The sequence below is a fragment of the Dunckerocampus dactyliophorus genome, chromosome 11 (assembly GCF_027744805.1).
Source record: "Dunckerocampus dactyliophorus isolate RoL2022-P2 chromosome 11, RoL_Ddac_1.1, whole genome shotgun sequence".
Classification (NCBI taxonomy): domain Eukaryota; kingdom Metazoa; phylum Chordata; class Actinopteri; order Syngnathiformes; family Syngnathidae; genus Dunckerocampus; species Dunckerocampus dactyliophorus.
The window spans coordinates 20,630,848-20,775,026 of record NC_072829.1 but is presented as its reverse complement, the minus strand read 5'-3'; the positions used below and the strand labels follow the sequence as shown (position 1 = coordinate 20,775,026).

General features: G+C 40.4%; 6 protein-coding genes and 1 long non-coding RNA gene across 22 annotated transcripts; 4 read left to right on the top strand and 3 right to left on the bottom strand.

Annotated features, from left to right (window-relative positions):
- Window positions 1-25,139: 25,139 nt before the first annotated feature.
- On the top strand, window positions 25,140-54,976 carry itk (IL2 inducible T cell kinase). 5 transcript variants are annotated; one of them, XM_054791517.1, is made up of 19 exons: window positions 25,140-25,389; window positions 38,917-39,057; window positions 46,514-46,640; window positions 46,800-46,901; window positions 47,000-47,081; window positions 47,193-47,318; window positions 47,508-47,545; window positions 48,399-48,550; window positions 48,626-48,691; window positions 48,849-48,903; window positions 50,766-50,845; window positions 50,923-51,065; window positions 51,174-51,281; window positions 53,045-53,213; window positions 53,287-53,503; window positions 53,606-53,670; window positions 53,757-53,875; window positions 54,032-54,189; window positions 54,280-54,976. In XM_054791517.1, the coding sequence occupies exons 2-19, from the start codon at window positions 39,047-39,049 to the stop codon at window positions 54,346-54,348; spliced, it is 1,887 nt and encodes a 628-aa protein (XP_054647492.1). In that variant the 5' UTR covers window positions 25,140-25,389; window positions 38,917-39,046; the 3' UTR covers window positions 54,349-54,976. The 5 variants fall into 5 exon arrangements, with proteins under 5 accessions (XP_054647492.1, XP_054647490.1, XP_054647494.1 ...); XM_054791515.1 differs by having other exon boundaries at window positions 46,797-46,901; XM_054791520.1 differs by having other exon boundaries at window positions 25,142-25,389; window positions 46,797-46,901; window positions 51,207-51,281.
- On the bottom strand, window positions 25,541-42,607 carry lonrf1 (LON peptidase N-terminal domain and ring finger 1). The gene is made up of 12 exons (XM_054791521.1): window positions 41,979-42,607; window positions 40,593-40,711; window positions 38,894-39,016; window positions 37,280-37,465; window positions 37,066-37,192; window positions 36,870-36,945; window positions 36,623-36,737; window positions 33,626-33,747; window positions 33,356-33,514; window positions 28,585-28,747; window positions 28,330-28,479; window positions 25,541-27,499 (listed from the first exon to the last, which is right to left on the bottom strand). Exons 1-12 carry the CDS (start codon window positions 42,274-42,276, stop codon window positions 27,350-27,352), a joined length of 1,788 nt encoding a protein of 595 aa, XP_054647496.1. The 5' UTR covers window positions 42,277-42,607; the 3' UTR covers window positions 25,541-27,349.
- med7 (mediator complex subunit 7) lies at window positions 43,791-45,976 on the bottom strand. Its single transcript, XM_054791522.1, has 2 exons — window positions 45,827-45,976; window positions 43,791-44,856 (listed from the first exon to the last, which is right to left on the bottom strand). Exon 2 carries the CDS (start codon window positions 44,846-44,848, stop codon window positions 44,087-44,089), a length of 762 nt encoding a protein of 253 aa, XP_054647497.1. The 5' UTR covers window positions 44,849-44,856; window positions 45,827-45,976; the 3' UTR covers window positions 43,791-44,086.
- A 3,126-nt stretch (window positions 54,977-58,102) lies between the features above and the next one.
- Window positions 58,103-92,358, top strand: cyfip2 (cytoplasmic FMR1 interacting protein 2). 2 transcript variants are annotated; one of them, XM_054792324.1, is made up of 30 exons: window positions 58,103-58,258; window positions 69,162-69,311; window positions 69,395-69,484; window positions 70,416-70,493; window positions 70,846-70,947; window positions 71,074-71,255; window positions 71,342-71,438; window positions 71,990-72,118; window positions 72,199-72,303; window positions 72,386-72,474; window positions 72,560-72,797; window positions 73,670-73,822; window positions 74,001-74,140; window positions 74,223-74,370; window positions 75,167-75,320; window positions 76,661-76,817; window positions 76,896-76,992; window positions 77,059-77,135; window positions 77,209-77,317; window positions 77,420-77,539; window positions 77,628-77,827; window positions 77,901-77,988; window positions 78,101-78,244; window positions 78,360-78,450; window positions 82,575-82,705; window positions 84,670-84,742; window positions 86,276-86,370; window positions 86,461-86,699; window positions 87,922-88,069; window positions 90,596-92,358. In XM_054792324.1, the coding sequence occupies exons 2-30, from the start codon at window positions 69,195-69,197 to the stop codon at window positions 90,761-90,763; spliced, it is 3,759 nt and encodes a 1,252-aa protein (XP_054648299.1). In that variant the 5' UTR covers window positions 58,103-58,258; window positions 69,162-69,194; the 3' UTR covers window positions 90,764-92,358. The 2 variants fall into 2 exon arrangements, with proteins under 2 accessions (XP_054648299.1, XP_054648300.1); XM_054792325.1 differs by lacking the exons at window positions 84,670-84,742; window positions 86,276-86,370; window positions 86,461-86,699; window positions 87,922-88,069; window positions 90,596-92,358 and adding an exon at window positions 82,957-84,658.
- A 710-nt stretch (window positions 92,359-93,068) lies between these two features.
- hmmr (hyaluronan-mediated motility receptor (RHAMM)) lies at window positions 93,069-103,934 on the top strand. Of its 7 annotated transcripts, XM_054792917.1 has the most exons (21): window positions 93,069-93,230; window positions 93,428-93,526; window positions 93,607-93,677; window positions 93,747-93,824; window positions 93,942-94,130; window positions 94,243-94,329; window positions 94,446-94,557; window positions 95,658-95,723; window positions 96,373-96,446; window positions 96,520-96,578; window positions 96,667-96,841; window positions 96,920-97,028; window positions 97,123-97,271; window positions 97,370-97,605; window positions 99,424-99,540; window positions 99,610-99,819; window positions 99,900-100,622; window positions 100,696-100,768; window positions 101,129-101,305; window positions 103,381-103,543; window positions 103,667-103,934. In XM_054792917.1, the coding sequence occupies exons 1-21, from the start codon at window positions 93,185-93,187 to the stop codon at window positions 103,693-103,695; spliced, it is 3,042 nt and encodes a 1,013-aa protein (XP_054648892.1). In that variant the 5' UTR covers window positions 93,069-93,184; the 3' UTR covers window positions 103,696-103,934. The 7 variants fall into 7 exon arrangements, 4 of the variants coding, with proteins under 4 accessions (XP_054648892.1, XP_054648891.1, XP_054648889.1 ...); XM_054792916.1 differs by having other exon boundaries at window positions 96,667-97,028; window positions 97,123-97,259; XM_054792914.1 differs by having other exon boundaries at window positions 96,667-97,028.
- On the bottom strand, window positions 103,735-108,404 carry LOC129190326 (insulin-like). The gene is made up of 3 exons (XM_054792919.1): window positions 108,072-108,404; window positions 104,951-105,151; window positions 103,735-104,425 (listed from the first exon to the last, which is right to left on the bottom strand). Exons 2-3 carry the CDS (start codon window positions 105,138-105,140, stop codon window positions 104,280-104,282), a joined length of 336 nt encoding a protein of 111 aa, XP_054648894.1. The 5' UTR covers window positions 105,141-105,151; window positions 108,072-108,404; the 3' UTR covers window positions 103,735-104,279.
- A 22,346-nt stretch (window positions 108,405-130,750) lies between these two features.
- LOC129190064 (uncharacterized) lies at window positions 130,751-135,624 on the top strand. Of its 5 annotated transcripts, none has more exons than XR_008572924.1 (7): window positions 130,751-132,897; window positions 133,079-133,411; window positions 133,540-133,708; window positions 133,844-133,980; window positions 134,086-134,179; window positions 134,276-134,642; window positions 134,754-135,624. It is a non-coding gene; the product is annotated as an uncharacterized LOC129190064 (long non-coding RNA). The 5 variants fall into 5 exon arrangements; XR_008572926.1 differs by having other exon boundaries at window positions 130,753-132,897; window positions 133,381-133,411; XR_008572925.1 differs by having other exon boundaries at window positions 130,753-133,263; window positions 133,381-133,411.
- The last annotated feature ends 8,555 nt before the right edge of the window (window positions 135,625-144,179 follow it).

The window sequence follows — 144,179 nt, the reverse complement described above, 5'->3', positions numbered from 1 at the left end:
AAGAACAAAGACACCGCCGAATAAGCCAAGCAGGAAATGACTAACCTGAGCACAAAATCAGAACACCACTGAATAAGTCAAGCGGGACCGCTACTATAACACGATAAAGATTAAAAGCCAGAGAGCAGGTACAGGGAATGAGCGAAACACAAAGCCAAGCTGAGCCGTGGGCGTGAGAAGCATGAGGGACAATTTGCAACTAGTAAGTCCTGCTGCCATGCTTAAGAAGGCCAGGTGAGTGATTAGTCACAGGTGTGTTCAGGAAACTCTGCCTACTGCAGGGCAGCGGTGCACTGCAATGACATGGCAGACAGCACCAGAGCGACAACACAGAAAGATAACAGTGCCTTGGTTAATATCATTAATCCGTTCCAGAAGGTCCAACTCAAACCAAAACGAACTCTAACCAAAGCAAATTTTCCCATAGAAAATAATGTAAATCCATTTAATCCGTTCCAGACACCCAAAGATGTTAACACAAAATACATTTTATGAGCGCTGTCAAAAATAATGCGTTAACGACAGTAACTAAGTTATTTAATTACATACGTTACATTTTTTTGCGTAATTTGTCAGGCAGGCATTGTGAACTGCATCGCTGTCCCGTTGAAAAACCCAGTCATTACCACACAGAGGAGGGCCTTCAGTCATCAGGGATGCCTCCTGCAACATCTGCCATTTGACGCCCCTGCACAAACTGAAGCTCCGTTTTTCCATTGAAGGAAAAAGCAACCCAGAAGCCATTAGGACCGTCAAGGTTACATTTCTTCTCATCAGAGAATAAAACTTTCTTCCACCTTTCAATGTGCCTTGGTTGGTTCTCTCACGCAAATGCAATGTCTTGACGGACAGCCAATCAGATCCTCCGGCTCAGGGCCGGTGACATTTTTTTGGGTCTACCACCTGACCTTTTTGTTCCATAACCCTCAGGATCTTTTAAGAAGTTTAAAATGACCGTCTGACTGCATCCAACGCGAGACGAAGGTTGAAGATGCAAATCAAAGCTTCTGCTATTAAGTCTGCAGCTTTGTCAGGGCTTTAACAAAATGTAGTAAAACGAAAACCTTTTCAAAAGGTCTTAAATTGTTTATTCTGTTTCACAGGTTGTCTATTTCCTACTCGTTTTCTCCTTTAACCAACTGTGCAGTGACATCCCACAAGACAACAACTCTTTCAGTCCACATGTTGTAATGTCCTTGAGCAAGACACTCTTTGGGTGCTTAATGCCTATAAATTACCATCTATACAGTGCAGGTGGACATTGTTATTGGAGGCAGCACATCTTAAATATGGCTTCCGTACCTCTGTGGTTAGTACACATCTCAAGACTCACAGTCTCCACTACGGACCGGGCCTGTGCAAAATTCCGAATTTCAGAACTGAATTCAATTCAATGGTTGAATTTGAATTTGAGTTACAGGAAGTAGAATTGAATTCAATGCAATTCATTCACATGTCAGTGAGCATTAGATACTTTTAACATATTTTTTTCTTCCAAATGACACTGACACTAACATTAAGCGTACTCCTTAGTGTTGGAAAGTTTAGCAATTTTGTGACAGCTCAAATAACTGCACCACAACATTAACAACACACCAAACATCAAAATAACATGAACCATGTACAATTTTCACATTTGGAACTGAACTGTGTGTGTGTGTGCACACGATTAAAATTTCCCTACGATACGTAATCTCCTGCACGCTACACTCCTCCACGCTCTCTCAAGTCCTCCTTGCTGCGTTAATACATGCAAAAGGTCAATGCCGAGCTCTTATCAAATGCACTTCTGCCACCTTTATTGGCTTAAAACTGCATGAAAAGGGGTCTCTTTTATTGTGCACTTGTGTCATCACATCTTTTTACCTCTCGCAAAAAAAGACGAATAAATACATCTTTGGGAGCGAGCGTTCGGGTTTAAAAAAAACTTATAAATACGTCTTTGGTATTGAATGAGTTCATATTAAAGCGTAAAAACAATACAATAGCTACTTTTCATTTTTAAGACAAGGCGCCACATCATTTTCTGACCTTGTTAAATGTGTAAAGGTAACAAGGAACAAGTGTAAAAGTAAGTTCAATACTGCTCATATGAAAACCTAAAAACAATATAACAACCTTTGACAATTGACAACGGCCTATTGTCATTATTTTGACACACTTGTCATACAAGCTTAAGAAGAAGTTAACCACTGTTAGCATCCAGTTTGGACTTTACTCTAATTCTGAAACTGTGATGATATTCAATCAACACCTCCGTGAGAATTATCTTTTTTGTAAAGGCCTTTTTGTCGGTGTACCTTGTACTAGGGTACTCGGAAGTGCTGTTCTTTCCTCCTATTTTAATGACGTGTTTTATCTGAGTAGGATGTCAATGTTAGTGATAAAAAAAATAAATAAAATTACGATACTTAACTATCTACTATAATAAAAGTATTGTGCACATAAGGTCCATACAATAACATGTTTTAAATATGTACTCTAAAGCTTCATTGTTAATTACGCCTTCATTTTGCATCATTAGTTTTTTGTTTGAATTTCAGTTCTACTCCCTGCAATTCGAATTTGAATTGCAATTCTGCTTCCTGTTTGGAAGCGCAATTCAAATTAAAATTCAATAATTGAATTGGAATTTAGAGGTCATTCTCGGTTCATTTCAGAATTTTGTACAGCCCTGCCATTGACTGCTGATTTATAACGAGTAATACAGTTATATTGCTCAGTAAAAGAAAGCATATGAGGTTATAATGACTAATTATCCAATTTGGACCCTCCACGTCTTTGACGATGACCCCAGAAATGTCTGGAGTGGACAGGTCATCTTAGGACGGCACTTTTTTTTTTATAGAAGGGCTGTCCTTGATTGTAGTAGTCCTTGTTTTTGTTATTTTTAAATAGAAAAGTTATAGTGCTGCAACCTTCAATGTGTTTCAGTGGCCTGAAATGTCCCTTCTTCTGTCTCCCATCTGCCCATCTTTGAGGTGGGAGGCATGTGACGCCTTGAGGGGAAGATGGATGGAGGTTGTAAACAAGCGCTAGAGACAGAAAGGAGGAGGAGAGAGAGTGGAGGAGAGATGTATGGCAGCCCACATCACCTCAGACAGAATGATAGATGAGGGGATTATGGAGCAGGGCCACTTTCAACAGTGATCAAAGTTAGAGAGCTTCCCTGCACGAAGCAGCCAACCTTGTGGACGGGCCAAAAGGTATGCAGCGGAAAATACCCTCTACTGTGGGAAATTCCATTTTTACTGTAATGCATCTATAGTAGATCACTCTGTAGGCTGGAATTGAGGATTGTGGGTGGACAACAGCATTTCCATCCGTCCATCTATCTTCTATGTTGCTTATCCTCACTAGGGTAACGGGGGTATGCTGGAGCCTATCCCAGCTCACTTTGGGCGAGAGGCAGGGCACAATCGCAGTCAATCGCAGGCAGTAGCCTTTGTTTCTTTCATTTCAAAGACAATCACATCACAATAGAAACATTTAAAAAACATTGTTGAGCTTTTCTCATTCCTGAAAGCTCAATATGCATATTTAGCAGGCACACAAATCAAGCTTGCCAATGCAGGCGCATTACCCGAAATGTTTTCACAGCTGCAATGACATTCTTGTCTTCAATAGGAGAGCATCTAGCGTATGTATACACATGTACTCGTGTGTATGCACACGTGAGTGCACTCTAGGTGTATGCATTAGTGCATAAAGCATACAGGTGCGATTGTGATTTGGGCAAAAATGCTTGTGAAGTAAAAGCTGAATAATGAATTCAGCCACAGTTCGAGTAATCAGTGAACCCTGAGCTCAGCCTATTGAAGTTTAATAACATTCTGAATGTCAGAACACATGACAAGCAGAGAAACATAATCCTCTCTCCCTGAAGAGAGAGGCCACGAGCTCACTCTCCCTCTCGCCAGCCTTTCCTCCCTCTCTTCCTCTGTCACATAAACACACACATCAACGCTAGTAAAGCCTTTCAGATTAGCCGGTCTGATTTAAACGGCATTTAAAGAGACTAAATAAGGCAGTGTTCACGTTCACACGTCAGTGTGCCTTGCAGGGCTTTGTGACTTTATCGCAGCTAGGTTTCTTTGTGCTTGATAATTGTTCCGAGGGCCCAAGACGATATACTTGTGTTTTGGTGTGTGTAATTGTGCCTGTTTGTGGGACGAGTTTGCCGCCAGTGTCAATATTAATCACTTCAGCACCTTGAAATACATCACTGCTTTCTATTTGGCTCTCTGTCATCCACGCTGAGCTAACGGAACAATTTTATTAAAAACAAATCACAATTCACCGTGTGAGTGCACAATGAGATTAGATCAGGAAAAGGATATATAAGCATGGATGTAAGTTGGAAAATAGCAACGTCTCTCTTGCGGAGGTCCGACGCAAACATTTTTTCCAATTGAAATATTTTCTTGTATTTTTTTTTTAATGGGATCATTATAATGATGCAATGCACCAATAAGAGCCGTGAGAAGCTGCAACATAGCATAATATACTGTGCAGTAGAGCAGTGGTCCCCAATCCCCAGGCCCGCGGCCCGGTACCGTGCTGTGGCTCATTTGGTACCGGGCCGCACAGAAATAAAAAATAATTTCCATTATTTCATTTTTTTTATGTTTTATTTTGAAAAGTGGCCAGATTCTCCCTGTTACAGCCGTCTCACTTGACGCATGTCCACTGTGCGTGTGCTAAGTTTATCTCATGCTGCACAGATAGACTACTACTGGATTTTTACCATTTTACTTTCATATTTGGTGTCAAATGCTGATACTATGTGGGAATGCATGAAGTCAGCTGGGATAGGCTCCAGCATACCCCCGCGACCCTAATGAGGAGAAGCAGCATAGAAAATGAATGGATGGATGGATGACATCTGCCTGCAGTAGCATCAGACACATATGGGATTTATATTTGACTTTATTCTCATAAAATGAAAGCTGTTTTTTTTTCATTTTTGAAATATTTCAACTTTCTTCTTGTAAATGTTCTTCTCGTAAGTATGACTTAATCCCATAACATTTGGACTTTATTCTCGTAACAGTCTAGCTTTTTCCGCAACCTAATTTTTGAGAAATTACAACTTTATTACTTTACACTACTAAAATGTTTTTTTCCTCATAATATTACAACATTATTCTCGTAAAATTAAGACTTTTTCTTGTTAGATTACAATTTTTTTTTCTCTTAATATTTTGGCTTTATTCTTGTGAAATTACTGCTGATTTTTCCATGTTTGCTGTTTTTTTTTTTTGTTTGTTTTCTTGATAAATTATATTTTTAGAGATTGTGCTGCAGGCCAATTAAAAAAAACAAAAAACAATTGCAGGTCACACATGGCCCACGGGCCGCACTTTGGACAGGCCTGACGTAGCCAATATTTGGTGTTGACACCATTACAGTATTTTCCAACACTGTCTTAACTTCTTCCACTCCTCCATGATGACATCGACCCTGCGTTCCTCCACATTCCGTTTGAGGATGCCTATATTTCGCTGCCATAACAAAAGGTAATTGTCAGCAGTCACCACATTTAGATATGCACTTGTCTGAATGGCATCTTTCGGCTGTCTTCATGGAAAAGTACATTAAATCGACTATTCACAAAACCCTTCACCTCTGCAGACATGATTTAAAAACTAGTAGCTGCACATATGCTGTATTCGCCCGGTATGGCGTGAGTGTGCATTTGCAGTGTGGTGTGTCAGTACGTACTGTAGGTGTGATGTGGATAGGAAGTTCTCCAGACTTGGTGCACATTGCATTGTTTAGTACATCATGTCTTAATGCCACATTACCATTTGACATTGTCAGACACATTGATTTGAAGTTGCACATAAATACAAACAGACTACAATCAAGGCTGGCTGTATATGTGAATGTCTCATTACCATCAGTTTGCATTAATGTATTTATTAGATGCCTCATTATGCATCGCGAGCTCCCTATTTATTTCTGTCTCCTGTCTTTCTTCTCTGCCTGTGCTGCCTCACTCGGTCACATCTCCCGACACGTTCTCTCAACACCCCCCCCACCCCATGTTCACGTTTCCTCAGCGTCCCTCTCTAATCTGTAAAACGGCACATTTGGCTCGCTGCAAAGTGATGAGAGGAAATGTCACATTTCTGTGCAAGCAGTGGACCATCAAAATGGAATGTCAATTAGCTCGCTGGTGGATGGAGGGATGACCGCTAGAAGAGGGAAGGATCACAGGAGCAGCCGTGGCCTATTGTGTTTTTTTTTTTTTTTTTTTTAAAAGACAAGGCGTTTTTTGATGATTATTCTAATCCCGCAGAGGACTTCTCAGCCCGAAATGGGTGCCTTATCTCCCCACCGCAGTCATTCTCTCATTAAAACACAATCACAGGCCACCAACTCTCATAAACCTTCAATTTACTCTTGAAAAGGGACAGGGGCCGGCTTGAAAAGGCAGATTACAGTAGGTCCACCTGCCGATCCATCAGTACGTGACAGGAAATGCTGGCACTAATCACTTTCAGTCTAAAGAACTATGTCGGTGCCATTTTAATCCTTGTTAATAAAAAGTCCCTATCAAACGAAAAAGACATGGAGATTAAAGCAAACCTTGTGGGAGTCAAAATGTCTGCACTTGATTGTCTTTTGTCACATCCCTCCCTAATTCAAATTAAACGTAGCCTACCCCAAAATGCTCAAGGAAAAAAGTGCACTTGTTGTAATTAATAATGTATTGTATCATATAGGGATGGGCATAATCAATGCATTGTTTCATTGAACAATCGTGTGCAGTCGACTGTTAGATTGCAGCTTGAAGCAAAATGGATCGCACCACTTGCCTGCGGCCAGCAACGGCGCTGTTGATTAAGTTCGCAGTCTAAAGAAGAATAACGAGACTAGAGATATTCATATCAACCGATAACGATGCAGGCAGCGGAGCTTCCCTCAAACTAATGAACATAATGACCTGCTTCTTTGATGTGATACAACTGGATGCATTTCACAAGTAAACACTCGAAATGAGTCAAATGCTGCAATATGGACACAAGTTAGAGAAAGAACTACCAAAAGGATGTGTGTAACTTTGAATGATACAAAGTGGTGAGGAAGGCAGGCTCTGTCATTGGCACTGAGCTGGACACCCTGACATCTGTGGCAGCGCAAATGACACTGAGGAGGTTCCTTTCCATTATGGACACCCAGCATCATCCAATGCGCAGCATCATTTCCCAACAGAGAAGCAGTTTCAGTGGCAGATTACTATCACTGCCCTGCTCCACTGAAGGACTGAGCAGATCATTCCTCCCCTAAGCAAGGCGGGTTTTCAACACAACAGAGTGGGAGTTCTTTATTTATTATGTATTACTGCCTGCGATTGGCTAACGACCAGTCCAGGGTCTACCCCGCCTCTCGCCCCAAGTCAGCTGGGATAGGCTCCAGCATACCCCTGTGACCCTAATGAGGCTAAGAGGCATCGAAAATAGATGAATGGATGTATTATTGCACTACAAATTTGACATGATCTGTTTTGTATTTATTTATTCTTATTGTATTTCCTTATTTTTATCTTATAAGTATTTACCTATCTATCGATCGATATGAGATTAAAAGTATTAAAGGAAGACGCATTAGTCCACCCGCGCACAACTAGCGTTTTATGTCATGTTCCGCATTAATGGTTGGACTTTGGTTTTAGACAATTTGTGCTCTTATTTTGGCTTTCTGTTTCCTGTTTGGTGTGATGTTCAGCTGCTTTGTGGTCACTGCAAAGCACATGCAGTGGTGCCTGTTTGACATAAATGGCCAGCGCCACTATTTAGGTAAAACGTTAACACTTTACAGTCTTTGATGATGTCTCACTTGTGCTGATTCCATTATCGTCAGAAAAAACAATGCCGATGTGATCCAATATCTCGTTTTCATGCCGATACCGGCCAATATGACCGATATGATCTCAAATATGGAAAGGTGAGTGTCAAAAAATGGGTCATATTTGCACTTATAAAGCAATTCTTTGTAGTGAATGCGATGTGCTTTTTAGTAGCTTTCTTCGTCTTCTGTCGCATGATGTCCATAGCCTTCTTCACATTCCAGCATATTATGGTATGTTCTAACAGAGCCCTTTGTGTAGACATCCTCCGCATACTTGACTCCCGACTCAGGTAGCCTTGGGTTTCTGAGCTGTGAGTCTGCCCTTCATCGTCTCTGTCCCTCACAGGAAGAGATCACCCCTCCTCTTGCATGTTTCCTATATCAACTAACATTTCTGTCATGTTCTGCTGGAGCTGCTCTGCAGCCGCCTATTTGCTTTCTGTTGCAGTGCACTGCTCGTCCTGCCGGGACGGAGCCACCTGCGCACACCTGAGAGCAATCATAATCAAGCCTTCATAAGCCCTGCTGGGGGACTCACCTGTTGCCAGATTGTTACCTTGTCTTCACTCACTTTCTGGACACTTGCTTCACTAGCGTTTTGTGTGAGCACTTAGTTCTGCTTGGCTTACCCCAGCAGCTCCATTTGTTGCTTTTTTTGGTTGGCCTTTTGTATTTTTACTCTAATATTTCTTATTAGTTTCTGTTCCTGCTTGGCTTTTTCCCGCAGCGCTTTTTGTTCTCTAGTTTAGTGCGGCTTCACCCGTTTGTACTTTGTTTTTGTATGTGTTCTTCCATTCCGCTGGAGCGCGCCCTGTGTATTAAATGTTTTATATACACCTTGGGTTCTTGTCGTCTCTGCATTGGGGTCCACTCACCGGCTAACACCGTTCCTAACCATTTCAGCATGAGAACTTAAGACATTTCTCTAGTAGCCAAATTTTCAGGTTGCATTGATTTGTCTCCTTGCATGCAAGTTTTATGAAATCGCACCTTTTCGTTATTCTCAAAGAACTTCTCTCGTGTCTTATCTATTCGAGTCAGCAGCAGATTTTCCCTTGACAGTGAGCTACATCCGCATTCTTCTCAAGACAACACTGGCATCAAAACAGGAGTTCAAAAGAAAGACAGCGGAGTAGACCGACGTATGTAGTGGTGGTTTAAGCGTCCAACTCGGTCCCAAACTTTGTCAAGGTATACTTCAAGAACTTGGTGGACCACAGTTAACACCCCATTGTGCTTGCACACCCCACAAAAAGAAGGAATTTATGGTGGGGGAAAAAAAAGTGTTAAAAAGATGAGAGAGGAGCAGACAGCTGTCATTGGTAGTGATTCAGAGGTCTATGAGGCCTCTCACTTCAGTACTAAATTATTCATGCAATCTGTCTTTTCTGCTGTCCTCTTCTCATATGCTCACAAATCCTGTGCTATATGTTCATATCTGCTGTTAATGTAAATCTTCTGAGTGCGTGTGTGTGTGCACGGTGTGTTGACCAATGGCTATATTACTGCATAAACGAGTTACCAGCAGTTATCCCCATAAACAATAAGGAGAACATTTTGTCATTAGCAACACAATAATACTGAATAAATACCGGACTGTACATGCAAAAAAAAAACAACTATTCTATTCTGATATCATTCACAATCCCATGACCTCCTGATGACGAAGGCGGTCTGTTTCGGAGCGCAGCAAGATCAGTGAACTGCACAAGCCAGGCCTCTTCCAACAACGCCATTGCTGCCCTGGTTGCAATTAGTAAAATAATGGTCTTACATTTCTTAAAAGATCGTGATGATTCCTTCTTTATAAATGGAACATATTTGTAGTTAAGGCACAGAAACCCTGTTTACGATCTTCTAAATGGGGTTTTTAACATTATTAGAGCCCTCTAGACATGAACTAACAACTATATAGTCACCTTTACATTTGTATTACCCGATATAGAAAGATATAAATCTGAGAAAATAAGCCATTTAAATCAATGCAATTTATGCTCGTGTGTGTTGAACTAAATGTGTGGAGGACAGGAAGTGATGTCACGGGTTCAGAGTTTAGTTTAGGCTTGCCGTAGGTTGCGACCACAACTGTAGCCCGTGTTGTTTTTCTGTTTATTATGTTATGATATAATTTAAACTTGCAATAAAAGCCTGTTGTTCTGGCGATTAAGTCTGGTGCTTGTCTCACTGAACAATTACTGCCAACTAGTGACCAAGGTAGAATATTACATTCACAATTTGAATTCATCTTCCTAATGCCTCCTATTTGTATTTTAGTTCATTTAGTCGTTTTTATGCTTGAAAATTTTTAATGTAGGCAAAAATATGTAAAATTTGCTGTATAAAATTGGTCGTATTCAACCACAATTGATGATTTATGATTAATACATATTTAAAAAGTGATCAAGTGAAGCCCGCAAAATTCGAACCACGATTTGGAGAGGGACTGGATACACAGTACAGTGTATAGGATACAGGACCTCACTGAAAAAACTACAAGAATACAGTGGAACCTTGGTTTGAGTACGCCCCGGTCAGCGTGTTTTTATTGACTTGACACCAGCTAAATACAGGAAGCAACCCATCTGTTGTTTGGTTGGTATGTATAATAATAATCAGATTCAGAAAGCAGCTAATATAATATCTGTAAAAAAAAAATTTCATATTAATATTTTTGTGACTAGCCCATGATTATGACAGGTTCAAAGGTTTTTCTATCTGGGCCCGGTTGTTCAAAACTCGGTTATTTTAACCACTGGGTAACCCCTAACCACCGGTGGAATTCTTAACCCGCCGTTAGCTAACCGACCATTGAATATGCGTTGTTTAAAATATGGTTAGTCACGTCGTTAGTTAACGGCACCGTCAAAGTTAACGGTGTGGTTGACATCACCGGTCAGCGCCAATATATCCCATAATTTTTTTTTTTTTTTCTGATTTAGCGAAAAAATTTATTGCAAAACGATTTAACAAATTTTAAAAAAGACATTTAACAAAAATATTTTTGGTTAAAATATAATATTAATTAAAGTAAGCAATATTTAACATAGTTTTCAGCTTTACTGCAAAACAAACCTCGGGCCCTACGCTGGATACCGGAACTACTTAACCAGCCTTCAAAGTAAGAGTCCAGACGTACTTAACTGAAAAATGTTCAAATTCTATTCTGCAACAAATGAAGCTAAACGTTTTATGAATTAAAACAAGCAATCAACACAATTAAATAAAAATGTTTTGCTTGTTTCAAAACAAGCTGTTATAGTTTGGAAAAATACTGAAAGTCGACTCGCCTTCAACGTAAGAGTCTTGGGATTCAACCTAATATTGGTGCCAAGATGATAATACGTATAATTCTGTCAGGGTTCGGCCCGGGGCCCAAGATGAGCGAGCCAGAGGTTTGGTGTAATAATATTTATTACACAAAGTGTCCAAAATACAAACAAAGGATGCAAAGTACAAACAAGGAAAAGAACTCAAAATCTCCCGGAAGGTACGCGGGGAAAAACACGAAACAAGAACAGAAAGAGCTACCGGAAAGGAGTGGAGTTAAATAGTTACAGCACTGCTAAATACCAAGCAGGCAGGAAAAAACAAAAGACAAACACGCTGCAAATGGCACGCGTGGCAAAAACAAAAAAAACACAGCGCTAGACTGGAGCGGAATGCTAGGGGAAGCGACGGGTCAGAAACACCGCTGAGGCGAGCCTGTGTTGACGGGGAGTTGGCAACAATCTGGCAGCGACCGTGCAGGAGCTTGCTGCTTAAGAGAGGTGCTCCTGACGGGCTGCAGGTGTGTCAATTAAGTCCTCCAGTGTTTTATTTGTGTACAGAACACAGCTTTCAATACATGGCAAAGGTAAGACTATGTACACCATCGGACACACTATACTATATTCTTCTGGAAAGCTTTAAAAATAATGGAACTATCGCCTCAAATTGCAAGTTCATGAAAATACAATCTTGTGACGCTGATAAAGCCTCAAATAGCTCGATGTCCAATTATTCTATCAAAATAGTTGGTCTTAAACATGACTCAGACAGAATTTGCAAGCTTAACACGGTTCAATAATATAGTTTCCTTTAAAATCTAGGCAGTTTCAAAGCATGTTTGTCTGTCTTGCAAATATAAATAATTTGTCCTCTGCTGAAAAGCTGCAATGTACAGTAAAGTGTGAAGTAACGCATAACCCAGACATCAGCAATGCGCGTAAGGAGAAATGACTCTATGGCAGGGGTCTCAAATTCGTAGCCCGTGGGCCATTTGCGGCCCGCTGAGTCACATTTTGCGGCCCGCGACTTGTCTTCAAAGATTACTGTAATACGACAAGCGACAAGCCAATGTTACTCGTAGGATGCACACATAAATCTACACTGAACTAAGAGTGAGCGAGTCACTTAAAAAATTCCACCCATTTTCTATACCTTGTCTTCATTAGGGTCACGGGTAAGCTGGAGCCTATCCCAGCTGAATGTAGCAAAATATAAACCATGAAATTATTTATTTATTTATTTGATTCACCCTATTACTGTATCAAGATATTATTGTTATTGTGAGCCATGTATCGCGTGTCGTATCGTGAGGCACCCAGAGATTCCCAGCCCTACTCCTAATACTTGATGCGGCCCAACCTCGCTCAGACTCTACTGTACCTCCAGCGGCCCCCAGGTAAATTGTGTTGGAGACCCCTGCTCTATGGCATCATGAAGGCAGCGTTAGCCGCGAACTCCATCTTGAGTGTTAACCACCTGTTAAAAAGTTAACGGTGGTCCTTAGGTGCGTTAACTTTAACGTCAAGTTAACAGCCGGTTAAAGTTAACCGAGTTTTGGACAACAAGATAACGGTGCCGTGAAAGTGAACGGTCGGTTAAGTCTACTTAACAAGTGGTTAGTTTTGAACAACCGGGCCCTGGTGAATTATTCGACAGTAACTAACGGTACCTTAGAGTGTGAGTTAGGTGCAGAATCTGAACAAGCTTGGATACATAAGCGCACAGCAGCGTTAAAGAGTATTCTTATACACACAGGAAGCTCATGTCAAACACCGAGTTGAATAAAAATGCCCAGTGACCAGATCATGGATGTCATTGTAACCAAGGCTGACTTTTCCATCCCCATGACAACCAAACATAAGTTAGATTTAAGTCCCAGTGTGCACTGATTCTTTTCTTTCCCTCGTGTTGTTTTTCTCTTATAGGATTTGCTGTAATAAGGAATTGAGCTATAAAGTGCTTTGGCCTCTGGGGCGTCAATTCAGACACCACCTTATCTAGCAGACGTAAATTTGCTGTGCAGCAACTTAAATCAGCAAGCCTCCCGGGGAGAGTTATACTCTACAATGAGAGCAGGAACTTAACATTTCATGGGCAAAATCATGAGATGAAGATTAACAAGGCCGATTACACTGTATTGACTTGAAGGTGTAAATCTGTCAAAAGAGAGTTGGCGAAAATAAGATCTGAGCGACGCAAAGGCCTGATTGCTATATGAATTAAGAGGCATGTCTCCATACTTCCATCCATCTACTGTACAGAATATGCATATTACGAGGCTTATGGTGGCAGCATTTTTCAGGAGGCTAAATGTCAAGTATACAAACAATCTAATAAAGTTTTCTGGGTGAAATGTCAAGCGTTTTAGGGGTATTTGGGATTGTGTGGAAAGTCAAACAACCTTTACAGTTAATATTATTTAGAAAAGTGATGGTGAAAGTCAAAGAAATATGCACTGTAACACTCTATCCTCATATAGACCAAACATAATTCTGGGGTTTGTCAATAAATGTGCCAGATGTTCTCCCTTCCATGCCATATGTTTCAATCCATTATATTGTATACAGCGGCGGAGCCAGAAATGTTTCATTAGGGTGGCCAATTCACATAGGGGTGGCAATAAGTTGATACCTGAAATGTCTAAATGTGCCAGTGGTGGCTCTGCCACCGATTATACTGGATATAAAGTAATCCCTCATTTATCGCAGTAAATTGGTTCCAGAACCGACCGCGATAAGTGAATTTAAGTAGGACTCAATAAACGTAGTTAGCATAGAAAACATGTTTATAACTTTCTGAATAGAATTTATACCGTTATTAGAGCCTTCTAGACATGAAATAACACCCCTATAGTCACCTTTACACTTATAATACCCAATATAGTAGAAATAATCAGAGAAAATAAGACCAAGTTTTAAGACCAGTTGAAAAATTGAAAGAATTTACATTTTGCAGTGTTGAATCTTAAGGAGGTTCTAAGTAGAGCTTCACAATGCAAAAAGAAGAAATTGAAGTGAGACAGATAATTTTTTTCAGTAAGCAATTTATTGCAAAACAACCATTAAAGTGAAACAGGCTGTTCGAACAGCTGATCAAAAGCTTAAGACCACATCCCTTAAAGTGTCATATTCTGTCAGGTATTCACACTGTCATGATCTCTTCATGGCAAAGGCAAAAAAGCTTTCGCTCTTTGAACGTGGCCGGTTTGTTGAGCTGCATAAACAAGGCCTCTTGCAGCGCGCCATTGTTGCTGAGGTTGGACGCAGTAAGACAATCATTTTACAATCAAGGTCAAGTGATAGACCAAAAGAAATGTCACCAGCCCTGAGCCAGAGGATCCGATGTCCATCAAGACACGGGACGATCCTTTGCTCAAATGAACTGCTGCTGAGTGCAGTCCAATAAAAAAAAAAAAATCTTCAAAGTCTCCTTCAATGCCACAAAATTGCCCATTTGGAATTTGCATGAGAGCACCAAACATGCGACAATGAAAGGTGAAAGAAAGTTGTATTCTCTGATGAGAAAAAATGTAACCTAGATGGTCCTGAGATCCCACCTAACATGTTTTCCACACGGTACAGTGGAGGGGGTACCATCGTCATCTAGGGTGCTTTTTTCCTTCAATGGAACAATGGAGCTTTAGGTTGTGCAGGGGCGTCAAACGGCAGGAGGCATCCCTCGTGACTGAAGGCCCCTCGTCTGTGTGGTGATGACTAGGCTTTTCAACAGGACAAAGCTACAGTTCACAATGCCGCCTGACAAAGGTCTTCTTCCAGAGGAACAACGTCACTCTTTTGGATCATCCTGCGTATTCCCCTGAATCCAATTGAGAGCATTTGGGGACGGATGGCAAAATAAGTTTCCAAAAATGGACATCAGTTCCAGAAAGTGGATGCCCTCCATGAAGCCATCTTCACCACCTAAAGCAACATTTCTACTATCCTCCTGGAAACACTGCCATCAACATGCAAGCCAATTTTTGACGTGATTAACAAGAATGGTGCCACAACTCATTACAGAGTCCTTTTCTTTATGTTTTTATTTATTTTATTTTTTTTAGCTATGGTCTTAAACTTTTGATCCTTTCATCAGCCTATTTCGGTTTAATGGTTGTTTGCAATAAATAGCTTACTCCATTTTTTTTGTCTTACTTTCATTTCTTCGTTGTGCATTTTAAAGCTCTAATCATGTTTTGCAATTACCTGCTGTAGCGCTACCCTAGGATACAAAGACATGTCAGTTGGTGTAGTCAAAAAAGGTCTTTATTGTCCAAAACCTGAGCTCACTAAGAGCGGGACGACTCACCAAGGCTGACACGACAAAATCTAAAAATACAAACATCCAAAGCAACATAGAAGTACAGAAAGGCATAAACTCACCATTGAAATCACTTCCAATAATGCCACGCAAACGTAATGGAACAGCTGTGCTTAGGAAACCTGCTGATTGCAAACGAGGAACAACTGAGGCCAGCAGCTGCCTCAGAACAAGGTCAAGAGAACTCAAAACTGTGCAAAACAAGAAATGGATACACCAAAATAAGAGCACAATAAAAAGGAAATGTCAGTGAACAAAAGAAAACTAAACCTTTACGTCTAACCTGTCATGTGGAACATGACGGTACCCTCCGCCAACCAGCAGTGGCGTCATTTGGGCTTTGGGCAGTCATGGGGTGGGCATAGGTGTCATTTCTTTCAACTGGTCTTAAAATTGCATCCATAATTCCATACATACATACATGCAATAAAGACGGTTTGGTTGGTTACATTGGGTTAAAATGTTGCCAGGCAATTGTTCAATAAATAAAATGTTCTAAAGACCCAACTTGAAGGTTTGAAGGTTTGATTTTACCAGCGACAGGATGTGTCACGCCAAGTGTTGCAGAACCGGAGAGGATTTTTTTTTATGTAAGTGAAACTACTGGAGACTATTCAAACGGGAGGGCTCCGGGAAAGAAGGGCAAAATACGGTAGTTTTGACGGGTATTAAGTGTACATACTGAACATGCATACATTGACTGATATGCAGTATACATACAGTGGGGAAATTATATTTGAAGTTTTGAAGTATTTGAGTTTTTAGTGTTGGGTGTGCATAAATTTAATTTTCCCCTAAGATATTGTTTTTCCCATCTTGCTAGAAAAAAAATGTTGCACGTAGGTAGTAGATATGTTATTATATACTGAAGATAGATCGCTTGATTAATAAATCAACCAGTTAAAATTAATTAAAAGGCAAAGCCTCAAAGCCACCAAGTCAATGTTAAATGCTTGGCCAGAGGTTGGCAACAGGTAGCAGGCCCATTATAAATTTCCACTAGATTTATTCTACTTATTTATACAAGTGTGAGCACCGGGAGAAAGAGAGCCCACAGCCAGGCGGTTACTCTACGATGCAGTGAGCCGGTTGCGTAACATCATGTCTCCTGCAGCGCCCCACTGCTTCCCGTTTCCCCTTCACTCCATCTCTCAGCAGGCAATCCTGATCCACTACATTTGTTTGTCATATTTTTTTCCCTCTTCCAGGATAGAAAAGGACAGAATTGTTTATTTCCTAATCCCTTTAGCCCACTCAGCCTGTGCCAGCGTTGCTGTATAGTGGCTTATTTTGTAGTGGGGGGGGGCAAGGAGATACGCCGCCATCACACATCAGCCTGCCAATCATGGAACATTCCTTTATGCTCCTCACAAATCATATTTGTGTTGCATTTGCGTGGGAAAGGAAGACTTTGCATTTGAAGAAAGCAAAGTCATCATCTCATCCTGCAAGACAATTCTTCTCCGTAGTCTTTATATCAGCATATGGTGGAGCTTCCAAATCCAAATGCTACTGATGTGCAATTTAGAATCCTAACACATACTGTATGACTTAAATGTCAGACAAAAACCTACAGGTCAGCCTGTAATCATGCGTGAGGAAGCGTGTAGACCTGCGTGGTGTTTTTATGCCACAACAGAAGGGTACCATTACGGCATAGAAGAAAAGTGAATCGGAACCTATTGCACCATGGTTGCTCAGTACAATATGAGCAATACACTGAATTATTTACATACACAAAATAATTTCACCAAGTATGTGTGGATAGCCCCGCATCATTGTGTCATCATTTTCCAATTAAAGAGAAAATGTGTAGCAATGGATTGACAGTTTATGCAGTGATGGAGTAAAGAAAAGGTTAAGGAAAATGACGTGGAGTGAGGGGAGGCAGGAGAGGCTCTGCCTAATGATGAAAAATATATATATATTAATATTTGTAACTGAATTGTACTCTAAATGTATTTTTTGTATGATTCCAATTGTTAACATTTTAAGTAAAATTCAGTGGAATTTATTTCCTGATCAAATACCGGGCCAGAACCTAAGCTGAGGCTGCCGTGAGCATCTCCTCTTGGCTCAGTGCGCAAGCCCTGCCCGTCTGAGTGCACTGAGTGAGTGCACCGAGTTGGATCACGGCGCCTGCCAGTTTGTTTATCATGTCTTCAATAATATAATGCAACAATATAAAGGGAGGCGCTTGCAGTACTCTCCTCATCCTGAGGGGAGGGGTGTGCATGAGATGGAAGGTGCTTGTCACTGCCATCCTTCCATAGAGAGGAAAAGCCGGCGTTTTTTGTTTTTTTTTACAGCAGCAGCACTAGCTGGAGGGAAGTAGGTTGGTCTAATACAAGATATTTGTATGCTCTGCTGAAGGCATGAATGAATTTGACTGCTTAGATTATATACCCAAGATCACCAGAAGGTGATCAGACTTTTACAACAAAGTATCTTTTCCTGGAGAAGGATAGGGCGCATCTACTTCTTATACAAATTAAAGGTAAGAACACAAATGTTTTTCAGTTTAAGAAACAATTGTTTTTCATGTTGTCCTCTTAACTCATTTAATACCAAAGACGTATTTATACGTTTTTATACACCCGAACGCCCGATCCCAAAGACGTATTTATACGTCTTTAATGTTTTTAAGCGCAAGAGGCAAAAAGAGGTGATGACGCAATTGCAGACTAAAAGAAATCCCATTTCGAGAAGTTTTAAGCCATAAAAATGGCCACAAGGTGGCAGAAGTGTATTTGATAAAAGCTCGGCATGGATCTTTTGCAGATAAAAGTAACCTCGACAGCAAAGAGCACGCGAAAGAGCATGGAGGAGTTTAGCGTGTTGGGGAATTTTAACGCATGCACACACACAGTTAAGTTCCAAATGTAAAAATTGTAAATAGTTCACGGTGTTATATTTGCAAAGAAATAGTTATTTTGATGTAAAACAACCCTATTTGTATTGTTTATGTTGTGGTATAGTTGTTAGATTTTTGAGCTGTCACAAAAGCAAAAAAGTTGTGTCAAAGTGAAAGTTATGCTTGAAACTTACCTTTTCAAAAAAAGCTGTTTTTCCTCCCTTTTTTTGTTGTGAACTGATATTTTGCCTGAAACTTACCTATGTTCTACTGCTGATTACCAAAGAATGGAAAACGGTAGAAACTAACTTTTTTTTCTGACGAAAGACACAATATTCAGTGTGCCTTGAAAAATCAGTCAAAATTGTCTAAAATGGTTGAATTTAGAAAGATGGCTGGGATTGAATGAGTTAATGAGCAACATGCATTAGCATAAAAAAATTTCCATAGGAGTCAGTGCCTCACCAACCATGAACATGACCGCACGTCACTGCCGATAAGCAAATTTGGGGTGGGGGACTGGCAGTATACAGCTTATTTAATGTTAAAGGAAAACGAAGAAATAAAGATGTTGAAAATAAGAAATAGAATGAAAATGTAATAATAAAATAAGAATAAATTGAATTAATTATAATTGCATGACATTGCCTCTGCAGTTAATTAAGGTTTAATGATGGAGACGTGAATTTCATTCAATTTCCATTATTTCCCATGGGAGAATTGTGTACATTTTGGAAGTGGACCAGCATGGAATGGTTTGTGTTGGGAACTTCCACTGTATTGAAAGTATTCCATTGCTCCAACAGAGACACAAACTGTGTGCTTTGACTGACTCTCCACACTGTCATGCAAGTTCCTGACAGAGGGATTATACAAGGAGACAAACAAGCAAAGTTTCGGTGTCAGGACTCATCCACCAAAGAAAGCTGAAGGTAAACAAACCTCCACCTGAGCTCTGCATCATCGTCTTCCTCCGCCTTTTGTATCTTCAGTAATTAAACCTCTGCATGTCGCATTTTGTGCTCTAAGATGGGGAAAAAAAAAAATGTTTCTCACTTCAAAGTTTGTGAATTTTCTCATTTATAAAACCGCTCTTGACATTCAGCAATGGCGGGCCAGGATGTGTTTCCATGACAACAAGAGTTGCAGTGGGGGTTTTTTCTTCAAATGCTGTGTTGCATTCTCTTGTCATTCGATATTACACAATGAACATGCTATTTCAGGAGACCGACCCATGAGGAGTGTTCCGTGATTATGAGGAATAATTATTCAATATTCCCACACATTGCTTTTCGGGACTACTGTTGAAAAAAAATGAATTCAATCTCTGGAAATGTAAACCTGGTCCCCATCCAAAATACAGCAGATCCCTGATTTTCACTGGGGTTACGATCCAGGACTACCAGCAAAATGATTGAGTCATTGACACACCCATAAAAATGTCTCATGTGGCTTTCTCCCCCGATTTCAGATCAACATTTGCAATAATAAGAGTGAATGTTGTCATTTTTTGTTATGAGATTCAGCTCCAGAACCATCACCTGATCTCTTCAATACGCCTCACACTTTAACACATTTTAAAGTATAAAATGTATAAGTACTCACCACTAATGAATGATAATTTATTTATTTAATTACAGGGGTCACCTCACCAACGTAGTGCCCGCGGGCACCAGGTCGCCCCCCACGACCACATAAGGTGCCCGTAGGTCTGCTTTTCATTCAGGTTTTCAGTTAATAATGTGAGAACACTAAAGAAATGTATTCTGAAACATAAAATGTGAGCATTTTGTGAATGTTTTGGTAAAACAAGCATATTTGCTTTGTTTGGGTTGAAATAAGGTATGAAAATCATTTCTACAAAAATGAGTAGCTCGTGACCATTTTCCTTTTCTAAAAGTAGCTCTCGCAAGAAAAAACATCGGTGACTTAAGCTGATTTAAGATGTTCAATGAACGAATGGAATCTGAGTCACGGTGAAGAAGTTCTACCTCACTTTTGCATCTCACAGCAACTACGGTGCATTTAAGGGCCGCCGAACATAGTGTGAAATCTCAACGCTTGACAAAAACGGTATCAGTGAAGCCCAAAGACAAAAATGTTAAAAGTTGTGGGCTTTTTTTTTTTTTAACAGCGTACAGTACAAGTATGCTGTACATTCTACTTATATTATCGCATATTTATAAATTATTACCGACTTAAGGCGAATGAAATGTTCTCTGCCAAAATAATGGCAGACATTTTTTTGGAAGATTTTTCTTAAAAAGACAAGAAAATAAAAGTCATAAATAATAAAAATAAAATACTTCATAAATAAAAATTGCGGTGCCCTGAATGCTAAATTGCGAATGTGCAGGAATTCACCGTCTAGCCTCAAGAAAGGAAAAAAAAATACTTCACAGTTTCTGCCTCTGTGAGCAAATGCGGGTGAGTACAACAGCACACACACAATCAAGCATCGGTGCCCCCTTTGTGCTTACTCCTACAAAACCCCTGTCATCTTAGTCATACACAAGCAGAGAGTCAGCACCAGCTATGGATCAATTTAGTAAAGAGAGGCTGGTGGCCTTGTTCAACTGGAATGCTCTTTGATGTCGACGCTGTACTGAAGTCAGTGAAACCTCTTTTTGATGTCTTCTTTTTATGAAAGTGATGTTGGCTGGAAATACACGTGCTGTGCTGCCTTGCTTTTTGCTCAGTGACAAGTATGGATCATGCACACCACGTCACGGGCCCCTTTCGCCTGTCAACTCACTTTAGCATCCGTAACACTTATTCCATTATTGCTTTGTTTGTTTATGATTTATTTGATTATGACAGGACATATTGATCAACATGTGAGCAAACGCATCACAGTAAATACGCCTATAATTAGCTGCAATAGCTAAATTTCATCTGTTGTCCTCAGGCAGGCACGCTTTGTCGCTCTTTCTGGAAGAAACAATATGACACATCGTCACTTTCAGCCCGGAAAAGAATAACTAATATTAGGTGATTGTCTGTTTATATGGCATGATTCAGTGTGTGCCACATTACTTCTCTTCCATAGCTACAGAGTGCCCCCTGGTGGAAAGACTGGTAATTATTGTATTCATTTGATTGTGTTTATCAAATAAATAACTCAGGATTTCTGAAACATTTGTGAATGCATAAGATCTCAGACATTAGTAGTAACTATATATTCTTTGGAAGAAAGGAATTTGGGGAGAATCATTAGTTTGAGATCTTTAAAAAAGCTGATTTTTCCTGTAGCAATCAGCGTTTCATCAATCATTCTATATATGATCCAATCAGTCTTTCTTCAGCAGGACCCACCGTAATCATGATCATTTTACTCCCCAGCCACAAGAAATTATATCACGCGCCTTCTTTTTACTCTTCGGCAGCTGCAGTACTTCAGTTCTCTCTGTAATTATACGCGTTTCCATGGTGATCGTGTCTATGAGTGTGTGTGTGTGTGAGGCCTGCATTGGAAAAGATCTGGTGATGCCACTTTAATGACCACATACCAAAACGGAAAGGCAGACTGATGTGTAAAATTAGGTCGATGCCAAATGAGCTTTGAAAGGTTTTATTTATAACAACATTGCAAAGGTTCGCCAAGGAGGGACAGACATTATTCAGAGCAACTCTTGGTTTGGAGATGGAGGAACGGTCAAAAATCAAACAGAAATGGTTAGAAGTGTTGTTAAACATGTTACAGGGCAGGAAGGCAGCACGCCACACATGGCGACTCAAGTCTCTGGAAGGCCTATCAGTGACCACTACACCATATTACCCATCATTCCTTGCAACAAATTCCAGTGGCACTGAAGTGTCTTAAGTCTGTGTTTGGAAACAATGTCAATTTAGTAATAGAGCCCCACTTTTCGCAGGGTTAACCACCAGTGAACGGCAAAAGCCATGCGTAAATGAAATGCCGATACAATGTCTACTTTTGACACGCTGATCAAGCCTGGGCTCTGCTGCTGCGTCCAGACGCTACTGTGTGTAGCATTAACTTGCTTAAAGGACTCTAAACTCTTGCAATTGAAAAGCTTTTACATTTACACCCTTACTTACACAACATAAACCAAGAGGAGTTCATCTAACGTATATTACTTACGGTACAACCAAAAATGAGACACATGTAGAACACATAATGTAACCCGCAAGGCATGCTGGGTACCACGTGGGCATACCAGCCCATCTTGCAGGTTGTAAATTAGTACCAAATAGTATTGTTTTACATGTACAGTAGTTCCTTGTTTATTGCGGTTAATTGGTTCCAGACCTGACCGTGATAAGTACATTTCCACAAAGCAGGATTCCCTATTTATAAATGGAACATTTTCATATTTAGAGCATAGAAAACCTGTTTGCGACCCTCTAAATACGTTTAACATTACTAGAGCCTTCTGGACATGAAATAACAGCCCTATAGTCACCTGTACACTTGATTACCCAATATTGTAGACAATAAAAGAAAGGAAAAAAAGACTCGTGCTCGTGTGTGTTGCTGTAAATGTGTTCCAGTGCAAGGGGAGCCGAGTGGGGGAAGGACAGGAAGCGATGTCGGGGGTTTTAGTTTGGTGTGGGTTACCGCCACAAAAGTAGCTCGTGTTAGGGATTACCGTGCCTGTTGTGAGATCATTCAAAGCTACAATAAATGCCTGTTTTTCCTGCGATCAGGTCTGGTGCTTGTGTCTCTCACCGAACATAACAGTAACATTACTGACACCTGGTGACCAAGTGTAGAATACTACATGTCATCACAACGACTTTGAATGTGTTTTCTGAATGCCTTATGTTTGTATTTCAGTTAATTTGGCCATTTATTTACTTGAAAATGCTTAATTTAGGCAGAAAACACACAACATTTGCTTTAATATGCATGTTTTGTTACTAATAATAGGCCATATTCAACCACGAAACAACATAATTTGTTAATTTTTTTGTAAGAAAATGGAAGAAGGAGCAGGGGCTTACTGCATATTAGCGTGTAAGCATTGATTTCGATATCCGCATGGTCTGTGTGGTACATTTACATTGTGTGTTATTTGTGAGATTGATGTTTGTTTGATGAACTCCTGTTGGTTTTTGTCATGCGAGTAAGGGTGAAGATATCAGTGTGCTGCCTACCAATCCAGTGATCAAAATATGCAGGGATCCATCTAGCAGTTACAGCTGATGGCTACCTGCAAGGGTAAAACAGGGTACAAATTACTGCTTTAATGCATTGGTGCGTGTATCGCATTAAAGGGTTATAAACTGATAAGTAGCTGTGTCGCACATCCACCCGTAGTGTTTCCACGACTTGTAAATGAGCCTACATTGTTCTGTTATTACTGTTTGAGATCATTAAATATTCTGTACAGTATAAAAGTGTCTTTGTGAATTGCAATGACAAGTGGTGATACGCAATAGGATTGATACCAGCGTGATCAAGGGTAATGGGGTAAAGGCTAAACAATAAACTGTGGCATCGATATGAGATGAGGCATCGTTGTCACACATTGCCAAGTGACTGGGAATGGCGAGTTGACATGAAATCCCTTTTTTAGGATGATCAGAAAGCTGTTGTCATAATGTGATGTCAGGATTGTACCAAATGAGGTTGCTTGTCCTGCATACAAAATGCTAAAAATGGCCAAACAGTCAGTTGCCGGATATTGCGCCATCACTCTGTTGGTTCATTTGGTGGGACATGCTGTATGTCTGCGAGTATCATACTTACTGCTTCCGCTTCCAAGCCGAGCAAAGTGATACTGTTGCCTGTACACCACATAAAAGGCAGTAAACATATATAAACATCAATGGCACGTTTCTAATATTTAAAAAAAATTATAGCGTCACCCAAGAAAAGCTTCAACAATACATAACATACAGCCTTGACATTCCACGGAATGTCGCACTCGAAGTAGAAAAGTATGCAAGTGTCACACGGTATATCATGATTATTGTCATGTAGAAGCTGTTAAGACGTGCAGATGTTGTGACAGGCACTCAAAGCAGTATGATTTATGACAGAGAGACCCCCACACACAATGCTGGGACACTGTTTGGGCCAGAGGTAGGTGTTAATGGATGTTACCACAGTGGGGATTCATCCCGAGTTAGACCGCGATGATATTATTTAACGGTTTTCCCTCCTTATGCGTCTAGATGATGCTGACATGATGATCTCCAACATGACCGTGCCATTATAATATAATATAATATAATATAACACCCGTAATGGACCATCCGCCTGCATTGCATGCACGAACACACAAAGGTTGTCGAACTCAACAGCGGAATTAGTTATTGTCATTTTGACTCTTGTGGTTGATATTTTTATTACGACTGTTACCACTAATAACTGACTGTTTCAATGCAGTATTATCACTGTGGCCGTTGATATTATCTTTAGGGATGTCCGATATTAGCTTTTTTGCCGATGAGCAATATGCCAGTATTGTCCAACTCTCAATTTCCGATTCCGATATCAACCGACACCAATGTGTGTCACATCACATATCTTCTGTCGTGGAAGGACTGGACTGGACTTATTACCTTATGTATTATTATTATTTATTATGTATATTGCACTATAAATTTGATGTGATCTGTTCCGCATTTATTTATTTATTCTATTTTCTTATTTTTCTTATCTCTCACATCTTGCCTTGGTTGTTTTATTTTGTGATTAAGTTAATTCGGACATTTTTGCAGAGCTGTTGGAAATGTGAATTTCTCTAAAGAGGGAAAAGTATCTATGTATCTATGTATGTACAGTATGTACGTACGTATGTATGTGTGTATGTATGTGTGTATGTATGTATGTGTGTATGTTGTGGAATTAACACCACCGCCACGACTGGATGCCTTTCAAGCAGCTCTGTTTGTTTATTCAAGCACATTTTACGTGCCATGAGAGCGACGTCCAGCATATCGGTGTGATTCCCTGTCTACCCACTGATATCGAGACGGCAGCGGAGCCGGGGCTAAGATGAAAGTCATGCGGCTAGCAAGGAAGTGGAGATTCAAGCCTTCGGTACCATCTATTGTCATGGGAAACGTGAATTCACTACCGAGCAAGATCGACGAGCTGGCAAGAACGTCAAGAATTTCGGGTAGGTGCAGCTTAATTGTGCTTCACTGAATGGCTAACAGCTAGATGCTAACGTGGAGCTAGCCGACTTCCGGACAGTCAGAGCGGCCAGGAACTAAAGAGCCTGTGGAAAGCGCAAAGGAGGTGGGCTTGCACTGTATGTGAACAAACTGTGGTGTCAAGCATTTTTTTAATATCGGTTTTCATTATCGGGGGAAAAAAAATCCGATACCGATGTCTACCGATATGACATTTTTATGCTAATATCGATACCAATATTATCGGTGGGCATCCGTACTTATCTTGTCATTTCCATTATGGTCATAATGGCAGTCATACACATTTGCTGATGTAGTCCTGTTTCTGTTGTTTTGTTGTTATCATTGCAATTGCTGTTGTTGCTGTTGTTGTTGTTGTCGTCTCTCTCTGTATTGTCCCTCCCTGTCACCACACTCCCCCCTCGGTCTTCTTTTCCCTTCTTCTCTATACCCTCCTGCTCCGGTCCGTCTGCTCCCAATTTGCATAACAATAAACATCAAATAAAGTCAATTAAAATCTCTATAACAGGGGAAGACTATCTTCCACTTTTTCCCTGGCAGAGCAAATCTGTTAGCATGTAAGGGCATTTAGAACACAGTAGCCCCAATGGCTGGACAGGACAAAAAAAAAAAAAAACTCAACAGCTGAAGTCATGTACGTTTTTGTCCCACCACCACAGTGACAAACTATCTGTTAAAGCAGCCAGGTCATGGCTTTCATTCATAAGAAAAGGGTCTTTAGGTACTGTAGGTGCCTTTACGCGTCACTTTATAAATTATTATTGCAATAATCACAAATACAAATACGGCTATAAGTAAAAAAGAGTAGAGGCCAAAGCTAAGGCAGACAACCAACAACAACATATGAGCATCAGACAATTATTCTGCAGACTAAAAGCAGTAACTAGCAATTAATAATGATCTTTTTTCAAAATCCTAATGTGCATAGTCCTGAAAAAAAAACACTTTTGGCTCCATGTGCATTTCAACGGGGGTTTGAAAATGTCATTCAGAACATTTTAGGATTCAGTTCTACCTGGCCGGTCATTTCATTTGTGTAAAAAGAGGAGAGAAACAGTGACACCTAGTGCCCTGTTTCCACAATTCTCACATACTGCACTTGGAAAATGAACGTAGTTAAGCCCAAATGATTGAGTTAAAAGTGTATTTTTATGTCATAATGACTTTTAGCAGAAATTGACACAAGAAAGTGGCAAAGGCTTCTTTGTTATGAGAAAAGAGAAAACAAATGCTACTGGAAACATTTGTACTTTTTTTTAATACAGGCATATTCAATGCAAATATGATTTGAATGCTCAAGAGTATATGTTATGTACCAGGAATGGTGCGGCAGATATTTTCTCAAAACTGCATATTAGTTGTCCTCAATAAATAACTACAAGATTACCCAGCAAGCTTTGTGGGTTTGCAGGTATAGTTTAACATGTATGTTGCATGGACAATGCATTGGTGTGGAAGATGTGGGAAAACTATGAAAATGCTGAACAACTTTCATTAACACAACTTCTTAGTCATTTGCCACTTTTTTCCATCTTTTCCAAGTAGAAGAATCCTATTTAAAATAAAAAAATAACTTTAATTCAATGTATTGCTAGTGCAGTAATAATTTTGGGCTTAACTGTATGTGACAAACAATAGCTTTGCATACTCTTCAGGCCTGGCAAGTGACTGATGTGTGTTCATTCTTGCAATGTTAATTATAAAAAGTGTGATACGAAACTCAGCTTTCAATAACAACTGGGTGATTTGGCCTTGAGCTGCGATATTAAAAACAGCCACTCTCTTTTTCAGAGTAGTTCAGCCCAAATATGTTTTTATAAGTGAGCTCGGTGGTTCTCAGATTCACTTAACATATCTCTGTGTGTGTGTGTGTAATACGTGACCCTTTTATGTCATTAATTGCACCACAATGCCATCAAATATTTAGCTCTGAGAGAAGTACTCAAGGATGAGGCGTAGGTGTCCCAGACGATCTTTCAGGGAGGTGAGGGAGAGGACGGTGGTTTGATAGGCAGGGTCCAGCTGGAGGACAGATAACAGCCACCAGCACCAGGCTGGACCGTTGGGTGAGGCCTGGAAAAAGAAAAAAAAAATCCTTCACTTTTATTCTGAAGGAGATTTTTCAAATGCAGCAGGGTGTCAATCATGAATGCCCCTAAAGACGTTGACTATTGCTGTTTGAAACTCACTTTCATAGAAGAAGCGACGTTTGTGAGTATATTACGGCATACTTGAATCGCAAGGTAAATAATCAGAGACGTCACCTTGCTGATTTAAAGAAGCGCTGTTCATGTGAAAGCGATGAGCCAACGACGCTGCCAACATGGCACCAACGCGGTGCGAACAAATCCAACACAAGTCAATGGAACCCGCCCTGCTTCGCACTGCCCGCACTGGGGCTCGAACACAGGACCTTCGCAATGGGAGACGAGAGCGCTGACCACACGGCCAAAAGCCCGGACTGTCGACCGCCTGTTCAGCACAGCTCTCAAGGCAGAGGGGGTGAGGTTTACCAACGTACACCTGCACAGCCTCACAGGTTGGCATCCGTTACATCAACACAAACAGAACACACAACGCGACTGCACCACACAGGCTATGTGGGGTATCAAAATCTTACACACTAACACACATGCAAAACTATATCCACCTTTACAAACTGCAAGGTATGCTGGGTAACCTTAGTGTTACCGAGTACAAACGAGACCGATTACCTCAAATTCAAACCGCAACACAGTGTCTTACAGGCTTTTGTGACTTGAGTCATTTCCAGCTAGAACCCAATTAAACACCCAATTAAAATTTCGCTTCAACCCAATGGATAATTTTGGTCTGTGTATTGCACAGAAGTATCTAATGAAATGTCCAGTGCATGTGCATTTAGTTATATTGGGGACAGTCACCTGTATGTTTTCATCCATATCTGGCATGGTGCCGTACTGTTGGTTGATCTGATCTTTCATGCGGCTGCCAAGACGTTGGTACCAATCCTGTGCCTGCTGGTAGACGCTATCATGGAGATCCTGCAGAATTTCTAATTCACTCCCTTCAACCTGTAAAAAAAAAAGTGAAGGAAAACAAGAGATGGGTAACACTGAGGTTAGGAGATCCTTGGACCCATGACATGACTGAAAATAAACTTTTTCAGCGAGCCAAACCTTGATATCCTCCAAGTATTCGACATCAGCAGTGTGGTATCCATCCCTGTGGCCTCTCTTTAGGACTCTGAATCTGCTGCCACCCACACAGTCGACATAGGACCGTCCATCAGGCAGCAGCTCCAGGCCATGGATCTCCAACATGCAACCATAGTCCGCAAAGCTTAGGAAAGGCAAATGAGGGATAATATAGCGACAACATTAATTTAATCGGTTCCAGACTCGACCGAAATAAGTGAATTTCCACCAAGTACGGTTTATAAATGGGATATTTTTATAGTTATGGCATAGACAAGCTGTTTACAATCTTCTAAATGCGTTTTTTAACCTTATTAGAGCCCACTAGACAATGAAATAACATCCATGTACCGTAAATTCCGGTGAATACTTTTTTTCACAAACTTGGAACCCTGCGGCTTATACGCCGGTGCGGCTCCATTTCCCATGAGGCTTGGTGTGGTCATGTTCTAATCCCATGACATCTCTTATACTTCAGGACTACTACTAATCGTTTAAATAGGTATTTCGGAAAACGCTATTACTAAGATAGTCCATCATAAGGGCAAAAAAAGTTCAGGAAACAACCAAAAAATGCAGAGAAGCCACCATTCTGCATTTGCGAAGCCTGTTGCTCTACTTGAGTGGAGCCGGTTATCCACACGCTGCAGTTTACAGTCAGTAACAACAAGCACAATTTATACTAAAATGAAATGGAAAACATTGTTGGATTTGTTTTATTCAATAAATACCATAAATATACCATCAAAATTGCAAAGCCTATTATGATGAATGAAAAAAAAAAAAAAAAAGAGGGGACGTACTGGAATTGTGCAGCGATCGTGTTGTTGACACATCCCTGCATCTGCCGGGGGGGAACCACGCACTATGATGACTCAAAGGCGGCCACAAAGGTGCCACTGTACCGTGGTTCTTATGAAGTCCAGAGGATAACTCCAGCAGATACAGTACAATGTGTGATATCCAGCAATTTCACAAGTCACCCTACATAAACCTTACGCAACATAGCGCCACAGGCATACACGTCATATGCGCTGAGTATCCTATGCATCAATAAATACAAATACAGATACAATAAAGCAAAACATATAATGCCGTGTTGTTCTCTTGGAGATCTCCATCCATCTCACACTGACTACCGAAAATAAACCACCAGATGTAAACCCTCTTCTTCTTGTTTTGTGGTGGGTCGCAACCAACGCTTAGGCACATACCTCCACCTGCTGCACCGGAATGTAGACGCGGCGCCCGGATGTAGACGTGTTCTGCACATGCGCAGTGACAACCCAGTAGTCACACTCCATCATTGGAAAACACGACGGCAAAAAGCATATGATGCTGCTTTCAAGTTAAAGGCGATCGATTTGGCTGTCAGAGTAGGAAACAGGGCTGCTTCGTGTAAGCTTAGCTTAAATGAATGTATGGTGAGACATTGGCGATGTCAACATGAGAAGCTGACGCAAAGCAAAAAGACAATACACGCTTTCAGAGGTAAGAAAAGCAGATGGCCTGAACGAGAGGACGTGCTTGAAGACGGGATAAATACACAGAGAGCAGACGGCCGAGGTGTTTCCACTGTGCAGATCCGACTAAAAGTCCGACTTTGTGTCAACAACTCCCTTCCCACTACGAGTAAACAGTTACAAACTTCCGCATATACACTCAAACAAAGAGGAGGAGGATACCGACAGCGACATGTAGAGCGACATCCAAAGAGAGAGAGAGACCGAGAAACAGAGAGAGATCTCCTACTTGTGTGCCGAAGGAATTATGATGCTGTTCAATTGTGACACGGAAGAGGAAGAGGAAGACTTTAGTGATTTTAGTTCCCAAGACGATGACGATGTAGACTTATGTTACACTAAGTACTGTTTAACTACCGTAGCCGTCTACTGTTTTGCAATGTTTAATTAGCCGTGTTCTTGTACTTAGCCGTGCTTTGCACTGTTTGGGGGGAAAAAAAAACATTTATTTTATTAAAAAGTTTTTTAAAAATCTTTGTGTAAATATCCCTTTCTATGACGTGAACACCTGCGGCTTATACGCCGGAATTTGCGGTAATCACCTTTACATTCGTATTACCCAGTATAGTATATAATCAGGGAAAATAAGTCATTTAAGACATAAATAAAACTTATGCTCGTGTGTGTCTCAATGTGTTCTGGTGCTAGTAGTTTAGCAGAATGGGTGGCTGACAGGAAGTAACGTCAGGGGTTCAGAGTTGAGCTTTAGCTTGCCGTGGGTTATGGCCGTAACAGTAGCCGGTGTTGTTATTATGATTATTATTGTTATTACAATGTTATCATTCCTGTGCCTGTTGTGCGATAATTTAAACTTGCAATAAAAAGCCTGTTGTTTTGGCCTTCAAGTCTGGTGCTTGTCCCACCAAACAATTACTGACACTTGTACTTGTACTCAATGTAGAATACTACATTCATAATTTGAATAGTCTTCGTCATGGCTTATATTTTGTCTTGTAGTTCATTTTGCCATTTTTAGGGCCCGAGCACAAAGACCTTGCCTGTGCAAGGGTCCTATTGTAAATGTTATTTATTATTGTTGTTATTATTTATTATCATCATCACCGGTTTGGGGCACTAAACATGCATGAAAACTCACCAAAATTTGCACGTGTCAGGACCGGCAAACATTTCAATATTTTGGTGGTCCGGAACCAGCAGCTCCAAAATTCACTCAGAACCGGAACATATTCATTTTTGCTACATTTTCCCTCTATCCTACCACCAGTTTGACAGACTGACTTGAAATCTGGTGGAGAATGTGCGTCTTGATGGGATGAACAAAAAAAAGTTAGTGTAGCCCATGTTCTAAAACAAACAGGAAGACGTTGACCAAATGAGCCCAAATGGAACTATGGATAGATGGATGGACAGATGGCCGAGACAGATCTGGGCTGTGCCGTACTACAGTATGTGGGATCCCACTTCGCTGTGTTTATCACATCAGTCACCTATGATGAAGACGAGCACCTATGATGTCATAGTTACTGAGGCAGTGCACACTTTCCACCACACAATGGCACTGTTGGCCCAAAAGATGGTATCCTGCAAAGTTCATACTTTCCACCACACGATGGCACTGTTTTCACACTGATGGTACAGTCTACAAACAATACTGTAGTTTCATGCAATACATATCTTGATATTCCAAACACAATGGTAAAAAGTGGTCATGAGAAATATATTGCATTTTAAAGGGTGTACATGCATTTTTATGATATATTTCATTACATTAGTGTTTATTTTGATCTTGACAATCATATGTGTGATGACGATGATATCCTGGTATGACGAAATATACAATGGAAAGGAAACACTTAGTGCTCGGGCCCGAAAAGCCGCGAGCAACTTTAAACAATGTTCAGAAGACTGCTCCCGAGATGCAGAAGAGCGGAGAGTAGCAACGCTCATTTGTGTCCATCGTGAGACCTAACCCTCAGCATCTAGTTATTATGGTGACTATAGTCATCATAACAATAATAACATTATTGTTATTATTGCTAATATTATTGTGCCTGTTGTGAGATAATTTAAACCTGCAATAAAAATCCTGTTGTTCTGGCAATCACACCTTGTGACCAATGTAGAATACTAGATTCACAATTCCAATAGTCTTCTTTATGGTTTATATTCGTATTTTAGTTCATTTATACATTTTTATGCTGGAAAATGCGGCAAAAAACCACACAGTTCGCTTAAATACACATTTTTTTTACTTAAAAGGCCATATTTAACCACAATACAGCATGATTTATTAATTAATAGATGTTTAAAAAACAATGATAGAGTGAAGCCGTGAAATTCAAAATAGTAGTATTCAAGTAACAAAAAAATAATAATAATACAGTGTAAATGTGCTTTTGCATTTGAACAACGCACACACATTGGCAAATCTGGTAATGTGTTTTTTCCACATTTTCTAGTAAAACCTATAAAACACCATTGGTGACAGTATCGCTTTGCAAACACCTGCCTGCTCCCTCTCTTCTAATGTATCTTTCAGCCATATAGCATAGTAATTTGACTTCCTTTCGGTTATTCCCATTATATATACCCTCTCCTTATACTTACGTATGATAGTTTAAAACGTTGCCATGGAACTACTGTAACAAACTGTACAGTAAATGCACCGTCAATAAAGGTGTTATCATGGCGACACTTTGATCTTGAAACAAGTTCATTTAGATTTGCTACGGGAAGACGTTTTGAAAGAAATTTGGACATCAGCCTGCAACCTGGGATGAGTTGTTTCCCTCTGAAAGTTTCACTGTCTAAAAGGTATGCACTACACCACTTCTAATGAAGGAAATCACGACTGCACCAAATTGCACAGTTAGTCACAGTTAGAGTCACAATAGCTGCAGAATAGATATTTGTTGTTGTTGCTTTAAAATTCTTGCTGTTGTAGTTTTCAGATTGTGATTTCAATTCTATTCTTGTGAGCCAACTGATGAAGTGAAACATTTGTGAGGGATGAAAAAGCATGACACATCTCTCGGCAGATTGGGTACCCTGCTGCTATTTTCTTCCTCCTCAAGGTCACATATGACTGGTTAAAACTTTTCCCACTGCGCTGTCTGCTTGTGCATCACTGCCATGCCTCTTCAGTAAGTACGCTCTCTCCCACTACTCTGAGGGAAAAAACCAAACTTGCTCGAAAGCTTGTCGTCTCAGATTTATCATTTGGGTAGAAGTGAATGTTTTGGTTAAAATAGAGAAGCGTGTGTACATACCCTTTGCCATGTTCATAACTGCACATGCCAAACTTCTTAGTTCCCGTCTCCATGCAGCGACGCATCATCAGTCGGTAGCGTGGCTCAAAGATGTGCAGCGGGCAGGACACACCAGGGTAGGCCACAGTGCAAACAAATATAGGGATATCGTTTGTGAGGCTGCAGAGGAGAGGATAGACAGTAGATGCGATGACATGATAACAAAACAGGCGGAAATATGTGTTGACAAAGTGTTGCAGATTATGAGATGTTTCCCTCAGCAGCACCTACTTTGACAGTTCAACCATCTCAGCCTCGTGGATCTGTTTCCTTTCAGCCAACTGTGTGGGGAAAAGGCAGTCCATGATGTGCTGAATCAGCACCGTCACGTTGTACTTTCTGTTTTTTAAGTACTGCAAAAAGAACAGGACGGAAGTCAGCCGGAATAATTGTATATTGATATCAAATCAAAATCTTCGTACGCACACGACATTGTGGTCAAACATCAAATCAACTAAATGGCTTATGGAAAACAATATTACAGCAGAGTATTATGTCGTGTCAGCATCACGTATTCGAAGAAAGTATTTTGATTGGAAATTCTCAGAAACATCCGGATACGGACCCAGTGATGGCCCTTTACAAACTCATAATCAATTAAAGTGAATGGGAACTACAATAGCCGCACGGTGGCCTAGTGGTTAGCATGTTGGCCACACAGTCAGGAGCTCGGGAAGACTCCGGGTACCTCCCACATTCCAAAAACACGCATGTTAGGTTAACTGGCGACTAAATTGTCCATAGGTATGAATGTGAACGTGAATGATCTATATTATTTGTCTATATGTGCCTTGCAATTGGCTGGTGTACCCCGCCTCTCGCCTCCAGTCAGCTGGGATAGGCTCCAGCATACCCCCGCGACCCTAATGAGGATAAGCTGAATAGAAAGGATGGGAACTACAATATAATAATAGCCACATACAATCATGCTAATGGACCGATCGCTGTGTAATTACGTCAGTTATTACGATTGTGTGATGGGAAATGAGCCAATGATATCGTGTTTACTTCTTAAGAAGTGAATGAGAGCACCATGGCCTACTTAAAAAGAATCCAGCGAAGCCCAGTAAGAAAAATCTGCAGTCATGACACATTCATTTACAGCACAGCAATATGCAAATTAATGTTCACTAAGGATTGTATGGGTATTGGGGCAAAACAAAACATCCTTCACAGACGGGAGAGTTGTCAAGGACTGCTTCTGTTGTAGAGACCTTACTCAAAGGTAAAAAAAAAAAAAAAGTGTGACAAAATCAAGCAAATCACAATGTCAGCTACAACAAAAATCATCTGAATCTTTAAGAGAGGACGTACTGTTGCAGCTTTTCTTTTAAAAAGACACTTAAGAAGTGCAGTTTTATTCAACTTATATATTAGCCTCTTCACTGTGTTCACTTAATTGTTTGTACAGTCAAACATTTTATTATTTATGTGAACTTTGCTTCTACTTTCTTTAAACATAATGTAGGTGCCAAGTTAATTGTGTTGTATTGAAACAATAGGGAGATGTGCCGAGTTTCATTATATATATGTAAATTTCGGTGTATAAGCCGCCCACTAAATTTGGAGGGAAAAAAGCCAGATTTGTTTGTATATAAGCCGCATCGGTGTTTCAGCCGCACATGTCCACGTCATTAAGTGGCATATTGTGGCACGCACGAGTCCGTAAGGACCAGTCAGCTCTTTATTTGACACAAGCCAATCACAAGCTATGAATAAACTCACGAAGAGCTTGTCAACCCATTGGAAATTGCAGGAGGTCATCCGTCAATATAACAGTTTGACTCATGGTTTCATCTTACAGCATTAAACTCTAAACTAAACAAAAGTATTCCCTTAATGCATTTCGGTTGAGAAAACCAATGCTGCCTCTGTCCACCCGAGGGAGTCAGAGGACCCGGAGCCCAAAGCAAAAAGAGGGAAGCTGACATCATGGCAGCGCCCCAATGAATGCGTTGCTGAATCGCAATGCCTTATAGGAAAACTTTAACATGTTGGGTTTTTTTTTATTTTAAACTGATATTGGGACATCTTTGTGTATTTGTATATACACCTTTTGAGTATTAAGTCGCGGTGTGATGAATTTAGTGCTGTTAGTAAAGTGTTCTTTGAAAAAAACGTGGGTCAAACTGTTACATATTGTCTTGGGTTGACAAGCCTATTGTGAGTGCACTAATAGCTCCTGATTGGCTCCTGCCTAACAAAGTGCTATTGTTTCCTCACTGACTTGCGAGCAGCAGTGTAAAGTCGGCACCGCTATGAACTGGTCTGTTTGATGCAGTTTAAGGCAAAATGAGGTTCGGACCTTCGATGTGAAAGACCTTACTCAATTTTAATTGAAGACCCCTGATTTAGTATATTCTATTTTTGACCCAAGTTAGAGTCTGTTACCAACATGAGGGCAAACCAACATGGAATTTAATTCACATTTACTGTTGCCCACAGGCCCATAGTATCTGTGCCATGTGCTTGTGGAGGAGTGGTGGATGACATCATCATTTAATTTGCATCATCTGCCATGACGAGGACCTTTTGGGCTTGTCTCATAAGAAATGTGCGACATTATCTCATGTGTTTAAACCTTATTTAACAACGAAACATTAAGTTATTGACATACAGGTGTTGGTTGCATTGGGGGGGAAAAAGTACTGCCAAATTTATCTGTGGCAGTCCAAATTTCTCCGTGGCAGGCCACCACGAATAAATGAATGTATGGGAAACACAGACTTCTAATATCTTAAGGTTATTTGGTTGTTCAAGACATCATTTGCAAAGTTCCATATGAATCTTATTATACAAGATGGCATTGTTATGTTTATAACTGGTGAATTAATGAAGAAAAATGGCCCACAGCCGCACTGCTCGCCACATGATTAAACATGTTTGCGTGTGCCATCATTGCATAACAGTTTGGATTATTATAGGTTGCTGTGATACTTTGTTCAGGATGGCCATTAATGATCAGCATGGTGTCGTAGTGGTTAGCACGTTTGCCTCACAACCGGAAGATCCAGGTTTGAATCTCCACAGGAGCACAATATAAGGAATTCCTATACAACATAAGGTCATGATATTTAACTGATTCCTCTCATGCTGTCAATCAAAAATAATAATTATTGTGTGTGTAAAGGCAGAATTTTCCATGCAATTCTGGTATCAAATCTCATCAGGCTTTGCAGGCGTACCTAATGTTGGCCAGCGAGTGTACATGAGATTAGCTATGGTTACCTCTTGTAGTGGCTGTTTGCAGAGTGGACAGCGGAGGTTGTGGTCCAGACTCCTCTCTATGCAGTTTTTACAGAATGTGTGACCACAGGGAGTGGTAACTGGCTCAAAAAACAACCTTTAAAGTATAGACATGCGAAATAAACAAAACATGCTGTCTATAGAGAACATGTGTTATTATCTGTTCGAGTTGCAACCACGCAGACAGATGTGAGTGATTTTATAGGAAAAGTAGCAGCAGGACACTGACCTGATGCAGAGCGGGCACTCGAAGTCTGACACAGAGAGGACACTGAGAGTTTTATCTCCGCAGTTAAGACTTGCACCTGATATGAAAGCAAGTTTAGGTTTTGCTTAAATTAGTTATTGTTCTGAGTTGTGTGCAATTCTGAGGGCTGTTGTGTTTAAACTATGACAATGGCCGTCCAATAAGAATTTCTATGTACCCCTGCCATTGACATCCTCCTTCCTCGTCATCGTCTCCTCATCGTCTTCAGTGGCGGGGAGAAAGGAAACAGCTTGGCAGAGGCTCAGGCAGCACTCGGTGCTTGCGTCATGCTTCGCTTTGGAGCTCTAAAGAAAACAACAGTTTTGCAACTTACAAGCAATCACCTCCCACCATGCAAGCATTCTTTTCATCACCCCATCTGCAGCACACACCTGGTATGTTTCTCTCCTTTCTTTGCCCTCTGCGTCGCCATGTGGATGTCTGAAGCCCTCAGGGTATGTTGGCCCCTGCGTGCCACTAAGGCTTGTAATGGGGTAAGCTTTTTTTAGGTAATCAGCCAACACCTGCATGAGGCTGGATGCGTCCTCTGGCACTGATATACCCTCTGCTTCTAGGACCTGCAGTTTTACAAATAAAGTATGTCCGTTTCAACTGACACTTTCAGAGTTGGCTACAGGCTATTGGCCGACGTCAGTAAGGTTGTAGAAGTCGGGATGCGATAAATACAATTTTTTTCACACCGATACAATTCCGATACCAGAGTTTTGTTTACCTTATTATGCAACCATGCCAAAAGAATACAGTAACCCCTTGTTATCACGGTACCCGACCGTGATAAGTGAATTTCTGCACAGTACGATCCTTATTTACAAAAGGGAATATTTTCTTAGTTATACCATAGAAAACCTGTTTACGACCTTCAAAATATGTTTAGCATTATTAGAGCCCTCTAGGCATGAAATAACACCCCCATAGTCATACGTTCATACTTATATTACACAATATAATAGACAAAATAACAGAAAATAATTAAAGACATAAATAGGACTCATGTTCCTGTGTGTTGCTGTAAATGTGCGTGGGGGGCAGACAGGAAGTGACGTCGGGGGGTTAAGAGTTGAGTTTTAGCTTGGCGCAGGTTACAGCCCCAACAGTAGCCCATGTTTGGGATTATTGTGCCTGCTGTGCGATAATTCAAACCTGCAATAAAATCCTGTTGTTCCGGTGATCAATTCTGGTGCTTATGTGTCTCACCATACATTACAGCATTACAGTAACATTACTGACACCTAGTGACCAGTGTAGAATATTACATATCATCACAACGTCTTTGAATGCGTCTTCAGAATGCCTAATATTTGTATTTTAGTTCATTTAACCTTTTTTATGCTTGAAACTGCTTAGTTTGGGGAAAAAAATATGTAAAAGTTGTGTTAATATGCATATTTGTTTTACTATTAATAGCTGTATTAACCAAGAAATAGCATGATATATGAATTAATATATTTTGGAAAAACCGTGGTAAGAGTGAAGCCCTGAAATTCAAAGTGGCGAGGGTACTGTATTAGCACATGTCGTCACAAGAAAATCAGCAAACATGGCCGTCTCCACACATGCAGCGCCCCACACACACAAACAAGCTCTCAGCTTGACATGTTCACGCTTCATAGACAGTCTGACGACACAGAACCCTTAACATCTCACATAACTTCATTATCATTACTCCTGATTTTATATGAGGCTGTAATAAACTCCTCTCTCGAGGCAAGTATGATATTGTAGCACCTCGGAAGTTCTGTGGAGTGTTAAGAGTTTGTGATGTCCGGCTGTTTTGTGTGGCTGTGAACGCGTCAGGCAGAGCGCTCTGCGGCACAAGTGAGGAGGACGCCTGTGGTGAATGCGTGGTAACAGTTTTGTTAGCGGATACTCTTTCGTCTATGGTTGATGACAACAACAATGCGCTGGTATCGGAACCCTATGTAGTCGTAACCCTGCTATGGCGTGTTATTCGTTACATCATGGAGTGAGAGGTGGTATGAACAAACCTTCTTGATCTGATTCTTTGCAGGAACAAAGTCAGCTTGAAGTTTGAGGCAACGGTGAAACTGGATGAGGGCTTCTGTCTGCTGAGCCATCTCCAACAGTACATTCCCTTTGCGAAAGAAGCCCTGCACAAAGAGAAGCACGGATCAGCATACATGTACAGCCTGTATGAGTGGATTACTTTATTACAGTCTCACTGCAGAGGTTCACAGTGCATAGCCCTAATTCCAGGACAATGTCTTCTTTAGCCACATGACAGGGACACACCTCAGAATGATGCTTTGCAGCAGAAATTTAAAAAAACAATTCAAAACTGAGCATTATAATACAATACAGTCCAGATCAAAATTTTAAGACCAGTTGAAAAATTGCGGGAATTTACATTTTGCAATGTGGGATCTCAAGGAGGTTCTACGTACAGCTACAAAATGCAAAAAGAAGAAAAGGGAGCGAGACAAAAAAATTTAATAAGCAATTTATTGTAAGCAACCATTAAACTGAAATAGGCTGTTCATCAGCTCAAAAGTTTAAGACCACAACTTTTCAAAGCCAAAATCTTGGCAAAAATGTGGATTCAATGTCATTTTCACACTGGAATGATGTCTTGATGGCAAAGGTAAAAAAGCAGTCGGATTATTGAGCTGCATAGGCAAGGCTTTGCGCAACGCGCCATTGCTGCTGAGGATGGACGCAGTAAGACAGTCATTTGAAACTTCTTCACAGATCCTGGGGGTTATGGAAGAAAAAAGTCAAGTGGCAGACCCAAAAGTATCTCACCGGCCCTGAGCCGGAGAATCCCATTAGCTGTCCGTGAAGACACGGGACGACGCTCGACCCAAATGAAGGTTATTACTGGTGCCAAGTGCAGGCCAATAGCTATCAGCAAGCATCTGCAAGAGAAGGGTTTTAAGAACAAAAAACATCTTCAATGGCCTCGTCTCCTTCAATGCCACAATATTGCCTGCTTGGAATTTGCACGACAGCACATTGAAAGAGACGTTGAAAGGTGGAAGAAAGTTTAATTCTCTGATGAGGAAAAAATGTAACCTTGACTGTCCTGATGGCTTCCAGCGTTACTTGCATGACAAGGAGATCACACGGCACAGTGGAAAGGGTGCCATCACAACCTGGGCTGCTTTTTCCTTCAATGGAACAATGGAGCTTCACATTGTGCGAGGGCGTCAAAAGATAGCTGGCTATGTGGAGATGTTGCAGGGGGCATCCCTCATGACTGAAGGCCCTCGTCTGTGTGGTAATGACTGGGTTTTTCAACAGGACAACGAAGCAGTTCACAATGCCCGCCTGACAAAGGACTTCTTCCAGAGGAATAACGTCACATATTTTGACCATCCTGCATGTTCCCTTGATCTAAATCCAACTGAGAACATTTGGGGATGGATGGCGAGGGCAAGTTTACAAAAATGAACATCAGTTCCGGACAGTGGATGCCCTGCGTGAAGCCATCTTCACCACCCGGAGCAACATTCCCACTAGTCTCCTTGAAACACTGGCATCAAGCATGGCCAAACCAATTTCAAAATGTAAATTCTTGTAGATTTTGATCAGGAGTGTATTCGGAAGGACAGAATTTCTTGTACAGCTGTCCTATCGGTTCTCATCAGATTGTCTAAGGTTCGGAGACATTCATGTATGCAAATGCGCATTATGTAAATTTGCAGCCGACACAATTCTGCATCTCACCTCAGTCCAGTTGGGTCGAAGACAGCAGAGGTAGTCAAGGTCGGTCAGAGCATCAGAGAAATGAAACAGTCCACAGTTTGCTTCAGCTCTGTACAGCTTCAGACTCAAGTCATCTGGGACTAAAGATGACAACAATGAGCAAAAACACACACACACACACATCTCTTTACATAAATATTGACATGAAAACAGATCATCATGACCACATGGTCTCAACCAACAGTTGTGCACATGCTAAGTTTAAATTTAAGTGTAACTTCAAACTTAAAAAAAAATAAATAAACTTGTGTCCGTAAACGTTTAGGTCTTCTCTGATGATATAACAGGTTAATTTTAGTCCACAAAGAAATAGATTTACACAAGTAAGGGGTTTGGTAACTGTTAAACCCGCCCTACAAGTCATGCAGGTTTTATAAAAAAGTTACATAGTATGGCTTACTTAAAGACTCCGCCTACACTTTGAATTTATACAATGAGAATCCATCCATACATTATCTATGCTGCTTATCCTCACTAGGGTCGCGGGAGTGTGCTGGAGCCTATCCCAGCTGACTTCGGGCGAGAGGCAGGATACACCCTGGACTGGTCATCAGTCAATACAATGAGAATTTGCTTAGAGAATTTGCACCAGGAAGAATACATAAGTCCATGCCCTTCCCTTGTGCTGGAAGGCAATGTTATTTAATTGGACTTACAATTATTATGATGCATGATGGGTCACTAAACCATTCACTGAAGGCTTCCTGAGTAGTAAAAACAGGGTGTAGAAGTAGCAGGCATACCAAATTAATGAGAGTTCACTGTATTGGGAGCCACTGCTCAGTTACTGTCCGCCAATTACTGCATGTGCCTTTAAAAGGTCTACTGCCTCAAACTCAAAAGGATGACAACAGTTTAAGATGATATTTCCAAATATGGGTCCACATGGATGATTTGGAGCAGCCAGTCACTTTTGCAGACCACATTTGATAATAAAATTTACAATGTTGTCTTTTGAGATGGCATTCCATTCTGGGTTTTGAGTCTAAGTGCAAGGGTGCCCAAACTTTTTTCAATGTATATATACATTGAAAAATTCAAGGATGCAGGTGACATTTTCATATTCTTCACATTTCTGTTTCTAAAAACATTCTAAAACCAATCCAATGCAGGTAAATATCCAAATCAGCTGTCAGCTGTTTTTAGTGTTTTTTACATAGCAAATCACGTTCTCTCGTTACTTTCTTGTTTTCCATTCAGTCTAACTCTGATCATCATTCGAAGAAATATGTACAACAAATAAGAGCCTTTTGGCACAAACTTTGTATAGGCAAGATTGTACGGAAAATGCGCGTTAAACCTTAAGTTTGAAGGATGTTGCATGTCCTTGTTGCAGGCATATCTCACCCTGTTGAATCCCGTCGTTGGCAGCGCGTAAAGCGTCCTGGTACTGTTTGGTCCGGAGCTTCTCCTGTAGATGGCACTTCATCTTTGCATCCTCGGGGTAGCACTTTTCAATGACTCCGATAAGCAAAACGTTGTTCTTCATACTCCTAATTTCTCGCGGTTTTAACCTCTCTTTGCATGTGGGGCATTTAGACGGGAGATAGGTGGCGGCGCACCTCCTGCAAAAAGTGTGACCGCAGGACGTGCTCACCGGCTCCCACATCAGGAAGCGGCAGAGCGGGCAATCCAGCAGCTCCATGGCTCGAAGGGTTATGTCACCAGCGCGAATTGCTATTCTCCTTTCAAACCTGGAACACCGGGAGACTTTTCTCCTCGATTGAGTGTCATTTACCAGACGAACCTATCTCAGCCGCACACATTGTCTTTTCCTCTCAATTACACGCATATTGACCAAACTCCGACCCAAATAATAAAAGAAGACATGCATGGCGTGCACGTTTAAATGAAACTCAAGCGACGGCTCGACAAATCGAAGCGGAATATGTTTGTTCTATGCGTTCTTGTCCGCAAATAACCCCGTTTAGTTTGGAGATATCCACACAGCCACAATGCCAGGTTACTGTGTTACACCATTGCGTAACATAAATAAAGACCACGTGACGTAACAGCGAGTACTCATTGGCTGAGCGGCTTGCCGTCAGCCCTGTTGTGAAACGCAAAGATTTCGAGTTTCATAACATAATTCCGGTCGTAATTTTAACTGAATACTTAAAACCTACTCACAGAGGCAATTCGTAGTCGCGCGCGGGTGTGTGTTTTTGTCATTTGCGGCAAAAGTTTAATTTTATAACCTAAAGTCGACTTAGGGGGCATCTCAGGTCAAGAAATCAATGAAGGGGTGGGGTCAATATTGAACAAACTGTTCCTGCATGTTTGTCCTACATCTCAAAACATACCGTTGGCAAATCAGTTAAATAACATATATGTAATGAAGTAAAGGTTGAAGGGAATGATCTTCAATTGTAAGCATGAAAGCAGCATCACAAAAAAGTTACACAATTTGTTGCACATCAAGTTGAACTTGCCTTATTGAGAACTCTGCTCCAGTAAAGGCTAACAAACACTTGAGAATAACAAAAATCCAAATATATGTATGTACATATAAATGCACTACATCTGTTGCACGGGTGTCCAAAGGTTTTCCAACATGGCCACAAACAAAAAAAACGATAGGCTGACCACTTTGATTGCATTAAAGATGCTAAAGATGCTATGCCAATATATGCTAAGCTAAGTAAGAAATCTCAATAACGAATTAATTTAATTTTGTGAATATGCAAAGGGACAATTAAAATGAGCTGCAGGCCGAAATGGCTGCCGGACCGCACTTTGGAGACCCCTGATTTAACATGTGGCGTACCCCCCAAAAAAAAATCATTAAAATGGCTGGTGGTTTTGATTGACCAACAGAGAGGACTTGCTTTAGCAGTATGTTTACTATTGCACTAGTGAAGTCATTGCATCATACAGTGACGTTTCCGAAAAAGTGCTCACATCAGGCTGCTAAATAAGCAAAAGTATTGCAAACTACACTCACAGTAAAACCATTTGTATTCCCTGAGCAAAGCAGGGAATTTACCATAACACTAGAATAACAGGTTTTGGAGACAAGAAGCGTGTGTGACTAACTGTAGTCTGAGCTATAAATAGGATTTAGATTTTTCTATTACTGTTGCAGGTCGTTGAGATAATGAAAAAAAATAAGTGACAGGATCTAATGAATTCTTTATGATATTCAATAGGACAGTGATGTTTTAGAAACATTATTTTTTTATTGGCTTTATTACAAAGGAAAGTTGGCCACCCTAATCTTGTGTAATTTGAATTATGTTTCCTCTGCAGTACTGCCTGGCATAATCATTACAGACAATGCATGGATGGATATATCTTTCCTGAGGCCATACAACAATACATACAAAGCTTTTAAATAGACTAAATTCAAAAGAAAACTGGTAGCCCAATGACAACATAACCAACGTCTTTACACAATCACATTTAAAAACATTTACAGATGAGGTTTACAAAAAAATGTCCACACTGGAGAAAACTTAGGCGATTTTATCAATAATACTGCACATGGCAGCATCTTTGTCCCATGTTTTGTCCTTCTTTATTGTAGGTGCACCCTTGTTCTGGTGAGCAGCTGCCATACAGCTTGCTCCTACTTCCTCTACTTCCATAGGCTCTGTTTTCAGCCTGGGACCCTGCCCAGAAGGCCCAACACTGCTTCCAGCAGCCACAGTTCTTGTCCCATCTCCAGCACTGTCAGATTCCTCAATCTGTGGTAAGTCATCTGGCAGGGAGGCAAGGCACCCCTGGATCATCTCAACCACCCGCTCCAAGTGTTTTTGGAACCGCTCTGCCGTCTCAAGTCTCTGCCTCTTTTGCACCTCCATCATCACTCTCAAAGTCTCCCGGGCTTGATGTGGCCTATACTCATTTATCAGGTGATGGATGTGAACAAACAGAAGTTTCAAGTCCTCCAGCTTTTCTTCTCGCTTTATACTACCGGGGCTCTTAATAAGGATGTCCAGAAGGTCCAGGAAGTTCACCAGGATAGACATGTTGAGCTTCTTGAGTTCACGTTTGTGGTCAAACGGCACAGGATGAAGCCTCTCGATGCCTTGGCTCTCCAGAGGACGAATGATCAGGTCATCACACTGGAACTGGTTGCCAAACATCATGTAGCTGTCTCGGATAGGTGGAGGCGGTTTGGGCGCCACCCCCTTGCAGATATTTTCATCCGTATACTCTTTGATGTACTGCATTGGTGGAGGAGGCAGGGCGCTAACCTGCTGTGGTTCACCCATGATGTCGTCTGAAACATTTAGGAAAATGTTTACATCGCTTCAAAAACGCAATACTGGAATATATCATTTATCAATACTGTATTGATACATGATCAAATATGATATTACTGCTTTTCAACGCCCACACAGTCGACACTGCAAAACAACCATTAGAAGCAAGTTTCATGTGGTCATGTGTTAACAAGTGTTTCTTCCGCGTCAAGAAGTGTCCATCATACATGCACTGGAGATGATTTAATTCATGTTATTATTGTGACATTTAGGTTTTTTGAAAACCCTTGGTTCACTAACAAAGGTTAATATGTTGAATGAAGAAACCTGTTCCCATGTTCAGGTTCCCCAGAAACCTGTAGGATCAATAAAGTACATACATACATACATACATAGTTTTCTGCTTCTTCAGTTCCATACACAAACAACTGGAATACAGTCGAAGTAGTTAACACAATCGCCACAACGTGATAAGTTGATAACATTGTTATTGCTGGCAAAATACTGTGTACAGTTATTGTATCATAACTTAATGAGTTCATTTAGCTGATTTTATGTATACATACATTGAGCACGTGAAGCTCTCGTTTTTGTTTGGGCTTTTGTATTATAAGTCATTCATGATGATTATTTTTTTAGCGTGCTGCAGTCAACGCAGCTATGTATAGTAGATGACCATACCACTGTATAGGACTGCAATTTGACAAAACCGAGGTTTGCCACGCTTTGCCACTTAAAAAGTTAGATGTTGCGTAAAATAAAATACAACGTAATATAAAATGACGATCAAGTTACTTCCTGCGACCTGCAAACACACGCATAGCCATTTCTTCTTCCTATCCGCCAAACATTATTAGAACGCACCAGGATAAGCAAAAGCAGCTAGCGTTAGCTGTTAGCTGCATGTCGTTGCTACAGTTACGCCTGATTTTAAAACTTAAGTATAGAATCCAAGATAGACCACGAGACTGAGATAACTCTACATACCTCTGAAATGGCTCCTTAGGTCAGGCAACGTTAACGTTTTGTTTGAGATTTATGAACGCTAAATTACAGGACAGATTGGATTTGTGTACCATACCCGAGAGCGGACATGGGGAATGACTCTACTATGATTTTACTGGCTGAGATGTACACGTGACCCAGTTTAGTCGTTCGGATTGGTAAACCTGGAAGTGAAGTTCTAAAGCCCTGATTGGGCGCTACACTCGACACGTGACTGTACCATTTCCAAAACGTCACTTCCAGTACATTGTTAAAAAAAATTAATATACTGTACCTGCATTTTAGATTACAAATAATGCCATGAATGACATTTAGTGTATCTCGTTTATTTTCTTCAAATGGCATAACTATGAGCAAGTGTTTCCACATTAACTGTAGAACCTTCTTAATTTTGTGTTAGTAAATACAGATTTAAATTGCACAGTTAAATTTAATCACATGTTGTTAAATGACCTTATTTTAGTGTAGTCATAGGAAAGTGACTTATTTAACGCAGTGCAGTCTACTAAACTAATTGTGTTTGTGGAGTCTGCATATGACATCTCTTGGAGTCAGGATGTGGTTTACTGAGTGCAGCAACCGGAAACTGCATTTTATCCTTTGTCTGTCGCTTTGTCGTAGTCACACTCAGTGTTTTAATATTGTTGTCAATGTTACCATGTTTCCTAGGGTGATTCTGAATGGGACAATGATCAAAAAATCTCAGCAAAAGAAAAGAACATCTCCATGCAACTACAAGGAGAGATTTTTTGTGCTGGACACAGAGGAATTGAAGTATTCAGAGTGTCGCCCTGGAGTAAGTATCTATACAGAGTAAATATTTGTTTGAAATGTCACTGCTGCTCATTTGAATCATTCCAAGATTTGGACTGTAGTTTAGGCTTTTTGAGGATGACCTTCAATTTCTATCATATTTTAGTGTGCATAGACAGCAAAGTTTATGTTCTTTCAGAAGAAGTCCATACTCAAAGGTTGCATCAAGTTATGCAGCATTAAGTGCGTGGAGACGGTGTTTTCCGATCTCCCTATTCCATGCACCTTCAAGTACCCCTTTCAGGTGAGGTTTGCACTTTGTCAGATGAACACTCTCAAGAGAATATTTACTCTAAAACCAATGTAGGATAACATAACATTCTCAAATACAAACATCAACAGGTTTTTCATGACAACCATTTCCTCTACATTTTTGCCCCAGACAACAATTGTCGTCTGAGGTGGGTCCAAGCTATTAAAGAAGGTGAGCAGGTCTACAAAAATATTTGCAGTTAAAGAAGGATTTTAGCATTACAAATGACTTTGTTGTTGATGTATCATGATTTATTTATGTTGTCATGTTATGTTATGTTAGAAACAAAGAATAACAAGCTAGTTGAAAAATACCACCCACAATTTTGGATGGATGGAAAATGGAGATGCTGCCAACAGTCAAATAAACTGGCAAAGGGCTGCCATGTATATGATCCACTGGGTTACGGTTTGTATTTCTGTTTTTATTCATATAGTCTTATCATAGCCAGGCTTATTGTAAAATATACAGTATTTATTTCTGATTGAGATTTTGCTGAATTCTGCAGATTGCACATTTGGCCTTGATTAGAATTTGTTAAGTAGCAAACACCTTAGCATGCAGAATGTAAATATGATATTTTGGATTTCTCCTCAGCCTCTAAAAAGCCACTTCCTGGAATCCCAGATGCAGAGGTACCCCATTTTTTAACTAACTGAATTAAAAAGTATTATTTATAGGGTGAGCAGGATGAGTAGAAGTGTTATACCTTAAAAAAAAACTTTGTGTCTTTGTATGCGGTAAATAGTCTTTATTAATGGTGCAGGGAAATTACTTTGCTACAGCAGCCACATTTACAGACAAGACAAGAAAAAAATAAGAACAAAAATGTAAAGTGAAAAAGAAAAGACAAGAAAAATGTAAATAAAATAAATAACATACAATAAAAATGAACATACACCACCGGTCAACATTCTTAGAACACCCCAATTTTTCCAGTTATTTATTGAAATTCAAGTCATTCAAGTAAAGCGAATAGCTTGAAATGCTACAACGGTAAATGGTGAAGTGCCAGAAGTTAAAAAAAAGTGTAAGGTTACCCAAAACTGAAAAATAATGTGTATTTCAGATTTATACAAAAAGGCCTGTTTCAGGGACCGCAAAATGGTTCAACAATTTAAAGCTGCTCTGCAGAATGGAGGTTGATCAAGCCTTGGCAGTCGGTGCAACTAATTCCTACAGGTGTTCCAAGTTCTGGAGTATTTACTGCCTCCTCTGTGTTCGGAACACAGTGTGGTACTATACCCTTGTGAACATCACTTGAGCTACATGGTACTGGAGAAAGTCATTTGTTGCGGCAAAAATGGCAAGAAAAAAGGGAAATAACAATGGAAGAGAGACAGACCATCTTCACAGGGTTTTCCTCCAGAGAAATTGGAGTGTTCTAAACCTTTTGACCGGTCGTGTATATATATACTGTGATTATATAACTTATGATTTCAATTATTCAAAGCAATTTTGCAAAATTGTCACAATTTTTCCTATTAGGTAGGATTGCATGACGCATTGCAAAAGATGGTCATTGCATTGCAGAACTACACACCATTTAGAGACAAAGAGCTGGCACTTCAGAAAGACAAGGAGTACACCCTGATGGACAGCTCTAACCCTGAGTGGTGGAATGTCCGAGATGAAAAGGGGTAAGCTATTCCTATTGAGTTTGTGTGGCTAATTTTATATGGGAGACCATTTACATTTTCTTTCCCTGTCATTAGGAACACAGGTTTAGTACCTAGCACACACGTGACGGAAAAGTCAGGAAAGAACTTTGAGAGATTTGAGTAAGTTGCATTTCATTTCTGTCTTTTCCATTTCTTCTGATTATCATTAGTGTTACTGCTGCATGATGCATTTTCTTCCTGTTGTGCATATGTGTGTAACATGGGTTGGGAAAAACGGTGTGAAATGAATTTCTTCTTCTAATGTGTCCTTTTAAAGATGGTACAACAAGAACATAACCAGAGGGGAAGCAGAAGACATACTATTCAAAGAGGTAAAAACAACATCAGTGAATCTTTTATGCATTCAGGCTCCTCACATTGATAATTAGGTGGAGTGTTTGTGAGTGCAAAAGTGCTCTTTGCCTGCAACACATTAAAAAGTGTTGCATTTGCAAAATTAATTTGAAAGTGAAATTGAACTGGCACTATTCGAATCAGACATGACACAATGCTTGGTGTTTTCACAACCACAATTGCTACAGGTGTTGCATTTTCCGCAGAGAAGTTTTGCGAGCATGAGCGACTAGATGAATTGGTATCTACAAGCAGGGGTGGATTGGCCATCGGGAGTACCGGGAGGTTTCCCGGTGGGTCGACCAAAAATGGGCCGATGAACGACCGTTTGTTTACTTATTTATTGCTGTTAAGCTATATTAAATGGAAATTGATACATGCCAGGCACTAAGACCAAGCGGAAACGGTCGCTCAAGTCGAAGACCGCCGACAAGCTCGTTGATTGGCTCTTTCCATATCTTGCCAACCTGTTATTGACCATCCCTGTCACTTCATGAGAGCTTGGACGTTCTCCACGGTGTTTTGCCAGTTGGCTCGGAGTTCGCGTTCATCTCACTCTCTGTAAGTTGTTAACATGTTGGCCGTTTGTTCTGCCTGGGTCACGTAAACTAAACTGATTTTAATATCAGACGTTTTATTCACATATGTAGTATTTGAATGTGTGTGCATCCTTGTGTTTGGTAGGGAAAAGCGAGCTACCACTGTAAATGGTTCAGAACGCATGTTCATAACTGTCTATGAACTATACTTGACATAATACTGTACATGGCAAACACGGTGAGGTACAGTATGTTGTCGTACGTACGTATGTTATGTACGGCTGCTATTTTTATACTTGGTAATCATTTCTACCTATAATAACATCCCCCAATCATGTCACCTGCAGACTTCAAGTGTTTAACGTGCCAACATGCTCTTATTTCTGTGCCCTCATGAAAGACATTGACATAACAATTTAAACAATATCTATCTATGGGTTATATATTTTTTCAGTCAGTGTTAATGGTCCTTGATAGTTACAATGACTAAAACACTTCTGTTACAATAATACAATAAAATCAGATGGTTGTATTATTGTTTTCCATACTTTCCATACTTACAACCAGTCAAAGTTCTGATTGCATGCAGACTTTTGGTTTTTTTGCATGTAATCTTGTTCAGAACTATTCCACATTATTCCTCTGCTTTTCATGCCCAGATTTGTGATCTCCTGTGGACATGATCTCACCAGAGACCCCAGCAGCCCAGTGAGCCCACTCATAAATGTATTCACTCTCATTTATGTATTCACGGCTCCAGGATATACAGTAGAGGGATATTGTTTAGTATAGTGGCGTTATTAAGGACTTGCATGTTTGTGTGCACATCAACGGGGCGAGTTGGCACAGTATATGCGCGCGGATCTAGACCAAAAAGTCCAGGGCCAAATTTTTGTCGCAGTCCATCCCTGTCTACAAGGAGTGCTCATTAAGTATTTCCCCTGACCCTTTCCAGTAGACTGAGAGGAACAAAACTTTTCAATTATGAGTGTACCAAGTAACCGTTTCATGGTATGAGACATGCTTGCACTTCACAAATGAGTTAGTGAACAGTTATGTGGTGTTCTTGAAATGCCAGATGTTGTTTTCATCAAAGAATGTGACATTGACGTTGCCAGCGCTTATGATGGGGCATGTGCCCTCATCAAACAAAGTCATGGGCAATCTTTATGAACACTGCTCTTATTACTTGCTAATTGATTTTGTTACACAAAATCACCTTTGAATAAAATCACTGTTCAATACCTGTATATAATGAATCAAACTTGTCATTTTCATTTGTGTGTGTTATACACTTTTAGGCAAAAGAGGGTGCATTTATGGTTCGAAACTCAAGACAGACGGGCGTCTACACAGTGTCAGTCTTCACCAAAGCACCAGGGTAAATTGACCTTTATAATATCATTGCATCTGTAATATCCCTAAATGTAATGCAGCTCTTCAACATCTCATCTTTAGATCAAATGGGGAAAAAAATCCATGTGTGAAACATTACCAAATCCGACAGACAGAAACAGGAGAGCCTACTTTTTACTTGGCAGAGAAGTACCTGTTCCAGACTATTCCTGAGCTGATCTACTATCACCAACACAACGCTGCGGGTAATTGTTCAAATGTTTCTGATGCAATGTTGAAGCAGTTAGGTTGGGCTGCTAACACCCCTCATGTCTGATGTCTTTCGACAAATCATTTTTTTTTTTTTTTTACAGTGTGTGTGTGTGTGTATATGTGTTATTTGGCAGGTCTGATAACACGTCTGAGACATCCTGTCACTCAAGCAGGTGGCTTCTCCCAGGAAACTGCTGGCCCCTCCCAAGGTAATACAAATAAAAAACAATAAGGTTGCTACTACCTGTACTGTACTATTACTACAGCTACAATAAATCTCGTTAATGCTGCTTTTGCTGCCCTCTAGTGGTGTTAAGCTTTCAGTTGGTCATGGTGCTTCACTGTTGCACAAATGCAGTATGTATTTTATCTATTTACAAGTCATTGAATGACTATTTTTAGTTTGTCACGTTTGTTGAAGATCGTCAAACAAATTTAAATATTAGTCAATGACGACAAAACTGAACACAGACTGCAGAATTTTTAAATGAAACTTTTTATTACTAAGGGAGAAATAAAATCCAAACCTACATGCGCCTGTGTGAAAAAGTGATTGCTCCCTCAACCTATTAACTGGTTGGGCCACCCTTAGCAGCAACAACTGCAATCAAGCGTTTGTGATAGCTTGCAATGAGTCTCTTTCTAATCCTCAGGCCAACTCATGCGGCGTTTACGCGAGTCCAATAACACAACCAAAAAATAGAGCACCACCCAAACCAAAAGTTACAGGAATGGCATTATACTGTCAATAATTCATGACACTGGCCTGTGGTGTGTCCCAATGGTCTTGGCTGCGGACCTGGTGGCGGGCCGGAACCTGTCACGGAGATGTGCCAGCCGGTTGGCGCCGTCTTGTGCAGCAGTCGTTACACGGGGGCGACCAGTACGAGGGCGGCCGTTAGAGGAACCAGTGGCATGGTATCGCTCAGCAAGACAAGTATTGGTAGAGCGGTGGACTCCAAACACCCTGGCGACAGCAAGACTACCCCGTCCAGTTTGGAGCATACCAATAGCTCGATCCCTCTCTGGTTTGCGACAATCGTGGCATCGTGAAGAAGTGTGTTTTTGGCTTCATTCTGGTGCCCTTTTATAGAGAAGGCTTGAGCACAGTTAACAAGTGGTAAAACTCAACTCTGAGTTTCAAACATGAGCTCGTGTGCATAAACAAGCCTGAAATGCACACTTTATTGTCCTCACAATCAGTCAAGCGGAACCAAAAAATCTGTTCACCTGTCTTCAGCCTAATTTGGAGTAAAATCATGATGCTCAGCCATTTTTCCAAATGCACCCGTATTTCTTAGGAATATTCGCAAATTAAAATGTTGCGTTTCTTTTTTCCTTGAGTGTATTAAAGGAAGAAGCCTTACTCCCGCCTCGCATAATCAGTGCTTTCATTGCAAATTGCCTATTTACCCTGCATATTTCAAATTTAAATAATTCCAGACCAAATACATACTGAGCTAGCAAGCTTGTTGCTGTGTGGAGCATGTCATCACTCGCGTGCAAATATCAGTATTAAAAGCCGATACCAATATGAGCCGATATGTCATTTTTATGCCAATATTGACAGTCCTATATGTAAATACTATCGGGATGAATTGAGTTCCTCTTCAACATTTCCTGAAACAAATGTGCAATAGACATGTACAAGTAATTATATATACACTGTAAATATATATTTATTTATTTATTTATTTTATTGTTTTATTGACTATATTTGTTTCAGGAAATGTTGAAGAGGATTTCAACCGAATTCACATTCAACTAATTTTGCTTACTGCTTAAAGTCACTAGTTTACAGTGTAGTTTACTACAAAAAAAGTAATTATTGCATGAATAAGGTTAAAACTGGCTTTTTAAAACGCGTGTAAACACCATTATTGGATCATGTTTTAAGGATTGAATGAACACAAATAGTGTTCATGACAGTTTTGTTGTTGACGACAGTTCTAAATGATTTATCGCTCAACAGATGAGTGGGAGGTGGACCCTGAAGACCTGGACTTTGGGCTACAATTAGGCAGTGGACAGTTTGGGTTGGTGCTGCAAGGAAGATGGAGGGAGAAAAAGGTTGCACTGAAAATGATAAAAGAAGAGTGCATGTCAAATGAGGAATTTAAAGAAGAAGCGAGAATCATGATGTACGTGAGAGTCTTGATTAATTTGTCGAGCTAATAATCAGCTGATCGTGTATCATTGGCCGTGTTTTATCAGGAGATTGTACCACTCAAAGCTGGTTCAGCTCTATGGTGTATGCACCCAGCGCTCTCCTATGTGTTTGGTGTTGGAGTTCATGGAGAATGGATGTCTGTCGGACTACCTGAGAACCAAAAAAGGGACTTTATCCCAGGATGCAATGTTGGAGATGTGTCTGGATGTCAGTGAAGGGATGGCTTATCTGGAGATGTCAAACTTCATCCACAGGGATCTGGTAAAACAATGCCATCCATCCATCAACTATCTATACTGCTTGTCCACATTAGGGTCATGGGAGAGCTGGGTTGTTGTTAATGTCCTCTTTTCTCCTTTGTAGGCTGCCAGGAATTGCTTAGTTTCAAAGAACAATGTGGTGAAATTGTCAGATTTTGGCATGACCAGGTGGAGTATTTACCAAAATTCCCTTTGTTACTAGAAAACATTAGTTATCTTACTTGTGTGATGTATCCCTCCACTGTGTATTGTAGATATGTTCTTGATGATCAGTACACGAGTTCCCTGTGTTCCAAGTTTCCCGTCAAGTGGTCGGCGCCAGAGGTTATCAAATATTGCAAGTTCAGCAGCAAGTCTGATGTCTGGTCCTTTGGTAGGAGCTTTCTGACTTCATATTGTAAAAAAAGAAGTCAATTTGCAAGTTTTTAAACAGGAAGCACTAATGTACAGTAGTTAATATGTCAGAAAGCAGCTGGATACCACATTTTCCAACTGACATGACCATTTAGGAGTTTGTTTACCCCTTCAGGTGTTCTCATGTGGGAAGTGTATACAGAGGGCCGCCTTCCTTATGAGAACCGCTCCAACACTGAGGTGGTGGAGTCCCTGAATGCTGGCATGAGGCTGCTAAAGCCAAAGTTGGCACCAGAGGCTGTGTATCTGCTCATGGAGTGGTGCTGGAAGGAGGTGGGAGCATGACTCTAATACTATACTATACTATACTATACTATAGGACACATCAAAATAAGTTTTTTTCCCTGACATTTTCAATCTTAGAAACCAGTGGATCGTCCGTCCTTTGCTCTGTTGCTGCACGAGCTTTCCTCACTCTCCTCATACTTGTGAGACAAGACAATGGTAGTGGATGCTAAACTGTATAAACAAAGCTGTATGTGTTTTATTTATTACATCACTGTCATTTGTTTTATGTACTATATATTGATGTTTCACATAATCACCCCTGGTAACATAGCCACCTCTGGATTTTGCACTTTATTTGTTTCATTGCCCTGTATACAGTTGCACAGTCTATTTACTGTACATAACAACGGCTGTATAGGTTAACAATAAAGAGTACGGTATATGATATGTTGTGTGTTGTGCTGCTAAACAAGTTAGGGTGCACTGCTAAGTATTTGCCACTTGTAAAGATTTAAAATCATATTTCCAGACATGTTAGATGATTTCCCTAGTTTTAAGGGCTATTTACTCATTGCGTTTATAGTATAACCTCAATTTTAGAATGAGGGATTACTATTTGTCTAGTTCAAAAATGTTAAAATTAAGCAAATAACTCTTTATGTTATTTTTTATTGTTTAAAGAGTCCACAACATCCACAGGATCCTTAATTTAAGAACCGCTAAACAACGTTTTAACATTCTGTTTATTAAACAGGAAGGTAATGGCATACTGTCAACAATTTTTGATAACCAATGCAGACGAATGACTAAATTACAGATTTTGTATAGCAACTTGGTGTACTGGTTAAAGAAAATAAATATTGATGTTAGGAAATTAGCACTTCTGCTTGTGATTTTTAATAGCATGAGTTAAGATATATATTCGTGGAACAAGTAAGACTTTTTTTGGAAATACTTTTTGGCCTAATTGTAAGATTAATTTGGGCTTATTTCAAGATCAGCGAGTTTCAGAAGGCTGCTTACTCATTTTGCACCAATATGTAATTTAATTTTCTTAATTTAGGATTTTTTTTTTTATAAAGTAACATGAACTAGCTGCATAGACATACTTTCACTAATTTTGTCCTAATATCTTGTCTGTTTATCTTATATTTGGCAAGCCCTGTTTTACATTTAAAATGGTTTTAGGCTTATTGCAAGATTTTTCAACTACTTTCAGGATACAGCTTTATTACTGTGTACCCCGCCTTTCGCCCAAAGTCAGCTGGCATAGGCTCCAGCATACCCCCGCGACCCTAATGAGGATAAGTGGCATAGAAAATAGATGGATGGATAGTATTGAGTGTTAGTTTGGGGTGGCTGTTGCCCAGAAGGTAGAGCAGGTCATCCAGGAGCGAGAAGGTTGCCGGTTGGATCCTCGCTCATAATTTCAGTAGTTTTAAGTAGTTTTTTCCAAATATCTAGTCTTTTTTTATCATACTGTATATTTGGCCAGCCCTTTTTTGCGGTGTACTTACTGATCATGGCATGCTCACCAGACTGTTTAATGGCAATGCCGGCACAAGCTTATGCAATCGAAGCACTTCACAAGTATTTTTGACCAAGTCAACTATACCAAGTGGTATGTGCAGAGTTAGAATGCCATCTACTGTACGGGGTTGTAACGACAAGATATTAAGTGTTAGTGAGAGTGAACAGTTTGCACTAAATCTAAAAAAAAAAAGCGTAAAATCTGTGGCGGTGTCACTTTATTAGTGGCGAGCTACCACAAATAAATTAAAGCATTTCCCCTTTATAAACAGCTGTCTTGGGCTTGGTACCGTACCTCCTGCCCTCAAACATGCTGTGGTCAGACCACTCCTCAAAAAAACAAACCTCGACCCGTCTGTTTTGTTCAACTCCGACCTGATTTCTGACTTGCCCTTTTTGTCCAAGGTTATGGAGAAACTAGTTCTTTCCCAGCTTCGGTCTCATCTTCATTTACATGCCATTGTGGACAAGTTTCAGTCAGGCTTCAGGGCACGTCACAGCACTGACTCTGCACTACTGAGACATCCTTGCAGCCCTCGACACCAAGAACTCGGCAGTGCTGGTGTTATTAGACCTTACAGCCGCCTTTGACACTGTGGATCATGCTGTTCTTATCTCCCGCCTTAAGCACTGTGTTGGACTACTGTATATTGGGCAGTGCTTGAATGGTTCACTTCATATACCTCACAAACAGTACTTTTTCAGTTATGCTCGATGACTTCTCCACCACTGAATCCCCTCTCTCCTCAGGTGTACCACAAGGCTTAATCCTTGGACCACTTCTGTTTTCTCTGTACATGCTGCCACTAGAACAAATCATTTCCAACCACAACATCAGTTTTCATCTCTATGCAGATGACATTTAGCTATACTTACCTGTGCTCCCAAATGACAGAACTCTCTTCACAGTTGCCTTCATGTAATAAAACTATGGCTTTCACAAAACTTCCTCCACTTAAATGAGGGGAAGACTGAATATATTCTGTTCAGCCCTGACTCTTCCCATAGCACACCCATCTTTGGTCCCATGACACCACAGTTCACTCCAGCCGTTGGGTGTTATTTTTGACTCCAGCCTGAAATTTGACAAACAGGTGAATGCTGTTGAGAAAGCAAGTTTCTTCCAGCTTAGGCTCCTGTCAAAAGTCAAACCTTTTCTGTCTCCATCAGTTCCAGGATCGACTACTGCTCCGCCCTCTATATTGGACTAAATCAATCCCTTTAACTGATACAAAATGCTGCTGCTCGCCTCCTCTCCAATGCGCCAAAATATGTCCATATAACCCCCATCCTCTTCTCTCTGCACTGGCTGCCAGTTTGATTCAGGGTGGATTTTAAGGTGTTTCTGTTTGTGTTCAAGACCATGTTTTAGTCCATCCTACCCATCTCACCTGCTGACTGTTTACCAGCCAGTCAGGGCACTGCGCTCCTCCATGCAGGTAATTAGTGGTTGCCAGGTCCAGATATAAGAAATTGGGAGATCGCTCATTACCTGTAAATGAGCCATAACTGAACTATCCGTTTTTAAATCACAGCAAAGACACACCTATTCAAACTAGCTTTTGACACAGTTCATTTTCGAATTATGTTGTCAGTGCTGTGTGTATACCTATTTTATTTCTGTTTTTATGATTGTGATTTGTTGCATTGTGTAAAGCCCTCTGTAAACTGTTTGGCTGTTGCTAAGGCGCTATACAAATAAATATTGGTCGATTGATTGATGGATTGATTGATTGATTGATCGACCTCTAATTCTATAGCTTAACTAATGACCATATTTGGTTGCTCAAGACAAATATAAAAGTTCCATATGAATCTGATTATACAAGATAGCAATAGGTCTACGATGATCTAAGTATGATAACAAAGAGGAAGAAAAAACTCCTCATATTATGCATTTTTTTCTATATTGCAGGCAAAATCCTACTTGAAATAAAATTACTGGAAAAAAACGTGAAAATCCACAGAAACTAAACTACACTTTACATTAAATCAGGGGTTTCCAGAAAAAAAACCCACATTTTTTACAGCATATATTGTGTCTTTTTGAGATATGTTTTCCGATTTTGCTGTGCTTTTGTTTAATGTTATTTCTACAATGTGCCACGGGCCAATAAAAAACAAGCTGCAGGCCGCAAATGGCCCCCATGCCGGACTTTGGACACACCTGCCTTAGTTCATCATTTTGGTCCTACTGGCACACTATCTTTTTGAATTACAAACACTAATATGCACTTGAGCATCATCTTACAATCAGCGGAATAGGGCATTTAAAAGCTAGTTTGATATAATTTGACTTTGTATTGACCAACAATGATCCTCAATAAAAATCCCATAACTGACATTATCGAGTCATTATCATTCTCATCATGCACGCGCCACTGTGACTGTCCCTTTAAGAAACTGCACTTGCAGCCATTTTCTGCTCTTTGTGTGTGTGGTGGATTAGCGCTGGTTACATACTGGGGCGAAACTAGAGCATCAGTCGGCTCACAAGACGAGCGAAAAGACGGAGAAGTGGTTGGAACGGCGTCACATCGTCCGCCCTCCACCTCGTATCGTCGGACGGACATGAGATTTGCAGGTACGTGGGCGACTCGGCAATGGGCGAAGATGAACGGGGCTCGATTGGTGATGTGAGCTGGGTAGTGATGATGGCTGGAGAGCTCCTTTTTCCGCCTCACTTCCTCCTCGCACAGTGCATCATCCTCGGTGCGTGTTAGTTGCTTACTACATCAAAGGTGCATGGGCGTTGCTGAAAGACGCCGGATTGAGTGAGCCGGTTCTCTAGTATTATCTCCACACACCAGCGGGATTCCCGTTATCTTCCAGCGGCATCGTAGCTCCCACGGTGGTGAGATGGGTGGGGTGAGTAGAGCGTAGCAAGTGCACCGATGAGTGATGGAGGCTAGACGTTTTTATTTGTTTTAATTCTCGAGTGGACGAAAAACGGCTTGTCTGGCATTCATTAGGGAGAAATTCGATGCTTGACTCCATATTTGTTTGAGTAGGCTAAGCATGGATGTGCAAGCGAGCGAGGTGTCAACTTTGGGAGGCTGCATTGCACTCATAGCGACACGCCTGCAGGCCTGTGGCTGATGCTCGGATGACACGTTCACCTACTTCCGCTTCACGTCCAAACACCCAATTTTCAGTGACTCCGTGATACAACCACCGGGCGCCGTGGATCTCGTCTTTGTGTTGGTGGAAAGGCTTCAGCCATCATTGCAGGCTTTTGAAAGTGTAATTTAGTCCTTCACCCTCAACAGTGATGTCATGATATGTAGCCAGGCTGCTTCACCAAATGTTTCACCCCAGATATTACATTTTCCTCAAAAGCCTAATTGATTAATTGATTAGGAGCAATGCATATTCAACTTCTTTAGGTACACCTGTCTAATAACATCCAGTACAAGAGCTGTATTAAATATTCTGCCTTGAAGAAATGTAAATGTACTGCATTGCTTTGTACTGGGAGGTGTTTTTAATATTTGAGTCATCCACTTAACAATTATTATTATTGTCTTCCGGAAGGTGGTTATGTTTCAAACAAAATGGATGTGTTTGCTTGAAGCTCGAATGGTTTATTACTTTTAGGTATCATCTTTAAACTCAACACGTTCAATTTTATAGAAAACCCACACATTAATAATCACAAATTGTTACAGTTATTTTTGTGCATATGCATGATTGGTTCAATATATTAATGTTTTTAAGCTATTAAGATCTGAACACTGATTTAGCAAGTATTGTAGTTATCTATACTGTGTTTCTCTCATTGTGGCTGCAGTTTACTGAGAGGTTTATCTAATATTTTGCTCATTCCATGTAGCTACAAATATAGAAAATATTAGAAAAAAAGCAAGTGTAATGCAAAGTGAAGCAAAATGGAGTGCACTACTTGGCTGCAGCCAGCAGAGGCACTGTTGATGCGGTCTCCACAGGTTTGTCTATAACAGTGATTCTCAACTTGTAGGTTGCGACCCACTTTTGACTCCATATTTTCAGTGGGTCGTGGGGTCTTTTCCCAAAAAAATATGTGTTGTAACCCAATGTCCATGAATGCACTTTCACTTCTGTGCTACTTGCTTGCTACGCCACCACGAGGTGCGTACTATGTTATGGCGACTTGGTCGAGCTCGATTGAGAGGGGAAGGACATTGAGTGTAGAATTAACGTGACGTTCGTCCGACACACAGTGGTGTTTGCCCCCTTCTTGATTTCTTATTTTTTTTGCATGTTTGTCACACTTAAATGTTTGAGTTCATCAAACACATTTAAATATTAGTCAATGACACAACAACTGAACACAAAATGCAGTTTTTAAATGAAAATTTGTATTATTAAGAAAGAAAGAAAAAAATCCAAACCTACATGGGCCTGTGTGAAAAAGTGATTGCTGGTTGGGCCACCTTTTAGAAGCAACAACTACAATCAAGCGTTTGCGATAACTTGCAATGAATCTCTTACTGCGCTGTGGAGGAATTTTGGCCCACTCATCTTTTGCAGAATTGTTGTAATTCAGCCAGATTGGAGGGTTTTTGAGCATGAATCACCTTTTTAAGGTCATGCCACAGCACCTCAAAATTCAGGTCAGTACTTTGACTAGGCCATTCCAAAGTCTTCATTTTGTTTTTCTTCAGCCATTCGGAGATGGACTTGCTGGTGTGTTTTGGATCATTGTCCTCCTGCAGAAGCCAAGTTTTAGCTTTTAGTTTTAGCAAACAGATGGCCAGGCATTGATCTCAGGATTTTTTGGCAGCAGAATTCATGGTTCCCTTTAATCACAGCAAGTCTTCCAGGTCTTGAAGCAGCAAAACAGCCCCAGACCATCACACTACCACCACCATATTTTACTGTTGGTATGATGTTCTTTTTCTGAAATGCAGTGTGACTTTTACCCCAGATGGAATGGGACACACACCTTCCAAAAAGTTAAACTTGATTCACAGAGCATTTTCCCCAAGTTCTTGAGGATAAGATGTTTTCTGCCAAAATTGAGACAAGCCTAGATGTTCTTTTTGTTCAGCAGTGGTTTTCGTCTTGGAACTCTGCCATGTAGGCCGTCATTGCCCAGTGTCTTTCATATGGTGGAGTCTGACCTTAAGGATGGGGGCAAACACTTTTTCACAATCAGAGCAACTGGACTCGCTTGAGTTTTAATTTATTGTTTCACTTCTCATCCAGGTCCATGTGCAAATGCTCTGATTCAACTCCCCAGACACAACATGTACTTGAAAACCCTAACACACAATTTTTGTTCTAATTTTTGAATTTGTGGATCAAAACGCACTGTTGCTGAAGTGATCATGATACTTCCTTTGTGCTGGCACACCATGTTATTTTGCAGTACCTCAAATTCAAACTGGACTTTAATGTCTTTTCATTAAAGGGACTGTTTGCAACACGTTCACGTAACCGTTGCAAAAATTTTTTTTTTTTACATTTACAATTTAAATCAATAAATATAATCTATTAAATAAATAACATATTTGAGAAGTCTGCATTCAAAAATGTTGCCGTTTGTCATTGAAGGGTGATGGTGGGTTGCTATGGGAACAACAACAGATCAGTTGATCGACAGTCATGCAAACCTCCAGGTAGAATGATTCCGATCAGTATATAGCAATGATATGTTAATCAATATAGAAAACAACAGTTGTTGATGTAATATTTCCAACTAGAAACACATCAATTAATCATGAATGCAAAATGTTCCTCAAAGATGTACAGTGGAACCCCACTTTTTGCAGGGATTACCTTGGACACAAGGCTTTCTACCCCTTTCATCCAATTTTGGATCAACATTTGCAATAAAAGTAGCTGTTGGCTGCAGAAACCTACCCGTCTTTCTTCAATTGCCAATGTTCACTTGCGACACAATCCAGGTTTAAGCCCTAAATATGCCTCACACATGTATTAAACACATTTAAAGCATAACATGTATAGGTACTCGGCACGAATGAATAGAGGTGACACGAAACGCCCAGCTCACAAGACGAGAACCCGACAAGATGGGATTTTAACATTATATTTAAGAATCGAGTAATCGGAAGAAAACATTTTTTTGCTTTGTTTAAAGAACAATTAATCCACAATAAATAAGAGCAATAAATACAGAAGAGAAAATAAAACATTTCACTAAATAATGAACGACCAATTGGTTTAATTTTTTTTTTAGATAATCAACCGTTTTATTCCTTAAAATCACATTTGTGCATAGGAACAAACTATTTCCTTGGGTCTGAATTATGGTGCTTTTGTAGATGATGTCATCCATCCCACACTTTAACTATTTACTGGAAAAGGCGAGAAATGATCATTACCTTACTAAGACAGTCCTAAGACTAAATTACATGTTACATTATGTTGATGGCTGTGTATTTGTAAGTCCTTTAGACAAATATTATTTATAAGATATTGATTTTTTGCAGTGTTCAAAGTAAATGAAGACACCTGTAGTGGAACACATTACTCTCAACTAAGTGATTGAGACACACACTTCATTGTTCCATTACACTAGTGGTCATCAACCCTTTGAGCCCAAGTTCTTGGGTGTCGGCCAGTGAGGACACTGATAAAATGTTACTTACTGCTTGCTCTTCTGACTCTTCAACACAACCAAGTGACGATGGAAAGGTGTCAGACAGCAACAGTTTGGCGGATAGTCCAACTTCGTATTGCCCATGTTCACAAAACAGTCCCGTGTGAAGTGCCGTTGACAGATGAGTATATTTTTCTCTTGCTGGTCGGGAATCAGCAACTCCAACCACTTCTGCCTGATGCTTGCCTCTTTAGGCACACCCGAACAAACATTGCCTGGGAGCCATTGCTCGACGTGCTAACACCGTGAACAGAGCGAAGCAGAGCGGGGGTGCTGGGCATCAGTGGAACTCGGTGTTAAAAAAAACAAACATCCAACACTGCTTTCAGGGCTCACTGCCAAATGCACAAACCTCATTATCTGACACGTTGGCATCGTTTAACAGAAGAATACAACATTGTAACAACATTTATAGGTCAGAAAAGAGGAAAAGCATAATAGGTCCCCTTTAAATATATATTGTACGTATGTATGAGCATATTCCGGCTTTTCAAAAGGGTTATTGATGTTTACATGGCTGTGTGCAACCGGTTTATTGCTAAAATTCCGGTTATGATAGGGTTATTTGACTGCATGTAAACATACTCCTTGTTGCGCTGAAGGACTGCCGAACAAAGTGTGTTAACACTTGATGAAAAACATTATCATAAGACAGTGGTCCCCAACCTTTTTTGACCCACGGACCGGCTTGTGTTCCCACAAATCTCCCGTGGACCGGGGTGAGATGGATGTAACAGAGAATCCGGCCACTTTTGAAAATAAAACATCGAAAAAGAAATAATGGAAGTTATTTTTTCTTTCTGTACCAAATGACCCACGGCCCGGGGGTTGTCATAAGACATAAACATGTAAATATTGTAGGCTTTCTACGTGAATGTGTGAAGACCCACCGTATCGTGGGTTCTTTGTGGGATTGTGTATTTACATTATTCGCGTTAATTCATTTATAGAAATAGCAAAGCGCAGTGCATCATGAGGACACTTTTGGAAAGCTTCTTTTCCCACACATTTACAATTGAAACAATTCATTCAACTGTTAACCTCCAAACTCAACTCAAAGTGTTGACAGATTGCAGGAAACTCGTTTGTAAGTAAAGGCAAAACAACTTTTCAATACATTGTGCATGACACATAATCTGCGTTTTACTGGTGTTGTTTGATAGGGCTGCTAACGACCATAAATACAATGAATCTTTAATTAATGGAAGTCGTTTTGACCCAGCTCTGCTTGTTAAGCTCGGTCATGTGAACTCGGCTTTTGTTCCCGTGAGTGTATGGTGTGGTGTACATTGTTGTTGGTCTAAAAGGAAAACACATCATTGTGACAGTCAGGTGACACTAGCCAGCGTCCGGCACGATGCACTACCTAGACACTGCTGGAATATGTGCGTCGAAAGTGTGCGAAAATGATCTGTGGATTGGTTGTGTTTCATGAATACATGTAACAAAGCCCGCCTCAGGGCAGGGGATCCCATTGAGTAGTATGACCCTGAACTTGACACACTTTTCCTCAGTGTGTCTCCTTTGTGGTGAGACGCATAGTAACAGACACTGGCTGCAGTTGTCTGTGTAAATTTGTTTAATTTTTAACAGTAATAATACTTAGTTTTGATTGACATTGTCAGTGAGGCATTAATTGCCAATATTTGTATTATTGTGGTTATAGTTTGCAGTGGTGTCGAACTGTACCGTGTTACACTGAAAGGTGTTCCTAATATTTCGTTCTTCTCATGCGGCTAAGTGAAAATGCTAGCAATATCTAGCATGATGCAGTACAGTACAGTTATCTTATCTTGTAAAGGCTGAAGCTTTTGCATTGAAACTCATTAGTTTGTCATGAATGAAGTGTTCATGTCCATGCAATCTTGTCTCTAATTTTTTATTCTTGACAGGGCAACTTCCTCATGCGTGCTTACAGATTAATGTTGTCATAAGAAAGGGTGACACACGCATGTACTGTAATGTAGAGTATTCAATCCAGCTGTTCCATCGAGAATTGTTGTCTTGCAAGCTCTCATGTTGTTGTTTTAGTATAATCAGGCCGAGAGCTAGGATACCAAGAGAGGAATGAAGGGGCCCTTTTCTATGTAAAGATGCACAAACACACACACACCAACTGTTGTTGAGCAGCGTCTAGTGTAGGGTGGGAAAGTTTATTCAGCCAACTCTGGCTTTAAACTAGGCCTGTGTTCCCAAACATGAATAGGAGCTCAGCAGCATTCGCCTCTAGCAAAATACAACAATTTTTTTCCGCAGAGTATTTAAACTAAGCTTTCAAGGTGATCTAAGTCCTCAGAGAATAATCTTGTGACTGTAGTTGTGAAGTTAGTTCTCTTCAACAGTTCTATTTCTAAGACATTTATGTTAAATGTTTTTAGGAAGCTGATTATACTTGTAGATACAGAATGAGGATGTTAGCAAACCTTTAAACATTTTAAAAGCTTGAAGCCTTGTCTACAGCACATACACAGTTAATGCCACTGTCTCTTAGAATATCTAACTAAAATTGTGCTAGTGTGTTCCATTTGCAAGCAGCAGCTTATGTCCATACTATTAACCGAGCAGGCTATCAACTGGCCAACCATAAGAAAACGGATTTTAAACCCTGACCTTGGCAAAGAACAGTGCAATTTCCACTCGGACATTATTACAAAGTAGGGGTGGGAATCTCTGGTCACTTCGCGGTTTGACGCGGTTACGATTATTTCAGAGGCCTGCGATGCGATGATAAAACAATTATCAATGCATTTCGATGTATCTTTTTTTGTGATCAATAGTTTGCCAATTATTTCATGCATAATTTTTTTAATATATATAATTTCTTTTTACGCACTCTGTACTACTGAAACAAAGCGTATTTGTAATGATCCACAATTAAAATAAACATGAAACAGATTAATTTACTTCCATTATCTTTTAATAATTGGAAGGTTGCATCTACCAACATGTTTCCCATTGCACAGAACCAGCAGGAGAAGTGCACCAGTCGCAGCATGTATCCAACATGGAAAAAAATCTGACCATTATTCACAAATAAGTAATAGACTTCTGAATTCAAACTAAAATCCTGAGCATAGAATCTCTGACAAAATTATATTCTTGCTGTAAAGAAAAGTCACAAACAGCTTTCATCCAAAATATAGATGTCTGTACCAGCGGCTCTCGTACCAGAATACGACGTCAGTATATTATGAGTAACCAAAAAAACTAGGCTGCCCTTATTCACAATTGCAGTGTCAGTGAAATAACGTTGCAATGGGACGTTGTATCTGGATTCCAAAGTGAACAACAAAGCACGAAAGCCCTGCTTCTCAACAATCGAATACGGCCACAAATCCTTCGCAATAAAAGTGGCGATTGACTTTGTGATTCGCTTCGCCTTTTCCGAGTTGGGTGGAAAATTAGTTATCACCTGCTCGATGGTTGGTTGGCTGTTTTTTCTCCTTGTTTGGGTGGAAAAGTGCTATGTGGTTTCTCATATTTGTCATGTTCTCAAAATATTTTAAGCTTGTATGACAAAGCTTGCTTATTGTCTGGCCCTTGTCCAGCTCATTTTTTACTTTCAATTATACGAAAGCCAAAGTGCTTCCCGACGCTGGCTTTAAATCCAGCGGGTGCAGGTCGGAGTTTTCGCCATTTTGGCAGCGTCTTACACTTAGGTGCACCACCATAAACTGTCCGGCCGTCACTTCCGCTTTCCGTCTTTTATTGCGTTTTTTTTTGTTCCGTCAGCATCGATTGTTGACATTTATGAATCGATTAATAATTGTCAGTGTCCGCATTGTGATGCATCTAAGAATCGATTATTTCCCCCACATCTATTACAAAGAATACAATACAAGATTTTAAGCCCTCCCAACCCCCAGAGCTCTCTTTTCTTCCTTTAACAACATGGTTGTTTTCTTATCAACACAGTGAAAATACTGTATCCTCAAAACAGGAGGAGTTTGCCCCACTAGGGTGATGGTCTTGTGGTGTGTTCCATAAATGGGCCAATTCACATCTCGTTTAGTCGCCAGGTACATTGTCTTTAAAAGCAGTTAACCGCCAGGGTCATAAAAAGTCCATGTGCATTGCGACGAAATAGTTGCATTTTGTGACGAAAATTTGAGAGGTTGTGAGTAATTTTTTCATCTACTCGCGCATGTGCGACCAGATAATTTGCTGTTTTATTTTATTACTACTTCCTCTTTATTACTACTTGTCACTACTTCTGCTCCTCACTTCAGCCCAGTAGTTGACAGTAATACACAAATGAGCTAGGTTGCCAACCGACATTAACTCCCAAAGAAGAAGAAAGGAGAAAAACACGAAAGAAGAAGGCAAGCCGATGTGTGTGAGCATTGGGGGTGGGGGTCCAATGGCCACTGTGATTGACTTATGTGTGGGAAAATAAGGCCGTATTGGAGTTATGTCTGTCCAGCTGTCCTTTGATAGTTCTAATTAAAAAAAAAATTATAATAAAAAACCCATTATATACTGTATATATACTGTATAAGACAAATCTTTGTATTTGTATTAGTTGTTAGGATCAACATTTGAGCTTTTCTAGTTAAATTATGCCTTTTTCCACTTTTGCTAGTTTTTTTCCAATTCAATTCAACAGTGTTATGTTTGTACTGCCGTTGCACAAGTGGAAATGTTCTTTCAGAGAAGAGCCACACATAATAGTTTCCTCTCAACGCTCATCTTCTCGCTCTGGTTGTGCATATTAAGCTGATTATTGGCCCTGTCAGCTTTGTCTGCTCGGTCAGATGTAAACACACATTTACCAGAGTCCCATGATATGCACGAGGCGCTTCTATATGCTGCTGTGGTTGTGCTGCTGATTTGTAATGAGAAAGAGAAGAGCGAGGGCTATATTTGACTCAAGAGGACGATACACATTCCTAGTATCGATCAAGAATTACACCAAGATTAGTGTGCATGCATACCATATGTTTTACCGTCATGCTTTTCTTCTCACCAATGGACCAGAGTCTCGCTGTTCATATTGTAAAAGAGAGTTCTTTTGTTAAAAATATTTAGTTCAGGACATTTGCCGTTCCTGTGAACGTCTGTATAGAAATGGGATACTGAGGTGGGGGCGAGTCAGACGTAGAGCCTCACATAATAAAACTGTTCCAGAGGAGGAAATGACATTGCCTAGGCTAGTAAAATACCTTTTGTGTTATTGTTTTTTTCATTATCTTTGGACTTCTTTATTCCAGCTACATTTGTGTAGTATGGTCCTGTACCTCCAGAGTTCTGTCAGGTTTTTCCAGTAAAGCTATAGATTGAATATAAAGATGAAGCCTTTTAGGCACTTACGTTTTGGGCTAGAAATGCATTTTATCTCTGCAGGTGTTGAGCTAGAATGGCATAATGGAGATGGATACAGTACAGATGCTATGAACGCCATGATGGCCACTAAAATTGTGTTAGTATTCACCTCGGAAGTCAGACGTGAGATGGAAATGAGTTGTCTGCGTTCCACTTAACGAGGTCGAAAACCAAGATGGATGCCTTCTGGGAAAGATTTGTTGTACTTGCATAATTAAGTGTTTCCACTATAATTCTTGACCCACAAGTGGTGGGAACAGGAAGGCCTTAGTGCATATAATGATTCCCTGAGTAACTTATTTCAAACCAGATTTCAAACACATGATTTAGATTTTGGAGTTCAGTTGTCTGTTGAGTTACTTGTTTTTTGCATATAACAGCAATCCCTCGTTTATCGCGGTTAATTGGTAATGGTAATGGTGTAATTTTATTTGAACATGCATACAAGTTGCAATGGAATACATCACATAGTTCAACTCGGAGTTCCACATGTCCAAAAGGAGTAGATAGAAGCAAAGCTTATTTAATCCTACCAATCGTCAATTTCACATCCTTTGCAATACATTTACAGTATTTACTTTCTGTATTGGTTCTCAACCCAACCGTGAGTAACCAAGTAACTTTCTGCAAAGTAGGATTCCATCCATCCATCCATCCATTTTCCATGCCGTTTCTCCTCATTAGGGTCGCAGGGGTATGCTGGAGCCTATCCCAGCTGACTTTGGGCGAGAGGCGGGTTACACCCTGGACTGGTCGCCAGCCAATCGCAGGGCGCATATAGACAACCATTCACACTCACATTCCTTATTTGTAAATGAAATATTTTCGTAGTTTGAGCATAGAAAACTTGCTTATGACCTTCTGAATACGGTTTTTAACATTATTAGAGCCATCTAGACATGAAATAGCACATATGGCACATATAGACAAACAACCATTTAGAGTCGCCATTTAACCTAACATGCATGTTTTTGGAATGTGGGCGGAAACCGGAGTACCCGGAGAAAACCCATGCAGAACATGCAAACTCCACACAGAGATGCCCAAGAAGAGATTTGAACCCACGTCTTCCCGATCTCCCGACTGTGTGGCCAACATGCTAACCACTAGGCCACTGTGCGACCATATTTAAACATATTGCTAAATATTTAACACATTAATGATATTTCAAAGCTTTTAAATGTAGGCGTTTGACTGAAATACCCCTGACCAGCTAAGTAAAAATTAATCACTTTATTCACTTTACATCAGCGTGAAGGGTTGCCATCGAAGGACTAGAGAGTCTCTCTCTGAATGTTCTGAAACGCCTGTTTCCATGTCACTAAGCAGAGTAAGGCTGTAATGAGTTGTCTGCATGGATGTGGGCCTTGTTTGTCCGATGTTTTTCTTCAAGCCACCAACTACTTGAAACAGATCAGCAGCACCTCTGCTGGTTGGAGCCGAGTACTGTACTTACCTCGCTCTCTTAGAAGCCACAAATCATTAGCAATCAGTTCCTCACCATTGGTTATTATGGCCTTTTTATATGTGTCTCATGTGCTCCCCCTTTCTCTTCTGTCAGACTTGGGTGTGGCGTGAGTGAGGCTTTGTAACCATGACGACCCACGTGACCCTGGAGGATGCCCTGTCCAATGTGGACCTGCTGGAGGAGCTGCCCCTACCCGACCAGCAGCCATGCATCGAACCCCCTCCCTCCTCCATTATGTACCAGGTACACACTCACCCCCCACGCTGTCACCACCATGCACGACCATGTGCTGGTAGTTCACGACACTGTTTTTCCTTCTTCTGCAGGCCAATTTTGACACCAACTTTGAAGACAGGAATGCTTTTGTGACTGGCATCGCTCGGTATATAGAGCAAGCTACAGTCCATTCCAGCATGGTGAGACCATTCAGTTTAACAACATTATTATAGGTCAAGGCAAAGCCGAAGGTGGTGTGCACTGCACAACCTTTTACATTAATGTGTTTGTGTGGATTGTGGATTTTTTTTTAGATCTTGTCTTTTGGTTGTTCACTTCCAAACAACACATGATCACGCAGCGGTGAATCAGCCTGGCACTGTTCTCCTCAACATGCTCCCGATGTTGAGAAGTGACTAGGTGGTGTGATTTGACTGACAAATAGAGGAAGATGTGCTTTCTTTAACCATATTTCATCAGGAAGTTCCATTGAGGTTGAAGGCAGTCTATTTGAGGACACTGGAGCCAGAGGGGTGCAGAAATGTGTATCACCTACTTCTGAATGGAGAAAACGTTCCACTGCTGAAATATTAATAAAGTGCCCATTCATTATGGAACATGCTACTCATCCAAAAGGAGTAAATATAGTATGTAGTATGTAGTGAAGAGTAGATTTAACACAAACCTTAAATAATAATAATTTTTACAAGGTACCCAAAGCGCTTCACAGTAAAGTGAACCCATTCACTCCTCAGTCACACACTGCTAGTGGGAAAGCTACATCTGTAGCCACAGCTGCCCTGGGCTAGACTGACTGAAACGTGGCTGCCAATTTGCGCCTACGGCCTCTCCGACCAAACATTCATTCGCATTCATACACCAGTGTGTGCAGCACTGGAGGGCAAGGTGGATGAAGTGTCTTGCCCAGGGACACGATGAGAGTGAACCACCAACCTTCCAGACGACCTGCTCTACCTCCAGAGATAATGCTGCCATGATAAATGCTAAAATGTCAAATGTCTAACAAATTGTTAAAATGGTATTTGTAACTGACCATTATATCGATTTGTTTACATGTAATGCATTGATGAGTTACAAGTTATGCATCATCATTTTGTTTATTTTGCGCAGAATGAAATGCTGGAGGAGGGACATGAGTATGCTGTGATGCTTTACACTTGGAGAAGCTGCTCGAGAGCCATTCCGCAGGTAACATAAACCCACCCATAAATAACGGTTGATTGGTAAACCCAGGTTGTACTTTAAGTACACACTGTAAAACAAAAAGGCTGTATCGGCTTTATCGTCACGTCATGTTCAACCCACAGGTTCCCCTGTGAACCGAGAAGGAATGAACACAGGAAACCTCAAGAAACATTCAAAAGAGAGAACTAGAATACAGCAGACATATTTTGATTTCACTTATCAGCATCATTTTATTATTCTTGCTATTTGAATGTGATAATCCTGGATTGTTGCTTGCTGCTTCGACTGTTGCATTGCCTGCTATTAATTTAGTACATTGGCAACGTGTGTGGTGGTGCCCTCTTGTGTTGATTAGGTGAAATGCAATGAGCAACCCAACAGAGTGGAGATCTATGAAAAAACAGTCGAGGTGTTGGAGCCAGAAGTCACCAAGCTCATGAAGTTCATGTACTTTCAGGTAAGACATTCATGCTTTTCAAAGAAAATATTTCCAGTAGAACAGTATACATCCAAGTAGCGTACTGTATATGTGCATGACAGTAATTGAGTCTGTTAAGGGTTTTTATTTATTTATGTCTTACAGCGGAAAGCCATTGAACGTTTCTGCAGTGAAGTAAAGCGTCTGTGCCATGCGGAGAGAAGGAAAGACTTTGTATCCGAGGCCTACCTGCTCACTCTGGGCAAATTTATCAACATGTTCGCTGTACTGGATGAACTGAAAAACATGAAGTGCAGCGTCAAGAATGATCACTCTGCTTACAAAAGGTACGGTGCCATCAGTAAATGCAACCTTTTTTTAAGTTGCTTATTTTTCCCAAAGTCTAAAAGGTTATGGATCTTTCTGTCTCAAGGGCTGCTCAGTTTCTGAGGAAGATGGCTGACCCTCAGTCCATCCAAGAGTCTCAGAATCTCTCCATGTTCTTAGCCAACCACAACAGGATCACTCAGGTTAGTTATACAGGGGGGTATTTGTGGGCGCCTGTCTGGCCCTTTTGTATAATGTCATATTTGTGCTGAAATGGGGAAATAAACCAGCATAAAGTCAAAATATTAAAAGAAAAAATAAGAAAAATAGAGGAGAAAACAAATAATTGACGAAAAATAATGTCATTTTAGTAGCATGGTGTTGAAATATTAGAGAAAATGTATGTTTTTCAAAAGTTTTAATATTATGAGAAACAAAATAAAGTTGCAATTTCGGAAAATGAGGTCGAGGAAAAAGTTTGAACATTTCTTAGAACATTTGTCTTTTTACATTTGTACTTAATTTTCTTTATTGTTTTGTTACCTTATTTTCGGAAGTCATATGCCCTCCACTCACCTTTATGTGCGATTCACCAGTTCTGCTGCTATGCCTTTTTCAGAAACGGCTTTCTTCAGGCCCCTTGAGCAAAATAGCTTTAAGCAATAGTGGATGGATAGAATAAGTGAGAGATGAAAAAATATATTTTTTAAAAATGATGGTGAAATAATCTTTCTCTGTTTTATTTTATATGTAGTGCCTGCACCAACAACTGGAGGTGATTCCCGGTTATGAGGAACTTTTGGCAGATATTGTCAACATTTGTGTAGATTATTATGAGAACAAGATGTATTTGACTCCAAGTGAGAAACACATGCTGCTCAAGGTATACATATTCAGTGCTTTTCTACTTGACGTTAGCAGTCACTTTTACGAGGTAAAATAACATATATGTCCACGTGTCAGGTGATGGGCTTTGGTCTGTATCTGATGGATGGGAATGTGAGTAATATCTACAAACTAGATGCCAAAAAGAGGATCAACTTGAGCAAGATTGACAAGTTCTTTAAAGTAAGGCTTTGATGTTTTCAATTTGTATCGGTCCAAAGTTGGGATGCTGGAATGAGAAGTGTTTCTTTCATGTGCTTTTTAGCTTCAAGTTGTGCCACTGTTTGGAGACATGCAGATAGAGCTGTCCCGTTACATTGAGACAAGTGCTCACTACGAAGAAAACAAGTCCAAGTAAAAAAACCCATTCGTGCACACTTGCAGAGTGACCGCTCACTTGAATCACACCGTCAACTGAACCAGCTCTCTATTCACCCAGGTGGACGTGCACCCAGAGCAGTATCTCGCCACAGTACAACCTCTGTGAGCAGATGGTGCAGATCAGGGAAGACCACATCAGATTCATCTCTGAACTGGCGCGGTATAGTAACAGCGAAGTGGTGACGGGTTCGGGTCTGGATAGCCAGAAGTCAGACGAGGAATACAGAGAGCTTTTTGACCTGTCGCTGAGGGGTCTGCAGTTGTTGTCCAAGTGGAGCACACATGTCATGGAAGTCGTAAGTACCACTTTTTGAATGGTCAGGGAAAGCTTTGAGAGTCTCACCTGCCACAACTTTAGGTGGACTTGCATTCGATTTATATCTAATACAGCTAACAGCTGCATCACGTCTGCCTTTATAAGGACAATAATTCATGAAGGTTAATTCATTGCTGTTTTGTGGCTGAATTAGTCAAAAAATATCCATATTTAAGCAAATGTTACTATTTGTTTGCCTTGAAGCACAAACATGGCTAAATGAACTAAAATGCAAATATAAGGCATTCAAGGTATGCTACACTGGTCACTAGGTGTCAATAATGTTACTGTAATGCTCGGTGAGACGCTTAAGCACCAGACTTGATTGTCGGAATAACAGGCTTTTATTGCAGGTTTGAATTATCTCACAATAGGCACAATAGTTCCTATCACAAGCCACTGTTGTGGCCTTAAACCACTCCAAGCTAAAACTAAATTCTGAACCCCTGATGTCACTTCCTGTCCATCCCCCACTCAGCTCCCCTAGCACCAGAACACATTTACAGCAACACACACAAGCATGAGTTATATTTATGTCTTAATTTGTGTATTTTCTGTCTTTTATGTCAACTATATTGGGTAATACGACTATAACGGTGACTATAGGGATGTTATTTCATGTCTACAGGGCTCTAATAATGTTAAAAATTGTACTTAAAAGGTCTCTGCTCCAACTAAAACTATTCCCTTAAATAAATAAGGAATTCTACTTTGCTGAAATGTACTTATCACGGCCGGGTCTGGAACCAGGTCTGTCTGGAACCAGGAATCAGACCTTTGACCCTTTACTTCCCAACTTTCTGTCTGACAACAGCTAATGCAGTCCTTCATATTTTTGTTTGATTCTTTCAGTACTCATGGAAGCTGGTCCATCCCACAGATAAGTTCTGTAATAAAGATTGTCCAGGCACGGCAGAGGAGTATGAACGAGCCACACGATACAATTACACCAGCGAGGAAAAATTTGCCCTGGTGGAAGTGATTGCCATGATCAAAGGGCTCCAGGTATGAAACAGAACCAAAGGTCATTTTGACATTTTGTGTAGCTTTCATATAAATGCTCTCAGACGCTGACTGCCGTACAAAACACCATGTCTTTTGTTACTGTCCATCAAGTATATTCTACCTAAAACAGATGTGATGCCCAGCGTTCAGTTTTCATGGCTACAATGTTGTTGTGTAGGTTCTGATGGGCCGAATGGAGTCCGTGTTCAATCAGGCCATCAGGAATACCATCTACGCAGCGCTGCAGGACTTTGCCCAAATGACCCTCAGGGAGCCGTTGCGGCAGGCTGTGCGCAAGAAGAAGAACGTCCTCATTAGGTACACACAGATCTGATCATCACATTTGTGTCTTTATGTTGTCTTGTGTGGCTCTATCATCCCCCTTTTCTTTGTTCTACAGTGTTCTCCAGGCCATTCGAAAGACCGTCTGTGACTGGGAAGGGGCGAGAGAACCTCCAAATGACCCTTGTCTGAGAGGGGAGAAGGACCCTAAAGGCGGTTTTGATATCAAGGTGCCCCGTAGAGCTGTGGGACCATCCAGCACACAGGTATGATCTGCAGAAGGATGCATAATTGATTTTGTTATCATATAATTTCATTATATTTTAATTTATTTTACCTTATTAACATATTTACATCCTCACAAATACGCAGTAATGTACACTATCGGTCAAACTCACAACACAATTTTTCCAGTTATTTATTGAAATTCAAGTCATTCAAGTTGAGTGAATAGCTGGCAATGCTACAAAGGTAAGTGGTGAAGTGCCAGAGGTTAAAAATGGAGGTTGATCAAGCCTTTGGCAGTTGGTGCAACTAATTCCTACAAGTTCTGGAGTACATACTACCTCCTCTGTCTGTATAAAAACAATGTTCAGAACACACTGTGGTACTATACCCTCGTGAGCATCAGTTGAACAGCATTGTACTGGAGAAAGTAATTTGTTGCTACCAAAATGGCAAGAAAAAAGGGAAATTAGAGTGTTCTAAATCTTTTCACCAGCAGAGTACAAAAACTGAAAATACTTTATAGAGGATTGTATGTTTTAGTGCAATCAACAGGGTTCCTCTGCACAATGATGTCCAGCCTGAGAGCTGTATCAAGCTCTAAATTCTGTTTTTAAAAAGATAATAATGCTTATTATTTACAATATTCTATATAATACTATAATATGTCAGGAATCATTTTAACATTATGTTTATTATTCTAGTAGTTTGGACTAGATTAGAACTGCACTATTGCTATACAGTAGCTCATTGGATGCCGTTATACTTGTGTTACTTGTGCAGTGGTATGTGTGGTTTCTTTCTGCTTCATGGATTCCCCTTTGTGTGCCCCTGCAGCTGTACATGGTGCGCACCATGCTGGAGTCATTGATTGCAGACAAGAGTGGCTCGAAAAAGACTCTGCGCAGCAGCCTAGATGGACCCATTGTGGTGGCCATCGAGGACTTCCACAAACAATCCTTCTTCTTCACACACTTACTCAACTTCAGTGGTGAGAAAAACCTCCCAGTGCAGTGCAGCTAGTAAATAGGTTTATTGACAAAAGTGGTCGGAGCTCTTAATCAGCTGAACACAAAATTAGTAATGGGACAAAGTAGTGGAAGATTCCTTTTGAATTTTATTCCATCACTTTAGCTTTCTGCTGGTCTATCGGTGTTATGTTATTCCATTGTACAGAGCCGGCCCTACCCGATGTAGCACCCCCCCTCCAAAGAAAATGAATGCCATTGTTTTTACCATTGTCTTTTAATTTGTACGATAACGTCACCCAATTTACATGGTCAACAAATTACAATTAAATACAAGAAAAATCTGAAGTGCAATATGAATGCCTTTATTGCAAAATAAAAATCCTGCAAATACATGAATAAATAATATTAGTAATACATTATAAATAAAACAATCTGCATCAAGCAATTTAAATAACCACACAGTTTGCACACAATAACTCTCTCTATAAGTTACATTAGCAATAACTATACTGTCGTCCCTCGCTACATTGTGGTTTGAACGTCGCGCCCTCACTCACAAAGTAATTAATTAATAAATGATCGCTGTTTCATGGTAATGCCGCCTATTATTAGTTTTAAAAAATGCATATTTATTCTTGGACTAAATTAAGCATTTTCAAGCATAAAAATGGCAAAATGAACTAAGTAAATGAACTAAAATACAAATAATAATAAAAATGTAGTATTCTACATTGGCCACTAGGTGTCGGTGTTCGGTTAGACAAGGACCAGACGTGATGGTCAGAAAAGGAATTTATTGCAGGTTTAAATTATCCAACAGAAGACACAATAATAATGATAACATAATAATTGTAATAATAAACGGGCTACTATTGGGGCCATAACCCATGACCACCTCCGACGTCACTTCCTGTCCTCTACACATCTGTCCGCCACCGCCAATAAGCAGCATATCATTTACATGATGTCAATTTCCGCAAGGTTCCGCGTTTAACAATATATTTCCTTTTTATTGACCAATTCCGCGATTCCGTTCCCGATTCGGTTAACACGGAAATCATAGGGCCCTAAAAATGCTTCTTGTTTCAGTCACACAAAACACCCTTTTTATTCGCTGAGACTGCCTTTGTTTCGTGTTTGTTGAACAACTCAGACACACATCTAGTGTTTTGAAGACAAGCCATTAGTATTATCATGATAACAAGGGAGCAAGGTTAAGGCTATGGCTATGCCATTGTATAATTGGATACTAAAGAGAGGCCGTTTTTTTCCAACACATTCCATTGTCTGAAGTCTGACATGTAGAGATCTGTATTTATTTGGACTAATGCAATGGTCTGTTGTGTCCTTCAATGTCCAGAGGCCCTGCAGCAGTGCTGTGACCTGTCCCAACTGTGGTTTAGAGAGTTCTTCCTTGAGCTGACCATGGGACGCAGAATCCAGTTTCCTATTGAGATGTCCATGCCCTGGATCCTTACTGACCACATCCTGGAGACCAAAGAGCCTTCGATGATGGAGTGAGACCGACTTCCTTTTCAGTCGAATTGTGTTCGAGCAGAATGCTGTATATTTCTTTGCTTTGCTCTCTCTGCTAGGTATGTGCTGTATCCTCTGGACTTGTACAATGACAGCGGCTACTATGCTCTTACGAAGTTCAAGAAGCAATTCCTTTATGATGAAATTGAGGCTGAGGTAATTTCTAATGCTGAAATGCAAATCTTTTGATCTGTTTCGAGACTGTTTGCTCTGTGTGCGCAGGTAAACCTCTGCTTTGATCAGTTTGTCTACAAGTTGGCTGATCAGATATTTGCTTACTACAAAGCAATGGCTGGAAGGTAGGAGGAGTGAATAGCTCTTTGTAAGTTAGTTGCATAGCATGCTCTAAATTGTTTCACATTTGTTTTACAGCGTCCTCCTAGATAAGCGCTTCCGGGCAGAGTGTAAAAACTATGGAGTGATTATACCATACCCTCCTTCAAACCGCTATGAGACGCTGCTTAAACAGAGACATGTACAGGTAATGAAAAAATATATTTTTAGTTTCTGGTATGTAACGTACCTTTTTGCACTTCATTTGTTTATAGCTGTACTGACGGACTCTTACATTTGTTTCCTGCAGCTACTGGGTCGCTCCATTGACCTAAACCGCCTGATCACCCAGAGGATCTCTGCTGCCATGTACAAGTCTCTGGACCATGCCATCAGCCGCTTTGAAAGCGAGGATTTGACCTCCATCGTGGTAAAGTCACACACCATGGTGATTTCAGCAAAGCTGTGCCTTTTAAGTCAGACTCTAAACCCAACATTCTGCACTGTAACTTGGTCAGGAGTTGGAGTGGCTGTTGGAGATCAACAGACTCACCCACCGGCTTCTGTCCAAGCACATGACCCTGGACAGCTTTGATGCCATGTTCCGCGAGGCCAATCACAACGTCTCAGCTCCCTATGGACGAATCACACTTCATGTCTTTTGGGAACTCAATTTTGATTTCCTCCCGAACTACTGCTACAACGGATCAACAAACCGGTCAGTGTGTGCTTGCAGATGCACCTTTTTCTACGTCCGGTGGAGTTTTAATGTTAACATTTTTTATTTTCAGCTTTGTACGCACAGCCATTCCCTTCACCCAGGAGCCTCAAAGAGACAAGCCAGCTAATGTGCAGCCTTACTACCTGTATGGGTCCAAGGTGTGCTACTGTCACTCACACACATTTAATTCCATTTCCAAAAGCTTATTTGACTAGTTTGGCAAGGACATCTATAACACTTTTTCTTCTTTGTGTCCTCTTCCCCACTTAGCCTCTGAACATTGCCTACTCTCACATATACAGCTCCTACAGAAACTTTGTTGGCCCGCCTCACTTTAAGACAATTTGTCGTCTCCTTGGCTATCAAGGCATTGCTGTTGTGATGGAGGAACTGCTAAAGATTGTCAAAAGCCTGGTATTCATCATGATTTTCCCCTTGGTCGTCTTAAAAAATGTCACATTCTCTTTTTTTGGTGGATTCTCAAGAGTCATTTTCTGTTTCATCTTTGTGTCCTCTGTCTGCTTTCTAGTTACAGGGCACCATTCTGCAGTATGTAAAAACACTGATAGAAGTCATGCCCAAAATATGCCGCCTACCCCGCCATGAGTATGGCTCCCCAGGTGAGGTTTTGTACCCCTCTGTGACAATGTTTACATTGTTGTTGCTTTTCAGTCTCTGCTAAAAAAAAAAAAAAATGCTTTTTTTTTTTGTACAGAAGACTTTTATTCAAATACTAAAATTATTCCAACTATTAGGTGGGATTTTAACCCTTTTAATTGCCAAAGTCGCAACATTGCAAATATCTGCAAATATGGTGCCTCATGTAGTTAATACTTTACACCAGGACATGGCGGACATTTGTAACTTCAATCTGAGCAACATTTGTGGCTGTTTCTATGCAAAGTTTAAAAGTTTATAGACTTTGAAGCCCCGTGCGTGTGAGGCAGCAAGTCGGCTCGCCATGACAGTCCACACACAGCAGTGACTTTAGGCGATGCTTTGCTAAACCGTGTTCGGGGTGGCAGGAGGGGGACGTGGTGGGTTGTCAAATCACCGCTAATGGTGCGGGGGTAACGGGAATGTAAAAAATCACAAAAATAGCGGCATAAGCGGTACGATCCGCTGGAGACTCCTCGGCAAAAGATACACTGCTAATCGAAAAATATGACCTGGATGAATGACAATATGCAGTAATAATGCCTTTGAGGCAGCAGTGGTGTTCAAGATCCTGCTTTAAATGACGATGATGGATCGGTGGGTTTGCTCGAGAGATGAGGAAGAGTATCACAAGTGGATCAAACATTTTGATGAGCCGGTATCGTGGAGACAGAGATCTGACAAATTCTGACCCTGGTGATGTCATAATATGCACATTAGGTGAGTACATTTACTCCCATCACAAACTTTGGGTCATACTGATGATTTTTCTAGCTTACAGTATGCTTTTATCTCTAACCATTTTCAAGCTACAACCTTTTGAACCAGTAAACCTCTGGCGCCTTAAGGGTTAATAGGAGGCTTAATATTATTGCTGGGTTGCAACCACTTGATCTAGAGGCAGTCCACATCACTTCCAGTGGGGATACAAGCATTGGATATGACCACATACACACTCGGCTTTGTAATTTTGGCGGTATATTTATCATGTTTATTAAATAATTGGAAATGTATGCAGTTGGAGCATTTTAGATGAAGCAATGTGAGGAAATGAGGCAGTTCATTCTGCATTTCCCATTTTCATGAGCATTTTTTGGTTGTACAGTGTTCCGTCGTTATTAAGTCGTTAGTATTAAGTCGGTCACGTGTTATTTCACTCCTGTGACCGTGCCTTTTCGTTCTGGGGCCGTTCCGCTGTACTGTCGCGTTTTTGTATCCTTGTTAAAACATATTGCTACAGTACTCAGAAGATTCATTTACAAGCTAGCAAGCAAGCAAGCTAGCTAGCAATGACACAGGAGACATGACAGGGCGGCACGGAGAAGACTGATTGACAATGGTCTACAGCCAATCAGGACGCAGAAAACAATGGGCGATGCAGACAGACGAGAGAGGAAGACAGAGACACTCAACTTCCCACAATGCAATTCTTCTGAAAGGGCCTGGCTCGGCCTGTAACAGCGTTCATACGCTGTAATCGGAAAAAAAGAAAGAAGCACTAAAAAAAATCAGTGAAAGGTGAACCACGATAGAGTGAGGGAACGCCGTAGTATACATTTTGCGTGTTGTTGCTCACTGCAGACTTGAGTGTGTTCAGACTCCACTCCACTCAGTGAGAGAGACAGGTTCAGCAACCACCTTTCTCCGTGTTTCTTAGTTATTTGTTGAACCTTTTTTCCCTTTATGACGGACTATCTTAGCAATAACTTTTCTGAAATCCCTATTTGAACAATTTCCTCGAAAACAGCGCATGTATGCAGCATTTTCACTTTGCCTTCACTTGAAGTCTAGCTACGAATACGCTTATTTGTACAAAATATACAATATGTAATGCATTTCTTATTAGTAGTTATGTCATTTGGAACTAAATTACCTCTGAATCGTAATATGTTACACAACTTCTGAATTCTTTTTGAATGTTTTTTTTTTGTTTTTAGTAGGACTTGATGTTTTAAATTATGACATTTAAGGAACATCAAATTATCCATTGAACTTTTGTACTCGCCACAAAATGAAACAATAAAATGAGAAGGAAAAGGCTTCTTGAGACGTCATCTGTACTTCTGTGTAGAAGGTGTCGGACGTTTCGCTCCTCATCCGAAGAGCTTCGTCAGCAAACTAATAAGTGCTGGTAGCTTAGGCCTTAAATACAGTAGAGTGGGCGGAATTGGTGTGCCAACACCCTCCTCCTATTGGTTCGTTACACTAAGCCTGGGCGGAGCAGTGGTATAATCCTATCCTGTTATTCACACCTACGATAAAAGGGAAGTGTCGCTCCCTGAATTGGGTATGAACGACTCTGATACTGGCTTGTTAGCATCTATTGTTCTGGCTCGGCCCTGCCTTCACCTCATTTGCAAGACTAAGAGCTGTGGGTTTTGGTCTCAGTAACCTGCTGAACACAGGGTCCAAATTGAACCTCAAACCACCATTCCGATTCAATGATGGGTTCTGTTGTTTGACAAAAATAGCTTCCTTTACTCCTCTTTCAAACCATCTGTTTTCTTTGGCCAAAATCTTTACCTCGCTGTCCTGAAAAGAGTGATTGGTAGCTTTCAGGTGTAGATGTACTGCTGATTGAGGACCACTAGCATTGTCCCTGCGATGTTGATAAACTCCAGAGGATCTTATGGCAACACAAAATTCCTACCTATTTCAAACCAGTAAATACCCTGAGACAAAAATTAGTGCATCCTAAAGACAAGGCTCCAAACCAGAAACAGAGCAATGTGGTCTATTCCATCCACTGTAAAGATGAGGAATGCAAAGAGCACTACATTGGGGAAACTAAGCAAATGCTCCAAAAAAGGCTTTATCAACATCGCAGGGACAATGCTAGTGGTCCTCAATCAGCAGTACATCTACACCTGAAAGCTACCAATCACTCTTTTCAGGACAGCGAGGTAAAGATTTTGGCCAAAGAAAACAGATGGTTTGAAAGAGGAGTAAAGGAAGCTATTTTTGTCAAACAACAGAACCCATCATTGAATCGGAATGGTGGTTTGAGGTTCAATTTGGACCCTGTGTTCAGCAGGTTACTGAGACCAAAACCCACAGCTCTTAGTCTTGCAAATGAGGTGAAGGCAGGGCCGAGCCAGAACAATAGATGCTAACAAGCCAGTATCAGAGTCGTTCATACCCAATTCAGGGAGCGACACTTCCCTTTTATCGTAGGTGTGAATAACAGGATAGGATTATACCACTGCTCCGCCCAGGCTTAGTGTAACGAACCAATAGGAGGAGGGTGTTGGCACACCAATTCCGCCCACTCTTACTGTATTTAAGGCCTAAGCTACCAGCACTTATTAGTTTGCTGACGAAGCTCTTCGGATGAGGAGCGAAACGTCCGACACCTTCTACACAGAAGTACAGATGACGTCTCAAGAAGCCTTTTCCTCGATGGACAACTCCTGTACGACTGAGAGCCTACACAGACAAATAAAATGAGAAGTCAGAGGCATCCCTCATAATCTTTGCCGTGGACAATTTCCACAGATGAACGAATTAATAGTTTTTATTCGTTGTTTGGCCCTCCCTAAAAAACAAAATATACAGTAATATTTATAAGAAATATAACATTTACTTGTGATACCCTATCTATCCTTTTGATATAGACAAAAAAAATGTCAGACCAAGGCCAAATCCTAAGTATTCTGATCACATTTTGTGGGTAAAATAAAGTTAACACTGGACAGTTATAGTTCATCGCCTGCAAACTGGCATCCTTCCATTTTGACAGGAACTGTTTGTTCCGATTAGACGTTAGTCAGATGGACTATCCCTGTGAGAAGGTTTTAGTAATCCTTAGATTACGGATGTTCTGTACCATGAGTTCTGACCTGACTTACTGCTTGAGATCTTATGACCAGCAGTTAATGACCCCCTCATCCTCTGATCAAGAGTCTGGCGCTTGGACACAATGTGGGTCAGGGCAGCCGAAAAAACCCTCTGACATCATCTTGAATCATTCTGGTCGTGTAAAATAATCCGTGACATTGTGAAGATATTTGTAGTAGGCCAGTACTTGTGCCAATAAAATACCGCATCCACAGGATACAATATGATTCCCATATTCCTTTCATTCCAGGGATCCTGGAGTTCTTCCACCATCAGCTCAAGGATATTATTGAGTACGCTGAGCTCAAGACAGATGTCTTCCAGAGCTTAAGGGAGGTGGGAAATGCCATCCTCTTCTGCCTGCTCATCGAGCAAGCTCTGGTAAGATAAATCATCAGCTTGTGACTTATCACTTTTAGCTGTAGTTACTGTAGATCTTGCAGCCTGTATTGCTACTGTGCTATATGTGGTTCCTCTGTGAGTCGAAGACTTTCTGCCCAATTTAAGATGTTGATTTCCTCTGAATCAGCTATCACAGACAGAAACTTTCAGGCTCCCAATCTGAGTCCCACAGTGAGTTTAATTTTGAAACTATGATTCTATTTTTCATTACACGCTGGCATCTACCACAGGTGGTAAGGATATAGGTTTTGTTCATTGCTATCAAAGTAACACTAAGACTATTTCTTTCAGTTTTTTCTCACTTTAGTTTGGTTTGCTGTGTTTTTTCCCCCCTTTTGTGTGTTTGCATGACACAGTTCAATGTCCTATCAACCTTGAAGTCTGTATGATTAAAGCGTCTGGATCTGTGTGCATGTAATGCCTTTTTACATAACACATCTCAACAATCCTATTTAGCACTTCTTTCTTTGCATATACAGCATTGGTTTGAACTTCAGTTGCATGTGGCCTACTCATTATATTGCATGACTCTTTTGCTCATGTTCTTCATTGTAGCACATAATGTAACTGCCTCTCTACATTTAATAGATTGTAAACTTGGATAGAATAGATTTGTATCTTTGTTGTAGCCGCATTTTATGTATATGACATGACACTGCGAACCTGCTGACTAAAAACCTGACAAGGGAGTCAAAATTTAAAGTTGAGGTGCACTGAAAACTTGCTTCTTTTTTTTTTTTTGCAGTGTTCAATCATAAAAAACACTGTTAACAATGTTAACTTCATGAAAAATAGTCACAAATAAAACCTTGCACTTACAAAACATCCTTGTCAGTGATAACAGTCGTGATGATCGGACACCACATGATTTTTAGATATCAATACATAACTAAATTAATAACGTTTTATTCACGTGGATTCATTTGGCCCCGTAACGATAGTCTACCCTGGTATGTGTTAGAAGCAACGTATCCCACGCTAATTAACGAATGTGACGGCAGAGGACACGAAAGGCAACAATTGTTACTGGATTTCCAAAGTTCCTGCACTTCATCAATATTATCTGCGTAGCAGAAATTGTGTGCGGATTTTGCAAACAGCGCATCAATAATGACTTCTAAATTACAGTTCATATCAGATCCACTCAATGAAACCAAGATATTCCTGTCAGGTTTTGGTGTCCCCCACCCCCAATATCCAGGATTAAACCATCTAACAAGATACCCACGGTTCATTCATCATCACTATACTCCAAAAATGTAACAATTGCAACCATGGGATTTCCATTTCACCCACGACTAACAATTTTCAAAGTATTCATAGCGTAGAAGAGCCCTGTAAAGATCTCTGCAGGTTCGGAGAACATGTCATATACCCTAGATGGACAGAAGTATTGAGGCACACCTTTTAATAAATTCATTAAGCATGGGTTAGGCTAACCCCTAATGGTAATTCTTCATTTTATTAAGATGTTTTGGACAGTTGTATGCCAGAGGAACAGTTTAGAGAAGGTCCATTTATGTTCAAGCATGAATGTACCCCATGTACAAAGCAAGGTCCATAAAGAACCCTTGTTCTGAATGAGTGGACGTACAATCCCACAGACACACCAAAATCTTGTAGAAAATCTTCCCAGAAAAGTGGAAGATGTTATTGGACCAATACTTTCTTTGCCTCTATTTTAACTTCATTAGTGCCAGTGTACCGATACTTTTTGTCAGCCCAAGCTAGTTTTACTGACTACCTCAAATGTCCCTCTGTGTAGCATCAATTAATTATTCATGCCTTAAGAGCTATAAGTAGACATGAGACATTGTAGTCCTTAGATCTGGACACTTACTAACCTTGGGAACTGGGATGTTTGGTGTGTGGCTACCTGCATGCTCTGGAAGGATGTCCTGAAGCAATTTTCAATGAACTAATCTTGTCTTCTTAAATATTAGTCACAGGAGGAAGTGTGTGACCTTCTTCATGCTGCGCCCTTCCAGAACATTCTACCGAGAGTGTACATCAAAGGTATATTGGTCTACAGATGATTTAAGTCAGTGGTTTCCAGACTTTCAGACATCTGACTGGCAGTCATGCACCCCCGACTCCTGCACACTTAAAAAAACATAAACCACACAATTAAACATCTTTGATATATTATTAATATATTACATGTTATGACATTATATTAAAACATCCGTTGTGTGTCTTATTTTTTTAACTATACACATAGACTACTAATTTAAAATGGAGAGGGTTTTAGAGGGGTTAGATATCTCCTGGCAGGTTTGTCCTCCGTTTGGTGAATTTATTTATGACAAGTGGTGGCAAGCTGTGGTTGGATATGGTGAACTGTGATCTTTATGCTCTTTTGCTGTGCTTTGGTCTGAAACAACATGGAAATAACCACTACAATGCAACTAATGTTACACGTGCGAGGCTTATTGCGGCGCCAAATGGACATATGAACACATATAGCATGAGATTATGCACCAAGGGAAAAGGCACAGCAGCACAGAGCTAACATTATTAAACCTCACCTCTGTGCATTTATGCAGAGCATTAACCTCTATCTGTGCAGCGTCGGCGTCGTAGTGTGTTCAAGGACCGCCGAACAAAGTGGCCATAATGCCCGAAGAAGACACGTGAAAGCCTAAATTTACTTACGTGTGCAAAAGTGGGGACTTTCTATCATAGTCAGTGCATCCAGTAAACAAGCAAATGATTCATACAGATCAGAAAACACACTAGTCACAGCCCCACGTTAGAACACCAGCTCTCATTTAGTAGACAATATAAATGATTTTGAAAAATCTTCAAGATAAACACTTTTAATGCACAACGTCATCATCAAACTTATTTGTTCATCTAACGCACACAGAGCAATGAACAACTTCATGCCGACACTCCAAAGCGGTAGGTGTGGTAATACGCCTCAAAGCTGGTTGCCACTGGACTCACGCCATCCAGAAGACAAGGAAAACGCAACACCACCATTAGACATGTCCGCATGTACCGTGATGAAGTTAGTTTCACGTTGGACGTAGGATATTCGGCTTCGTAGCTACAGCGGTAGTTCCCTCTCACTGTGTCCGGACTGCTGTGTCATGGTGCGGGGAGCTTTCACGGGAAGTGCTGCTCTAACCGCTGCTTGTTTATACTAGGGGCCGTCAGTAAATTACTATTGCGTTGAAGAGAGTTTGTTAAAAAAAGAAAAAGTCATATATTCTAAATCCATTTGTAACGAAAGCTTATTATAAAAAAAAAAAAAGGATCTGATCGGATTGGAAAGACTATTTAAAAAAAAAAAAAAAAAAAAAAAGATCAGATCGGAAGCCAAAAAATGTGAATCGGGACATCCCCACGACTTTGTTCACATGTGGCATTCGAGCACATTACATAAATCTCAGTGTTTGGTACTAATATAGTCAAGTGTTTTTTAAATTTTTATTCACCGTACCCCCTACGGCTAGGGGTACACGTACCCCACTTTGGGAAACTCGGATTTAAAGCAAAGGTTTAAGAAATGTCACATTGTAAAAGCATCTTTATGTTGTGTAGAGGGAGAACGTCTGGAGGTGAGAATGAAAAGGCTGGAAGCAAAGTATGCCCCTCTCCACCTTGTGCCTCTAATTGAGAGGTTGGGAACCCCTCAGGTGAGTATACACTTTCAGAAGCAAAAAACACACATTTAAAATTTTATCAATACGTATTTTTTTGTAATGTTTTCTTTGTCTTTCTGGTAGCAAATTGCCATTGCCCGCGAGGGAGATTTGCTGACCAAAGAGCGTCTGTGCTGTGGCCTCTCCATGTTTGAGGTCATCCTGACGCGTATCCGCAGCTTCCTGCAGGACGGGGTGTGGCGTGGGCCGCCTCCCACTAACGGTGTCATGCATGTTGATGAGTGCATGGAGTTCCATCGCCTCTGGAGTGCAATGCAATTTGTGTATTGCATTCCTGTGGGTACTCATGAGTTCACGGCAGAGTGAGTAACACCACACTCGTGCACGTCAACATGTAACAGATCGATGTTTTTGTTGCTGTTGGTTTGCTAGTTGAGCTCTGAGGAAGTTGGCATATGTGTGATGGAGGAACCCAGCAATTTTTGACACAAATCCAGATAAAAATGCGAATAATGGGGATGCTCACGATCACAAAAAAACAATCTGCGTCCGGCGCCAAATCCTACATGTCTGCTGTGCTGCATAAGGTTGCCAACAAAATGACACGGCTCGTATTGAGCTCGCCACAGGCTACGGCAAGCGATGTCAACGTGTTTGATCACTCCCTTAACAAACCTATCTCTGTTAGACTATTCTTGCATCTTTGTTTACACGCTTTGCGTAGCTCTCACTGGCTGTACTTTGCATTGGTGGCAGCGAGCTACAGTAGCTCCCGTTATCTGCCTAGCTTCTGGTCTTCAGACTCCAAATGTGACTTTTTAGCACTTTTTTGAGCAATGCGGTTAGTTCGGAGCTCGATTTTGTTCCACGGGGAAGTGGATATCACATTCATGGCGTACGTACTAACCTTTTCAAGTATTTGTGTGTGGTTGTTTAATGAACATAAACACAGTGTGTCCAGCCTTATGATGGTGATACAAGCTGATTTTCAGTAGCTCACAAAGGGTAAAAGAATATTCAACTCTTAGTAGTTTTTTATTACAACTGTTGAATTCAGACTTTATGCCTTTTATATAATATAATGACAAATGAGCACAAAATAGCATAAAGACGACGGCCACACCGTTTGAGTGGAGATCTGCTTGGTCAATAAAGTAGTGTAAAATTGAAATGTTAACAACTTAGATGGTCATAAAACAGCAGTGCAGTGCAACAGTGGCCTGACCTGTGCGTTAAAACGGCACATTTGGTGAACAGAGCATCAGTGTATTCCAGTGCAGTATGTTAGACTCCCTCGGCAATATCATATTTTTTGGCCGCTCGACTAGTGTTTGATGACTACTTCATTGATCAAAAAGCACCACAGCTCCTCCTCCGTTGTTTTAACTTCCCCATCCTATGGGCCACTTTTTTCGGGTGTTTCTCTGTGTCGTCTCTAGGTAACTGGACGGGAGGCTTTAACTCAAACATAAATAAAACCGTTAAATATGTTTACCCTGGATATGTTTTTAGTATGTTATTTCTCTGTCATGTTCATTTCTGGATCCAAAATTGTGTCATGACTTGTGTGCCTTTGCCTTCTAGGCAGTGCTTCGGGGATGGTCTGAACTGGGCCGGCTGTGCCATCATTGTCCTGTTGGGACAACAGCGCCGTTTTGATCTCTTTGACTTCTGCTACCACCTGCTCAAGGTCCAAAGACAAGACGGCAAGGATGAGATCATCAAAAATGTGGTTGGTATACTGTTGTGTTGGGATGCTCCGGTCAGGGCTTTATGCTGATGATTCCGATACGGATAAGTGAAATTGGTCGATACTGATACCGATCACATGGGTTGCTGTAAATTTGTCAATTTATTTATGATGAGCGCTATTAGCCAGGGGTGCGGCATAAGGGGACCCAAAAAAATATGAGATATGATCTGAAGAAGCAACCATAAAATCACCTTAATTTAGACCAAAACATACTTAACTTACACAAATCAGTCGTGAAACTTACAGAGGATGGGACGCCTTCTTTTAGGAGACTTCCTATGTGAGGGTACATTGTCTGATGAAACAGCTGTGGCAGGACTTCCAGGTAGCAGTAACTGGCTCCAAGTGAGAGAGCAGTCGTTTCTTCCGCCACTGAAAAAGGCTGGTCATGTAGTCTGATGAATTCAATTATTTTTCAGCTTACTGTCTTGCACATACAGGCGAGTTTTGTCTAGCGCTTTGGCTGCGTCAGCTGCCGTTTGACTGACGATGACACAGTGAGCCTGGAAAACTCACCATTGTCCGTAAAGTTTGTTCTTCAGATGACGTATTAAACTACACTGCTCAACAAAATTAAAGGAACACTTTGAAAACACATCAGATCTAAACTGGGGGAAAAATGATCTTTAATATCTTTCCTGATAATAAGTGGGTGATGTATTAGTAACAAAATGATGCCACATAATTTGATAGAAATGAAAATGATCACCCTATAGAGGGGGGAAATCAAAGACACCCCAAAAATGAAAGTGAAAAAATGATGCAGCAGACTGGTCCATTTTGCCAAAATGTCATTGTAGCAACTCAAAATGATTCTCAGTAGTTTGTGTGGCCCCCACGTGCTTGTACGCATGCCTGACAACGTCGGGGCATGCTCCTAATGAAACTACGGATGGTGTCCGTAGTGTCCTGGGGGATCTCCTCCCACATCTGGACCAGGGCATCACTGTGGTACCTGGACGCATGGAGGAGATTCCAGGAGACAGGTAGTTACTCCAGGAGAGCTAGACAGGGCCGTGGAAGGTCCTTCAACCCTCAGCAGGATTGATATCTGCTCCTTTGTGCAAGGAGGAACAGGATGAGCACTGCCAGAGCCCTACAAAATGACCTCCAGCAGGCCACTGGTGTGAATGTTTCTGACCAAACAATCAGAAACAGGCTCCATGAGGGTGGCCTGAGGGCCCGACGTCCTGTAGTGGGCCCTGTGCTCACTGCCCAGCACCGTAGAGCTCGATTGGCATTTGCCATAGACCACCAGAATTGGCAACTACACCACTGGTGCCCTGTGCTCTTCACTGATGAGAGCAAGTTCAACCTGAGCACATGCGACAGACGTGAAAGGGTCTGGAGATGTCGTGGAGTACGTTATGCTGCCTGCAACATCATTCAGTATGACCGGTTTGGTGGTGGGTCAGTGATGGTCTGGGGAGGCATATCCCTGGAAGGACGCACAGACCTCTACAGGTTAGATAATGGCACCCTGACTGCTATTAGGCACCGGGATAAAATCCTTGGACCCATTGTCAGAACCTACGCTGGTGCAGTGGGACCTGGGTTCCTCCTGGTCCACGACAATGCCGGACCTCATGTGGCTAGTGTATGCAGGTAGTTCCTGGAGGATGAAGGAATTGATACCACTGACTGGCCCCCACGTTCACCTGACCTAAACCCAATAGATCCGGCGCAGCCAGGTTGCTCCTCAGACTGTCCAGGAGCTCATTGATGCCCTGGTCCAGATCTGGGAGGAGATCCCCCAGGACACCATCCGTAGTCTCATTAGGAGCATGCCCCGACGTTGTCAGGCATGCCTACAAGCACATGGGGGCCACACAAACTACTGAGAATCATTTTGAGTTGCTCCAATGACATTTTGGCAAAATGGACCAGTCTGCTGCATCATTTTTTCACTTTCATTTTTGGGGTGTCTTTGATTTCCCCCCTCTATAGGGTGATCATTTTCATTTCTATCAAATTATGTGGCATCATTTTGTTACTAATACATCACCCACTTATTATCAGGAAAGATATTCAAGATCATTTTTCCCCCAGTTTAGATCTGATGTGTTTTCGAAGTGTTGCTTTAATTTTTTTGAGCAGTATATTTTAGCACTATTTTTAACATGCTACACACGTGAGCTACATTTTGTGGCAAATTTAACATCATTTTCACAAATGACAGGTAAGTTCCACACGGCAGACATGTTTGTTTTAGTTTTGCAGCCACACGCCTGCGCAGTGTGAAGGAAAGGGGAAGGGGGACGCTACCCAAGGACACTCCACTGCACACAGGGTTCTCTGCAGGCTGCGATAATACGAGCCACGGCTTTTATGATCGCCGTTGAAAGGCATTTAGCGGCATATGCCGATCATGTGCTTTTCCACGGAAATCAGCTGATACTGATCGGTGACCGATCGATTGGAGCATTCCTACCGTTTTCCAAATAAAGAATTCCAGCATTGTGTTTTGACTGCGATTGACTGCATCGTCACTGTCTACCCTCACAGCCACTGAAGAAGATGGCAGACCGCATCAGGAAGTACCAGATCCTTAACAATGAGATCTTTGCTATCCTAAACAAGTACATGAAGGCCGTGGAGACCGACAGCTCCACTGTGGAGCATGTTCGTTGTTTCCAACCCCCTATACACCAGTCCCTGGCCACCACTTGCTGAAAACAAACCGACACACACATAGCACACACCGAAACACACACATTCCCCGCAGATGTGCTGCTGTTTCTTGCTACTTGCTGGTCTCTTACAGTTGTCAGATACTGTAATTCCTCTTCACTGGTTAAAGGACTTAAAGACACATCATCTGAAAACGCTCCCTGAAATGTCTTTGAATGCCTGGAGCAGTGAGGTTGACCAGACCAGAAGTGGAAGTATGTCTTCACATTACTTTTTTTCAGTTTTAATATACACATGGAACGCAGTCAGACTCATGCATGCCCCCTCTCTTAATCCTTCTACTTCACACCTCAAGATTGGCTTACTTACACATATGCCCAAATAGTCCTACTTGAGTCCAGACTGTGCTAGAAGACAGTCAACCCTTACTGATTCATGATTATGAAAAAGATCTTAACAACTTGGTGCTTATAGGCCCGACTGTAGATACTAACAGTACTAGCATTGGACTCGCAGCTGGCGTCTCATCATCTCACCATAATATGTTTGAAAACTCCTCTCCATTTGTGTACTTATCTGGTGTGCCTATGATATACCTTCCATCTGTCATGATACATCGGAAGAATTCTTCCTTACTTTTTGTGTTAACTTCATCTGCTTGCTTTCAAGGGAATGAGACTACCTGACTGTTTTGATTTGCTTTTAATCATCTTATTCCTTCACCCCACCCAAACCCATCTGGTTTTCTTGCCTCATGGCACATTTTTATTCCATTCGTTTCAATGTAAATTTCACAGTTGAACTAAGTGAAGTGTTGAGTGTTGTAATTGTTCTTGTTTTAATATGAATATTTTAATTTACACATCCTCGGTATATTGGTCTGATACTGATTGGAAACCCTTAATCCTTAATCCCTTATTCTCTTGTTTGCCTGTTGGAAAGATTTTTATATACTGTACACGAATACAGTGATAATATTCATAATTTAGAAAGAATACACAATTTTGGGGTGAACGTGTTTGCTTTTTCCAGAGTTAAAAGCGACAACATGATTAGAAAAATACCTCTCGGTTTATGATGACAGTGCTGTACTAGATGAACCTGTTTGGGGTGTGTGGATGATTCGGGTCCAGTAGATGTGTGAAATGAAGAAAACCTTAAAAAAAAAAGTGACTAAACTGAGCATTTCCTGGATATAGACAGTATTAATTATTGTTGGACTTTTGCTTTAGTTTTAGCAGTGTTACGAAGATATGCTAAATTAGCCCCTATTTTTCATATGAAGGAAACTCAGCAGTAATCCCTACCTTTTTTGATTTTTAATTAAATCTTCTTTTGTAACTCTGCCGTCTTTTTATTCTATTTATTCAACTTTGATCTATTGTTAATTTACAGGTTATTCCAGTAAAAACGAAGGCACAAGTTGTATCATTGCAGAACCTTAGCATGGAAGTGTAATTTATTGTCATCAATGGCTCCATTTGTGACATGAGGCTTTGTTTATGTAATTGTACAAGTGACCATGTTTTGAAGTACCCAAAATGGAGAAATGACTATAAAATGTACAACAATGGTCCTGCATAGGATTTGAAATGATGTTGTATTTCCATGAAATAAAACATGTTTAACTGAAAAAATGGTATTGCATTTGTTTTTGTTCAGCTTGACCTGAGCATTGGGTCTCGAATGAAGACTGTTTTTTTGGGAGGTGGGAAAAGGGTTGCAATAAATTCACTATTAAGTGACGTTTGCAATATAGAAAAACAATCTGATTTGCTTTATTATATGAATATATAATTATAAATAATATGACTTTTGTCACATTTTATTGTCAAACGTTTTTTTTTTTAATCTGTTGTGTTTTATTTTGAATTTATATGTACTGTATACAGTATACCGCTGTCATAGTGTATAGTGCACTCACACACTCATAGCACTTTATTTATTTATTTATTCATTTATTGGTATTAATGTCTCTTCTGTTCTTGTTGCTTACTTTTTTGGTATTAATGTTTCTTTTGTTCTTATTCATATTCTTGTGTTTTCTTTCGTTTTTTGGGAGAATGAACAGAACAAGAATTTCATTGCATAGTATACCTGTTTTACTGTGCATATGACAATAAAACTCCTGAATCTTGAGTAAAATATTTTAAGGTAAAGTCCAGGGCAGTAACCATATGCATATTTGTTACTGTAAATAATGTTTTATTTACCATATGGTACAAAGTTTGGTTACATAAAATACCAAAATGCATCCCGGCATGAAAAAAACAGACACTCTGCCTGTATGTGACGTCACCCAGTGCTTGACACTCATTGGTGCTTGCACCCGGAAATGAGTGCATGACGTAAATTTGAAATTTCAGCGCTGAAAGTCTGTTGCGTGTCGTTGTCATCTCGAGCTGCGGCGCAGCATTTTGAAAGCGAAATCGAAACGCATCAATTTCACAAAGGAGGTTAGAAATGTCGTTCTCAAGAGCGCCTTTGAAAAGGTTCAACGAATCTGTTGGTAAGTAAAACCACCAGCTCACCACTTGTTCAAGGCTAACGAGCTGTTAGCTATACAGCAGAACACCGCATTTGTGTTGAGGTCGTTTGAATGTAAAGTTGCAGCTGTTAATCATGTGAAACAAAGCCAAGCAAGGTAACTGGTCGAAAAAAGCTGGGCCAAAGACCGTAGACGTGATATTCTACTTTCAACTGAAGGTTGCGCCCCTCCACCGGGCATCTACGACATCAAACCCGGGGAACCGAAGGGAGCTGCGTCCTTTGACAAATCTGATCGCTTCAAACATTCTAAGGCGGGTTGGTAACCATAACCGATTATTGAAATGGACTAATGAAACCGTGTATAACATATTTATTTCTCTGCTCCGTGTTTTCAGTGAACCCAATATCACCCTCCAGAATTTCACTGACGTCTCCTGTCAGAAGGACACTATCCGTTGATGGACTAGTAAGTTGGCTTTTTGCATTAAAGTAGAATAATGGCACCACATAACCTTCTTGATAATATATCTTACAGGTTGAAGGATCAAGTGCAAAGAAAGACAAGAATGCCATGACTTTGGAAAGGAAACAACAACGGCTATTGGAGAAAGAGGTGCACAAATTCAAAATTACGACAATATTATGAATAGGGATTTAAGAAGAAGTATATTCAGCTTGAGTTCTGTTTTTGCATGTGTCGTTAATATGTTGTTGATTTTCCATCTTGCAGATCCGCTGCTTGGTCCAGCAGCGAGGGGAGCAGGATCGACGCTTGCTGTCCTTGGAGGATGACTTGAGAAAGTTGGAAGCCAAGCTTTTGGCTGCAGTCAGGGAGAAGACGGGCCTCACTGCCAACATCACCACCCTTGAGAGACAGAAAGCTGAGCTCAAGAAAGTCAACGAGTTCTTAAAAAACAAGGTCTTCTCAGCCTTGATGTTCTGTTTTAGTCGGAGTGGATTGTTTTTACAACATTTTCATATCGCTTATTTGTGCTGCTTTGACCGTGTTATTGTTCATATTTTTCCCCCAGGTTTCAGCTGACACAACCAAAAAGAGGATCAACTCGCTTACAATGGAGCTGATGGAGGCCAGGAACAATTTAGACAGCAAAAATGAGGTGTGGCCATTCAGCAGCCTTTCTTTGACCTAACATGTAGACGAGCTGGCGAGCTTCGTTTTAGTTTCCCGGGGACATGTGACAACGTACGCTGTACTATGTGTATGTTTGCGCAGGAGCTAAGTGTTCTGCAGTTCAGCAGTGAAGGCCGCGTTAAGCTGTTAGAAACAGATCTCAGAGCCAGCAAAGATACTCTGCAGGCTTTAAAAGACAGAAATAAAGACTTGGGTAAGTATTAAAGGAAAACTGCACTTTTCATCATCCACAATCCTTAAATGTGTGAAACAAGAACACATGCCTTTCTCTTGTCTGTGCATTGTAAAGATATAAAAACAGCTAAAAAAAACCCCACACACACACAGCTAAGAATGCACTTTAAGGGAAACACTTATTCCGCCTATAAAGGCTTCTGAAAAAAAAACTCAAAGCGCCAACAGTGCTCCATTTAAATATATGATGTGCATATGAACCAAGCTACAGCGACATTATTATTATTATTATTATTATTATTATTATTATTATTATTTGTTACGCCGTATTGACACCTTGCCACACCACACCCGCTATCTACTAGCCGGTGAGCAGCTAGCTTCACCACACACTTGCCCGCTGCGCATCAGCGCCTCGCTCTCAATGCCTTATGCCTTTACCAAAAGGTAACAGTGCTACACATTGGAGCTGCCGCTACTGCTGCTCTTTGAGTTTAGAAAAGTTAATGCTTTCTATGTTGCTATGTGAAATCAGTGCGCCCAGGAAGGAAGTTCCGGTAATGCTTAAAAGGAGCAAATTACTGTTATCATGAATGTACATGGTTATAGCATTTATATAAAACCTTGTTGGAGGCTTTGGGTGTTTTAATAGTGGCCTTTGTAGGCGGTATAGGTGTATCCCATTACGTGCAGTAATGAGCTGTCTCTTTTTATCTGTTTTAATATCTTCAGAACGCACTGATAAAGGAAAGACGTGTGTTAATGTCTTACATAACGATTGTGGAACGTTTATGTGTGACAAACGTGCAAAAAAAAAAAAGGAAGGCAAACCCCTTTTCACACCACTGTCTATCTGAATCGGTTGTCATCGTTGACTTAAAACAGCTGTTCAGAAGACTTGACTCGTTTGCGAACGTCACATCTCCGAGCAAGCCGGCGAGCACATACTGTAACAGCTGTTAGATATCATTCATAGTAACGCACCACATTTCACTCACTAACGTTTGAAGTTGTAATTAAGTACTGTGCCTGTTATTGGGGAGAAAAAACCCAGTTATTTTCAACGTAACTGACCCGATTCATTTGTGTGATGTGTTATTGTCAATATTGTTTTTACAGAGGACATCCATCACGTGACGAAAACACAAAATGAAGAGTTGGAACAAGAGAATGCCAGATTACATGGTGAGTTAACCTGTAGAGTGAGCTCCAAGCTAAGATAACCTTTGAAGCCCATATACTCACCAGACATTTTATTGCGTAGACGTATACTCGTACTCAAAAATAGTGGTCATTATTGTATTTCACTGCATAATGTGTTACCGTGACGTGTGTTTTTTTTAAAATATATTTTAGATATATTAGAATCAGGTCTCAGTACTGCAGGTTTGTGGTATCCAAACTTTTTCCACCAAAATTAAAGGATGTAGGCAGCCATGTTGATATGTTTAATTTGGTAAAAAAAAAAAAAAAATGCCAATACCAATCCTGTATGCTAAGAAGTTTATTAAAAAACAACCTACAAGTCAACTTTGTTTTAGCATCAACACTTCTACTTTTTCTCCATACATGACGCATTTTTGCACTTTTTTTCCCTGTTTTTTTTTTAGAATTAGCGTTTTAGGTTGTGCCACAGGCCAATTAAAAAAAAAGCCACACAAACTATAATACTTCTTATCGTATCAATCAAAATTGAGATTTAATTTTTTTTAATCCTAAATTTGGGGTTTTTTGGTACAACTGTAGAATTATATCTATTTAGGTTGTACACGTGCGGCTATTCATGTGAGTGTATTACCGTAGCATTTAAATGAATTATTTTATTATTTTCCAGCTGAGATACGGGCGCTGAAAGAGGAGGTCCGGGTTATACAAGGATATCTAGACACGTCCAATGATCAAATCCAGGTAGGCCGGAAAAAATTGAAAAGTTGCACAGCGATTCAGTCAAAGGCTGACTTAGGGAAAAAAAATGTTTTAGGATCTCCGCTTAAAGCTTCAAGGTACAACTCAGCAGGACTTGCAGCTTCAGAACATCGAGTAAGTAAATGTGTAATATAGTTTTCTATGACTAAATTTAAGAGTGTGAGAGTTCAACAAAAGAAGATCAGTTGCATGTTCTCCACAGGCACCTCGAGGAGGAGTTAGAGCAGTGCAACGGAAAGCTTGAAGGCGCTGAACTTCTCCTGCGGGAAAAAGAAGAAGAGGCGCTGAAATATCAGCACAATCTGCAGGCCTCCAAGGAGTCTTTATTGGAAACCGAGAGGAAGTTGGCGAGCCAAGAGTTGTCTTCACAAAAGTTGGTGAGCGACATGAAGCTGCAGGTGATGTTCCCCATCCGTGAGATCCAGCAGGACTCTCAAACAGCAATTTGTTTGCAGGACGCTGAGGTTGCTCGACTACGGGTGGTGCTTAGGAGGACCGAGAGAGAGCTGGATGAGAGAGTGGCGCATCTTGAACAAAGGTGTCTGTTTTCCGAAGAGGAAAGAAGTATGCACACCCAACTATAAAAAAAAACAAAAAAAACAAAAACAAAAACATTGTTTTTTTTTTTGTTTGTTTGTTGTTTTTTTTTTTTTTTTAGACAAAACTCAGGAGGAGGGCTTCAGGAGAGTGGAGGAGTTAAAGACAGAACTCTACTTGCTGAAGGAGACAAACCGAGAGGAGAAAAAGAGACAGATTCGACTACAGCATGAGCATGTCTCTCTCACTGAGGAGCTGGTAAAAGAAAGGGTCATTATCTTACTTACTCACTCATATGACATGACCTCTTTAGCTCTTGTTTTAGTGTTTTTTTTCCCCTGAAGCTCATTTCTTTCTTATTTTCCTAGGCTTTGGTGGACTCTCTATCTGTGCTGCTGGAGCATGAGAGGCTGGAGTCAGAGGAGCACCGGAGTAAGTTGAAGGAGGAGTTGGAGGAGGTTCTGGGAGAGCTGGCTCTCATGGAGGATCAGGAGCAGAGGCGAGCAGAGGCAACGGACCAGAGTCAGGAGGTCCTCCAGAAGCTACAGGAGGAAAATGCTAAGCTGGAGAGACAACTGAGAGACACCAGAGAGCTTTTAGACCGGTGAGCTACCAAAAAATGCATCTTCATTTAGTCATGTTATCTCATCTGCATTTGCAAAACACAACATTCAGTATTTCACACTTAGCCTTTCTCATTAAGTTGAGTGAAATGTCTTTAAAAATCCTTTAGAACATACCTAGACTTCACAAATCAACATCAATAAAATTGATGCAAGCACTGTTAGTACGCTGAAAAAAAGTTCTGCCTCAACATGGGTTTCAATTCCTTGTATGCAGCATATTTGACATTCGCCGCCAGCGCCTCCAGCTGAGTAGCACATCTGTTACACAGGATAAATAACAACATTAGTGTCCCCCTGTCTGGCCCATCCTTTCTCTGTCCTAATCTCCTAAATGAAGACAAATGCTCCGCAAATATTCTTAACACCGTATAGCTGTACACACCCTGCACAGAAAAATGATCTGGAATGGAATGGGATTTTTATTGATGATGGCATTATTATACCTAAATAACAATGCCTGTCATTTGTTAGGGAAATATTTAAAGGTCACCTTGTTTCAGTTCACAAAAGAGCATGTTCTCATCCCTTTTAAATGATCAATTCATGAACTGTGACCAGCTCTCTTCCGCATGCACATCATCTAACACGTATATTGTTCAGGCTGGTGGATATGGTTTTATGCTCAACCATTTAAATCAATGAAATACTTCAGAAGTGTAATTCCAGAACATTCTAGTAGTACTACACTTCGCATTTAGTAAAGCTCGAAACATTTTATATTTAAAAGTAAGCATACAGTTAGTCAAAATTATTAGCCTCATAGGGACTTTACAACAAGTCTATAAAATACTGCTGAATGTTTGTAATATTCGTAACATTTTAGATATTAAACTACTCATCAACGATACGGCCCCACTTCTGAACATAGGATGAATTTTCCAGATGTCTTTATGAAAGATTTGGTGAAAACTGAGATTACTAGCCGCCATGTGAGTTTGTGCTTTAAAAACACACCTGAGACTGAACTCCAAGAAGCAGGGTTAAAACCTAAACTGGGTGTGGTAGAAAATGCACGATGTAAACAAAAATCCCAAGATCTCTCTTAAAAAAAACAAAAACAAAAAAAAAACATGATTGTCACTGAACAGGCTTCCACTAGACTTGATGTTTCATTCAGGAGCCAGAAAGCTTTCTGTGCGGGTTATTGTGTGTAGCTGCTCTATAGGAGCCCAGAACTCAAGACAAAGGCCCGAAAATTTGTATAATACGTCCCCTTTAAGAGTCTACAATAAGTGTAGAAAGTGTTCGGGTATGCTAATTTTATAACACCCATTACTAAAGCAATGTGGTTTTTAATTAACCTTCAAAAATAAATCTGTAGTCTACTGATAGATGGTGCATTACTTTATAGGAAAATCACTTTACACAAGATATGAGCGATTGTGTTTAGACAGGACAGTCATAAATATGTTAAATAAATATTTAATGACTTTAGTCGTTAAAATGTGTAATAATTGATTGCCTTTTCTAAAGCATCTAATTATTCAATTTAACAAATGTGAAACGAGTTATGGCTCAATGACTGATATTAAAGTGTGATGCAGTCAAAAAAAAAAACTACCCGTATTCTTCAGGTTGTTTTTAGAAGAAGTTTCACCTTACATCCAAGCAGCCTTCATCAGCTCATGCTCCAAGACTAGGTAGGACAGCTCTCCTCTGGCTAGATGGTTGCAGCTCCAGTCAGGCAGTCCATTTGTGATCGAGTCAATGCCCTGAGAATACAATGACTTAGGTGAATGAGAATATTCACAGGTGCACTTTTCTCTACTACTCAGTAACTAAAACTGTCCTTTTAGTAAGAGCAGTGACATGTCATCTTTGAAAGAGGAGCATTCAGTCGCCATGAGAAAACTCCAAGAGGTGCACACAAGCTTACTGAACACATTGGGGGAGCAGGGTACAGAGCTGGAAAGGTGAGTTGGCAAATTTGTATAATTACACTGCAATGCTGTGAAAGTTGAAGCTTCTGTCATCCGCTGAAGCACCAAAGAGGCTCTGAGGGACACGGAGGAGAGACGCAAACACCTGGAGGAGGAGATGGAAAAAGCGACCCAAATGACAAAGCAAGTGAGGGAGGAGTTAGACAATGTGATTCAGCAGCAAGATGAGGAGATCAGGAGCAAGAGGGAGGAGCTGGAGGAGCACCAGAGGAAACAGTTTGATGAGCAGAGGGCTAAAGAGGAGAATGCTCGGTATGTCCCTAACTGGCATGAGTGTTTGTTGAAATAACTCTAAGTTGCCCTCTTGTTACTTTCTTTTCTCGATGTGATAGAGTTTTGCTGGAGGTGCAGGTTCTCCTCGCTCACAGAGATGAACAGATGCAGGCCATGGAGGTCAGCCATGCTGCAAGAATCAGGCAGTTAGAGCAGGAGCTCCAGTATCAGACAAAAGACAAGGAAGAGGTGCTGAAGCAAGTAGAAGAGAAAAGCCAGGAAGTTGCTGATCTCCATCATGAGAAGGAAATAGCCCAGAAGCAGCTCAAGGAGGTCCACCAGGAAAATGTAGACATAAAGGAACGACTACTGCAAGAAAAGGAAGAGAAAGTTAAATATCAGGCAGCGCTTCAGGCGGCATGTGCAGCACGGGAGGCTGAAACTAAAGACCAGCAACAGCTCAGGTCAGAGGTGCTCAGATTACAGGCTGAGCTGGAGAGAATGGACGAGGAAAGAAGTCGACTTATTTCTCAGGTCGAACTTTCCAACGAGTCAGAGCTGGCACTTAAACATCACGTGGAGACTGCGGAGCAAGACAGGAATCATCTTCAGTCTCGCTTGGATGAGCTTCAGCTCAAAGGTGGAAACCTTGAAGCTCAATTAGCCCTCGTGGAGGAGAAAATGGAGGCTCTGCAGTGTGAAGTGGACCACCATCACCAAGACCAACACACTCTACAGCAGCAGGTGAAGGTGCTGACTGAGGAAAAGGTCACACTACAGTGGGAGATGCACGAGCAGAGACGGGAGCTCCAAAGAAAAATAGCTGAAGCACAGGAGAACAGGTGAGCAGTTTTATTTGAATTCATGCATTCATTTCTTTACACTTTGTCAACAGTTCTCTACTTTCCGTCAAAGCTCCTCAACTTCAGAGACAGAACACTGGAGGACCCAGTATGAGGACCTGTTTGCTAAAGTAAAACCTTTCCAGGTCAGTCCTTTCCGACCAGTTAAAATAAACGTGCTGTCCTTTGATCGATGCCCTAGAGAAGAGATTGAGAGAGATGTGCAGACATTTGTGTAATATGATGTCATAAAATCTTGTATAAGTGACACTGTACAGGTATACTGGATCAACAATGGATGACCAGAATTGCTAGTTGTCACCCGCAATGATGAAACCAGCCCAATTTCTATTGTGTGTAATCTCTACAATGACCCAGTACTTGTAAACACAGAGGGAAATTTAGCTGGTAAAGAGACACTATTACAGTACATGGCCAAATAATTAAATGTATTTTTATTTATTAATACAAAAAAAACCACTATCCATGTTTTGTGGCACCCACAGGAGCAGCTGAATTCCTTTGCAGCAGAGCGCAGTGCACTCCTCAATGAAAATGGAGCAAACCAGGAGGAGCTGAACAAGCTGGCAGATGCCTACGCACGTCTGCTGGGTCACCAGAACCAGAAGCAGAAGATTAAACATGTGATGAAGCTCAAAGATGAGAATATGGACCTGAAACAGGTAATGGTGCACAAGTGGGCATCAGTGATCATGAACAACAGTGGAGAGATATTGCTATACTATAACCTTTTATGACTAAAGTTATTTTCTTTGCATTTCAATAGGGGTGCATGATGATAAATAAACAAATAATTAATTATCAGGCCAATATGAGGATGTCATACCCATAAATCCGATAACATTAAAAAAATTGCTCTGATGACAGATTATATTTAAAAAAAACCAAATAAACAAAAAGCATCACGCTTCAACACATCAAACCTCAGCCACCTGAAGCGCCAGCATCGTTATGACACCTGGGGCGTGTTCCAATCATCACAGCCTTTGAAAAGAACAGTTGGCCAGAGACAACCCCAAACGTCTTCAGATAGAAGATGCTGTATGTTTTGTTAAAAGTAGTGATGTCATTCTATTTGCTTGAGACAAATCTACAGGTACAGTTTGACAAATCCAACTTTGTTTGACTCGTTCCTACCTGTGTGCACAAACTACAGTTAAATCAAAAATTTTAGAATAATAGAACTCCGTTCTCCCTTGGAAAAGGGTGGAGTGCCATCTCTGGGTTGCGGAGATCCTGCATCAAATGGAGGAGTTTAAGTACCTCAGGGTCTTGTTCACGAGTGATGGAAGGATGGAACGCGACATCGACAGGTGGATTAGTGCGGTGTCTGCAGCGATGCAGACTCTGCATCGGTCCATTGTGGTCAAGAGGGAGCCGAGCCGATCTATGTTCCTACCCACACCTATGGTCATAAGCTTTAGGTAGTGACCAAAAGGGTCAAATGAGTTTTGTCCGTAGGGTGACTGTGTTCAGGGCATGTTCGACCGGTAGGAGCCCTCAGGGAAGACCCAGGACATGTTGGAGAGACTATGTCTCTCAACTGGCCTGGGAAAGCCTCGGGATCCACCGGGAGGAGCTGGACAAAGTAGTTGGGGAGAGAGAGAAGTCTGGCCTTCCCTGCTTAGGCTGCTGTCCCTGCGACCGGACCTCGAATAAGCGGAAGAAGATGGATGGATACAAGTAAGTTAACGGCATCAGTCTTGAGAAGCAGGAAGTTATCGGTAGATTTTTAAGATTAAGTTCTTTTAAGTAGTGCCTTTTTTTCCTGTAATAAAAGTCAAACTTGTCTAAGCACTGGGGGTTCCCTTCTACGTTACCTCTGTTAGGTTTTCATTTTCCATTGATTTAACATGAAACTGAGTAAGTGTATAACCTTTACTTGCGGCAATGTTTCGTTTATTTTATTATTTATTTAACAGGGACCATGTGCAAACACATTCATCTTTACAAAAAGAAGAGATGGTTCACACCAGATTTAGCTATAGCTACTTTCCACCTGCAGTCCCTGTGCAGGTAGATTTAAAACGATAAAATACAATCAATATCAAGAAAATACACTCGACATCCATCCAGTATATCCAACCATATACCCTTCTCTGGCCATTCACACACCTCAAACAATTTAAAATGATCACATCATACTTTGCAAATGACCATAGATATACAGTAGTTAATGTTGACGCTGCTGGTTTCCCAGTAATACTTTTCTGATGTTTCCAGAAAAATCATACAGCTCAGAACATAGTTTGACTGTCTGAAAGGTTATTCCATTCTTTAATGGCTCTAAATGATTTATGTATTCTATTCAACTTGACACAGACTCCCATATCCAACTCATTCGGACTGTATTTGTTTTGAGTATAATTTATCGAAATAAGAATTGACAACAATAAAAGTAGCTGTGGTATCCAAAAAATGTGATTAGTTCTGTCGGAAGCAGATTGTAGGTATTTGTGCAACAACTTAGGAGGAAAGTCAGCTGTGGTTCTTTGACCTTTTTATCATATTTATGGAAAAATATAAGGTGCGTGTTCGAGACTGTCATTGAAATCAGGCATCCACAAAGGAGGCTGGTATGATGCCACCGGTGCCTGTCAAAAGAGATAGGTCATCACTGAACATGTCCTGGAAACCATCTTTTCAACAAAGCGGGAAGCTTGACAAGTTGCCGTTTGGTGTCACAGCATGTCCCCTCCCGCAATTTCTTTTTTGTGTTTTTAATGTGTGCGCGCAGGAGGTGTTGAAGCTTCGCTCCCAGGTGAGCCGTCAGAAGAGTGATCTGGATCAGCTCAAGTCAAAGCTCCCTGGCGGTTGTCAGCGCAGGTTTGATCCCCGCAAAGCGTTCCAACACAATAAGGAGAACAGGCACACCGAGACGGTGGCACCTCTGAAAGAAGGTGAGCAGCCGGTGTCTTGTCATCACAGTCAGACGTCACTTTCACAAAGACTAAATGATGAAATGATCAACAGAAGAGTGAATTTATTGTAAATCTGTTTTAAAAAATGTGTTTCCCTTGTAGAAAACCGCACATTGGAGAGATTATACTAGACGACAACAGCAATCTTTTGATAGAAAACTGTTTTTTTTTTTATAATTGATGCTTCTTGCCTTAAGAGCGATGTTGAAGAAATGTCTGAAAATTAATAACAAATACTGATAGAGGCTTGTAGAGTTCTTGTAGTTTAGCAACAAAAGCAGTCATAAAGCTGCTAGTAAAATGTATATCAGTACTGAGCAGGGGTAGTTCAGTCTGTCATATCGGGTGCAAATGTTTCTACCTGTAAATAAAGCTGTCTTTTAACATTCTAGTAAATGTGGCTGAGATTGGGCCTTTGTTGTTGAAATCTTACTGGCTATTTCTGTTGCAAGCCAGCAGAGAGCACTGCAGGATTGCAGTCAGAGGTTGAAACGATGGCAGCGGTATTAGAAAGCCATGTTTGTGTAACTTTATCCTTAATGGGCAAAAAGTACAAAGTCACATCTTTGCAGAGAGGAGCCTCAGGTTATGGGTCATGAAGCTTTATTTGCTGTAGTAGTTCAAACAGAGCCAGCAAGTATATAACCAAATATGGACTTCCAAGACCTTTCCCCTTACAAGTTGTGAGTGGTTTTGGGTGTGCGGAGTCTTCAGGTCAGTCACAGTAGCCCTCCAGGTGGTAAATACTGCATGGCTTATGGCAGCACTGCTCCACGATGCCTCTCTTCACCTTGGAATCATCGCTGCCAGTAAACTTTCTCCAGAGCCGCTGTTCTTGTTTGGCTTTTTTAGACAGGAACCCTTAGAAGTGAAGAAAGTTTCCAAAGCCGAGTTAAGTCCCGCCTGCTGTGTGAACCTCAAAGTCTCTCATATGAGCATTTAGACTCATCACACTTTAATGGAAGCCTAATGGCTAGGTAATCTGATCGCCTCAATCCATTTAGGCTTGTTAGGCCTTATTTCAGGAGGGGATAGGGTGGCGATCCAATAGCTTCTATCATAGCTTCAACATCTAAACTAAACATCACAAGATTGTTTGAGGTCCAAACACTGTTTGTTTTGTGAATAAGTTAATGAGGAGTTTCGCTGGCCACAGCGTTGACACACAGAGAGAGGCTTTGCACACTAATGAATGATGGAGAAAAAAAAAAGTCATTCAGCAAAGTTTTCAGCGCGTTAACTTCATTGCCTGAACTGAAGCTGAACTTTTAACATAGTGGTTCAGACTGCAGACACAAAGTCACCATGAGGATTATACAGTTCACCCCAATTCACACTTTTTAAGCTTTAAAAAAAAAAAAAAAGGAATACTTGATATGGCCTTACTAAGCAAGTGTTCCAGATCCCGCTTGTGGAGTCGTTTAGGACTATGGAAGAAGCCCCTCTCTCCACATACGAAGTACAGGGCGTCTACCAGATGGGAGCCACACAGGTGCTGGGTAGGGGCAGGGGCTGCCCACGGAGCATGGAGCACCAACAGTAACAGGATGGAAACCACCCATGGTACCCTAGCCATAGACAGGAGACCTGCCGAAGAAAGTACGAATAATGAATGCTGCAAAGTGATTGCCATCGAGCTCCCTGTGATTCTATACGACCGGTCACCAGGAAGCACTGTGAGCTTTATGACACCCATGGGGGAAAGGACAAAATGTTTGTTAGCTACTGTATACTGTAACAGCCATTGCTCTTCTAGTTCATCCCCAGGGTGTTTCATTGGCTTGAGCTCAGGCTGCCGTTCAAGTTCCTCTACACCAAATCCATTTAAAGCCAATGTCACCTATGCAAGTACGATATTTTGCCCAAACCCGACACCAGCAAAATGTACGAAAGACACGTTGGCCACACGGACGACGCACAAAGACGTACATAAGTTTGTCTTGCGACCTGAAACAAGCACCCGTAGAGTTTACTTGACTTAACAAAAACCTCCGTGGCCAGTCGAAGCCTCGCACATCAGCACGTCAAACGCGTGCCCTCCGTGGGGTTCTTGCGTTTTTGCACGTCGACCAGCCATAGGAGCCCGTACGACTGGTTGTGACCTTGGCTTAAGCATGCCTTCATGGACCTTGCGTTGTTCACAAGGGCGCAGTCATGCGGTAATACGACAGGGCCTTCCCTAAACTGTCTCACTGAGATGAAAGATGGAAAATATCTTTGGAATACGAAGAATTAACCCTGCGTTAGTCACCATGCATGTCACCTGGTTAGTCACCTTGGGGGTTTTGAACGCCCCAAACAAGAATGTCGAAGTAGCCATTTGGTGGTGCAAGAATTCCATTGAGTCACAAAATTTGATGGTGTAATTCGCGGTGACTCACCTGGGGCGACACCCCAGTGTGACACAGAAGGCTTAGTGACCTCTGACCCCCACGACAATCGAGCCACAACTGTATCACACCACACGTGACACCCTGACCAGTGTGAAGAATAGGCTGAGAGAACACAAAAGAAATAAGTTGCCAATTACGAATTACGAGTACTTTTAAAATGGGCACCCCAGTTGACTAATGATGAATACTAAGTGGGCAGGGGAGTGGCGGCTCTTGGGCGGGTCTTGGTTCTGCCCTGTATTTGAGCAGGAAATGTGCAAATTAAGCTATTTTTACTTAAGGAAATGTTGAACGATTGGAATCATTATAATACAGTTCAATGGGCAAACATTGATGTTACGGTATGTTATCATTATTTGTTTATTGTTCATCAGCCTCACCTGCCTACCGTGACAGTTACATGCTCACTTAAAATTGACACATTACATAATGTGATGCTACAGACTGTCATAAAAAAAAAAACAATATACGTCTGCTCTCACCTGAACAATCCAGTAATAGTCCCTTGTTTTCCGAAAAGTAAAAGTCCAACTCAAAGTGTCTTATCCTTAAGACACAGTCAGCCCCACTCAACAACCTTGACCTTCTCCTTCCCGTTTATAAACATCACAAGCATAAGAGACTTAATGTCAAAACACGATCCAGAAAAACTCGTACATGTGTTCGTCTCAAGCAGGCTGGATTACTGCCATGCTCGGTTCACAGTCTGTCGAAGAAACAACCACCAAAATGCTGATCCGTAATGCTGCTGCTGCCAGGTCTGTGAAAAAAAAAAAAAGACTCAGCATACAACTTCGGTTCCTGCAGGCTGCTACTTTTTCCCAGGATCATACTGAAAATGGTTTTGCACAGCTGTGAATCAATGGGCAAATAAGGTCCAAGATGCTTAAAAGATCTTCTATCCCAGTATGAACCTTGTCGGCGGGTCGACTGGTTCAGGATTACTGGTTCTAAAAATAGTGAAGCTACTGACAAAGAAAGAAAGGAGTAACCTTTGGACCACGGTCATCTTGCTTGATATTACATCCCTTTCTTTGTTTTATTCATTTGAATTTGATTGATTTACTCATCAGCATGTTTCGCTTTTATTACGTACATGATGGGATCTTGTCATTCGTTTTTTAAAACATTAAAATCCAGTTTATAGCAAGCTTTTGTGAAAGTGTTACATTCAAATGATTAATTACAATGACATTTTACTTTAAAATGATGGGGTTTTTTAAAATATATATTTGCAAAACAAGACTAAACTATAAAAAGGTCATTAGGGGGTCATCACAGAAAATTCAATGCAACAAAAAAACAAAAGGAAAAAAAACATTTTTAAAAATATTTGAAATTACAGTGAAGTTAAGCGAACACAATTTCAAATGATATATTTATTATATTATTACAGTATATATTTATGTCCCACACAGCTCTAAAACAAGGTCAGACTTCACACTGATATTTTTTTAAAGTACAAGTTACCTCCTTAAGACCAAATCACCATTTTTGATATTAATATTGTACTAATCTGAGTCTACATTCGAATAATCAGGAAATGAATTGGATTTCAGATGACTTTGGCTTTAGCGTTGAGCTTTCTCAACACTTGCAGCATCCATAAGAAATCAAGAAAAGCAAATGCCTTCCACAGCTGATAATTGTAGATTCTGTTGGAGTGTCCTCGAGGTCATCCCCCACCTTGCTGCCTCGCCGATCTTACCAAGGTGCGGCATTGTTATTAGTGTCATTAATTAAATCACATTTGTGATGAATATTCTGGGTTAGAAGTTCAGCTTCTGTTTCAAGGTGAAAACATATTTAGCAGTCATTTGGAAACTATAGAGCCTTTGCGGGGTTCTTATAATGTACTGCAGATTATTGGCTCGAAAATGAATCATTTTAACAGTGATCTTTAACAATGCACCAGTGCCAGGCATTACGACATTGGCAGTCAGCTCTATCTGGTCCGCTACTCCTCTATCCCCGCTGGCTGAATGCCAAGCTCTTGGCACAGCGGAGCAACTGAATAATGGATCTGCCCGGGCTGCTCATTACTTTCATTGTGATTATTACACACGTACATTTTCAAAGTTAACATTGAGGGAATACAGGAAAAACATGCTTACCTGTGTTGGAGGCCTCGGTGCAGCAGAGCAGTCGGTACGTTGCAAAGGAAAGAGGAACAGGCCTATTGGGTTATAAAGGCGCAGAGAACATCTCTACTTAGCGACATTTCCAATAACTCCTCACTTGCACCTGTCCTTTGTCAACCTCGATGGGGAAACTCCAAAGTCCTCCTATTAACACCCTGACCTGCAAATACAGTGTGCTGATCTGTTCTTCAGCGGCACTAAGTCATTTACTTTGTATGGCATTACACCAAGTTCACAGAAAGTTGACAAGGTGGACATCTAGAGCAATACGCAAGTCACCCCCCGCCCCTCTCGCTGTGTGATGGCCTGCCTGGCACAGTCCACAGGATGACGGACAAACACCATATGTCACGTTCTGATCACGTTGGAGGGTAGATTAAAGGATTGCCAGGCTTGGTAGTGACCCCTAGTGGTAAAGCTGTACTGTAGCCGTGTGTGTAAGAACACTCAATGTGAATGTGTGTGTGTGTGTGTGTATATATACACTCCTGATCCAAATTTTAAGACTAATTAAAAAAAAAAATGCAAGAATTCACATTTTGTGCTGTTGGATGTTAAGGAGCTTCTAAGTAGAGCTTGAAAATGGAAAAAGAAGAAACAGGAGAGAGACAAAAATGTTTTCAGCAAGCAATTTATTCAAAACCACCATAAAACCGAAATAGGCTGTTCATCAGCAGATCAAAAGTTTAAGGCCGCAGCCTTTAAAAGCCAAAATCTTGGCAAAAATGTGGATTCAACGTCGTCAGGTGTTCACACTGTCATGATCGTTTGATGGCAAAGGCAGAAAAGCTTTCGCTCGGATTCGAGATGCATAAGCAAGGCGTGCGTGAGCTGGAAGGTGCTTGTCACCGCCGTCCTTCTATAGAGAGGAAAATCCAGCATATTTTTTGACTGCAGCACCAGCTAGAGCAACTATTTAACAACAAGGCAAATGCATTGAAGATATTTTATGCTCTGCTGAATGAATGAATGAATGAATGAGCTTGACTGCAATATGGAGGATTATCTACCCAAGCTTAACAGAAGGTGATCGGACTTTTACAGCCAAGTATCAGCGCTTTTCCTGGCGAAGGATAGGGCGCATGTACTTCACAAATGTTTTTCAGTTAAAAAAAAAAAAAGACTAAGAAGTCTTTGAAAACACGTTTTATCATAAATGTGAATTATTATTTTTGTTGTTATCTCCTTAATGAGCAACCTGTATTAACATTTTTAGAAAAAACCTGCAAGGTGTCAGTGTTTCACTAGACATGAACCTCGCCACAGGTCGTTGATTGCAAACATTGGAGTTTTCATTCATTCAGTAATTTTTTACGGCTTATCCTGTTTCGGAGTAATGCATGTTTTTGGACTGTCGGAGGAAACTAGAGTACCTGGACAAAACCCATGAAGCCATGTGGAGAATGGATCATGTGGGGCACTGCCCCTGTCTCTCATGCGGAATCATCCACTGATTTACTATACTGGTCATTATTTAACTGCAGATCATGAAAACCTTGTTAGGCCCTACGAATAACAGAGCACAGCCAACAAATTCGAAGAAGTACACAAATATACTTTATAAACAGCGTTGGTGGAAGTCTATCGGGCAATGTAGAAACGTTACATCCACAGGAGCTTTTACAGCCTTCCGTTCTACGTTTGTTGGCTTTCAAATCGGACATTGGTCACTTCTTTGCAGCTAAAACAGCTTCTACTCTTCTGGGAAGACTTTCTACAAGATTGCATTTAAAAGAGTGTGTGGGAGAATTTTTGTCCGTTCATCCAAAAGAGCAAACTCATCCAAGCGTGCCTTTATGGACCTCGCTTTGTGCACCGGGGGAGAGCCATGTAGGAACAGAAAAGGACCTTTAATTTTAGGGCTTTATGCACGGTATAAACAAAATGTTGGCATGTGGGGCGATTTGGTGTCACTGATGAGTGATTACCACCAACATTCATCACTCAAAGCAACTGTGGAGCAAAATACGCAGTGGATGGAATATAAAGATTTGTAGAAATATTAAACTATCCTTTAATAAAAGTACTTTATCGCATAGGAGTGTCTCTTGTCATGTGCAGCAGCTGTTTTCTTTCATTTCAGAGTGCCTTTCTGAGGTTGGGCCAGATTTAGACGAGAGGTCACACGCAATATAATTTTATAACGAGGACTGACTCAGTCATCAGCTACACTGCTGCACACAATCCCTTCCCTCCATGGTTTGATTTAAGCATTTCTACCTGACGTGGTAGTAATATGAACAATAAAACAGCTGCATGTGAATTGGATAGCATACAGGGTAGACCTGCACAGGAAGCAACTTTTTCTTAATGTTTTGGGCCTGAAAAAGCCAAAAAATCACATTTATTTTGGTGTAAAATGTTGGGAAGCATTGCCTCATGAATCACGAAGTTGTGGGTCAGCTGAACTTCCAGAAGTAACTATTTTGGGGCATTTGGACCCCTTTTTTCATGATATTTTCTTTGACAGCAAACTAAGTAGGCATGCTTAGAGCAACAGATCGGGCATTAAATGAAAGAGCAAAGTTTATTTCATGATATTGTATAATATGTACATCTTACTGATGTGATTTCGGCCACATCGAGTAACAGTGGTGTGCAAAGAGGAGCTGCCAAACTGCTGGAACAGAGGCGAGACAGGTGTTTTTATCGGGCCTGTAGACACCATATTCTGGAAGTGCTCGTCGGTGCGGTTTGAGGGAAAAACTGTTTGGCAAGGTCAAGAGTCCAGAGAATCCCCGGTTCAAGCATTTCAAGGACGTGTGGGGAAACCTGACAACAGACATCCTTAAAACCCTTTCGATCACAGGCAAATGGCTGAAAGAAGAAAGACAGACTGTGAGGAGCAGCTACATCCTAACATTGGATACTCCTCATAGAGCTGACTACAGAGAAGCTGGCTGAGCTCACGGAGATTGTGCTTGAAGGCACACCTCCCCTCCCTGTGGGATCCACTGGAGCTGACCAGGAGCCATTCACCAGGCCAGGTGGATGGCCAGGAGCTTGTATTCCATGAAAATGCTCATGCTCAGTGAGCACATGGACTATGATGAAGAGACTCAACACCTTCCTGTCACTGTTCTACACCCTTGTGTGGATGACTTCACCCTCTGCGGCTGATGCCCCTGTCAATGACCTGCAGTTATAGCAGGACATGCTGACGTATAAAAGAGCAGACACAGACGTTACTGAAGCAGTTCTGCAGAAACTTGAGAATCACAGGTGGTACTTGACACGGGAGGTGGTTCCGTTTGCGCTGTTCAGCAGAAGGTAAGTGACGAGCAGAAACAGGACATTGCAGAAAAGCCAGACAGCTTCAGAAGAGAGAGTATCGCAGCCAAGACCACGCTACAGTAGAGCATCTCGTTAGTCCAGAGTCGCACCTTCTGTTGGACGCTCTCAGTCTTGGATCCTGGAACCTATTGCATCGTGGCCAAGAAAATGCAGACCACATGAAAGCCCTGGATAATGTGAGAAAGCTCAGAGTGGTGAATGACACCGCTGAGAGAGGAGTGAAGATGATGAGAGACTTCGCAAACGTCATCACCACAGATCCCGAGCAGAGCAGTCGTACAACAGACGGCGCTTTGACAGCTTCAAGAGAGAAACTCTCAACAAACGACAGTGTGATGTCATTGTACTGTGGACAGGCATAATATTGGTTGACTAATGTGTGATTTCTGACATGACTTGTTGCAAAATGTCACTTCTCACTTTGAATGATGCATGTCAACCATATGAAATGTTAATGTTAATAGTTATTCATGTGGAATCTCAAAGTTGACCAACTTTTCAGCTTATCGCCACAACCTTCTACTGTACGCGCGCGAGGCATAAACTTTTCCAAACTCACAGGCGATGCAGCAGCTCCAGCAGCTTACGTTACCTCTCGGTAGTGGCCTGAGGCGCTGTGTCACTACGACACAAAAGTAGTTCTTTGGCGTCAGCTCCTACAATAACAATGCCGCTGTGCCTTGATGAATGTGCAGGTCACATTATGGAAATGGAACATTGTTTGTGTTTTTTGGAGGGTTTTTTTAGATGGCTTTATAAGCGAAATATGCGCTTCTCATTACGTGCGTTGCTTGCTGCATCTTACTAGCTGTTTGTTTTTCTCTCTTCAGAAAGCACCGAAAAAGGAAAAACCTGTGTTCATGTCTCACATAAGGATCGTGGATGATGGGCAAAATTAAAAAAAAAAAAAAAAAAAGTGCAGTTTTCCTTTTAAAGGTGCGAAAATACTCTTCCCGGTTGAAGACATTCTGCATCCACACAGAAGTGGAACATGTCAGCTATTTGAACCTCCTTCTGTCCCTGGGCGCGTTCATAAACGTCTGTGAAATAACATCATTCTTGAGGAAACCCTGAGGAAACTTTTCAGGCTGCACTCACGATCAAAGTTTTTTGGAAGTAATTAAAGCACTTTAATCATTTGGACCCCCTGGCGTCCAGCAGAACTGCAAGTAAATGTACAGTACTGTATATACAAAGTGTTTGTCTTGGGGTATGTGTGTTAAAGTGAACCACATCTCAACAAGGTGAGACAAAATATAGGTGATCTCTTACAGTATAGTGCCAATACATTAACATTAGACATCAATGCTGTCCGGAGTCCAAATGTATACCATTTAGCTTATAATGACAAGTTTGATAACGTAACGTGATGTATTCACCACGATGTAACAGTATGGCATCCTCACGATTCGGTACATACAGTCGTCCCACGTTTATCTCACTTAATTGGCTACAGACCCGACCGCGATAAGTGAATATCCGCGAAGTAGGATTCCATATTAAAAAACTGAATGTTTTCATTGTAAGAACATAGAAAACCTTTTTATGACTTTCTAAATGCGCTTTTTACCATTATTAGTGCGTGTATTGCGGCACGCACGAGTCCATGAGGACCAGGCAGCTCTTTATTTGCATCATGAGCTATGAGAAAACTCACAACGAGCTTTACCCATTGGAAGTGGCAGGAGGTCTTGACTCAATATAACAGTCTGACTCACTGTGTCATCTTCCAAAGAGTGCTAAAATCACCACACAGCAACCTAACACTCAAGAAGTACCTAGTAAACATACAAGGCAAGCACCAATACGAGTTTAAAATAACAAACAACAGCTATTTTGACTTCTACCCATAATGCATTCCTCCCAGCAGAGCAGTTCATTGGCCAACGGCTGCTGGGCCACCAGAGGGAGTTCACGAGCTCAGCTCCACAGGGATCTTATTTAAATAGATTATTGAATATTTCATTTTTAGAAATGAATAATTTATAATCATTTTCAACCGTGAAGTACATCGAAGTAGCGGGTTGATTTACAACATAGCCAAGCTATTATACAACAACAGAAAAAACGGAGGACACAATCATATACAATACGTGAAATTGGTATTTTAAACAATAAAAAAAGAAAATAAGTAAAATAATAAAACAATTAAAATAAATGATTCATCATTAAGAACTACTATACGGATGAAAACTTTATCGACAATTCACATGTGGATCCGTTTATGATTGGTCATTGATTCAACAGACAAAAGTTTCACACAAACATGACCTCAAATGACTCAAGTATCAAAAGTATCGATATTTTTGATTTGAGAATTGATTTTAGAGCATGAAGAGCTGGTATCGGAAGTATCGATGTTTCAGTGTCAATCCGCACATCACTAGTTTCCGGCGTGCCTCCACACCTCGCCGCAAATACTTTTGTGAGCGCTTGTATTTGATTGCCGTGTAAATGCATGACGCAAGACACACTTCCTGTTTTTCAGTTTCATTTCCAATGCGTACCGTGTGGGCATTGAGTAACGCCTGTGAACCAAACCAAAGGCTCCATCCATACCAACAAATCTGAATCTGTACTATCAACACTGCATATCCGATCAGCCAGTGAAAACACATATTGCTACATAGTGTATTTAGCATTTAGCTGCCTCTACGTTCATTTTCATGTCGTTTCGATGAAGAGAATAGTTAAAGCTGGATCAGTTTGCCATTGGTCCGTTTTAATAAATCAAGTACTGAAAACCTTAGCTTAAAACAGACAGAAATTGTTATTTTGAGGACGGAAACTCCAAAAGTACACTTTGGTGCAGATAAAGATATTACATCGTTCAGGGACTCCCAGGGTTCCTTACCTCCGTGTTTAGCTTGAGGACGTACATTTGCATGTTGAGTACTGGGCTGGCCTGTCCCAACAGATATGGAATAATGCAGCTTCTATAAATGTGCCGCACTCCCTTCAGCTCAATATGACACAGAGGTCACATGTATTCACCAGCCATGTGCTCACCTTGAAAAAGTTAAACAACCTGATTTATTTCAATGACTACTTGCGTAGATGTGTCAAAATGATTACCTTCGATGGCCCAGTGACAATTTTCATTTTTTCATCCGTGTGTGTTTTTCATCTTCGGTTCTCACAAGTTTGTTGCCGGCAAAAATCTTCAAATGACCTTTGATAGAAAAGCCAGAGGGATGGTCATGCTTCATCTAGAGATAGATATGAAATTCCAGGCTCTTTCATGAGGAGTCACGTCTTTGAAACACGGGGAACATTGAATAAACCTGCATTCTGACTCCTTGCTGAGGTGATGCAATCCAGGTTGAACAGTTCAGATATAAAATGCAATGTTAACACCACTGAAATATCAAACACAACCTTGGCAAATGATTGCTGGTTAAATAAGTCAGACCACGGCGTTCTATTTGGAGCTATTTTGGCATCGGCCATTCGATGGTGGTGTGTTCAGCGCCAGTCCGAGGTATCTCAAGATGTTTTGCCATGCGAGATGAAAAAGGGTCTTAAGCCTCATGCCTTTATGGATTTCTGAAATACGAATACAGCCGGAAATACCACCTATTCAATTTCTGTCACCTCTGAAGTTGTCGCGTGCTGCAAAAGCAACCTCCCGATGTACTTTTTTCAATTAATTTCACAACATGGCAGTAGGTCCATTTGAGGGATCATGAATGGTCAATACCAAGCAGCTTCGTTCACCTTTACCACTTTAAAACGTTAATTCAAAATGACTAAGCTTTCGGTGTGAGATCTCGTGTGTCCTACACGTGCTGTACTGTTTACAATGAACTCATCACTGGTATTAATACTGGTTGAGCGGTTTGCTCCTTACCAGTGTTACAACATCGGTTCTATTGCTGTGCTGCGCAATATACTTGTTTATAAATGACTGTGCGGAGGAAGAGAGCTATATTTTCCTTTCCGCTTTCTCATGCACTCCAAATCATTATTAAAGTAAAAAAAATATATATGATGAGTTCCAAACAGCAGTTATTAAAAACTGTCATTTTTATTTCATATGTATATTGGATACCTTTTCTAATTTTATAGATGTTACAGTGCTGGTTGTAAGCTGTTATTTATTAGAATTGTTTGTTGTTGTGCAATAAATGTGCAACATCTTTTATTTAAAAGAAAGGTGCTGTTAGGTAGGCTATATAACATTGAAATAATATAGAATTAGATGCACCTTACGTTATGGAAGGAAACATATATTACGAACAATAATACAACTCATCTGCCGATGAAGGGTGATGATGTAATGAGAATCAAGTGGTGTCCCTTTTCTTAATGGCTTCTTCCCCTCTGCCCAAGGTTTTAAGGGGTAGGGGAAGGGGTAAGGGAATTGGGATTCAGTTGTTCTTATTGTTACTAGACAAACGACGAGATGCATTCATGGACACTCCGAACATCACAATAACGTCTTTATTATGCACGTATGTGTTGTCTGAATCAGGGGTGACCAACATGTTGCCCGCGGGCACCGGGTCTCCCGTAAGGACCACATGAGTCACCTGTTCTAAAAATAGCTCAAATAGCGCCACTTACCTGCGAGCTGCATTAATTTTTTTGGCTGCTAATCTTGTTTAAATGACATTTACATGTAAAATGACAGTATATTAAAAAAACACTTTAAGAAATTGTACAAAAGACTGTTTTAGTCGTGCCCATGCTCTTTTGTTGCTTACATTAACGTGACTAAAGGTGGCTCGTCTTTACGACGCTAGATGGACACCTGAATGCACCTGAGCAGCTGGGCTGCTTTGAGAGTTGCTGTCGTAACACGGACCTTGTTTTTGATGTTCAACTAACAGTGTGCATCTATAAACGTGAGTAACGTGGTTATTTATCATTTATTCAATGCTAGACGCTGTTTGCACCGTGTTGTGATGTTGTATTGTGCTGTGTGCCTGACGCATCCAACCACCGAGCTGCTAGCTAACTGCTGAGCTAAGTTAGCCTCCTTAGCCTTCCCACTAATTCATTATTATTGTTAGCATGCTATTTCAATGTGCTGAGTGTACTGCTGATAGCTGACATGTTATGTTGCTGTGGATTTGTGTTTATGTTGCTAACTGGTAGCTTTATAAGCATTGCTGTAGGGTCAATGAATATCCATCCATCCATTTTCTATGCCACTTCTCCTCATTAGGGTCGCGGGGTATGCTGGAGCCTATTCCAGCTGACCTCGGGCGACAGGCGGGGTGTACCATGGACTGGTCGCCAGCCACTTGAAGAGTACATATAGGCAAACAATTGTTGGGTAAGTGAATGTCATTAATTGTTAATGATAAGATATAGTTAAAGGCAAATTGAGCAAATTGGCTATTTCAGAAGTGGATATTCTTATCACTCACTTTGTAACTCCTAATATACAATTTGCTACGTTTAAGATTGCTCCGAAATCCCAGAAAATTCACTCAAAACATGTGAATTCAACTTCAATGACGTTGTGTTTTTGAACGCAACTCCCCCATTGCTCACAACAACACAGTTAAAATCTGATTCAAATATTCTGCGTCCAGTGTTAGGTAAATACATTCTCAGACATGTGTGCCATCTCTTAACTTGATCAAAATTTTCAGTGGGTGCTGGTAAAACATACCAATATATATAATCCTGCCCTGTCGTTTATTTTTCTTTCAATAAAATACAGTAAAAATTGGCATTTTTCAGACATAGTGTGACATGGTGATTAATTATGATTCATTCATTTGAAAACCGTGATGAATCTGATTAAAAAGTTTAATTGTTTGACAGCCCTAATTTATATATTTATCTGTTCCTCCTAAAATAGGCAGTTTTTCCGCAGACAACACAGCTCATTCGCCATAAGTTGATAATAATTAATAAATACATGATAACACAGGTAAAATGTACAGGATGCATTGTTAAAAAAAGCAATTTTGTTGACTTTATGCTTCACTGATAATGTTTTTTTCATCAAGTGTTGAGATTTCCCATTTTGTTCAGTGCTCCGTGAACACAACATAGTTGTGTGCTGTCAGACTCAAGCATTTGTTTGCCTACGGAAGCACAAGCAAAACAGCGAGGTGAACATAAATTAATATATTATTGGACATTGTTACTGGGATTGCAACAGGCAAGCAGTGTAGATTACCGTAAATTCCGGTCTATAAGCCGCACCGGTGTATAAACCGCAACTACTAAATTAAGAGGAAAAAACAGATTTGTACATATACTATATACGAATCATATATATATCGTATATGTTGTATCATAAATCATATTGTGGCGCGCACAAGTCCACGCAGCTCTTTATTTGACAGGAGCCAATCCTGACGTATGAAAAAACTCACAATGAGCTTGTCAGCCTATTGGAAATTGCAGGAGGTCATTACTTAATATAACACTCTGACTCACTGTGTCATTTTACAAACAACATTAAACTCATCACACAGCAACATAACACTCAAAAGGTACCAGCACCAGTACGAGTTTAAAATAACAAACAGCAGCTATTTTAACACCTAACCATAATGCATTACTGCCAGAAGAGCAATTCATTGGAAATACAAGCAGCAGAGAAAATGCAATGTTTCCTCTGTCCACCAGAGGGAGGTGGACGGCATTGCCCCAATGAATGCGTAGCTCAGACGCCATGGATTATGGGAAAACTTTAAAAGAGTTGTTTTTTTCATTTCAAACTCATATTGGTACATGTCAGTATAATTGTCAGGTACACCTTTTGAGATTTAAGTTGCTGTGTGGTGAATTTAGTTGTTAGTAAAGTGTTCTTAGTAAGATGACTGAGTCAGACTGTTATGTTGTTATACTGTCATACATTATTATCTCCTGTGATATCCAGTGGGTTGACAAGCTTGTTGCGAGCGCACTGACAGCTCGTGATTTACTTCTGCCAAAGAAAGAGCGACCGTTTCCTCACTGACTCGCGAGCGGCACAGTAGTTAAACAGTGAGTAGTCGTTCTGGAGTAAAGGAGATGTCACAAGATTAGAATTTAGCCGTGCCGCTGTATAAGCTGCAGGCTTCACTGGAAATTGGAAATTACGGAATGTAGACGCAGTTTGGACGCCTTCTTCCTGATAGCCTGAAGACAAGGATAAAGGCTACACCGTGACTTCGATTCCATCTGTTCATTGATCATTTTACATTAGCATTCATTAGTGGTGAGTACCTACACATTTTATATGTTAAATGTGTTTAATAAGTGTGTGGGGCATATTTAGGGCTTAAACCTGGATTGTGACACAAGTGAACAATGGCAATTGAAGAGAGAGGGTGAGAGTTCTGGAGCTGAGTCTAATCTATTAATTACAACACTTTTATTGCAAATGTTGATCCGCAATCGGAGGAGAACATCATTGTCAAGCTAACAGTAGGGTTTGGAGGCAGGGAGTGAGTCCTGTGTCAAAAATAGACATTTTATGGCCGCATCAATTCCTTGCAGATTCGCTGGTGGTCCTGAAACACAATCTACTTTATATGCTCAGCTAGCTGAACAAAATATTGACATCTTAGCTTTGGTTATAGATGGCAAAGCAGTTTAGTGTAATCTCTAATTCATAATGAATTGATTTTATTTTCGTGATAAAAAAAGAAGCTGCAGGCACCGCTGCTGTATGTCAAACATCGTCAATATTTTTACTTGGATAATTTATACAGAACTTGCAGAAACTATACTCACAATTTTTTCCAAGCAGCTATGTTTGACTATTGTTAGATCAAATACAGCAAAGCACACTGCTGATGGGTCTGTGTGAGCAAAAGTGTACTTTGGGGACTGTGCAAAGGATAAAAAGCAGATATTAATTACCATCACATGAGACTCGTTTGCTAAACGACAGCAAAAGGAGGGCATGTATGTCAAATCCTCACTAATAAATGTCAGGTCTTTTGTGCGATGATGAAAGAAAGTGGTTTGAGGAAAAGAAAAGCTATCCAGCACTTTGGCAGTGCTCTTTGAGAAGGTGTTAAATGTGGAACCAGGAAAGGTCGAACTTTGCCACGCTTTGAAGCTGCTTCCTCGGGGGAGAGCAGCAGAGCATCGTGAGCCGTGAACAACAGGCACATCCTCCTTGCCCCAGTCGCAGCGGCGGCTTCAAACACGCACATCAAAAAGCTGAGTTTTCTCCTCAGACGGCCCAGACATGCAGAGGCAAAGTTGGGCAGAAAGTCGGTTGGGTCCCTGAGGTGGAAGTTGCATAACTTGTCTTCTCTTCTCCTGCATTTAAAGGGAGTGAAGAGTTCAGCTTTGCAAGATGCGTTAATCAGCTTTTACAGTGTCTCTTTATTTTTGCCGTAATTATCCATGAGGCTCTGAGGAAGGAAACTGAAGTGACTTTGAACAGGAGAAAAAAAATTTGACCGACAACAGTAACAGCTTGGATCATTACGTTCGTATTGGAACGTTTGAACCATAAGAGGGCAGCTGTAATTAGAGATTTCAGCTCTAAGGACTGGATCGGCTCCATGAAGATTCATCCTCAATCAATGCCATTAAAATAACTTCAGGCCAAAAAAAATATATCAAAAAGTGAGCAAAAACTGAACTTCTGTCTTTAATCGAAAATGTAAGGGAAGAGCAAAGAGTTTGGGATTCTGGCAGGTCAAGTGCCCTCGTCTTATGCAAGCATTGTCCCATGCATGTGTACGCGTACAAGCAAAAGACAGCCTGGACGCGTCCGTCTGTTCCAGACACTGCCCTCTGTGTGAGTCATGGCCCGCTGGCTTCCGTCCATGACAGAATGCCACAAAGTTTCACAAAGCACCTGTGTTTGTCTGTGTGTGATTGTGAGTGAGTGGGAGAGGGCTGCCAGGGCGTGTGCGCGCTCCTGTCCTGCCAGTGACAGTCGCTAATGCAGCACTAACCTCTGCCATGACCTACTTTGTTCACCACCTCTGACAGAGCACACACACACACACAAATCAGTAATGAGCAACATGAGACTTAATGAAATCTCATTGTGCTTCCACACTGGATGACGTGAGCGCAGGTAAGAATGTGATGTTGACAGGTTAGGTCGTTGGAGAGAGCACACTCTGACAGCTGAGAAAATGACTACATGCTAAAAATGTGACCAGTTCCCTGGAGGAAAGAAGGACAGGACAGAATGATAGCCATGAGCTGGAGGTACAAAAAAAAGCTGGGCAGCACAGTGGCGCATTGGTTATTACTGCAGCCTCACAGCAAGAAGAAGCAGGTTGCGATGTTGGATTGAAACCTGGTTAAGACTGTTCTGTGTGAAATTCTGTACTCTGGCTTCTCCACCACTGTCCAAAAACATTTGGGACTCTATATATTGGTCTTTGGTCCTCACGGAGGGCATTTGAGTAACACCTAATCAAAGATGCCTGAAGTAGCTAAAGTCATCCAACTTTCAGTGCATTTGAATGACTCTTTATGTCTAAATTACGAGCTGGCGCTTGCAGGCATGTTCTACCGTTCACTGCGGGTACTCCAGGTTAATTGGTGTCCCTACATTGCCCATGGGTGTGAATGCGGGCGCGAATTTATCAATCAATTGGAAACCGACTGGCAACCGAAGTCAGCTTGGAAAGACTCCAGTCACCTGTGACCCTGAGCAGTATAAATAAATAAAAATAATGAATGGATTCATGTATTTATCTGTTAGTCTAGATCAGGGTTGTCCAAAGTGCGGCCCGGGGGCCATTTGTGACCCGCGGCTGTGATTTTATCGGCCCACAGCACAGTCTAAAAATGTAATTTAACAAGGAAACTTAAAAAAAAAAAAAAAACAACCACAGCAGCAAAAATGGGAAAATCAATCAAAAGTCTAAATATTAAGAGAAGAGTTGCAATCTAGCACGGAAAAACAGCCATAATTTCACAAGAATAAAGTAATAGTATGAGGAAAAATGTCATTTTAGTAGCATGATGTGGAAATATAAAATAATATTTTTTTTTGAAAGATAAAAACAATGAATAAAGTTGTAATTTTTGGAAATTTTGGTTGTGGGGGAACACTTATAACATAGGAATAAAGTCAAAAAATTAGGAGATGAAAATATATAAAAGAAGAAAGTTGAAATGTTTGGAAAATTATACAAAAAAAATTAACAGCAGAAATTTGACCAGAGTAAAGTCAAAATATTAAGAGAAAAAAAATGTTTTCGAATGAGAAAAAAGTTGTAATTTTATGGGAATAAACTTGTAAAATGATGAAATTATCATTTTAGTAACAATGTTGAAATAAAGGAAAATACATTATTGTTTTAAAGGATATAAAGTTAAATTACGAGAAGAAAATTTACAAGAGGAAAGCTGAAATGAAAAAAAAAACAGCAGAAATGGGAAAAAAACAGCTGTACTTTTACGGACATAAAGTTAAAATATTAAGAAAAAAAAGTCCTAATCGAACGAAGAACAAAAGTCGCAATTTTAAACTTGTATTATTATGGGAAAAAAAGGTCATTTTTAGTAACATTTAATCTATACTACGAAGGTGAAATGCTGTTTTTTCTTGAGCTACGTACAGTGTAGCTTCTTAGCATATCTCTATGTGTTGGTTTACAAAATATCAAAGTGGCCCTTGCATCTTTCACTTTTCACTATGTGGCCCTCGCTGGAAAACGTTTGGACACCCCTGGTCTAGATACTAACAACCTTTTCTGCATGATTATTATGTGGAAAATATACAGTAAAGTCGCTCCTCGTTTATCACAGTTAATTGTTTCCTGAGCTGACTGCAATAAGTGAATTTCTGCAAAGTAGGATTCAATTTTAATAAATAGAATATTTTTTTTAGAGCATAGAAAAATTGTTTATGACTTTCTTAATATGATTTTTACCATTATTAGAGCCCTGTAGACATGAAATAAGACCCCTGTAGTCACCTTTACACTCCTTATTCTTTGTTCACACATTGCTCAACTGTAATGTGCAGACTACGGGATGACTGCAGGGTATGCGCGTCTGCCAATGTTCATGCCTCTGTACAGTATTCGTGTGTGTGCATGTGTGTATGTCTGCAACAATTGATCATCTTCATAAGTCTCCCCCCATTTTTTCAAGATAAAAAAGTGGAGACCAACATGCAGACGTATGAGTGGGATTAACTTGAGGTGCTTTTTAAAGACAAGATGTGAGGCCAATACAAGGAAAATGTGCACGGAAGCAACTAAAGAAAAGGTCAGAATAAATTGCATTCTGTCAGGCAACCTTAAATTGCATATTGACTGTGTAAAGTGTCCTCACGATTGGAGGAGATGAATGTTGACAACGTTACAGAGCAGTGCAGCTTCTTTGGAACCATCTTCTCAAATAGCCTGTGCCGTCTCACATGCTGCACGTTGTTTCTCCATAAGTTTCTGGGTGTATCGTCAACTCGAACAAACAAAACCTCTCCCCAAATAGGCGCCCCTTTTTTCCCTGTATGAAAAAAGCCAAAACAAAACGGATGGTGACACGAGGTAGTTGTAATTACCTTTACTATAGCCTGATGCACCATCTGGATCTGATCCAAATTAAAGGGAAATAGTAACAGGAAAAATACCATTTGACCTTTTCAAAGGGTCACAGCTCTATCAAATCTCATCAGATAAGGTTGTAATTTGTTGTGCCTATGTAAAATCTTATCACATTTTTCCCATTCCATCCCACCCTGAAGAAATTCCTGGACCTGGATGAAAGTTTAGCTCTAATAATAACTATTAACCATTAGGATCCTAGATGGCAGCCATCACTTATTGATTTCACGGGTGAAAATGTTTATAGACGTCTGCGCTATCTGACTGCTCGTGTTCTGACTGAAGATTAAATTATGCGTTCTACTTAAATCCTCAATGATTTCAAAAAGAGAATGAAGGACTTCTCTGCTTCAGTCTGTGGTGTCTGGGGAGCTCAGTACCCTGATGTTCCCTAATATCTCAAATTAATTCCTTCATCCATCCCAGCTTAAACATTTCAAGGGCAATGTTGGATCCTAAAATTACCAATTTAAAGGGTAGACTTTAAAATGGAGTAAATGATAGTGTTTTTTGCTTTACCATAATCCAATTTGTCAGTGCTGTGCCTCTGAACAAACTAGTTTGTACTCCCCTGAACAACAAAATGTGTGTGACGCTCAGTCAGGAGTGGTGTTACGTGTTAATGCAAGTAAATGTTTTTTATAGGCTCAGTTGACGCAAATGAAAGGGGACAGCAATTCTTTTGGACTTTTGTAAGGTACCAAAGAAAATGTCGGAAGTGCCGGTGTTTAATAAAACGTTAAATGATTTGGACCTAAATTAAATTGTAATCAACCTAGATAGGACTTTATCTAATAAATCAATATTACCTATCTAAATATTCTTAACATTTTCACTGTATAAAAGAGACAAGAGCAGGATAGAAATTCCTCATAATACAGTTTCTGTTCTCTTTTGGGGATATTTCATGATGAATGTGGACCAGAGTAACCAGGGTACCTCAAGAAATATCATGCATGCACAAGGAGAACATGCAACTTCCACAAAGTGATTCGAACCCTCCAACATGCTAACCACCAGGCCACTGTGCAGCCCAAGATTACTGTATTTTTTAAAATATTATTACATCAAATATTGCTTGACGTCATTGTACTTTCCATACGTACTTCTGCTGTTGATATATATATATACTTTTTAATTTGGTGTCCGGTTTAATGTTGTTGTTTTATTATTCCCCCATATAATAAAAGCAGTCTCTACTATATATCTATATCTATATATATCTAGCTATATATATACATATATAAATCTTTTGTTGTTGTCTGGATCTATATCATTCTCCAATCCAATCATTTGTGGTCAAATGTAGTCAGGAAAGCGCCAAAATAGTTCAAAACTTTAGTAGCAGCAGCAGAGCTCTTGCCATGTATGCCCTGTGACATACATGTATGTCTGGTCAACGACGACAACAAAAAAAATTCTAGGCTGTAACTACGAAAATGTTCCATTTATTCACTCTTCACGCTCTGTGATTGGCCAGTCACACACAGCGACCGCCCCTCCCGAGACAGACTATGCAGGCGGCAGCCATAGAGGAGCTGATCGGTGCCTCATTCACGTACACAATGCAAATGGAAAGTTGAACACAGCTCGTGTCGCGTTGCCCACTGCGTCCGCTTTATTAGGTTTTCCTCAGCTCCCCTCTATTTCGGTTTGTATATAAAGTTACTTGTTAAACTTGTTTCGTAATGCACGCGATGCATTTCACAAGGCAGCAGTTAACGGCTCGTGCGTCAGTCACTGCTGGGGTTTTTCCTTCATCTGATTGCTTCTAATTTGGCTGGTGATATAATGTCAGTTGGAAAATTTGCTCGCAGCATTGAATGGGGTGCTTTTGACAAAAATACAGTGAACAAGGCTGACAGATTATTTCCCTGTTTGCCATCACTGGATGTTTGCATGAATCACCAACTTCACACAGATCCATCCATCCATTTTCTATGCCGCTTCTCCTCTTTAGGGTCATAGGGGTATGCTGGAGCCTATCCCAGCTGACTTTGCGCGACAGGCGGGTTACACTCTGGACTGGTCGCCAGCCAATCACAGGTCACATATAGACAAACAACCATTCACACTCACATTCATACCTATGGACAATTTGGAGTCGCCAATTAACCTAACTTGCATGTTTTTGGAATGTGGTAGGAAACCGGAGTACCCGGAGAAAACCCACATGCGCACGGGGAGAACATGCAAACTCCACACGAAAACGACCAACGGAGATTCGACTCCAGCTTATGCCCCGCCCACTTTGAGTACAGCTACGGATACAGATAATTTAGATGGGTGAACAGATAGTGGTGTACTCGCTCATCCCTACTGCATATAACTTTGTCTTTCATTATTGTTTGACTAATAATACGCCATAGTCAACCACGAAACAGCGATCATTTATTAATTAATTACTTTTGGAAAAAACGAGGGAGTGATAATCGAACCAAGATATTGCGAGGGATGACTGTATATAAATTGTTATTTAGCATTCCACGCAGTATTAGTAGTTGCCCTGTGTGTGTCTGCTTATCTGTGTGTGTGATCTTTTTATCTGGCCCCATGACCATAGTTAGTGTTCCGTGTAGCTATGCTCTTTTCATTCCCACTATGTGGTAAGCTCACTGGAAGTCATGGCCTGACTAATGACTGCCCAAGCAAAGAGCTACTTCCTTACAAGCGCTTGAAACACTGCTGAAAATCTCCTCAGCAATATAGGATTGCCATATTATGTATTTACTGCTTGACTAATTCCTGTAATAAAGAAAAAATGTAAAAATGTACTAAATGTAAAGATTAGCATTATTCAATTTATTTCTACCAGTGCCTTTTGCTAATTTAAACATTACTCTTATTGATATCTAAATAATATTTTTGCTTAGTTTTTGGTTAGTTATTATTGTGCTTTATTTGAATCAACATAATCTAAACAGGTCATTCTTAAGTGTCTGATTTTATTCATATTTACTCAAGTTTTAACATAGATATAATAAATAATATTGCGTGCAATTCGTTGGCTCAATTTTTTGAGTGGTTATGTTGTATCATTTTTTTTTTTTACAGTGTGCATTCAAGCATCGCTGAACAAAGTGCAAAATCCCAACACTTGACGAAAAACATTATCAGTGACAACATAAACATGTAAAAATTGTGAGCTTTTTTAACAGCGGTATATGTATATACGTAAGCATATATGCTCTACGTGTTACCTGTGTGTGTGTGTGTGTGTGTGTGTGTGTGTATATATATATATATACATGTATATATATACATATATATATATATATATATATATATATATATATATATATATATATACACACAGTCAAACCTGTCTTAGCGGCCACCTTTATAGAAGGGCCACCTGCCTATAGCAGCCACTGAAAAATCCCCCCCAGCAAATTTACATGTTATAGACCCTGTGTATAGCAGTCACCTGTCCAACGCAGCCAGCGGCCACCCATTTTGTCTCCCTTGGTCAATATCTGACTGCATATAGCAGCCAAATTACCAACTCAAGTAGAAGCTTCATGCACGAAAAAGTTTTGTTTTTCAATTAATGAAGGCGTCGTGTGTAGACTTTAATTACTGAGTCCTAGCTCAGTCACAATCATTCACAAGATCCACACAAACTGTCAGTTGTTCCACATAAAAAAGCCGTCTTCTTTTGAGCTTGCTATTTCCTGGTCAAACATGTAACTTTAAGAGCATTTGCACCAAAACATTACCGCAAAGTAGGCTGGGAACAGGACGTGCTCCCAGCGACGCTACAATAAAAAAAAAACATACGCTAGCATGCATGCGGCAGCGGGAGCAAAACTGAGTTGGGTTGTACTTAATTGAAGTATTTTAGAATGTACTCACGTTATTTTTCATCAATTCTCATCCACAAATCCATGGATATATTCTATCAGTTATTATTAAGCCTCTAGCTTCCTTTTAGTAAGTAAAAACCTTGGCTATGATTGCACTACATTGTCATGTAGACCTACAAAGTACACTTGGAAGAACAAGAGGTGAATAAATGTATTGCAACTGATGTGAAACTGATGAGGGGTAGGATTAAATAAGCTTTGCTTCTTCCTACTCCTTTTTGGACATGCAAAATTATGAATTGTACTATGTGATGTGCTACTGTTGGACTCATATGCATGTTCAGGATGAATTAAAACCATGAACCATGAACCATGATAATAACAAGCCTCGAAGTGCTGTACAACTTTTATCCACAGTCCACAGTGCCCTCTACTGGTCAACATTATTATTATATTTTTTCCCTTTTTTTTCTTTTTTTTCCTCTACTGCTCAACATTCAAACTGGACGCCAACCTGTCTATAGAGGCCACCTGTCTATAGCGGCCACTTTTGCAGACTCCCTCTAGTGGCCGCTATAGACAAGTTTGACTGTGTATATATATATTTACTAAACATCCAGACATTTGTGGGACCGTGAATCTTGAAATGCGAGGATGCAGGGATCCATTGTATATATTTTTGCTTAGTTGTAATCAATGTAGTAAAGTTAAATGCCATACGTAACCCCTACTAACCCACGATCACTCCACATTTAAGGAATGCTCTTCAAGTCAACATGATCCAACATAAATAATAATCAAACATGCAAATTGAAGTATAAAAACAGCTCACATACAATTTGGAATGTGTTGAAAGTTAAATATTGTAACTTTATGCTTTGGTAATGAAAACAGTGATTATAATTTAATACAGCCTAGCTGACTTGTCAGGGAAGCCAATCCTACTAATCGAGTCAACTTGATTTATCACTTAGACTGACCACAACAGAAATTTCAGTGGGCTTTATTCATATTTTTTTTCTATGAAACATGGGGAAAGGGGTCATGTTGGCCATTAAGGGGATTAATGGTATGTGTTGGGTAAAGAAGATGCAATAAAGCCTGAAAAGTTAATGCTGCCATATGAGGACTGCTATCCTGATAGAGTGGGAGGGGCCATCAGCACATTAATAGACATAATTCAAGCAGGTAATATCAGCTCACTGGGAACAAGATGGATGTCGCTTGGCAGCGTTATTGGGTGTGTCGTGGCATGCCGGCACATTTACGCAAGTTATTTATGCTCCTTAATGAAGGGCATAATGAAAATTGGACACAACGATAAATATGAGAAGAGAAAGCATAATATGGAGGGATAATCATTGATGCAATTAAGTACACATCCAGTGGGAGCCTGGCCTACCTGACGTCTTCCCTTTCCTTTTGCAGAGGTGGTATGTTATTCCAAAGCAGCACATTTAATCAGCCCAGGAGCTGTCAGTGTAAATCCACTTATGTTGCACAAAGAGCTTGGCATTTTGAATATGTTAATGTCAAAGCTATAAAGTCTTTGGTTCATCTATCACCAAGGGTATTGACAGCTATTGTTCCAGTGGATTGTAGTGGTATTTCTTTTGCGTCAGAGCATTTTATATGTGAAAGCATGACAGAAACACAGCTCTATTTATACAGTAGTACGGCCATCTCAACTGTATTAAAGCACTATATAAGAAGCTTTGCATTTAAAACTTTATTTTTATTAAACTAATCTTAATAGAGTCATATACAGAGTATCTAATCAGATAAAAACAAAGGATCAGACTACTAAAAAGGGGGGCATATTTAAGTGCTAAAAGATTTGCTGTTCACGCACAGCCTACTGCTCTGAACACTCGGCTGTCACGGCCACCATTAAGGATAACGTCTAGTCAGATGTAAGGATGACGAGAAGGCGGTCGATCAGCAATCTCTTTATTGCAAAGACAAAACACACTACTGTTGGCCGCACCACGCCAAAACAATGTCAGCAAAATCAACTGTCCTCACTGCACGGAGCCATCCTCTCACAGACAGCTGCCAGGTCACTGCAGTATGTTTAAGAATGTTAAAGGATCTGATCCCATGAAAGCGACAGTAACAAGCAGTGTAGCGGTCTTATTAATGGGATGGAAAGTCTGTGGACAGTGTGAGCGACGGAGGAGTTCATTTAGGTACAATTTAAGTATAAGATCTGACTTAGATTACAGTCTAGGAACGGAACTCGTACGTAACGCAAGGACCACCTGTATTATTATTATTATTGTTATTATTATCATTATTGTTATTATTATTGTTATGAATAAACATTACAGAAATACTATACTGTAAACAAAAATGCAATGATTTTGTTTAGAATACGATCAGCTTATTGATGTCCACATGAACACAGCTAGTATCCGCATGTGTGAATATATGCAAACTGTCACGCTATGCTTGAAGGAAAGAAGAGAGACAATGAAGCTGGATAGGGATGTGAGACAAAAGATGTAGACAGATGAACAGGAGAGTCTAGGGACTGGAAGTGACCCTGTGGACCAGATGCTGACAAATTGCCATCATTGAGTTTCTGTCACCATAGGCAACCATCATCTTCTACTCCTATTCTTATTCCTCTTCCTTCATTTCCAACTGGCTCACCCCCTTGCATTAGGTAGTTGATAATGGAAACTGTCAATATAAGGTCCAAAGAGGTGTCAAAGAAAGTGGAAAAAAAGGATCGTCACATATCTGTCTTTTTTTTTTTTGTAACCGTGGCATCATCCAGCATGTCCACTGCACTTCTTGCAAGACACAACACATCTATTTCCCATTCCTGCCAACACGGGAAACTCCCTTATTCTGCTATTTGTTTTCGGCATCCTCCCGTTTCCGTAGCACACATTCTGCAGGTAAAAAGTCAGGCCTTCAACATAAAAGTACACCAGTAAAACATGGTTGGTTGCACGTTGCAACTTGCACGACACCACTGCAGGTGATGACGGTCATGCGGGGACGGAGCTTGTGACACGCTCGGCATGTCATGTGGTTCAATCAAAATCGACGGTAGTGATGGTAAACTTAATTTCTGTTCTTGACTTGATTTTTTATTAGTCACTGAAGTGAACTGGGTACCCGATTCAATCGAGTCAGTTGCCACAGAGCACATGCGCATCCGCATGCGGAGACTCCCATAGATACATACTGTATGTACAAAATGTTTAGCAAAATAAACTGCTTTATTTCCAAATGAAGCCTCTTTCGGGCTGCCAAGTTGTGGTCGTTGGACTAGCTGTAGATGCTCCACGTTGGCGAGTTGAGTCGAGAAGTGTCTTGAGTCAGGTGTCCGTAAGCTGTAGATGCTCTGCGTTTGCGATCTGTTCATCCATCCATCCAGTGGCAGAGCCAGAAATGTTTCATTGGGATGGCCAAGGTGAGACCATTCCTCACATAGGGGTGGCAATAAGTTGATGCCTGAATTATCTAGATGGCCAGTGAGGTGGCCGCAGCGTGACCAAGGGTGCCCACGGCCACTCCAGGCCATCCCATACCTCTGCCACTGCATTCATCCTTTTTTTCCACTTATCCGGGTTTGGATCGCGGGGGCAGCAGTCTCACGTAAGCCCAGACTTCCTGGTCCTCGGTCACCTCTTCCAAATACACCGGGATGACACCGAGGCATTCCCAGGCCGGTTATGACACATAATCCCTCCAGCGTGTCTTAGGTTTGCCTCATGAGTCCTGATTCATTCCCGAGTTTTGAACGACTCGGTCAATACTCGTCCGTCTGTAATGAACAATGTGAGAGAGATGGATGGACACAAAGACATCGCTGCCAAAAAATAACAACATTTGTATAAAAATCTTAACGAATGGGAGGCTTATTCAATATTGTGAGGTGATGGTGATATTTCATTATTTCCCCTTATTTTTTCAGGAAACTTACAACTTGCATACAGGTATTTTCAAATGCAAATGTTGACGTGTATGCATACATTTTGAATGAAAATCAAGTACATTATTCCATATTATTTAGTTTTACGAAAAAATGCATTCAAATATGCTCACACAAACACAAACTGGTCTCTTTGTTTGCGACAACAAAATAGCTGTCGGACAATTTTTGCCTTTTAAAAAGAATTTTCTGTTCCAGAGAATACAGTAAAACATATTTATTATAAACAGCTCATATTCAAAATTAACACAATACTTTCATAAGAAATCTTGTGATGGGACATTTTGCATATGGTATGTGTGCTTTGCGTTGGCATTTATTGAAATTCCATTGGAAATGACTTGCAAGCCATTTTGGATTCACCCATGATTGCTGAAAAGAAACATCTATTCATGCAACATCTATTCATCTATTAATAACATCTCTCAACATCTATTCATGCAAAGTTAAATGTAACATTATTTCTTGAGTTTGACATTTTTAAATACAGCAATAAAAGAAAACTGCCTTGCCTTATAAGTGACATATTTGGTCATGACTTTAGATCAGATAACAGAACATTATCACCAAAGTTCCACTTGGATTAGTCATTTCTAAATTTCTCACATAAAAACAAAATGTGCAATGCAGTCAGCCCCCTATCACAGCATCAATGTGATTGATTAAAAGAAAAAAAAAAATGCCGAAGGACGTTTTGTCCTTGCTCATCTGTTGGACAAAACTCCTTCCAGTTAATCTCTTTAGTAGTAATTATCCAGGCTGAGACTATTGGATGACTTTATATCTGTTTGACAACAAAATTGTTCCCTTATGTGTGCACCTTTCCTGGGGCCACCTTTCCTGGGATTTTGCATAGGAGCATACAAAGCTAGTATTTAAATACCAGGGCCAAACACTCTCATTTTGCAGCTGTTATACTTTTTGAAGTGCAAGTCAAACTTGTTGTTTTATTCCCTCTTATTTTGCTTGTCGCATTCAATGTCAGTCCAGATGCTCATATCCAAGCTATCGCAAAACAACGCGCAATTCATCATAGCGCTCACACCAGGGTCCTATTTAGTCATTTAGGGGCCCAAGGCAAACGTAGTCATTGGGTCCCTCCACATCCTTCTTTTTTTCATATTTACAAAATGTGAGTATGTAATTTTTTTTTTCCTGCTTTTGAAATCTGTTACAGTTATTTGTCACCTTAACTTGCTAGTTACATAGCCATGTTTATATACTCCCCTAAAAGCGATTTGAATATTAATGTTTATCATCTTCTAACAAGTGTCAATATGAGAAAATGATCTTCTTTCCTGAGCTTGATAAAGTCCTTAAAATCCTCCTGGGGGATTATTATTACCTAACAAGTGAATCATCTCAACGCTTTTACTGTAATTGACAAGAACACTAAGCGCCATTTAACATAGTTTACCGCTTTAATACTCACATCTTTGTGATGAAAAGCGTCACTCTCAGCTTCATCTCCTGCATTCCCCTCTGCTGAGGCTGACAGTAGCGGTGCTGCTGTTGTCATGTCTATGCTTGTTGTAACTGTGAAAAAGGTTGACACCTTCGGTAGTTTTGATAAAAACTGTTGGGTTTCCACTCGCCTTCTCCTCTTCTCCGCCCCACTGGGCTAACTAACTATGTGCCAACAAGTTTGTTTCGCTTCCGTCTTCTGGAATCAATCTGCACATGCGCAGTAACGTGGAATAGTCCATTGCATGAGAAGGGAGTGGCAGCGGTTGAAACGCTTATGCATTTTGATGTAGTTTTAAGCACGTGAATTAAGACTAAAAGAGTATTATGTACCTTAAATTAAAGAAAAAAATCAATAATCTGTTTTTTATGAGATGTTTGGGGGTCCTTGGAACTCTCTGGGCCCCTGACAATTGCCTGTGTTTGCCTAATGGTAAGTCTGCCCGTGGCTCACACTTTTATCAGATACACAGCAAATTGAGGAGTGTTAATTTTTTGGTGTTGATGAGAATCTTGAAGTTGGAGTGTCAATCTTACACTATTTGGAGTTGATCTAACACTGCATTTTCTTAAAAATGTTAAATTTAACACTGGATCATGAAAGTGTTGTAGTTAAAATGGAGTGTTGAAAATGTTTAAATCTTGTTAGTGTCACAATAAAGACATTCAACACTTCCACACTCCATTTAACACCTAACAGTGTTCACGTGCCCACGGACATTTCATTTAGACTCCACCCCTCACTTCACGTTGCTGATGGAAGAAGTTGACAATTAGGAATCATTTTGCATCAGTAGGTAAGTAAACGTTTAAATACTGTAGATGAACTATGAATGAATTGTGTTGTACCTTGTTTACACATAAAAAACGTTAGTTTTTGGTGTGATATTTAAGACTAATAAACTGAGGCAGCTGTTTCCACCCAAAGCCTTTGCTAATGTTAGCTCGTGTTTTTGCTAAGTTATATTTTCTATTAAGTGTTGCTGTGAGCTGAATCGGCACTGCCTGGGCAACATTTGTCAAAGTAAGTGAACGCTACGTTATATCTTCATTTTTAATGAGCTAATGGCTAACTAGCTAATTGGCACGAGGAGCCCCCACACGTAGGCCTGCTGGCCCCCAGCAAAGGACTTGATATGCTGTACAAGATACAAGATATCAAGGTTGGCAACTCTAATTGTTACTTTAACTTAAAAATAATTGTCAGGCGTGTGTTGGAAGTGAACTACACAAATTTTTTTTTAGAATGATGCATCTTTATTTTTCTTCTTGATTCACAGCAAACCTTTCCTTGAGACTTACGTGAATGTGGTAAGTAATATTTTTTTTTTCAATCAATGCATAATAAGCCCTGCAACTGTGGCAATTCCATATTTATTTAATTATTTTAGTAGGATGTTTTATATTATTATTATTATTTTATTTATTCTTATTCTCAGAGGTGGATGGAGATGTGTAGACTCCACTATCCCTTCACCCCAGTTATCGCCAGTTGGTGGCGAGTCTCCACTCTTGCCGACTACATCCCATTCATCAGGTTCGACAATTTATCCTTCAGCCCACAAGAGGAACCCAACAGAACCAATGGATCAGGATGAAGCATGACGGGTAAGCTTTGAGTAAATGAATGTAAAATTAATATTATCAATGATATGTAGTGTTTTTATACATGACATTGTTTTATTGAAGAATCCTCTTGAATTCCCATGAACACACTATATATCATTTTAATATTTTTGGCAGAAAGTCGGTGGTGTTTTGAGGGCCAATCCGAAAGGTGAGGAAATCTTCAAGGAGTGCAACAAGACTGAAACACTAACCGATGCAAGGTGTAAACAGATGGTGAACATCCTGGCTGCAGATATGATGGAGCTGCATGGGTAAGAAGAACTTCCCCCTTTCCATTAGAACAGTCATTCCACGTAAGACCATGTACTGTGGGAATGGTTCTATCTGTGATCATTAACTATGATTTGTTTTGAAAGGAGGGTTCCGCCATCATGTGTGATGAGAAATTACGCCCTGAGAATTGTGACTTGTTTTCCATACCTAAAAGATCCATTCTCCAAACCTGGATATGTAAGTGTCTTTTCAATGTAAAACCCAAAGTACTGTTTTTGTTTTTCCTTTAGGTGTGTAGTTTGTATTAAACTCTTGTTTCAAATATGTTCATAGGATGCTTAGCTTAGCGGCAGTGGCTCAAGAGGTAGAGCAGGTCGTCCAGAAATCGTAAGGTTGGTTGATCTTGCTCCCTCCACCCAGTCACTGTTGTGTCCTACACTTCTCCTGGCTCTCAAAGCCGTTCCAAGACTGTTTCTTCATGATGGTCCAAAAACCAGAGGAGAATATCTGTTAACTGGTCAACAGCTGTTTGGTGAGGAGTGCAGGGAGGGGCTATCTACAATAAGACATTCAACTGATGAATCCGTGGTCAAAGAAGATGAGAGCAACTTTCCAGTATCGACAGAATATGATCCAAGCACAAGATGTATCATCGTCTGTTCTCAATGTGTTCCCTCGCTTCCTTGATGTTCCTGGATTGGTAAGGAAATCTTGAGTATTTGGACTATTTCAGTATTAGATTACCCATTACATCAACCATTTGTAAACCTGTAGGCCTACAGTATATGAAATATTCATGTCTTGTTTATAGATTGACCAGGATTTCTCAATGATGTTTGGTGATGAAGTATCTCAGAGGTTCCTGGCTAAGTGGTCAACTGTCTTCAAAGCAAAAGTCATTGCAGACTTCAAGACTCTCCCGCAAAAGCAGAACATTGATGAGTTGCTGTCAGGAACTGAACCTCAACCTGATGACAGCTGTGGGTGAGAAGTTACGGTATAGATTACCATGTTGGTGTGTTCAAATGTACTGGATGTAGCTTTGATCTACCTGTGTTCAAGAAGATCTGTGATATAATAAAACACAAAGAATGTGCTTTCATAATAGCCTGTAATGTAGAAACGATGTACTATGAGGACCTGTTTAACGCGTACTGCATAGAAGACCAAATGCTTGAGTTTTCTGTCATGTGTTTAAATGAACTGACTCATTTCAGACCATTTGACAAGCAGTGCTCTAATGACAGTTGTCAAAGAGCAAACATACTGTAGTGCCCTGCTGTTATTTAAGCTACTGTCTGTTGGAAATGAAATGTTTTTGAATAAAATGTATGAAGCAGTCAACTAGTCATTTTTAAAAAATGTTTAAATTTTATTTTGAAGTAGTATATTAACACTTTTATAGTGTTAATGTTGCAACTCCTTTTGAGAGTAAAATGACACTATAAGAGTCAATAAATGACTCTTAAGAGAATTAATTTGTGACACCTCACACTAGTGTTAAAAAAATGCAACACCGGTTGGTGTCGAGGAGTGTTAAATTTTAACTATATAAATAGTTAATATTGACTCTACAATGGTGTAAAAATGGCTACACTTTCAAAAGTGTTAAAATAACACTTTGTAGAGTGGACCCCATGGGACACTTTGAAAGTGTTGAGATTAACTCCTACAGTGTCAATTTAGGCTTACTGAATTTGCTGTGTAGACACACACACACTCCATTATTCGCATACACATACACAGCAGCTCCACACAGTAAGTTAAAGTAACAAAAGAAAATGGAATTTCTTGCTTTACATCCATATTTGAAAGTGTATTGAGCTGGCAAGTTTAACATTATAAAATATTAAATAGCTTCTCCATTGTAGTGTCACGGTACAAGTGAACAAACTATTGTGAACGTCTTACAAGAAGGCAGTCAAATAAAACGGTACAACTGATTTTTGACCAGCAGGTAGGGCTGTCGTTAAAGGATGAATTTTGTCAGTCTGCTCATTAGCCTGTCGTTTTTGGTTCAAAGGCACAGTGTGGACAAATGAATTATATTTTATTTAATCATCCAAATCATCGTTTTTTGCCATTTCCCTTCATTTCTGAGTGAATAATGCATGAATCTCAATAACAATACTCAGACGTATGCAGGAGGGGCACAATTCGACACTGATCCAAATTAGGATTGCTTGCCTTAGGCAGAGGTATGCTCAGTACCATAGAAGTTTGTTTCCTTTTTTAAGATTGACGCATGGTGCTGAGCCCTGGTGCATAAAATAAAAATATCAAGAGTACAAGATGACAGAAGAAAATACTGCTACAACTTCTTTTGCTGATGTCTTGTGTGACTCTGGTGAACAGTGATGTCAAACACCAGCTAAGCAAGGCGCTCCGGGATCCATTAAAGCCATTTTGAACTCCAGACAATGTTAACAGAACCCAGTGTGGACATTTCTCAGAACAGTTCTTGCACAAGGTTGCTCACAGCGGGGAAACTCTCAGTGCCAGATGCAGTGTCATTTAAGGCTGAATTCAAACTTGTCATTCTTGTTGCGATTAAAAGAAAGTTTGCTCCGATAGTACGGTTCGTTTGTCACATGTGAACGCGGTCTATCAAACCAAGGACCGTATCAAACAAGCCAACCAAGCCACCTCATCTTACTCTCAATGCGTGAATGTACCCCAATTAAACTATTATGTGCCTGGATAGAACCAGCAGAAGGCAGCATATGACACAAAACATACATGTACAAATCAATTTAGTAATTTGCGTCTTGAGCTGAAAATATTTGGGAAATCCTGTCAGTCAAAAAATAAGCCAGTCACTTTTTACTCTCTTTGGAGAAAACTTTCTTCAGACATTGATGTTTACAATGGATATACTGTGGTTCAAATAAAGAAATTAGGGATGTCCCGATTCACATTTTTTGGCTTCCAATCTGATCCGATTTTTTTGTAGCCTTGACGATCTGATTTGATACCAACCCTTTTTTTTTTTAATAATCAATTTGTGGAATCGAATGTATTGCTGAATTTACTTTTTTATTACACAGCAAGACCAACAATATTGTTTGGCTTTTGTAACAAGTTTGTGTGAGTCAGGTCCAATAATCCAATAAAAGTTCCAATAAAAGTCCATCCAATGAAAGATAAAATTTGAAAAAATGGGCGTACAAAATACTTCTCATGTCTCATTTGACATGGTTATAGAACAATTAGTGGTGTGATTTAGAATATTACTTTTTTTTTTTAACAAACTCTCTTCAACGCAATAGCAATTTATTGACGATCCCTAGTATAAACAATCAGCAGTTAGAGCAGCACTTCCCGTGCAAGCTCCCTGCACAATGACACAGCAGTTTGGGCACAGTGAGAGGGAACGACCGCTGTAGCTATGGAGCCGAATATCCAACATCCAGCATGAAACTAACTTCACCACGGTACACTGCGGACATGGCGAATGGTGGTGTTGCATTTTCTTCTTCTTGCGGGTCGTGGGAGTCGAGTGGGAACCAGATTTGAGCCACATTACCACACATACCATGTTGGTGTGTGGCCCAGAGTTACCAGCGTTATACGGCAAATGGATTGGCCCGATCTCCTGGCGGAAGCTGATATTATCCGATCTGCAAAATGCAGCGCATCGGCAGCCGATCCTGAACCTGACATCTCTAAAAGAAATACATAAAGAGAGTAATTGAAAGTGAAGTGCTACACATGGCTGACTTTTGTGCAGCCAGCATGAGATCAATCCCTGCCTACCTGTAGGTGTGTATTATGCCTTTTGTCCTCTTTCCCTGCAACCCACAATAGAAGGAAGGAAGATATTAGATAGAAAAAAGGTTTGGGCAGTGCTCTCCCTGCCACTATTGCCACGAGTAGGACTAACACCATGTGTCCTTCTTTTAAAGGCACCCATAATTACTTCTACCCACAACACTTTTCTTTCACAACAGCTATCATATTGAGCTATGGAGGTCAGTGTCAGATGCTGAAAAGAAACACTGCTTCTATAGAGCCTTTGTGCAGGATGTGACTTATTTGGTTGAACACGCACACAGCAGTGTCACATAGACACTCTTTGGACTTGTCCATGAGAACAATAAGCCACAGTATAAAACGAATGTAATGGTCAAGTGGAACATTAAATTGAGTTGTTGAACAATAGACATGAACTATAGCAACTGCATGGCCAGGCAATGCCCCAAGTAAAGAATTCCTTTTGTTCTTCTGTTGGTGACAAGCTACAAGGACACATTAAAGTTGAAAAACATTGAACACATTTATTTGAAATGTTGAAAAAGTGATACAAAAATGAATATTGATACATTTTCGAACCTGCTGACTAAAAACCTGACATGAGATTTAAAATTTAAAGTTGAGGTGCACTCAAAACTTGTTTATTTTGTGCCGTGTTCAATCACTGCCACATTATAAAAAAACATGTAAAAAGATAACAGTGCAATGTTAATTTCATGAAAAACATTGGCAAGTAAAATTTTGCACTCACCGAAAGTGGTAAGATGATGATTTGGACACCACGTGATTTTTATACAACAATACATAATTAACCACTTGTTTTATGTTTTAACCACTTAAATGATTTTCCAACAAACACACACACACCAAGAGACGTGCCATTCTCTGCCACCAAAGTAGCGTGAGGCCCGATGCAATTTTTTTGCTTAACAACAACCCAAACTTCTATAATGACAGCCAGTAGAAAAGCTGAAGGAGAGTGAGAAGATGCAATGAGTATTTTGGTCACCGCTGGGCAAGAATATGAGACAGGACATTTATACACCCCTTTACTTACCTGAGCCTCCAGTCAGAGGAAATGGAGGGTGTGCACTCGCCATCATTCACGGGAGAAGGTTGCGTCCCCCCCACAGGGAAGTGGGACGATTATTACTATAAGTTTACGACAAGAAGAATGTGCTTCAAGTTTATCTGTTCTCACAGCGGGCAGGGATGAGAAGTCATTGGCAGCTGGTGAGTCCTTGACTTTGGGATGGAACACTTTCCTGGGTAAATAGCAGCTTTCGTATAAATTTTATCAAGTATCTGCTTTATTCTTGTACAAGGAATCCTCTGTGTATGTTCATGCTTACACTTAAAAAAACAAACAACAAAAAAAACTTTCCGCTTCCAATTAAACACTTTTGAGGCTGTGTTCAAGTGTGACTTCAATAAACACAGCTGCCATACACTCTTAGAATAAAATACATCATTGTGTTGTCCTTGGGGTAGCGTGCCCCATTTGTTAAGCTTTGACACTTTGCTTTTAGATCTTGGGAATACAGTATACCTGCATCCTTTTGGAAATGGAAACCTAAAAACAAAGCCTCAAGGGTCATCATAGTCATATAGAATAGCACTCAGTATAGCTCACACAGTCACACACGCACACACATAAGCCAAGGTTATACATTTAAAGTTTTGTGTTGCGAGCGTTCTGATTAGAAGGAGGCAGTAGATGCTAATGAATGGCTTTTATTTGAAGCCATTCACCAGTATGAAGGGGATCGCTGTTTAACTGCAAGTTAACTCTTTGTGCAACATCAAATCAAAAAGTTCGAGCCTTCATTTTTTTTTCCTCATGAAAATGTGGGGTGCCATGTGTGCCGACACTAGGTAGAAAGAAGATGGAGGGGTTACACACACAAACAAGCTGGAAAATGAGCAGCAGGAAACAAAAGCTGAGGCACTTTGTGTTTCTCAAAACACTAAAAATGAGCAAAAACTGTTACTTGGATGCTGCTTTTTCTTTTAGTTTCTCAATTGATAAAGATATTGATTTTGTTTTTGAGGATATGACATCATCATAATAATAACAGCAGAGCCAATTTATTATATGACACTTTCAAAAAGTAAGTAAGAATGTACCTGTCAAATAGCCACTTCTAGCTTCCCCGTGGTACAAAAACGAGCTCCTAACTAACTGCTACGGATGAGTGAGTACACCACTATCTGTATCTGTATCTGTTCACCCATCTATGTAAATTATCTGTATCTGTACACTGAGTGGGCGGGGCATAAAGTGGAATTGAAATAATGTGGATCGGTGCATCCCTGAAATCAATTTAAGTAACAAAAAAAGAAGTGGTTTTGTAGCTGAAAGAGCCCACTATTTTTAGAGAGCCGAGCCCATTCAAAGGGCCGAAAGAGAAAATGAATGACAGTATATAACAATTGTGAAAATATCATAGAGTGCTATATTGCTTGTCTATAGATTGGTTAGGAGGCTACTTTCTGGTTCATGCAGAATGACACACAACAGATTGTACTCTTTGCATTCTGGGTTGTGAAGTAATGGTCCATTTGTAACTCAGTCGGCTGATCTATTCACATTTTAATCCATATATACACCAATTTTTAATAGGTTCTTACTCAGCATGTGTCCACCCTCAACAAAAGGTGAGCTGCTGTGGTCATTATGACCAGAAGAATGGGAATTTTAAAATATACATGATTAAAGAGGTTATTAGACTCGACTCTGTTATATGGGCAACCTGTCAGAGTGATATAAGAGCAGCATAAGCGAAAAGATGCTGAAATGTGGGTCATGATAATAGTACATCTGATCATTAGGTTCAAGGAATATGTGTACCCCCAATAGCCAAGATTGCAGCAAACAAAAAATGGGAGTAAACAAGTCTCATGTAGCATCATAGTTCAATTATAGCTTATAGTTAGCATATGCTGTCTAATAAAACATTTTTAAGTGAGCTGATTTATTTAAGTGCAACTTTGGCATTAAATCACTGTTACAACATTAACTACTTCCACTAAGTATTCAGACGGTGCTGTAGGAGCAGATGCCAAGACTGGGGATGAGCTCAATATATTTTTGTGGTGTGAGTGCATTATGATGACACACCCATGTAAACATCCAAAATGCTCTGAGGATTTGAAGGTAATCGCATTATTGCTGTTGATAAAGATGCATGACACTTGTTGAAGTCCCTCCTCAGCCAGCCTCAAGTAAGTACACATATCTACCAAATAAGCTGCTGAAATATAAAGAAGGATGGTGCTGCATTCAAGTTAAGCGTACTTTTGCTCCAGAAAGACCATTCAATGTCTGACATGCTGTTATGGGAGTTTTTATAATTTTGGTGATGCTTTTTTATTTTAACATACGCAATGGCTGCAGTCAAAGTGCCTGTAAGCTGGATAACGCTCCTGTGTCAAGGCGCCAGCATACACTACACCTGCTCGCTCCTCCCACTGCAAACCCTCTTCCGTAGTCTGACAGCACCTAAGAAAAAAAATTGTAATCGCACTGCAGCGACGCTAACTGCAAAGGCTGTGATTGGTTGGCTTGTAGTACATTATTAGTACATTATTTACTCCTCTGCCTTTTGGATCAACATTTGCCATAAAAACGACTTGTAATGAATCCATTAATTCCAGCTGCAATAACACTCCCCTCCTCTCTTTAATTACTATCATTCACTCGCGATGAAGGAAGCCAGCTAGTTAAACAGTCAACAAGAGTTGTGGTTGCTCACTGAGTTGACAAAGACCCAGACCCTGACGAAGACCTATAAAACCTTGAGGTCCTTTGCTTGTTTTTTATTGGCCTGCGGCACATTGTAAAAATATAATTAAACAAAAAAGGCATAAATGGGAAGATATAGCAACATAATATAACAGCAAAAATAATATAGCGGGTAAAAGTTTCAATGTTGATATCTATAACTACTAATAAAACATAGCCTTGTGTTGAAATATACAGTATATGGTGTTTTTTGTTCTTTTTTTTAACAAAATAACAAAATCTAAAAAAATGCATATATATATATATATACTGTATATATATATATATATATATATATATATATATATGTATATATACTGTATATATATGTATGTATATATATATGTATGTATGTATGTATATATATGTTCGTCCTTTTTGGACATGCAAAACTGTGAACTGTATTGTGTGATGTGCAACTGTTTGACTTGTATGCATGTTCAAGATGAATTAAAACCATGAACCATGAACCATGAACCATGTCATGGCTGCCGCCATCATCTGTAAATGTAATTTTTGCGAATTTACCGTTTGCTTTCAAAAAACGAACAATGTAGAACATAATTACAAACAACATATAACATATTTAAGCAAAGTTGATCAATCATGTCAGTGACCCTTGAATACCTACAAATATTCTGAATATGGAGGAAAAGGCTTCTTGAGACGTCATCTGTACTTCTGTGTAGAAGGTGTCGGACGTTTCGCTCCTCATCCGAAGAGCTTCGTCTGACGAAGCTCTTCGGATGAGGAGCGAAACGTCCGACACCTTCTACACAGAAGTACAGATGACGTCTCAAGAAGCCTTTTCCTCGATGGACAACTCCTGTACGACTGAGAGCCTACACAGACGTATTCTGAATATGGCAATATCAATTTTGCATGAACTCAATTTTGCTGGTGGTTCCGGACCCTATATTTTGTAATTATAGGATTATTAAGGCGTAAACATGTTACTTTTTTTCCTCAACAGAACATTTCTACAATAAGGTTCTGATAATTATTAAAGGTGAATGAAATTGAGAAATCTCTTCAATCCACCCTCGGATTGCTTATAAAGCTTGCTGGCAACTGATTACAAAACAACAGGATGCATGCCACATAAATCATCACACTCACCTTGAGCATTGCTTAAGGAAAAAAATCCATCTCTATTAAGTCTGTGAATTATACTTATCATCGCCAGCTTGCCTTGAATTCCTGCAGTCGTTACTCTGAGCATATGTTCATCACCCTGAGCGGCACAGCAGCTGAATTAGTGGTCTTCTCTTTTAACCAGAAAACACAATATGACAGTGTTTGGCAAGGCCTGCTGTCTCCTCCTAATGCAGCCGTGGTGATGCCAAAACCTCCCCAGCCTATCAATGGAGCTGAGCACAGCATCAGTAGGTGGCAGTATTGCCCTTCTGCACATCTTTTCTTTCTTTCCAGGTCGACCCACCACTGATTTATTAGTTTCTACAATGTTAGGTAGATTCTAGTGTGTTGGCTCTTGTCTGCTTTGGCTCGTCACCCAGACAGATTACTGGATAAATGGATAACCATCGTCTATTCTAATGTGTGGGGCAGTGGGAATCAATACCTACTGTCCAGTCATTGCATAAAGCAACGTTTCTTTTCATATTGGAAGCACGATACTGTAGTCTCAAACAGTAAAATGATGATTTCTAAATATAATTATCAGATATATAGTACAGGCCAAAAGTTTGGACACTCACAGCACAACTGATGGTCCCAACCCCATTAATAAGACAAGAAGTTCCACCAAGTAACCCTGACAAGGCACACCTGTGAACTGAAAACCATTTCAGGTGACTACCTCATGAATCTCATTGAGAGAACACCAAGGCTTTGCAGTGCTATCATAAAAGCAAAGGGTGGCTACTTTAAGGAATCTAAAACATAACACATATTTAGAGTTATTTTCACCCTTTTTGTTCAGCACATAATTCCACATGTGTTCATTCATAGTTATGATGCCTTCAGTGAGATTCTACAATGTAAATAGTCATGAAAATAAAGAAACATGGTGTGTCCAAGCTTTTGGACACACCATGTTTAAATGTTTAAATCTAGAACCAAATGGAGGCTTATTTGCTGTGTGAATTTAATAATGCTGAGGTTTGGCACTGTCCATCATTAATTCTACCTGGCATGAATTAGATGTACAGTGGAACGTCTAAAGGTGAGCACTCCAGGTTTTGGTAAAACATGCTAGTAAAGTTTAGAGTTTAGAACTGTTGTTATGCAAGATTTCATGACAGCTATGACTGACTGTTTTTTTCTGATGAAGGGCTAAACTTACTTTTTACAATTGTTTTTTTTTTTTGGTTTTGTTTTGTCCCGAAAGGACGTCCATGAAAAGAGCTCTGCTGTCGCAACTGGACTTTTTATCTCTCTTGGTGCCTTCTTGGCTACACTAAGATCAGACCAGCTTGCTGACACCCTAGCAACAATGCTATGCAATAGGCTAAGTCAGTGGTCACCAACCTTTTTGAGCCCAAGATCCCTGGTCTTGGTCGTGAACCTGCGCAAGATCTACGCCCAAACCATATATACTGTATTGATACGCGTGCCTAGGAAAAATATATACAATATATTTAAATAATATGTAAAATTTTATATTTATTTATTTTGTAGAAAGGTTTACTTTTATTTTGTCGACAGTAAAGTAAAAAGTGATAGATATTTAAAGATTTG

What these genes read in the sequence shown, in the direction of transcription:
- cyfip2 (XM_054792324.1), top strand. Translation starts at nt 69,195, where the DNA reads ATGACGACCCACGTGACCCTGGAGGATGCCCTGTCCAATGTGGACCTG. An exon ending in TACAAAGCAATGGCTGGAAG is followed by an intron (nt 77,136 to 77,208) that starts GTAGGAGGAGTG and finishes TTTGTTTTACAG; the next exon opens with CGTCCTCCTAGATAAGCGCT. An exon ending in AGAGGTTGGGAACCCCTCAG is followed by an intron (nt 86,371 to 86,460) that starts GTGAGTATACAC and finishes TCTTTCTGGTAG; the next exon opens with CAAATTGCCATTGCCCGCGA.
- hmmr (XM_054792914.1), top strand. Translation starts at nt 93,185, where the DNA reads ATGTCGTTCTCAAGAGCGCCTTTGAAAAGGTTCAACGAATCTGTTG. An exon ending in GTTTTCCGAAGAGGAAAGAA is followed by an intron (nt 97,029 to 97,122) that starts GTATGCACACCC and finishes TTTTTTTTTTAG; the next exon opens with ACAAAACTCAGGAGGAGGGC. An exon ending in GGTGGCACCTCTGAAAGAAG is followed by an intron (nt 103,544 to 103,666) that starts GTGAGCAGCCGG and finishes TTTCCCTTGTAG; the next exon opens with AAAACCGCACATTGGAGAGA.
- LOC129190326 (XM_054792919.1), bottom strand. Translation starts at nt 105,140, where the DNA reads ATGGCTAGGGTACCATGGGTGGTTTCCATCCTGTTACTGTTGGTGCTC. An exon ending in GGATCTGGAACACTTGCTTA is followed by an intron (nt 104,426 to 104,950) that starts GTAAGGCCATAT and finishes TTCACTTCTAAG; the next exon opens with GGTTCCTGTCTAAAAAAGCC.
- itk (XM_054791515.1), top strand. An exon ending in AAGACATACTATTCAAAGAG is followed by an intron (nt 48,904 to 50,765) that starts GTAAAAACAACA and finishes ATACACTTTTAG; the next exon opens with GCAAAAGAGGGTGCATTTAT. An exon ending in TGGAGTGGTGCTGGAAGGAG is followed by an intron (nt 54,190 to 54,279) that starts GTGGGAGCATGA and finishes TTTCAATCTTAG; the next exon opens with AAACCAGTGGATCGTCCGTC.
- lonrf1 (XM_054791521.1), bottom strand. Translation starts at nt 42,276, where the DNA reads ATGGAGCTGCTGGATTGCCCGCTCTGCCGCTTCCTGATGTGGGAGCCG. An exon ending in CAACGACGGGATTCAACAGG is followed by an intron (nt 40,712 to 41,978) that starts GTGAGATATGCC and finishes TGTCATCTTTAG; the next exon opens with TCCCAGATGACTTGAGTCTG. An exon ending in AATACTTGGAGGATATCAAG is followed by an intron (nt 28,480 to 28,584) that starts GTTTGGCTCGCT and finishes TTTTTTTTACAG; the next exon opens with GTTGAAGGGAGTGAATTAGA.
- med7 (XM_054791522.1), bottom strand. Translation starts at nt 44,848, where the DNA reads ATGGGTGAACCACAGCAGGTTAGCGCCCTGCCTCCTCCACCAATGCAG.